Source organism: Erithacus rubecula (assembly GCF_903797595.1).
Source record: "Erithacus rubecula genome assembly, chromosome: 1".
NCBI classification, from domain to species: Eukaryota; Metazoa; Chordata; class Aves; order Passeriformes; family Muscicapidae; genus Erithacus; species Erithacus rubecula.
In genome coordinates this window covers 38,805,999-38,946,595 of record NC_136658.1, presented here as the reverse complement: position 1 = coordinate 38,946,595, position 140,597 = coordinate 38,805,999, and the positions used below count along the sequence as shown (strand labels likewise).

The following is a 140,597-nucleotide window of genomic DNA, read 5'->3' as shown; positions in this document are numbered from 1 at the left end:
GGAGGCGGCCCCGCCGCCAGCGGGAAGCTTGGGTACTTTCCTCTTCCTCGGGTGGGGGAAACCCGAGTGCGTTTCCCGGGCGGGGATTTCCAGCCCGCCGTCGGCCGGGAAGGGGAGCGGCCGGCGGGCGGCGGCCCGGGGCTGTGGGCCCCGCTGTGCCTGTGCCGGGCCCGGCGGTGCCGGCACTGGGCTCCGCACTGCACACTCCGCCCTGGCTGCCCGCAAACCCGCACTGTCACCCTGGCTCCCCGTGAACCCGCACTGTCACCCTGGCTCCCCGTGAACCCGCACTGTCACCCTGGCTGCCCGCGAACCCGCACTGTCACCCTGGCTGCCCGCGAACCCGCACTGTCACCCTGGCTGCCCGCGAACCCGCAGTGTCACCCTCTTTGCCTGGCACCAGCGCCATACACGGCTCCTCGGCCGCGTTTCCTAATATAGGCCGCTCTGCTGCCTGCAAGAGGGGGAACAGCGTGACCCGTGAAAGATTTTGGTCTCTTGAAAGCACCGAGGAAGAACAAGAGACCATAAATTTCCGCTGAAGGGGTTTAAGGCGGAATCTCTGCATGTGGAAATCTGAAGAACTTCCGAAGCACCTACCAGAACGCTGACCAAAAGCTCAAAATGTCCCGGCACAGTCATGGTCTGGCATTTCCTATGAGCAAACAGCAGATAAGAGGTTTTAAAAAGCCCCTTTTTGTGACGACAGATTGGTAGTGGGGTGTTTACACAACTGAGAACTGAAGAGTAAAAATTAGGAAGTGTAACAGCATTATGACACTAGAGGGTAATTTTCTGTATCAGAGTTCCAGTAAGATGAGTTTGCAAGAGACTCATTTATACATTTTCTAAAACTCTTTCAAATTTCCTGCCATTATGTGACATTTATCATATATAACAATACTGTCAAATTTGAACTGCTGCAGCAACATCTAGTACAGCACGGCTTCTACTGTAACACTACTTAACATCGTATAATGATAGAGAAGCATTTCTTTGCAGCAGTTGAAAAAAAAAAAAAAAAAAAAAAAAAAAAAAAAAAAAAAAAGGTAAGAACTTCCTTTTAAAGTTTAAAATGGTTGTCTGATGCCTGATACATTGTTTTAAGGAAGCTGCTGACACGTGGAAGAGAAGGTTCAAAAATAGAGCCAGCTCTTCAAATACCTTGTATGAGGAGTGCTGAGGTGTGGCTTTGACATAGGGAACTGTTCAGTGTCACACAAGGGACTGAGCTCTATATTTATGTGTTTCTTTAATTGCTTAAAGATTTACTTTGTCTGGTTATTTCCAGTTTGGGAATTTCAAGCAGGACTCCCCAGATGAAGTTATGCTGATCTTTTTCTACAGATAATTGACATTTTACTGTACATTGTCCCAGAACTAGTTAACCCAGCGTTCCTCCTTAACTCTCCTCCCTCCCTCCCTTGTTCCACTCCACACCCAGCCGCTATCTGCCCTTGCCCCTCTGTACCCTTGGCCTCCTGCTAATCTGGCAAGAGAAGCTGCTATTTCCTCCCCTCCCAGGCCTCTAGGCGGGCAGTTTCAGGTTCTCCCTTTGTACTTGGCAGACTCACGTCGCAATGGAGGAAGGGAGGGGGAGAAAATAAAAAGGCTAAAATGCTTGTGATAGGAGAAAAAGAGGTGTAGCTGCCCTGAGCTGTCAGGCACTTTCTGCTTTGCCTCATTCACCTCCCCATCCCCGGTAATTTCTTGGCTTTTGAGAGAAAGAGGTGAGAGGGAACTTTCCCCACTTAGCTGCAGTGATGGATTTTCCTTTGCTCAAAGGACATGAAGTAAGAATGTAACTGAAGGGTTCTTCTTAGGGCTGAAATTCCTGAGGAGCAGTGCATTATCATTAGTGTTCTGTGTCTGGCTTCAGCCTGGGGCCAGGGTAACTCTCCAGAGGCAGACTAAGAGGACAGCAGTGGTGCTTAAACCCTACCCAAACTAAAAGCGTGCTTTTGCTTTGGTTCTCAGGCTGTGGATTATCACTAGGACTGTTCCTTATTCCTGCCCTTTCACCCACTTCAGCAGCCTTCCAAGATCACAGTCTTGGCCTGAAAAACAGTGGGTGGGTGAAACAAGACCCTCTGCTTTGCAGACTCTTAGCTCTGGAGACGGGGGAGAAGACAGTGTTCTGATAAAGCTGACCTCAACCAAAGGAAACCACAGAGGTCAAAGTGCTAATAAAAGTGCTGCTGCCACATTACCAGAGTTTTTGAAAATAAACGTCATGGTAGTGTTGGCTGAAATAGCAAAGGTGAGAGCATATTTCTGGAGGTGGAAGGCGGTGACCCAGCAGCATGAGTGTATTATCACACCAAGTCAGTGTGTTATCACACTTCAAACCAACCCTTGAAGTACCTGGTGCAACTGCCAGTCAGAAGTCTTCTCTCAAAGTCCTGCTGAATGTCAGTCTCCCCATGCTGTCATCCTTCTCTGATGTGTTCTCCAGTTTACCATCTTCCACAACATTAAAGTATCTGGCTTTAATGGTATATGGCTTCTGTAGCACACCTCTAAACATTTATGAAGACGAAAGATGGAGAAAAACACACGTTGTTATTTGCCTTTCCACTGCTACTGACTCCTGTATCCACTCTCTCACAAATTTAAACCCCCTTGTAAAACCTGTATTAAAAAATAAAACCAGTTATCACTGGGTAGTGCCAACATTTTTCAGCTTTCTAAAGATATCAAATCCCTTCATGGAACATGACCTGCTTATTCTGAGCTCCTCCCTAGTGTTGGTTTCACTGAAAGCATCAACCCCCATTCCAGCAGTAAGGAGTAGGTTTTGTCTTATAAACTGACCTAACATGATTAGGGTTCCACAAAAAACTTCAGGAGTTCCTCAGCTCCTTCGGGACACAAGGGGAAGATAATAATGAGAGAAATAAGAAAAAAAAAAATGAAGGAAAACTTTGGAAAAGCCAATTTGAGGCAAAAAATACCATCTGTAGATAAAGTTGCATTATCTATTCAATTTACAGATGAAGTTAATCTCAAGAGCAGAGTAGTTCTGGCATCCTGTAAACATGAGATCAGATAAACTATGTTATGATAATCTGTGTGGGTGCAACTGCCCACTTCGTTTTGACTAAACACAGCAACTTTTAATTTAATTTTTTTTTTCTTAACTTTAGTCAGGGGTTTGTTTGTCTTTACCCAAGGGGAGGGGAATTAAAGTTTCTTTTCAAAACCTCTCTTCACCAGGAGAAGCCTGATGAGTTTAACATCCATAGATTGGGAGTAGCCAGAAGATGCACAGGAGATAAGAGAATATAAAGGAATGGTGTATCCAGAGATACCTGGTCTGGGAACAGATCAAAAAGAGAACCAAAGAATGAGGACCAGATTAGCATCAAAGGCAAAGGGAATCAATAACCAGTAGGACATCAAATACTAAGAGCTGTGTAATTTAAGACCAATGAACGTGATTTTCTTTGGGGTTTTTATATGTAAATATGTGAAAAGTGTGGTAAAGGACCATGTGAATGATTTTCACTGCACAACCTGGGCACATGTTGATGAAATAATTTCTGTTGCACATCCTGGCCAGAATAAAGTAATGCCTTGATTCTCTAGCACTGAAAATATGTTGTTGTAGAGTTTCTGTTTTTCCTATAGTTTCTGTGACAAGGGCACCTACATCTACACCAGCAGTAGTGATTACATTTTCTCCTTTTTAAATTGAAACGTTTTAAATTGCATTTGGGCGTATAGAAAACAAAATTAAAATGTCACAAGGGACAAATATAATATCTGGATATTAAGGCCATCCATGACTCATTGTGATAACCCTGATGTTCAAGGAAAAAAAGTCTTCCTCCTCCCTTTCTGAAGGTCAGTATATTCACAGTCTGAAAAGTTTCCATTCCCTTTGCACACCGACAAGAAATTTCTTTTTCATATCCTCCTACACAAAGGATCACGAGTACAAAAGTTTAGGTTTACCTAAATCAGTTTTGGGCTTTCTCACTTCTCCCATAAGCCATAAGTAGTCTCAAGAACATATCAAAGCCACACTGAATAATTTGAGGCTTTTAAGTCTGTCAGAAGCTCTTATTAATATTTACTTGGAAGATAAAAAATAATCTGAATGAGCTGCAAGAAGATCTTGGTAAATGTTGAGTTCAATTCCCTTTTTAGATTGGAGAATCTGCTCACTCTTCTTAAGTTCTGTTGTCTGCTTCTAGGAAGACCATTTTGTTCTCCTGGTGGTATAACAAACATACATTCAGCAGGAGAGAGGAACATGAAGAATGCCAAAGCAGAGATGACTTGACTAAAATAAACCACTATCTGGTGGAAAGAGGACCACTAATATATCAGAAAAATAAAAAGACTTCTATTCAACTGTTTAAATTGTGTCAATTCAGAGCCCCACATTCCTGGTTTTTTCCAAAGGAGTTGCCTTTCTAAACAGCAGTTTGTCTGCTTTGACTCCAAGTTACTTCCTGCTGTCAGAGTAAAAAATTTTCTCTAGATCTGAATTCCCTCATTTATTCCCAGTTATCTCTCTGCAGATTTTAAAACCTTCCCAAGGTGTTTAATTTGCTTTGGTTGGACCAAAGCTGTTGCTTTTCATGTTCTTGGGGCATTTTTTAATGTCAATACTCCTTCAACTGGAAGAGAATCAAATGTGGCACTGTTTCATTTCCTGAGGATTATACTGGTGGTTTTCTACCACGACTGCTGCTAGGTTCAGGAAGATACAAGTGATTTGTAAATCATGCTAAATGTGATTCCATCACACTTTAGCTAGAAAATGGGTGATTGCCTTGCTCTGTTCAAAAGGCCAGATACCTCAGAATTTAAATAATCCATTCAGAGGCTACAGGTACAAGATGAAGTTTCCCCAAAGTATCTACATCACAGATTCAAATGGCACATAAGCACATGGGAGCGCACTAACTTCCACAAGCCCACATACAAACAGGGGCTTAAGCCTTTTGTTGCAACATGCAAAGTAAGGCCCTAATTCCGTTTGCAAAACCAGAAATCTGATCTCTGTGTCTGCCTGAGTTTCCAATGCAGCTCATGGGGAACTGATTTGTGATTTACAGCAAAGCCAAAAAAACCCAAGCCCCTGTGTGCAAACTGAACAAGCCATAAATCAGCTCTCCGTGAACAACAGTGACACAAGCAGTTGTAGCAGACACAGGGTTAAGTGACAGGAGTGGGAGCTGCTTGAGTTAATCCTGGTGCCAAATGGTACTAAAACTCCAGATTGAGAGAAGTTGAGCTTTCCATTTTGGTAGTCTGCTGCACAGTACTAAGAACAGAAAAGAAATAAGAGGAATCATAGTCATACTGAAAATGCTTTCACTTTCACTTCTTAGGACTTACAGGAATAAATAAATTAAAAGTAATGTAGCATGCAACTACTGGAAAAAGAGTTTATTTTAGACATTAAATTGTAATATTTTTATGAGAATATATTAGAGGAAAAACATAGTGAAAGAAGAAAAAGAGTGATGCATCTTTGATAAGGGGTTAAGTTAGTATTTTTTTGGCTAGTAGCTACAAGTTGATTATTAAGTTACATACCAGTACCCACTAGATACATGTAACAAGGAGGGGATTGGGTGAGGAACAAGTGCCAATTGAGTGAATATAATTGGCTATTTATGACAAGGTTAGAGGACTGGGTTTCTGGAAGCTGGAATGTGCTGTCAGATTTTTTTACAGATTTGCTGTTAAATTGTTCAAAGAATATAAAAGTTATTGGGGTGGAGTGGACAGACAGATACATTCTTATACAGAAAAAATAATTGCATTAATGAAATGCCAAAATCAGGCTAAAAAGACACAAGATGCCATGCTGAATACTCACTTGGTTTTCTTCAGTGGATTGGCTAAAAAAATTGCTCTGTTCCTAGTGTACTTATTCAGAAGGACCACCTCAGATTCAGAAAACAAAGAATATACTGACAGGGCTTAATTTAGCATCAACCAGTGGCTGACCTAAAATCCATCTATCCCAGTACCAGCCAGTATCAGACATCCCTGGTATCAGCTAATCTCTTTATGTAATGAAAACCATCTCAGCCTCTAGTACAATAATCTGGGCCTATTATCTGAAGTTCAATGCTACTAATTGTGATAATCCAAAAGGTCACTCTAGTCCTTATGGACAAAGATTTTTGGGGGAGAAAGAAGTTTGCGTGCAAATAGAAACATTCTTGGGTCAGGAATTCAGAGGGGCAGTGAGCAGAGCTGGCTTGGGGAGCAGGAGTTAGATGCTGTGTTCATTATCCCACAGTGTGCTGAAACAGAGGGTACAGGAGCTTTGGAGAAGCAAAGGGTGCTTTGTTTCTCTGCTGAGTTGTTTCAGCTGAAAGATCACTGAGATCAAAGAATCTGAAAAGGGCTGAGGTGAGATTCTCCCATCCCTCCATTGTGCAAGATTCAAGAGACAAAGCACCCCATTCCTAACACACAAACCAATAAGGACATGTTTGCAACAAAAAAGAAAAACTTGATAAAATGTGCTTGTACAGCATGTGAAAAATTAAGCCTCAGCATCTGAGGTTTTAAGTCTCTACTTAAAAAACATTAATGTCATAAATTGACATGAGATGGATTTTATCCTGCTCTGAGAATGAAGTACATATTTTATACAGAGTAGACCACCAGTTCTGAGACACAAGGTGCTGTGCTCTCTTCAGAGTCTGGAATAGTGGAGATTAAATTACTATGTAAGGGCTGGCACAGAAGAAATCTCAATAATGAATCTCAATAATGAATGTGTTGAAGCCTTAGGCACACAGCAGGATTTCTTGCAGCACCTGTACATTGAGAAGTACAAGTGCAAGGATCTGAATAAAGTACCAGTGTCTTGAGGCTTGATACTGGCCTCCTGCCACTTCCCTGTGACTTCCTTAGTTTGATTTTAAAGAAAACTACCTTTTATCCTGTCTCAAAGTTTGGCATTGGCCCAGGACTGTAGGAGTTTCTGGTTTTTGTGGTTCCATTTTTTTTGCTTGGAAACAATAGTGGTATTCATGCCTGGGCAGTTCATGGGGTTGCACCTTCTGAGCTGCATTTCTCAGCATGCAGCAATCTCTGTAAAAGATGCAGCATGATTCAGTGCTACCACAGTGATTTCCCTTCTGCTGGCTCCTGCAGAGCCATTAAAAACGTGTGTGTGTTAAAGTGAAACATTGCTTGTACACACGAAGCAACTCAATCCTGCATCCAAACATGTAGACTTGTGTGCCAAGACTTAGTACACTGGAATACATGTACTTTGTGACTGTGAGCATTATTCTTTTGTTTCTGTCCTTTCAAATCTCTTTCCCCACCCCAGTCAACTCCTGTCTACCCAGTGCTAATCTCCTGCACTCAGAAAATGAGTGCATTTATACAATATCCTGTTTGTCAAACGTTGTTTTGTCCCCTTAGTTATTACACACAAGTACTCTTCTGCTGACAAGTTGTCAGCTGCATTGTTTGCAGCTTGTCAGGCCTCCCACATTACAGTGTATTTGCCCAGCCCCAGAGACAAAGACCATGGCTTTTTCATAGACAAAAATAAGTAAAAAAAAAAATCATTGTAAACCAATTTCTTCTGTTCAACAAATAGCTGAACAAAAGAAAAGTCTCTGCAAAGCGATGTGTGTTTGTCTTCTGTAACATAATACTGTGGCAGGCACTGCAGTGAGCTAGAGAAGACAGGCATGTCTGAAAACAAAAAGAGCTGCTGACCAACAAAACTCTCAGGAAACGCCAAAAAAGGGTGCAAAATCTGAGTGTCAGGAAAGAGAGGGACAAAAGTTACAATGATGCAATTCCCAAGAGAGAATCATCTAGTAAAATGTGTAAGGGCAATAGAATAGGTATTTATATCTGAATTTTATAGTCAAATGAAAAGAAGAACGTGCCTTTAGGATGTGTTTTTGTATTAAATGCTGAAATAGACATTTTAAATGGCTTACATGCATCACCACAAAGTGTGTTTTTCTTTCTGTTGATTACTAAGGAGGTGAGAGTATTAAGGCACCAGGGGGGTTGTTCCAAGGTCTTGCATTTTTGTAACATCATTAGGAGGCAAATATAACTAAAATCAGAGAACAAGGGAAAATAATAAATGAGTCAATGGTTGTTCCAGATATACATATTTTCTAGTGCATGTAGCAAAGGAAGGAACCCAATAGTTGTTCTCATAAACCAGACCTGTGGTCTGCTGTGATTTCTAGGAACCACAGAAAATACAAGAAATCCTATGGCAGGAAATCATGAATAAACACAGCAGCACTTCGGATACTTTTTTCTTTTCATTTCTGTCCATTTTTCACTTTTGTTTCATCAGGGACAGAATTTAATTAAAAACTGCAGAAAAACAAAACTAAAATTCTTCCTTTTGGGGCAGGAGATCAGAATAAGAGTTAGTTTTTTTGGTTTCTTTCTTAAAGCAGTGTTTTGGAGTGGGTTTTTTAGAAGCTAATCAGGAAAAGGTCATTGTTTTACTGGTGCAATTAGATATGATGAGCTATGGCAATAACATATTCCTAGGAGGACACTATCTGTAGGTGTCCTTTGGCAGGCCTCAGCTCATAAAACACCAGCCCAAGAGGCCTAGGCTGGGTAGCCACATGCACTGGTCCCAAAAAGCCTTTTCTTTTCTAGGCAACTTCTCTTGGGTTTGGTTAATCCTCCCTGCAGTAAGGACACTGTCCCCACTGTCACATCTGAGCATGAAAATCCTGGTACTCACCAGCCATGGCACCTGCATTTCACATTAGCAGCAGTTTGGCCATCTCATCCTCATGCTGTGTGTCCAGCAGGTAAAATCAGATGCAGGAGGTGCCTGCTGTTGGGGAAGGCACAGGGATGAACAGCTCATCAGGAGGGTGGTCCTGCAGAAGAGTGCAGCAATGCATTTCACACATCAGAATTTTGGAAAGCTGAGCAGTCCACAGGCAGGTTCAGGAAACCTAGAAATTTTGACATACTTACAAAGTGTGGCACGGGGCCAAATTTCATAAACAAGTAGTCAAGATAATCAAAATTATCTGTCTGCTCCCACCAAGGGCTGTGTTTTCCAGAGTATGATCTATCATGCAGCATCACGCTGGTATTTTATTGCCAAAGGGGCTTCAGTGGAATCCTCAGTGAGGTTTCAGATTGGTTTCTGGGAAATGAACTTTCCAGAGAGCAGGATATATGACAGCATTACCCTCAAAATTTATGGGAATTGTCTGAGTCTGAACAGGTGTGAGAGTTCATAGATTGCATATGGATCTCTCCAGCCCATGGAGCCCAGGACTCAGAGGAGAGATGCACATCACTGCTACAGAGCTGGAGTGTTTCTATGGTGAGCATCTGCTCTTCCAAGGGAAGTGTATTCAGCAGGCAAAGTCCATCCCTGATGTTCCTTGGGGTAGCTACAGCCATCCTGAGTGCTGCAGACCACACACCCCTGTGGAAGGCTGTTGTGAGGAGAGGGGAGCCCCACAGCCAATCTCACCTCCCCTTGACATTGCCCATCACCTCCTGCTCCCAGCCACTGCAGAGCCATGATTCCCCCATCTGTACCCCAGAAAGGAGCTGCAAACAGCTACAAACAGCTACAAACAGCTGTCTCTATCCCTGAAAGAGCACTTACAGGACAGGGTTGACTTACAGCACAGGAGAAGCCAGGATTCAGGTCAATCTGTGTTTCCTGGGCAGCCTGTGAACTGGAAGAGATCCAGCCTGGGCAGAGCACAGACACTGCCTGACTCAGCATCACCCACATGCATCAGTGTGGTATCCAGTCCAAAGGACAGCCAGAGCAGGTCATGTCCCTGCCACGTGGCCATTTCTGGAGCAACAGATGGTTCCTGGGCTCTTTGCACAAAATTTGATTTAAACATCTGTGCAAACCAGCAGGTCATGGGCTGTGACTCAGCCAATGAAACTCCAAGGCTGCTTCTGGTCACAGGAAGTTAATGAGGTAAAAATTCATATAAAGAGGAAGAACAAAGAACAGCATTGTCTGAAAGGCTTTAATCATCCATGTGCCAAGTGCTGAGGATGCCTTGAATTTTTTCATCATACCAGAGTTTGGAAGTATTATTGCACTTTTCCATACAGAATTCTATGACAATAAGTCATAGAATTATAGAAAGGCTTAGGCTGGAAAGCATCTTAAAGATTATTTCATTTCAGCCCTGCTGCCATAGAGAGGGGACACCTACTAGACCAGGCTGCTCAAACCACCACTAACCACCTTCGAACACTTCCAGGGATGGGTCATCCACAACTTTTCTGGGCAACCTGTGCCAGTGTCTCACCACACTCAGGAAAGAATTTCTTCCTAATATCCAATTTAAGCCCATCTTCTATAGTCACATCACATTCTGTAAAAGTTTTTCCTCAATGGCTTTTGCTTCAGAGACTCTTCCCCTTCAGTCGTACTCAGCCACTTGCCATTTTTTGAGTGTTGACTCTGAAAATAGGGCTAGGAAACATTCTTGGCAGTTCAAATGCCAATCCTCCTCATAGTGTGCCGCTCTACAGAGTGGGCTCTCTGCTGGATGCTGAGATTCAGCTCAACTACACATTAGTTTAAAAGAAATTGAACCTGAAGAGAACTGGGTATCACAGACTAAACTTTGGGGGTTTTCACCTTTTTTGTTTTTTGTATCAGTTGGTTAATAGAAAAGAAAAAATTCTCCCTCTCAATTTTGCCTAGCAGAGTAAATTCTTATCTGTCAACTCTTTGAAAACAAAAGCAGTGACCACGCTTCATTCACTTTTTCTCTAAAATTAACATAGAATCCCTAATTAATTAAGTTATTATCAACATTAGAGAAAAAGATCATGGATTAGCTAATCTCATCCTGTGTAATCAGACATGACAAGTCTTATCTCTATTCCACTGGAACCGTAGCAGCAGGGGACTAAGCAGAGATCCAGGGAGCTAATTTGGTTTCCTGGCCCTGGGATTTGCAGAGGTAGTTTTTTAAGTGGTGACTTGAACATCGCACAGAGCACACTCTGCCTGACAGGCCGGTGAGGAAACGCCAAAAAGGGGCTGGTGGCGTTTTAGCACCACCGGGTGGACAAGTAAGGGAAAAAAAGTTCATTTTTGAGGCTCTGTGCACGGATGTCCCGGCAGGATTGTCCCACCTCGAAGCAGGAGCCCTGAGCAGCGTCCCAGCCTCACCCCTGCTGCTCTTGTTATTGACCAGTGTCCCAGGAAGTTCTCACACATCTCTTCACCAAATTAGGCATTTCTGTTACACTGCATGTGATCCCAGAGTCTGGAAATCTTCCCAGAAAACATTAGATTTGCAAATACAAACGTAATACCTGTAATAAATGTGACCACAACAGAAAACAAACACGATTTATAATTTTTAATTCAGAATTTCGGTTTCCTCAGAAATAGCTCAGATATTGCTCAGACACTCCTTAGTGTTTCCTGCCAGTTTTGTTTCTCCCTTGAAATCATCACCCTGGCAGGTAAATGAGTGGGTTCCTTAAATCACAGGCTAAAAGCCCTGCTTAATGTACTGTTTCAAAGTGTTTCTTATACCTTGACTGCTCTGCGGGCTTTTGGTCAGTAATTGTTGTGGGTGGCTGGTCTTGGACAGCTTTTAATGCTGGTCACAGAAAATATATGAAGACATGTAGCAGCTGTAGCTATGCAAGAACTGCTTTCCCCTGGCACCAGATGAGATGGTTTGTTGAAATAAGTAAAAGTGCTCTCACCCTCCCACCTATATTCTATGTGCTTTACTGGCACACTTCTGCCTAAAGCTTTGGCCAGCGCTGTGCCCTGTGACTAATCTGCTATGGATCTGCTCTTTGGATTACACTACAGCCCTGAGGGCCCTTTGTGCTACTCCACAAAGGCACATGCTGTCTCTTTGTGGGCACTTACCTGGAGCTGACACAGGCCAGGGAGAAAGGGAAAGCCCAGGGCACTCTGCAGATGGCCTCACCTCCCCAAGCTGGTGGAAAGCAGGCAGAGATGGCTCCTTTCCAAGAGGGAATCTTCACATTATGTGGGAGACAAGGAGTGGCAAAGCTCCCAAAATATATCCTATAAAAGGGTAACACTTGGGTGGCTGGTGAGTGTCCTTTGGGATACCTGACTCTGCAGTAGCCAAGAGATGTCTGCTGGCAGCAGCTCCAGGGCATACTACACACACCCTTTCTGCAAATTCCACATTTAACAGCACGTTTGCTGCTTATCACACACAGTCTGCTTAAAATAGAAGCATTTAAGCTGACGCCTCAGGTCCTCTCAGCTTTGAATGAAGGAGGAAAAAAAATCCCCTTCAGAGATTCAAAGTGTACAAATTGTAGTTCTGGCTAATCTGTATCATGTACTTTGCCTTTGTCCTGCTCACACAGCTCTGAGGGTCAAGTGAACTGCTCAGTCAGGTCTGACAGTAGATTTCCCAGCTCCTTATAAGACGTCAGAATACTTGAACCCAGAATAATGCAGCCAAAGACTGTTAGTCATGTGCCTAAAGGAAACGAGGACTCTGACTAGTATTTTGGCAGCAGAAAAGCCATCTACCTACCTGCCACTGTACCATACCAGATATGGCATTTATGTCTACAGCCTCAGCACTCTATAATCCTTGGCTGCTGGATAGTCGAAGCATTTGTAGGATGATTGGTAAATCGTGGCATTATTACAAGTTATTCATAACCCAGACTATGTTGGTTGTACTCATTTAAGTACATTTTACTTCAGAGTAAGGAGGGAGTTCCCAACAGGTCCTCTGTATGCCGGGTACAGGAGCTGTGCAGGGCTCAGTGGGGTGACCCAGGTGCCGGGGCTGGATCACCCTCAGCTGATGGCACACAAGTGCAGCCACAAGAGCACAACCCCTCACTTGCTCCTGGGCACTGCACAAGTCACAGAGCTGGAGACCTGAGCACACGGGGACCCAGAAATGACTCAAAATCAGCAGGGACAGGCAATCAGTGTGTTAGCTCCTGTGCAATATCCCCTATCACAGCAACCGCAAACACTTTCTGTCTTCTAAAACAAATAATAACAGGCAAAGACAGCTGGGCTGAATGGAAGCCTCTGAGCTATGGACTTAAAGGGCAATAAAATCCCTGAAAGGCAGTATTTTAACAAATGTGTGTCCCTAGAACTTCTTGCTGGTTCATTCCAAGAAGCCTCCCAAGTTTCGTTTTACCTGTTGGCATTTTGGATGATTTGAGCCCTCCTAAATGTTGCATACAGGGAAGGTGGGTGCCTAACACAGGGTCTAACCTCCATTTGGAATAAGGAAGATCCTCAAACATCTGGCTCTCCACATTTGGGAGACCTATTATAGAGCTTGTTTGAAAGCACACTTGATCTTGGTTCTGGCTGGAGCAGGGGCCTGCATTTTGTCTCTCCTCACTGTGCACTGCCCAGCTGTTTGTGTACCAGCTTTCTGTGGAAACAGAGCTGCTGCTGCCAGGTTCATTCAGCAGTTTCACAAGACAGCATCTGTGACCTTGCAGTTCCCAGGCCTCCCTTGGAATAAGCTGATTAAAGGAGAGATTGTGCTATCTCACAGCTGTCCTGGTACCTCCCAGAAATAGGAAAAGATACAAATGGACCACAAATGCATTTGAATACAATGAAGTTATTGTTCCAGCTCACTCAGCTGTGGCAATGACTTTAGGAAAGCAAAGAGTTTGTGCCTAGATTTTCATACTAGGAGTACAAGGGCATTAAAAAGCACAGAGTATATGACTCTGGTCTCTCTTACCCCTCTTGCCACGTGGCTGGCTCACACCCTCAGGCTCTCTCACCTACTGCAGTTCTGCTCAGAGCTGTAGCAATGTGTTTTATTTCCCAACTGAACTTCCACGGAAATGCAGCCTAGAGACCTGAACCTGTCTGACTTAACAGCACTCACCATTTCCCTGCCTCTTCCCTGCCTGGGACCAACCAGCTTCTCACCCTGTCCCCCACCCCGACCATCTGATCCGCCCCAGGAGGCACCAGTAAGCAATTAACTTTCTCATTCTGAGCTTGTTTCTCACAAACACCATTGCCTAATTGGGTAACAGAAAACAAACACGGCAAGGAAACAGGACAAGACCCAGCTAGCAGGTCCCACACCCCACATCCATCACACCATGACATGCCATGCTGTGCCACATCCTTCTAATCCAGGGTGCCACCTACCAAACCATCCGACAACATGCACCTTCTCCAGAGGACAGTGAAGGAAGAAACCAGGAAGGTAAAGCATGCAAATAGAGGTTAAAGTCATAGAACCCATAAATGAAGAAAACTCTGGATTCCCTGAAGTTCTGATTTTCTCTCTTGGTTTCCTTTCTGACAACATCTGCAAACATTTTCAGTGCAGGATTCAGCAGCTGTGCAAAGGCAGTCACCCCCTCAATGCAAAAGAGGTCTGCACTCGCAGAAAACCCAGGTACTTGCACTGATTACTGTAGACTAGTTTAACAGCAAATAATGTAAAGTAACGTGCTATTGAAATACAATAGGCTATTTTTGAAACAAACCTTGCTCCACAATTGCAGCTGGTGGAACAGTTCCCATCCCAGAGGAGATCTCCATTTGGATTTACCCAGCAGCTGGGAAACTCCACATCACAGGGATTCATCACCATTAAGCAGGCGCCAATGGTTTAGGTAACTCTCTAGTTACACCCACAGTTAACCTGAGAGCATTGCAGATGAAAAACCTGGGGGCTCATATCTGGGGGCTCAGTGTGAGAAGTACCCAGAGCCACCATAAAATAGTGCCTGGGTATTGCCTTTTCATGAATATTATGGTCTGATTGAATAAACATCAATCCAGGGAAGCCCCACGGCCTGTGTTGTGCTAGATATCAGATTAGATAACAACGAACCTGTCTCCTGGATTTACAGCTGTGAAATGGCTGAATCCTTTCTGCAACTCACTTTTAACCCTCTGTGAATCCAAAGTAGAGTTGGCTAACCAAGGTGTCCTGTAGATAGTTTATCTCATGTCATTGGTGAGAAACAAATCTCCTAAATATGCCACTTGTATCTACTATCTTATTATTAAGCTTGTGTCTGAAGGTGATATAAAGGGGATTCAAACAGTGTCTGTAGATGGGTGTTACAGACTGCCAAGTTTTTTAGTTGCCTTTATCTGAAGCTCATTCATGTGCAAAATTGCAAGTTAATATTTCTTCCTTGCTTCTCATATGCAGATTTTTCTCAGCATCAGGAGTTTAAAAAATCATTACGAAATAGACAGGGAGTGAAATGAAACATCTAATTATATTTCTGATTTTGGGAAGAAAATAGATTTTACTACAAGTGCCTCCTTAAAATAGAGCTACTCCAATCTAAGATGTCCATGGCTTCCTCACTGATTTTTTGCCTTCCTCTTTTAAATAATAGGTCATGATCTGGAAACAGCTTTACATAAATTGTCCAATGAAACTCAGTATCATAAATGTTAATGTAGTCAGGATCACATGAATTTGTAGATCTGCCTCCTTTTCACAACCCTTTTAAAAAATGAACCTCAAATATTCTCAGCTGAATTGAGCAAACCTTTCCATCTTTTCAGAGATGAATGTGAGCAGAATGAGGAGAAAAGAGCAAAAGACAAGAGATCTCAGGTACAAATGTCACCCAAAGCTGATGTTAGAGAGCTGATAGGAGAATACAAGAGCACTGCTCCAGATGGCAGGAGCAGCAAAGGAGGAAGAGCACAGCTGTGGGAAGCAGTGAAGGGAAGCTAACCATACATGAAGGGGGATGAGAAACAGACACTCCAAGGCATGCATCCAATTCTTCAGGTTATGTAAAATGATTTTTACCATTTATGCACTTCCCCCCTTTTCTGGGTGATGCACATTGCAGATAGAGCTGGTAGCAGTGCCTGCAATTGCCCCCGCCTGACAGCTCTTGTTACAAGCTCCTGCTTTCAATTGCTGCTAAGTTTGTTAGATGTTACTCATCCAGGCTGAAATGTTTTCTGCCAAGGTTTGGCCTCGGGCTGATTCTTTCCCCTTCCATTTTCTTTTCGGAGGAGGAAAGGGGAAAGCAGTTTCAGTAAAAATGGTTCTGTGGTTTCCAGGGCAAGATTAGGCAACTGTTTATTTGAGCAAGAACTTGAAATTTGGCAAAACAGGGGGTGTAGGTGACCCTGATGCCAGAAGATGTAGCCAAGTTATAAATGTTTTTTTTTAAAGTCTCAGCTCATGTAGTTTAGCAGAGACTTGTCAGCTTGGCAGACGAATTTTCAGAGGGTTGTGTCAGCACAGGGTGCAGAGTGTGCCCTGACAGTTTCCAGGCACTCACAGGACTGTCCCCAGCAGAGCTGGATGATGCCTCTGGGTGCCCAGGCTGCCCTGCCTTGGGGGTCTCGGCTGGAGGTGGGTGTGAGCAGGGAAGTGGGGCTGGGGTACCAAGGGAAAAAGGAACTTGGATAACAAACCATGGAGAATCAGACTGTGATGACACGAGGAACTGGAAAGATGACTACTGATGACCCAGCCTAGCAGAGAGGCCAGGACCTGAAGCAGGGTGGCTGGTGGTGCAGGGTGGTCAGGAGGATGAGGAAGGAAGGAAAGACATCTTGGTGATAGCTACCCTGTCCTTTCCAGAGCCCAGAGCAGAGCTGAGATCACCTCCAACAGAAATCTGGAAGTCACCTGGCATGTGTGATTTTTCCTGCTTGCAGGGTCTTCTGCACTGGCTGAAAACCTGTAACTACTTTTTAAGTCTAGAGCTTCAATTCTCCAGCAGAGAGATGGATTAGCACTTCTCCTCACTGGAGCACCTCAGTTTGGGATCAGGACAAAAATCTCTGCCGTCTGTCATCCATGCTCTCCCCAAAAGCTGCAGGGGAGATGAGGAGTGAGAGGTGGTGCAGAGCCAGACCAGCTGTCTGTGCTCCCTTCTTTGCTGCTTGGTGGGGAAAGAAGAGCAGCTGTCCCTAGGCTGGGCTGCACAGAGGTGACAAAAGGCCCTAATGCCAGGCCAGGCATTGCTTCCAGCCCTGAAGCACAGCACAGAGCAGTTATGGAGGAAGAACTGAAGAAAGGCCAGAAGCAATGGCCATTAACCATTTCCTTACTCCTGGGTCCTAATGATCTCTTGCTTCCTCAGCCAAGTCAACAGTCAGTGTTCCCTCACATCTGAATATCCCAACACCTTCCTGATAACTCAAATCCGGTGCCAGCCCTCTGGAGCCCTTCTGGCTCGTGCATTAAGCCCTGTTACTCACACTCATACTCCAGTCACATCCACCCCACCACTGCCCCTCTCCAACACCCCCCTCATCCCTGGTGCTGCCCAAGGCTCCAAGGTCTAGTTCCCAGTGTCACCCTGAACACCTTCTCCAGCCACTTTCCCCTTCATGCAGGAGGAGGTGAATGCAGAGATCTCACCAGGAGCAGCACAACACTTGTCTGACTTTTCTAGACACAGCCCACTGTCCCCAGGGTTGAGGCTCCTGCCAGCTGACCTTGCACATCTGGATTCCATCCAGTGGGTATCTGTTTCCTTCACAGTGAGGAATGGAGACAGCTAGACACTTTTAGGGTACCACTGACCTACTTCACCTTAGATATTTACTTGGACTGCCCCAAAAGAAACATTACCTCTCTAATCACTCTCAGAGAAGATTTCTCTCAGTTTACATGTTCCTTTGCTCACAACACAGTCAGGCACAGAAATGTCAGGGTGGTAAGAGTTATTGAAAAGCAGAAATAAGGGAAAGAAAGTTCCAGGAATCATTTCTTTATCAGTTCCACCCTTGTTTCTAGAACACACCATTCTCAGCAGGGTGTTTTTTAGAACACATTTAAGTGTTATTTTTTGTTAAGGTCAGTATGTTCCAGTTTGATCAGCTTGTCCAGAATAGTTAGTTGAAAGTTATAGAGATTAGAGAATGGAGGAGACAACATTATGCACTGGAAAACTCCAGATTGGGGTCATGTCTGTAATTCTTCGGGCAGTTTTCCCTGTTGAAAAGGATAGTGTAGGAATGGAAAGGCTCCAAGAAGGGATGCAAGGACTTGGATGCTTGGAAACAATTTCACACAAGGAGTACTTGAATGAGTTATTCTGCTCAAGAATAGCAAGAATTAAGGAGAAAAAGATGAAATATAAATAGTAGTAAAGTGAACAGGAAATCACTCCTCATCCTTTCTTGTGTTACAAAAAAAAAAAAAATCAGACAGTATTAAATTAAGTTTGTAGAGAACAAGTTCAAGACAAGTAAGATGCCGTGGCTATTTTCACACAAGTTAATCAGGTGTGTGATCCTTGCCACATGATGTGGTGGGTATGAAATGCTCACACGTGTCAGGAGACATTCAGGGCTCACAGTGTGCAGTGTGTCAGTGCTCCTGTGCTCTGCCCTTCAATGTGTGTGCATGTGTGTGTCCCAGTGTTCCAGCCTCCCTGCTCTTGGCCACAGCTGCCAAGGGGTGCCTGCCTCTGCTGAGCTTTGCCCTGGGTGTTTCTAGGAGAAACAGATAGAATCTAAACATGGAAATTCAGAAATGAAAACAGTGCACAAATATGTACATAAGTTTTTTTCAGTTGATCTTAAACAGTTGTTTTCAGTGTTTTACAATGGAAAAACTGATTTTGTGTGTGTGTGTGTATTGAAACAAGAAAATCTGAAGTAACATTGTCTTTCAAAAATTAGTCTCAGCTCCAAGCACTGGTTGCTCATTCACTGAATATTTTCATTATGTGCTTCTGTAGGGAAGTTAATTTGTAGCCATATTTACTTGAAGACTGTATTACAATGAATAAGGATAAATAATGTATGTGAGAAGGCAAGATAGAATTGCCTGACACTCTTCAATCTGTCATTCCTTTGACTGCTAACTTGGCAATTTGTGTGGGACAAGCTACAAACCAAATAATCCTGAGGTAAGGCTTTCATTGCCTACACAGTGCTGAATGTATTTATTTTTTAATTCCATTCAGGTCCCAAGTGCTGTCAGAATGCCAGAGTTTCAATGTGATTTTTCATACTGCAAAATCTTCTTTGTTTAGTTTAAAATGGAACTGTCAAATCTCCAATGTTATTTTATAAAGATATTAAAAAAACTATTGAAACTTTTCAAAGTCTCCTGAAAGTTTCTGCACCAGATAAGGTTGTTGAGGTGCACTGAGTCACAGCATCTCTGGAGGCTGGGAGAGAACTTTAAAACCTCTTGAGGTTTTTCTTCTTTATTTACTGCTGCAAAGCAGAATACAATTGCCAAGGATTTAGTTAATCTATCATTAAAAATCAATTGACTTAGAAAAAGCTTAGAAAAGCTGACGATTTTCCTCATATCACTACAAATGACACATCCTTTTGCTGTTCCAACATTGGTGGCATGAAAGCTTTAACAATTAACAAAAAAAAAAGCTAAAGTAACCACATTAAATTTGTGAGTATGCACTGTGAACAACATAAAAATAGCTTTGGGTGCTAGAATCGTTCCAAACCAAACACAACCTAAAAATAATGAAGTTAAATTTAACAGAAATCAAATATATTTAAGATCCAGGAAATGTTAAGCTAAAATAACCCGACTTTGCTCTGACTCTAAAAAGTTATTTCAGGACCATAAACACTATTCAGATTTATACCAAGCAAAGATTTTTTTGAGGTTTCATCTATATATTTTCTTCTGAGATTCTGACCTTTACAAATGTTTGGCATCAGGCATTCAAGAAGCAATTTAGCATTTAGAAATGGACATTCCCAATTAACTATTATATCTAGAGCATTTTTCAGGAGGCCAAGGGTTGAGGACAAAGAAATTCTTTGGTTTAAGACATAACCATTTCAGAAGTTAAGCACTGCTCTGCATAAGAGAATTTTGGTTGAATAATGACATTTCTAAAGAAAACCAAGAGACAGGTACTGCCATTTACTTCACACTTGGTAAAAACATAATTCAGTCACATAACTAATGGAATCCATGATAAGAATCTCTTCTGATTTTTAAAACATCAGCAAGCTGATATTCAGGTTGTATATTTGGGGTCCATGCTTATATATTAACTGTTTAAAATGACTGTGGTTCCTACCAACACTTTTCCATAAAGCCTCAAAGCTTCTGAATTAGGTAACACTATGTGGGATACATTTCCTTTCTCTTTTTCTTTTTTTTAATGTAAGCAGCTGGTGCAAACTCCATCTCTTTAAAAATTAGTTGTCAAGCATTTTCTTCTTTCCTGGATATAGTTTTTATTTATCTCAATTTTTCATAAAGCTGAGTTGAGGTTGCCATTCTGTTTGGGAGGAGGGCAAAGTCTACTGCTGCAGATAGGATTGGCTGTATCAGTTTCAAATTCCTTGGGTTGGAAAAAGTAGCAGAATTAGATCAGAAGAAAAACTGGGAAGGACCAAAACCCAAATATTAAAAAATCAGTTATAATTTGAAGACTACTCATTTATTATGAAGCAGAAGATGAGATGAAGTCCTAGCTTTTTGTGTCTGTCAGTGAAAAACTGAGATTGTCCCAGCTGGTAACACACCAAAATTCACCCCCAAGTTTGATGTATATGAGCTCTCTCCCCCAGACAACTAATCACATAAATGCCACAAAATATAGAAAGTCAGCTTCAGCTGGAGAGCAACAGCCCTCAGGCAGTTTCAACAGCATGAGTGTCACAGGGACCATCTCACCCACTGGAGTTACCTGGTGGCTACTCCAAGCCACTTTAGCCAAATCTCTGAGCACACACTTCCTGAAGCTGTATGGATAGCTTAAAAAATTCCCTTGCTCGGATATAGCACTGCCACAGAATCCCAGCTTTTGTTTGTGAATTTAATGGGTTAATCTCATCATCACAGGATGTTTTGTGGATGTGTGGAGTTCAGAGGACTCGTTCAGGCAAAGATGCTGGTGCCTGAGTCACCAAATCACTGGAGATCCCAGTCTTTTATGCATAGCTCCCTGTGGTTTGGGGTATCTGTGCTGAGAGGAGCACGGTGCACAGAAAGAGCTGTTGGAGTATCTGACACCCTGGCAGGAACACAGATGGTTCAAACCAGATTGGCCATTGTAGCATTTGGATCACTTTTCAATTCCTCCCATGTATTTAAAACAAAGGTGGAATTCACCTTGTAAAGGGAAGGTTAAAATCATGCAAGTATTCATCAAGGAAAACTGGATTCAGTTGTTGCTGAAGGTCTTGCACACAGATCTGTGATTTACTGTGGATTTGAAGCAACGTTTAGAGTTCCCTGTCACAGCTCCTAATTATGTTGTGCAGAGCTCCAAGCTTATTTAAAGCAGACAAGTATGATTTGTATGTTTAGGATCAAGGTGATTCACTCAGACACATGAAAACCCGTGGCCTGTACTGGCAGGGGGACAGCCCAAGGACAGCTCAAGGTCTGCTGAGAGTGGGCTCTGCTTATTCCCTTACTTTATTCTTATTCCCTTACTTTATTTAATGCCAAAAAGAAGGAGCAATTTGAAGGAAGTAGATTTTAAAGCATTACTATTATAAATCAGGGGAAAAAAATCCATCTAAATGGAGAAATCTCTTTTGGGGGCTGTGTCTCCTACTGCCCTGTAAGCTGTATTTAAATTTTTTTTTCCTCTGATGGAAAAATAAAATAGGACCTAAACAAACAATCCCATTAGTAACTTTTAATTTATGGCATAGCACAGCTATCCAAAAGGATGCTGGATTACTGGATCTGTTTGCTTTTATCTGTCCACATTCTGGAGTGATGCACTTAATTCAGTGTTTCTTAAGTTTTAACTGTGGTCATGCTTTGGTAATTGAACTACACCCTGGGAATAGGATTCATTTCTGACACCTGGCTATCACACCCTCCACTAAAAAAAACACAGCAAAGGTGACATCATGATTTTTTTTGGTAAATGATGTAGAGACTCCACATACCTACTGAATGGATGAATCAAGCAATTCACCTTTCATCAAGAACAATTTAAGATGGCTTTAGAGGATTAGTAAACTTCATGGGAAATAACAGATGAATGGCAAATGTGCTCTCATTTGAGTCAATTGCACTGGCTATGACTGCATCATTACTTCACCTTTGCAACCACTTTTGTCAGTCCTGAAACTGACTACAAGTTCCTGTTCCCCTCTCCTTCCCAGACAGAATGGCATTAACAGGTTTGTACCAAACATGAATGCAGTTGAAGAACATCCCAGGGAGAATTTTCCAGGGTCTGTACTACCTGTGGTAACTCATTTCCACACCTGTGATTTGACTTGCCAGCATTTAGATCTTGCTTTTCACAGAAAAATCTATTCAGCTGGTAAAAAATCACATAATTCATGAACCCTCTGGTACAAATGAGGGATACTGTGTTGGCCAGAGCAGTTTTCCAGCATCCCAGAGTTTCATGGCAGGTATAAGCGTTGCCAAGTCCAACAAGGTGACACTGTTGATGAGCCAGGCTCCCAGAGAAGGCACTTTCATATTCAGAAAATATCTGGGTAGTTCTTAACCCTGTATATTTTTTGTAGGTGCCTTTCAAGAATGACTTGTTAGCTTGTAATATGAAAGAAGCCTTGAAATGTCTTGATAAAGGAAGTTACTTTTACAGTGGTAAATTAAATATACCCATTTCACCCTTTAACACTGACATATGAGGGGAGGAGGTTTGCTAGAAGTCTGTGCTCTATTACAGTTCAGGGTTTGGTTTGTGAGCCTGTGTAATACCCCTGCCCATCCCCTCACAGTCACTACTTCACTAGTCACAAGTACCAAATGACTGGAGCAAACTAGAAGAACTTGCTTGTATAAAATGGCTATATTATTCATATCTTATTTTCCATATCAGGGAATCAAGAGAATTACTGCATTTTGCAGATCAGGCATGCTGATTGCTGGCATCAGCTGCAGTTAATAACCTCAGAAAGATGGTGTGTTGTCTTTTGTGCAAGATGGACGTGTACGGTGCTGAGGAGGTCTCTGCCAAGTGGACTCAAACACTACTTAAAGAGAACAAAGTGTTCCCAACCTTCTTTCCAAAAATAGAAAAGTGAGAGACAATACTCCTTAAGACATTTGCCAAAATGATAAGGGAGATGAACAAAAACCACTCCCAGCAATGCTTTAAGCTCACCAGAACGTTGCTTTATCTATTCCAGTGCTGACACTGCTGATCCTGAACTCTCGGAAGTCCCATCCCACCTGTGTGGGACAGCAAGAAACAGCAACATTATCTTGAATGCATTTTGAAATAAAATCATTTGAGGTGTGGGGGGGAAATATAAGTGAACTTCTGAAGGAAGTGACAGACTCTTTGATGGTATCACCTAAGTCGGCATGCCTGGGCCTGAAACCCCACCTCTCACGTGTTGCTGGCTGAACATTTAGGTCACTGAGGTACATCTCCAGGGAGGGGCTGTCTCCTGAAAGCTTCAAGATACATTGCTTCCTGTCTCCCTAATCAGCTGTGCAACAGGGTAAATTTAGAAACAAAGGGCAGTGCAGCAGTGCTGGCAAATGGGTTTAGTGCACATTAAAACCTGTTCTGGAGAAGTCAGAACAGGTTGTGCATGTCTTCAACTCAGGCTCTGAGCAAAATAATAAATGGCTTGCATACACTGAGCACCTTTCATCCTGAGAGAGCCTGCAGTATTTTACATAATAGGAGTTATCACCTACCCACCCATGAGCAGGCACCTGTGGAAGGCAGGGCAGGCTGCACGGGCCAGATGGGGCTCAAGAGTGGTAAAGAGGCAAGTGAAGATGATCATCTCTATTCAAACACACAGGAGGAATTTAGGTGGGCACATGAAATAGCCAGGCTGGAATTTAGCCAGCAAAACAGCGTATGAAACAGTCCTTCCTTGGCAATAACTACAGTGAATTATTTAATGACCCTGAGCCAAACACAGTGCATTTCATCTTAACTTACTGAAATTGCTCCCAAACATGTTTATATTCCACAAAATTCTCTTTCAAGTCTTCTGAAGCTTATTTATTCAAGGGCAGGAGTATGAACAGCAGAAAGTCAGCTACAAGGAAGACCTTTCTCAGTAGGGAGAAAAAGAAAAAAAATGTTGTAGAGAGAAAGTTTTGAGGTGAAGGGGGTGGGAAATATGCCACTCCCTTAAGGGAAATACATACCAGTAAATAAATGATGTGTAAGTCTGCAGGCCATCATTTTTACCACACTGCTCTACACCAGAGAACATGCAAAAAAGACTGTTCCATTAGAAAAGACCACACACTTCTTTGGCTGGATTTTTTCCCCTCTTACCCAGTTTGATGCTTTTGTTTTTGCCAAGACTGGTATCTGGGCTTAGCTTCAAGCTCATCAGTACTTCTCCCCTAGAGTTTCAGCCAAAAATACATCTTTTCCACAAAGGCTGGATGATTTTCAGGATGATTTTACTTCTCTGCAGGAGGTTTTTCTCCTGCTAAGTGGGAGCTGTGCTCAATCTATTGTATCTTGGCCACACTCGAACTCGACTTGCTGGGTTAATTCACAGACAAATTGCACACATGCAGTACATTTAGTTAGATAGCAATAAAGCACCCCTTACTGCATTGGAAATATTTTGTCCAGTCTATTAAAGCAGTTGGCCTTATTTAAAGCATGCAAATATTTTCAGTGGAATAAATGACATCTTAAGCAGAGAAATAATCAAAGCTGGACAAATGGAACTAGCAATTAAGTTTCTTTGGATTTAATTTTGCAATTTTAGGCCATCAGTATGACTGTCCATTGTAAGGAATTACCAGACAAATTGGCAAGGTCAGAACTGCACCTTTCTGAGGTGTTTTCCTTAGCTAACAACAAATTGCAGGAACGAAAGGGGTTTCTAGCTAATGTAAGGAAGGGGTCCAGTGACAATGATAACAGATTCATAGTAGCACTTGCCTTTTCCTTGAAGTTCATCTTTTCCCATTTAGTCATCTTTTCTGTAGATAAACACACAGTTACTTTAATCTTCCTCTCTCATATTTTCCTCAACATCACTGCTTGCCTCTGGACCATGTTCAGTGCCTGTCTTTCATCAAATGCTGTACCCAAAAAATCTGACCAGCACTCCAGCTGCTCACTGAAACAAACCAGCAGGGGATTCCCTTATGCCTGTTCTATTTGCATTTGTGCATCCCATGAGAGCATGTACACTTATTTGCCAGTTAAATAACAGTTTTGTGTTGATCTCCTGAGCCACAAAAGCAATTTTATCTACTGTGCTAGTAGGTCCCAATTTATGATTCCTGTAGCTGACTACTTGGTACATACGTGTGTATCTGTCTCAATTGGTTTGTCTCCATTTTTACTACAAACACTTCATTGCCTGATCTCATCTTATGGCACACTCGAAGCCTCTCTGAATTTTGTGTATTTCCAAATACAGCTCACAAATATGTGCAAAGTATTAGTTCACATAAATGCACGCAATGTAAACATCTCATCTGAGATCTGAATATTTGGATAACATAGAAAGTATATAATCCAATTTTACAGATGACACAACAAGGAAGAAAAAAAGAAAAGAGAAAAGCCTAAGATAGTAGCCACTGGAGTCAGTTCTAGAAGCAGTCAGAGTACTGTTTGACTATTATGGGATATAAAAATCTCCTGTTTGTTTCAGTAGCAAGCACAGCATGGAGTCCAAAGGGCTGATTCAAGATCTAAGGTCACATAACCATAGAATCATTACAGCTGGAAAATACCTCCAAGATCCCCAAGTCCAACCTTTGACCGAGCATCCCCTTGTCAACACTGAGTGCCATGTCCAATCGTTTCTGGAACACCTCCATGGACAATGCCTCCACCACTTCCCTGGGGTGCTGAGGGGCACTCCATCCCCTCATCCAGATCATTGATAAAGGCATGAGTCTGGGGGAATCCCACTTGTGACTGGCCCCCAGCTGGATGTGACTCCATCCCCAGCCCTCTCTGGGCCTGGCCATCCTGTCAGCTCTTCAGCACCCAGAGGCAGTGCACCTGTCCAAGCTGAGAGCAGCCAGCTTCCCCAGGAGAGTGCTGTGGGAGATGGTTCAAAGGCTTTACACAACATCCACAGCCTTTCCCTCATCCACAGGCAGGTCACTTATTATAAAAGGAGATCAGGTTGATCAAGCATGACCTGCCTTACCTAACCCCATGCTTCTCAGACTTCTGGTTTCAAAAGCATCCTGAGTCTACTTCAAATGCCTGGACATCTACTTGGCATCTTGTATTCCAGTGCTGCTGCTCTAACAAAGACATAGCTAGCAACAAAGTCAGAGCACAGAAGTAGTTACACTTAAGTGCAGAGTAAATCCATGTTAATACATTTTAAAACAGTCTAGGCCCACCCATGGAGGCATCTTAAATCTTTAAACCAAAAGAAACTTCAGCAACTGCCATGGGATCTTGGGGATAGGGAAATAATAAAAAAAAAACATCTTAATCTTTATTTAAAGATAATAGCTCAAGCAAGTAGCACAGTATGTGCTGTGTACCAGTGGAACATGGCACTCCATTGCATTAGGCACATTTTAGGGGTTAATCCTTGCTATGAGTAAGCTCTTTGCTCTATAATGAACTGTCATTTCTCTTTGTGACTGTGCAGTGACAGAATGCACACACACCAAGGTGCAAAGCACGGATTATGCATTAAACATGGAGGTGAACGTCAGTGTAGACAAATCTGACCTGCAGCCAACTTAATTTGGTCCCAGTTTAAAAGGAAAACATGCTCTCTCACAGGGGCAGAGACTACTGTAGGGCAGTAATAGGGCAACCCTAGTTCTCTTACCCAGCTCTTTGGTTTTGGGTTTTTTGTGTGCAAGGTGCCTTTAAGTCCCCGAAAGCTGACTACTTAAGACCAGTATCTTGAAAAGCAGCACAATGGAATAACATTTGTGTTTTTATTCTCTCATTATTCATTCTGGTTTTCTGACTGAAATGATTCTCTATGTCACACCTAAAACCCTAAATATTTAAAAAATAAACAACAACCATGCAGACTTTCTAACTGGGATGACATTTTTACTGCTTTTTTTTTTTTTTTTTCCTTGTGAAGCCTTGTGAAGAACAAATATAATGCTCATGAGAAACTGAGTTGTCCTTAGGCAGGAAATCAGTGTTTATATATAGAGTGTCTATATATAGACACATACACAAATGCATGCAATAATCCTCTATGCCTGTATATATGTATAATGATTCAAGATTTCTTCCCCCTCACATTCAGGATCATTCCATGTACTTCTACACCTAATGGGTCAGTCTGGCTTCCCAGAAGCAGCTCAACAAGGAAGCTCAAGCTAAAAAACAACTAAAAGCTTAAGGAGTTAGGCACAAAAGTTTTCAGGGAAGGAAGAACTGGTGCATGTTAATCTGCCAGTGATAACTCTGAACGCTTTCTACCAAATAGAAGGGAATTGAAGCTAACAGGTGAGCAGCACAGGAGGGTTAACTTGAGTCAGTTCACCCATCCTGCTGGGTGTTCACATGCCAGTGAAAACCATAATTTGGTATGCACCAATGTATTACCTTCCTATAATGCATTTGTGAGTTTAAACTTGTAGAATCAGATGCATACATTATACTACATTGCAAAGATTATATTCATATGTGGTGATGTCACTGAGTAGGAGCCCCAGAATAGCACAGCTTGAGAAGGAATTAATAGGGAAGCACTTAATGCTTAAAGCATTTCACAAACATTAACATTTCAGTGCTCCCAGGACACAAGTAAAACCATGCACACAGTTTTCCTGGGAAATGGTAAAATGACTCACTCAAAGGCTCAGCAGGAAGTCAGATGTGCCATTACAAGGTGGGAACTGTCCTCATCCAGGGCAACATATACCCAAGTAGATTGTACCTGAGTACATTTTAAAAAACATCTTTATCCTGTTTCAGATGTCACCAGTGCAATCACTTCAATAATGTCATCTGTTAGATGTTAGTAACATTCAAAATAAAATGCAAGTGAATGTGAAATGCCAAGACCACCACGTCTTCTAAGTGAGACATTTCCAAGGGGAGCTAAGAAACATGGTTCTCATGCTGCAGCAGTGCACATCTGCTTCCTTCCTATTTTCATGAACCTCACAGGCTCCATTACTTTCTTTTCAAGGTGATGATAAAGCAAAATCCACATATTGCAATAGCAAAACTTCACCAGCAGAGATGACAGTTGTGAAGAACCTGAACCTTACTGCAGTCATGGATTTTCATGTAAAATCAGCTTGTTTTCCAAACCATGCCTAGTATATGGATGAGAGGAACTTGGATGCTGATACTACTGTTTGGGTGACAGATTTTCTTGCATTTTTGCCACTAAGCTGCAAAGAAAAAATTCTGTTTCTCAGTCATCTATTGGTGCTTATCACATGCATATATTAGAAAAATCTGTATCTACAGAAAGATTACCAGGTCCTGAAAGGCTGTTCACAGGAACCAAAAGCTTTAAAAGGAGAGTCATGTTTGAAGTGAAAAAAAAAAAAAAAAATTGAAAAATAAAGGAAGCCAGAGTTTTACATGCTGGCAAATTTACAAATCTAAACGCCAGGGCTTTAGAGCAGTTGCTTGAATCACCTGCAGGCAAGAATGAAGGGGGTGGCAGGTAGAGGCTGCATTGATAGGGGGACTTTAATCAGCCCAGTTGTCTCCTTCTGTACCACTGACACTTTCCTCAAATGCAGCCTGAATCTCTCCTGTACAGCAGGAGTCAGGCTGCCCCACAAGCTTTGCTTTTGCCAGCAACTTCTTGGACTACACAACCACTGATGACCACTTTCAGGCTGAACCCCACTGGCCTAACCAGAAGGTATCTCACTGCCATTTGCTGTGAGGTATCACCACCTAAGTAACACCATTTCTTAGCACTGTGGGTCTGGGATTTTGTCATACACAAATGTAACCAGTTACCTTGTTTCGACTGTAGACTTTGATAACCCAGGATTGCAGCTGAACATCTCAGAGGCCTCTGGGTCACACTTCAGCAGCAGATGATGGGTATGAAAGGATTACATTGCTTGGAAGGTCTGAAAAGGGCCCCATGCCAATTAACAGAGCTGAGACAATTGTATTTGCATGCCTAACAATGAAACTATGAGAGAAAGACTGAACTACTTCATCAGCTTAGAATACCCCATCATGGCAAACATCAGGTTAAGTGCTGGGCAGGAATCCTGCAACAGGCACTATGGCACTCCCTGCTCCTGCTAGGACAGCTGGCTGCAGAAATCAAAGCAATGACACAGCCAAACTTTTCCAGTCTCAAACAAGAACATGAATCCACCATAGTTCAAAAAAAATCACATTTGCCCAGAACCATCCTGTACCAGAAGCTGGGCAGCAGCACATTTGGAGTCAGACTGTAATTCTGTGTTATATTACAGACTTCAAACATGATGGCACAGCTGGATTTCAGAATGGAGGAAAACTGCTCTCCTCTGGAGACAAACAGCACCTAGTACTGAAGTCCAGTTTTTAGGTGTTAGGAAAGCAAAACTCACAGATCATAAATACAATAAATAATTTAAAACACACCAGAGCAGCTCAGAATTGACATATATGGGAGAAGGAAAAAGAGCATTTCAGGTGAGAGTGAATGTACCATTTTTACAGAGCTTTAGTTTGTTGTTGCAGGATATTGGAAAAAAAGCCTCTTGGGTGGCTCCTGACCCCTTCCCTTAAAAAAAACTAAACAAGATCCCCTCTCCCCAGTGACACTTGCTAATAGACAGGAAAATCCCATAAAACTACTTTGCCTCTCATGTTCTAAACCAAGCCAATTTAATATAGAATATTCTATCATCAGAGTGACCAACTGCATTTCACATAGAGAAAATAAAACCAGCCTGTGACAGCTCAGATCTGTAGCATTCACTGTTACAACCTCTGTATTAAAGACATAGGAGTATGGAAAAGTAAAAACCATGAGTTTTCCACAAAATCCATTAGGCAGCTTTGTCAGATCTGTCAGTATCTATACATTTCTCACTCAGCATGCTCCCTCAGTGCCTAGAGAAAAACACATTGGCTGGTTTAAGAGGCATTCTGGACATGGTAGTATGGGTAGTATGGATAGTATGGATATGGTAGTTGGTACAAAGCTCTACCCTCATTCTAAAGACAATTTGATTCTTCATTTAAGAGTTGGATTTACCATTTCATGTCAACCAAGATTTCTCATCCTGTAAAGGTATCTTCCTATTTTGATGACACCTAGAGGGTGCAGATAATCCGTTAGCAATAAGAAGTAGTGACAACAAAGGTCAAGAAGCACACCTTTACTCTTCAGGAGGAACATATAAACTCTGGATGCTGATACTGTAAATAGTATCAGTGGTATATCTCTGAATGAGCCTCAAAACAAGAGGTGCTATATGGATCATAACTTGATCTCAAATAATTATTCTGTTGATGATCCAAGATGAAAAATGCTTTTTTTGGCTGATAACTTGTACTTGCTTCCTTGGAAGCATATTATTTCTGGCTTACTGAAACAAATTCTTTTTATTTTTAACTAAATGTTGAAACTGTGTCAAAAAGAATTGCCAAGTGAGCCTTTAATACCTGGACCAAATACCCTGTTTGTAGTAATACACTCTATTTAGGGCTGCCTCAGAAGGTCACTCATACTTCAACTACTGCGATATGTCACCACCTTATAAATGAGAGTGATATCAGCAAACAAAATTGGTGCCTTATCATTCCCTGGCACTAGCTGCCTACTCCCAGGTGGAAGGTGTGATGTTACATTTAAATGTAAAGGATCTGGGTGACTAAAACTGGCTATCAGAAGTACAAGACAAACTGATAAATCCATCAAGGGCTGTACCCCTAATTAAGAAAACACAAATGTGCTGAATTCCACAAGGTTAGGGCATTTGATACTGAATAGTAACAACTTTGGAACTGCTAAAAAGCAAACAGTGTCTGACTTTGGCCTTTCCAAATTGCACTACATTTAAAAAACCCCCATCTTTCAGACTGTTATACAGAAGGTCAAAATTAATGAAATCTGTCAAGACATTTCTAACTAAAATCTTCAGGCACTTTCAAGGTATGTCATTACATATTTCACAATTCATAAGTCAAAACTTGGAAATGAAAATAGTGTGTCTTTATTGATAGTCTGCCACAAATTAATGCATAAACTTAAGAGTTAGCCAAAAATGTATCTGCCATCCGAACATGGCAAGCATTATCTGCAAAAAGTGGATTCTTTCTTCTAGTAGATACCCAGATGTTGTGTTACCAGGTCTCACTATAGTGCCATTTGCAGTTTAAGTACTGTTTTGCACAAGCTGCAGGACGCTCACCAGAGTCACTGTCACTTCATTACTGCAAGCACACAGATGCACACTTTAGTGCTAAGCCTTTACTGAAGCCAGTGGAACTCGTTTGTCTCTCAGGTGAGCTTGCACACCGTATTTGCAGAACTGGAGTTTATGACTACAAAAGCAATGACAAGGGGGACCAGAACAGACGCACTACAATAGGCATTCCAACAATTCAATGCATCTATCTTACTGAAGGAAATCGCATCTTTACATACTACTGAATGTTAAAAATGAACAAAGATGTTTAAGCACAAAGTATATATTTATACCAAATAAAACAACTGAAAAAGTATTACATAAAGAAAAATAATGTAACAGAATGTACTTAAGTACCTAGCTTACAGTCATGCTCATATCTAAAAATAACATTGTTAAGTAATATATATAATTTTGGACATAATTCTCTAACATACAACATGATTCTGTGATTCTAAATGTGGAGAGTACTTTTTCCATGATACAGAACACAAATTATTTTATACAGGCACACCTGCTAATTTGTATAAAAAACATGCTTGTAAGTGAAAAGGTCACTGTAGTACTAATTTACCATGTAGTGTTAATCATGTTGAACTTGTCTCTTCTCCTTTTGCATTGGTGAGCGCCAACACTGAATGGTACAATATTTGATCCATACGGTTCACTGACACTGCAACCTGCTCCCAAGCAGAAGCCCTGCCTGGGTGTTAACAGTACAGTTCTGTACAGCCCCATCTGTCTGCATATAGTGTATTTAAAACTAACAGCTATTACAATTATTACAATGATTTCTGTTTCAATATATACATCAGTATAAAATACTACCCAAAACACTTTTGCATTTCAAACAATTTTAACCACTTCATCAAACAATGCATTTGCAGAATTAAAAAAAAATCCAAATTAATATTGATTGCCAACAGTACAGCATCTCTATGGTATGTTTCCTAGTAAGTGAGAGAACGGAAATGTTTTAATTAAAGTAAGTATCACAAAACATAATTAATGTTAGAGCAGTTCAAGGATTCCCAGTTTGTCAGTATCTATCCTAAGCAGTGCTACCCAAATACAGTATAAGCCATTTAGTGTTTCTACAATGAGAATAAAACATTCAAATATTAAAGCTGTGACAAACACACAAAAGCAAGGAAAGGTAATTTGTTCTGTACTCATTCCTGTTGTAGCAAGGTACAGCGTATCAGGAGCTTGCACTCAGTGCATCATATCTGGTTGTGTGTCTAGACTGGGGAATGAGATGCTGGAGAGCAGAGCCATGGAAAGGGACCTGGGGTTCCTGGTCAGTGGCAAGTTGGGCATGAGGCAGCAGTGCCCTGGCAGCCAGGAGAGCCAGCCCTGTCCTGGGGGCATCAGGCACAGCATGGCCAGCTGGGCAAGGGAGGGGATTGTCCTGCTCTGCTCTGAGCTGGGGCAGCCTCACCCCCAGTGCTGGGGGCAGTTCTGGGTGCCACAGTATGAGAGGGATATTAAGCTACTGGAGAGTGTCCAAAGGAAGGACATAAAGGTGGTGAAGAGCCTTGAGGGGAAGCCACTCCTCACAGCTGAGGTCACTCTGTCTGCTCAGCCTGGAGGAGATTGAGGGGAGACCTCATTGCTGTCTACAGCTTCCTTCTGAAAGGAAGAGGAGGCACAGGTAAGATCTCTTCACTCTCAAGACCAGTGACAGGACCTGAGGAAATGGCCTGAAACTGTGTCAGGAGAGGTTTAGGTTGGTATCAGGAAAAGGTTCTTCACCCAGAGGGTGTTTGGGCACTGGAACAGCTCCCCAGGGCAGTAGTCACAGCACCAGCCTGGCAGAGTTCAAGGAGCATTTAAACAACACTCTCTGGCACATGGTGAGACTCATGGGGCATCCTGTGCAGAGCCAGGAGTTGGACTCGATGATCCTGATGGGTCCCTTCCAACTCAGCTTATTCTGTGATTCCCTATGTGCTATGATACCTGGATACAACTGTGGAAGACATCTGAAATAGTATCAACTCTGAATTTCCTTGCTGTTGTGGTTTTATATCAGATCATTCAAGTCAGGAAAACTTAGTGTCTTTTTCTTTTCTTGAACGGAAGGAGAGAGAGGAATTCATAATCAAATTGCAAAAATGCTACTAAAATCCCTATCCTGAACACAATACACTGCTTTAGGAGCTACTGTGTCATTGCACAATATAAGTGGCCTATTAATCACTGAATTACTGGTGTAGCAGAATATACATAATTGTGAATGTGCTTTAAAAATTGGTATTTTAAAACTTGCCTGTATTCTATAACAAGCCACAAAATGTTGTATTTTTCAAACACTAATATGTTTATGTAAAGTTGTAAATATATGTCTATAATGGCAAATTTCAGATCTCTGCCTCTGCTGCTTCAGTTTTTAAAATGGGATTTAGTTAAGAGTTTTCATTTTTTACATAATCCTAAATCAGAATTATTTCTGAAGCATAAAAGAAATCCAAACGGTGATAGTAATATCATGGGGGTTTTTAATTTGTTTTGCTGTTTTGCTCCTAGCTTAAAAAATAATCAGTGTCATTTAAAAAAAATGCAAAACAGTAAAACCTAAAAAAATCTCTCCTCAGGAGAATTCCCTGCTGAGAGTTTTTTCCAAGACTAAGTTTCATGCTTACAGTATTTTTATAGTCATGTTACACACCCTTGAAAATAAAGGGTCCGTATTGAGAATGGTGACAGGCCCTTAATTATAGAGGTGTTAACTGGTGACACTATATTTCATCAGAAAAAAACTCAAAAGCCCCACAAAAATTCATAGCTTATATTGAAAGTTTGATTCATGCTCGTTTTGTTCATTTAAAAATACTCTTTGGAAACTTGTGTCAACTCCTGCAGACAACTTAGTGATACATCTTTTCCTGTTAAAATAAAAATTATTCATATTCACCTCTACCCCATGCTAAGCTCTACTACTAATATACACTTCATTACCTGCTCATGTCACCATCTAACACATATCTTTACATTCTCCTACATATAGTGTCCAGGGCTTATTTTTCACCAAACAGAACTTGATAACTATTACACTTAGAAGTTTTTATTGAGAAGTTTTTTGGTGTTCTAGCCTTTTCATTGCAATGCACAGTGATATTAATAGTTCAGAATTTTTGTTTGTGTTAAGAAAAACTTTTTATAATTTTTTTCCCATTAAGGACTTTAAAATCTGAACTCACTTAGAGACCAAAACTGAAAACCAGAAGAGAGATTGGATGTAATTTTAAAATGGTTCTGCTACTTTAAAATGCATTTAAAATTTGTACACATGACAAAGGACTCTAATTTTTACATTGTTGTAATCAGATTCTAATTCAAAGTCTTGTAAATGCACATGAAAAATAAGCCACTGGTCATGAAATCTAATGGTTACATTCAAAGCTAGCCTTTAAAAAAAATAAAAAAGTTACAGGCAAAACATACTGGTTTATGTACTCACTAGCTTATCAGGCTACAATAGGCATGGTTTAGGTATAAAAAAAAGCAGACAATTCAGATTTAAATAAGACTGTGTGAAATCAGAAAAAAACCCTTAGATTTCACTATTAAAAAAAAACCCCAAAACACCTATCATTACTTCCCATCCTACAGCTACAGTTAAACCAACTAACAAAAATAATCAAAGTATTTCTGACAAATGGAAGTTAGGCTAGATTATGTGGCAACAATCAAGATTCATATATGTTTCTATGTAAAATGACTCATGATTTACTATAACATAAAATACAAACAAGAGCACTTTGTGGCTAATGCAAGAGCTACTAGTAGGAACACTTAATGCCATACAGTCTTCAGCCCTCCTTTACGTCGTATCTCCAAATCAGTATTGACTTCTTTTGACCAGATACATCATTTTTGGCTTGTCACCCCAGTATGTCATATTTTACCACTTGCCACAGGCAGTAGGAGACAATTAGCTGAGCAAACTACAAGCAGTGACATGCAGAAATTAACGCTCAAATCTGAGTACTTAGATAAAATGATATGCAAGCGCACACTAGGACAAAAGGAATGGCATTCGTCATCCAAAATAGGCTCATCATCCCTCCCCACCCCCCCAAACAGTAGTTGCAACAGCAATAGAAAAAGATCAAGAAGATGTCTGTTCTTCAGAGTCAACTGTGGAAAAAAGTCAGCAATATATAACAGCAGCGATGGACAAGGAAGAGCAAACCCAAAGAATCTTGTTGAGTATTTGTTCATTTACTTTTCTGAACACAAGCCAAAGTGCATCACACTGGCTTGTTCTGGACTTCAGATACAGATGTCCTAATCTCCTTAGATCCTTCACAGATTTAGAATTCAGTCTCCCTGAGGCCCCTATAACCAAGTAAGAAAACTCTCTTTATCTAGCTTGGTGGCTGCCAAGACAGATTCCATGTCATTAAGGATGTCAGAGCTCAAAGCTTCTTGCAGACTTGGCATCAGTTCTTCTCCTTCTATATTCATTCCATCTCCTTCCAGTGTCCCAAGGTCCACATTTGTCCCTGGAATGGCTTCAAGGTAGTCTGGGAAACGGTTCTGATGGGATGGTATGTTACTTTGGCCGATACTGTCACCTAGTTACAACACAAAGATGGATATTAAGTATATTGGAAGTATCAAATCTACAATTTATTAGGACAACTGGTTAATCATGTACCTCTTGCATCATACAAGCAGTGTGACTCATAGAAATCCATCACAAACCCCAGAGATAACTTGACTGCATGCAGATGTACAAAGAACATGCCTTTGTTTCCAGCTTTCACCTACTGACCCAAATCTTACAGATCTTTGATGCCAATTAGCAGAATTTTATTTTTACACTTGAAGGAAAAAGACAATACTGAGCCAAATATAGTTTTGGAGCAGAATCAACAACACTGTATGACATACTATTCCTAGCTCTGAACAACATTACTTCAAAAAGCAAACACACTCAAATTCCTTATTAAAACAGTAGTGATACTACTTAGGAGCAATTTCCCCATCATCCCAACACAGTTGATAACAAATATTTTTTTTCACAAATCTAACCATAATGTTTCTATCAGAGAAAAAAGGAAAATAGAAAAAGGTAGACAAACAATGCAAAAAGTAACACAGCTCTTCAGAGTTGCTAGTTTTCATTGCAAATGGATACAACTGTATTTGGAAACCAGGCATTAAAAATGTACACAAAACCTGACCTGTATCCATCTCATCAACACTGTTCAGGAAGTCATCTGGGGTTCTGGGTACACTGTAACTGCTCATGCTAAGTCCACTATCTGTGCTTTCATCTCTGGAGTGATATGTTCCACTGTAACAGAGAAAAGGAGGAAAAAAATGAGGGTAGAGTACCAAAGAAAATAAAATAGATGCCTGTTTTTAACTAATTTATGGGCTTTGAAAACATTGCTACCATGAGAAATCCTCTATTCTAATAAAAAACTGAAACATTTGTTTGCATCAGACACCTGGGTTTTATTTTATTGCAGACCTTTTCCAATTAAAATCATTATAATTCATATTCAATTTAACTTCATGAGAACACACCTAAGGAGCTTTAAGAAACTGCCTACTTGTGCTGTGCATAATTTTAATCTTTTCAAACCCACCCACCCACAGCTGAAATCTTTCAGAGCATATCAGATAATCCATAATGATCATAAAAATAATAATAATTATGGTGCACCCTTTTATGCTTCCATAAGGATAAAAAAATTACTTCTAACTAATGTTCCCATGTTTAATCAACCACTGAAGTGTATTTTTAGGTCACTGCTGCTATAAATAGTTGGAACTCCTTTAGCAATTCTTCAATTGCTTCCCACTGCTGCATTACTACTTGTTCAGTCACACATGTCAAGGCAAGAGAGCACCCAAATATAAATCAAATACTGGTACAGAAGCCATCCTATAAACAAACCCTGCTAAGAATGATCTTGCTGACAGAACAGTTAACCAAACTGATGGCATGGGGCCTTACATGCCTTAACTTTCTTACTGCCATCTCCTGCCAGCACAGCAAGCGAGACCGAGAGAGCCACAGTGGAAAATGTGGGATGGGGAGGGGAAGTAGGCCAGTATGTTGACTTTCTATAGCATGCCTTTGGCAGCAGGGTCTGCAGGAATCACTGTGTGACACAGCAGGAAGAGATGATCCCATGTCAGCCAGCTGCTTCCAGCTGTCTCCAAAGTGGTCTAGCTGCCCAAAGCTGAGACTATCAGTGACAATGGTGGTACCTTTGTCATAACATATTTAAGAAGAGGGGAAAAATGCTGAACAGCAGATGGGAGAGAGGAGTGAGAATGTGAGAGAAACAGGCCTGCAGAACCCAAGGTCAGTGCCAGAGGAGGGGCAGTAGGTGCTCCAGGCACCAGAGCAGAGATTCCCCAGCAGCCCATGGAGGATCCATGCCAGAGCAGGGAGATGCCTGAAGGAGGCTGTGACCCATGGGAAGCCTGTGCTGGAGCAGGCTGACAGGACCTGCTGCCCCACGGAGAGAGGAGCCCATGCTGGAGCAGCTTTGCTGGCAGGAGCTGTGGCCTGCACAAGCAGCTGTTGAAGGCCACCATTACCTCCCTCCCCTCTGCATCTCCTAATATTCAGTCATCACAAAATATTTTCAATATCTGTCTTTCTTCAGGTTATAGTAGCATTCACTGAGAATCCTTACTGATTTTCCACCTGGCACCCTAAATGAACATCAACCTGATTTATTGTTCAAATTACCATTTGAAGACCTACTGATCCTCCTTATGATGTACTTGTGAAGTATATAGTATATGCCTTTTTGTCAAGTATGAAAAACCAAAAAATTATGAAGAGCTATAGAACAAAAAAAAAATTATAAACAGCTATTGAACATCGGATGCCAGCAGAATGCCTTCAGCCATGCATATAAATATATATATTAAATATATATAAATATATATATATTTGATTTCGTGAGGACATCTTTGCCATACAAGAAAGGAACCAAGCATTTCTTTATAGATAAATCATAAATATTCCTCTTTTTTTAGTCTGATTTAAAAATGGAATCACTACACATTCAATAAAATCCTAGTAATTAAATGATTTAGAACTCTGTGTACAAAAATGCTGGTTTACTTTATGGGACAAAATACTAAAAACAGAACTGAGACTATGCTGAACTAAATCACTCCAGTGGAGAAGGTTTTTTGGCTGTTGCTCTCCTTCTTGGAATGTCCATCACTTCTCTTCAAATCACTCCTTAATATACATTTCCTCTTTCTTCAACAAGGATTTGTTCATTTAGAAGGCACACCACCCAAAATTACCACACACAACTAAACAGCATTACCCAAAATAGAGTGGATTCTTCTTCAACTAATCATTGTTAAAATATGTGTATACAAAAGAAGAAACACCAATTTAGGAGTTAAACAGAGAATTACCATCACTACCAATATAAATCTAACCGACAAAAATATATAAACAAGTGTGGTAAATCAAAAGGTGAAACAAAATGAAGTCTGCATGATAAATATCCCATTAAAAAATAAATCAAATATACCTTAATGACAGTCAGTACTAAAGATAGCAGACAGATTTGATTATGTATTTTCAACCACCATTGAGAATTATCTCAAATTGCTCCAATGTAGTGATTTTCTGAGATTTTTTTTTTTATGCTTCTATTATATAGACAGCAGAAAATATTAAACAACCCAAACTCTGAATATATAACTTTGGGGCCCTAAATTTAGTACTGTCTCACTTCATATACACCCTATAAAGATAGAAAGGAGCATTTCTCTGAGTCTGAATGTTAACATAAAGAGCATCAACAAGATCTTTAGGTCAAAACTATTGGACTGCTTTCTGAGACAGCAATGCATATTCATGAGTGCCCTTTCTTAAAAACCCCTTTCCCACATCCATATGACAGAATTAAGTGTGGAGCCACCAACCTAGAAGGAGACAAAGGTTCAGACCAAAATGCAAATTAAGATAATCTGAACTCAAGCCAAATACAGGTTTGCAATATTTTGCATGGGGTAAGGGCTACATTAAAAAAAGAAACCAAAAAAACAGTTAAACATATATGCAACTAGGCAAGCAGTATCGTTTTGCACTTTGCAGTAAATATCAACCTGCTGTAAAATTACAAAGTGTAAATTTGCCCTTTCTAGTTTTTTCCCTGTTCCTAGTAATGGCAAAGATCCATCACTTTATATTTTATGTGTGTAGACTCACAACCGATAAACTGCATCAGTCCACTGCCATGGCCATTTGAAACCTAAAGATGCATTTTCTTCAGGTCAGAAAACATATTTTGAAGATGTATGACGTATGATTGCAACAGTCTTCCAGAAGTTCAAGCTAGAATGATACTAAACCATATCAATACCATCATCTGGGTACAGAGGCTTCCCATTGGAGAGCAAGTCAGGTTCAAATTGTTTGTCTTATTTCTTAGGACAGAGTCAGCACAGCTGAGGCTCATGCAGCAATACCCTACAAGATGAATTCCTGTAGGATAATTCCTCCAAAAAACATCAGATTTTCTAATCATAACTGTCTGTGTAGGACATAAATCTTCCCAAATGGGTTACCCAAAATACAGATTATCACTTATCTCAAGCTGCAGCAATTCTCTGAAGTTGTAATGTTTGGTATGAATCTGAAATTTCAACAGTAATTATAACAAAATAAGCACTTCAAGTCAGAGGGATTTAGGAAAAAGTTTTATGAAAGACTAGTCTGTACTGTAAGATTCTAAATCTTGAATGAAAATATCCACTTCAAAATAATATAGCATTTAAAATGAAACATGCCACTATTTGCAGACCTAACATTAGCAGAGTAAAAATACTGCTAAATACCTGAAGTGGAGGGGAGGGGTGAATGGAGAAACCTTAAAATGAACCTCAAGCTGTAATCCTAAATGTGCCTCACAGTTCATTTGATCTCACAGGGAGCTATTCACAAATTCTTTGAGTTAGTAATTTGAAATGACTGTTAGTCAACAGATTATGCAGAGGCAAACATGTTATGACTTTGAATAAAAACCTTCCTGCAAGTCTGAACAGACTACTTCCTCCCACAGGAGACAGCTTTTAATCTTCACTTTTACTAGACTTGCCATTTAAGGAAAGATTCATTTACAGCTGTGGCTCTTGGCACAGACAGATGTTCAAAATAAACTATTACATGTACCAAACAGAATTTTAAATCAAATTTCTTTCCTCTAGTAGCTACTTCTACAAACCTGTTAAGAAAGGGATCAGAACTATTTGTAGTCATTGTTCTCAGTTCCTGAGACATTCCAGGAGATGACACAGGGTTTTGAGATCCACCGTCTTGTTCCATTGTTGGAAGCTGGCTACGGAGAGCCAATTCCTAGAACAGCAGGAGAGGGAGAAAGAGAGATCAGGCCAGGCATTTGAACACACTTTTTGGATACATAAACACATGACATTATAGATAATTGATGCTTTTACTGCTTCCAAGAGTTAAATGAAATTAACTAAAGTTTCTGAGGACAAACCAAGAATCTGTACTGGTTTCAATGACAATGCAAGTTCCAGCAGCCATGCCCAACATTACAGATACTGCACTGTAAATGTATTTATGGATATAAATATCTGTATGCTTAGACAAATATTTTCTAGTTCACTTCAGTATCTATCTGCTAAGTCTATATTTAAACCAAACCAAGAATTGTTAATACTGTCTGAGCCCTAATAAAATCTGTTTAGCTCTGCTAAACAGCATTTTATTTTATCCCCATTTCTTTTAAATTCTGATTTAGTTCCTGGCTTCCTTTGTACCTTTCTTGTTTTCAGTCAGCAAACTTTCAAGCCCTTCCCTAAAAGTTTCCATTCCTCCTGTCTGAGGCATGCATTGAAATTTCTGACTGATCAAATCAGTGATTTGGTCCCTAAGTAAACTTCAAAGCTCATCAAATTCTGAGTAATTTCTTAGTAAGACCAAGACACTGCACTTCTGAAGTTACAAACCTAAATTGCATACAATTTTTTACACATCTGAATGTTCACCAGTTTGAAACAAACCATCCATTAAGCTTGTAATTATTAATTAATGAAAGTAAATGTTAATATAAAAAGCATTATATCAAAGGTAGATGGAAATAAGCAATATTTTATGTAATTTCCAATGACCCCTCTCCCCTTCAAATAAGTAATTTTATAAATATTTTAAACAAGTAATGCAGGAGTTACATATGTGAAAACACAGTAATTTTCTTCAAGCAACTCTATTCAAACATCATCAATGTCTATAATTTGTCTATCATTGACTATCTTGTGACCATTACTGATGGTATGTGACTTCCAGGCTGTGCCTAGGAAGATAATCTCAGGCAAAACCAATCCTGTCAATCCTTGATAATACTCAGTATTTCTCAGTTGTAAAATGAGAGGTCTTCATCCATTTTCAATGATAACCTTAAGGACTACTATACTGTAGTCTTCTAGTATGTAAAACTAACTTTTCCCCATTTATTCTTCAAAGTAATTTCTTTTTAAGAAATCCTAAGGTTATTTTATTTTATTTCCAGCAGACCACGTACTGAAGCTTCCCTACTGCCTGGTTTTATTTCCTTTTCTAATCTGCATATGCTTCACTCCCCTTCCTGTGAATTACTATTCTACATATTCATGTAAGCTTTATGTCTTGCACTAGAAAATTTTCTCACTACAATTTATCAGATCTATGCAAAAAGTGTGTAAGTATACCATTGGTTTTTGTGTTCATCACACCCAATTACTACATCAAGCAAACCCAGCCCTTTGCTCATCACCACTTATTTGGCCTCCGTTCTAACAAACAGTAATAATACTCCATATCCCCATTTTCAGATCACAGGATGTTAAACATCTTTTAATAATTTCTAAAGGCTTATCCATATGATTTTCATTTGCTTATGTAATAAAAGCAAGTGTAAAGCCTATATAATGACATCTTACTTAAAAAAATAAGTTTGCAACTTTGCATCAGTCACAAGTTACCTGATACATAAGTAGTTTCATCCATTTGAAAATAAGAAAGAAAAAACCATTACTTCCTGGAATGCTTCCCAAACAGTGATCTGAAGAAGGCAGAAGGTCCTAGAGCAGCTATCCCAGAGATGGCTCAAGAACTGTTCACCCACATGATCTGTCCTTTTTCCCTTCCCTCTTGGTTTGATTTGTACATTACATCTTTATTTCTTTGGGCTGCAGTTCCTGATTTGGATGAAGAGGAGGAGCCAAAAGTTCCAGGAGACTGCAGAAGCAGCTTAATCACACACCAGTACTACAAATAGTGGTATCAAAGCAAAACCTACATGGAGTAATTTCTGTATATGAACTGAAGTGACATTTTATCTCTTCTATGTGGCCTTTCCAATTAGAACTTCCTCCTGATTCAATAGTTGTGAGGAAGATAAGAAATCCATACACGTCTCTTTTTCAAGAGCTACTGACACCAGAAAAAAAAAAACAACCAAAAAACCAATTTTTCCTCTATTATCTTGAAAAAAAAGTCAGTACAAAGAACAAGAAATTTGGAAAAACAGGGAAGTTACCTTTGTATTTTTCTAAATCCTCAGTGTAGGAGAGGTTGAAGTTTCAGCAATACATGAACTTAAATAGTATGGTAAAAATAAATGTAGCTCAAGATGCTAGCCAGCTAAAACAAAAAACATCTCATTTCTCTAAAGGCCCACTAAAGAGATGTATTAAACCAGTAGAGAGAATTGTATTTTGCCTATTCTTTGGCATGCAGTACATAGTGAAACAAGTATTTTAAAATTAGAACTACTTTTATCTTTGTTTCAACAACATTGCTAAAAAATGCAAAACAGCAACTATTTTAAACTATTTTTAAGTAGCAATACTGCTACTTTTTCAGGAGTTAGAAGTACTTTCCCCTCAAAAGAATGTTATTACTCATCTAAGTAATAAATTTATGTCATTCTGGGAGTCTGAAAGAGAAAGGAATTACCAAAAAAGACAAGCTATTGAGAAACAAATACAGGGCAATTTTTAATCATTCTGCAGGATAAGCAAAGTTTCCTAAAAGCCTAAAGAGTATGTTAAGATTATTTTTTTCTAAAAGGTGTGTAAAGTGGAAGCTGAAGTTGTGTTGCTTAAAAAACAGTCTTTTCATTTCTACTTCCTTATAAACCTGTTTTGCAATAAAAAAATCAGTTGTATGTTTTCTATACTTAAAAAATGTATGGGAGTGTCCAAGCCTCTCCCAGCTCCAAACACAGCAATGTGAACTCTAGGCTTTTAGTTCATGCTTTAAAATATATGCTTTATTAGAAGTATTAGAAGTCTGGAGACAAAAATAAAACTATGACAAAATCCTGGCTTAGATTTCTATGAATTGATCTCATCCTATTTTTTAAGTATGCCAAACTGGTTTTAAGCACCTCTGGGAAAAGAAAAGCTTAGTATTCCTATTGTTAGCACTAAAGCAGAATTTTAGTTATTACACAGAGACCAAAATGATCTGTCATCTCCTCTAAATAATTTTAAAAATAAGGTCAGTACTGTGTAATTTATCTGGCTGACCTCACCCACATTTTTTTTCATAATTCCATACAGATTAAGTTTTACATGAAGTCACAAGTCATTTACACGATATCCAAATTAACTTCATTAAAGTACCCTTTTCAGTGCATTTTTATCTTCACTAGCTTTTGAGGAAAGACAGATGACTTGTGCAACTCACTTATATTCTTATTGTATTAAACCTATGACATGCTACTCAATTACACTTGAAAAATCCTGATAATTGGTTTTGCAAATTTACTTAGAAAGTGCCAATTATTCTGCCCCTAACTATGACTCAACTTTTAAATGATCCACAGGCTTTCCTGGGATGGGAGAGAAGTTTCAGGGGAAAGAGAAGACCATAACACTTATGGGCAGACTTACAGCACCAGTCTCTTCTTCAGATTAAGTGTTTGCATTCTTGTGAGGGCGATAAAAATTACAGCACACACACAAAAGAAACAGGGAAGACACGTGGGCAGATGGAAGACAAATGAACTCAGCAATGAGGAGTTGGGCAATTTGTAAGGACTAAGCTGGAAACAGACCATCCACTGCTTCAATCACAACTAGCACAGCCAGTGAATGCAGTTCTGATTTACCAGACAGACTTTTAAACAAGGTATTTATCCATGAAAATCTACCAACATGAGTAAGCAATTATACAATTATTTTGTTGATCTGTAAAACTTAGAAACAAGCAGCAGATACAGATTGAGCAAGCATATACAGAGGAAGTTGGGTAGTATGCTGATCTTACTAGCAAATATTCTAATATTAGCAGCAGATAAATATAAATAAGAAATCTTCCATTCTCAGCACAAGAAAATAGTCTGCACAACATCCAAGAATAATGCCATCAGTACCTCGACATTATTTGCCTGTATTTCTTTCCACAGCACACTGTAAGGGAAGAAATCTGTTACTTAACATCTGTTCCATTTTGTGACATTTACAAAACTTGATTGGCATCTGCTCTACATTAGAAATTGTTGACAACCAGATGCTAACTGCATGAAAATGGAAAGAGAGTTGGAAACAGAGGAAAAGAGTGGGGATGGAGTGAAAGGCATCATTCAATCTCTTGACTAAGACAGATGGGCATCTTGAAGGTTTCACAAATAACTGATGATGATGGGCACAAGTAACCGAACAAATGCTTGGTGTTTTTAAATTTCCTGAATGTATCAACAGTTCTTGCTTATACACAGTTAATCTGAATGTTATAATTTTTGCCCCAGGTACCTTTGACATTTTTAGAATTTCAGTAAAATACATCCTCATTCAAACAAGAAGATTTTCCTACAGTGCTTGCTATGAAAAATGAAGCTGAGCAGTTATTTGCTCTTTTCAGAAGCTGCTAAGGCTTCCACACATAACACTTGGAGTGTTAGTGTCACCACAGGAAACTACAGTATCATGGAGAGAGACAAAAGCCTGGCAGGGACACTATAGTTACCCAGTACCAACAAAACCTGACTGTAGACATCAATACAACCATGGTACTGCATCCAGGCTACATGGGAAAAAAAAGTCAAGAGGGATGAGGATGTTGGGCTAGATGACCTCCACCAGTCCCTTCTAACACAGTGTTTGTGACATGAAAAGCTCAGAGATCCAGTTAAAAGTTAAGGAACATTTCTCAGATGCTTTTAATTGATCTGAACAAGAGATTTCATTAGAGGTAATCTTCAAGAATGTTGGTGTTACATAATTTCTTTACAAACGAAAGACCTTGGCAATCCTTTTGTAACAGCCTTCCCAGAATGAAGAACACTGAACATACCAAGATTTAATTTTTAGTATTCATGAAAAGAACATCTAAAGTTTAGCAAGAGAAGCAATTACTCTGCCACCAAGCACAGCTTTATCATCGGGAAAGCAGATAATTCCTCCAAACTTCATTAATCTTGTTCAAAAAGGAAGAAAGACCTGTTGGAAAGAAAAAGTTGAACAAAGAAATTCTTATTCTTTCCACATATTTTCCAGATTCTTTAAGTCAGCTGTGATCTGATCAGATGTACAAATTGAGACTTCAATAGCAGCATCATCAGAGAAGACAGACTACATTTGCCTGTACAGTATAAGGCCTCAAGAAGCATTTAGAGAGCCAGAACCCAGAAGCAGTTCCCTAAGCACTTTCTTCCACCTGTGGCTGCCCATTACATTGCTGAGGAGACATGGAAACACAAGAAATACATTTAGATGGTGCAACACAAATAGTCTAGTATTATAGAACTTTAAAGGTGACATGATTGCCCATTCTTCTACCCAAGAGATCACTCACACACACCTTGACTCATCAGCAAGTGCAGACTAAAAACTGATGCCAGGCAGGAGGTATGGTAGGAAGTAAGCTTAAATATAAATGGAATTCTGGTTTTTGTATATATTCTTTCATCAGTTCCCACTCCAAATAAAGCAGACTGATCACTACATATACATTAAATGAATTATCAGTATAGTCCCTTTGAGTCATTGCAGTTTTTTAGGATTTAAAGCCGTAATATCAAGAAGTTCCAAAAAACCCATCTTACAGACTTAAGTAGGAAACTGAAAACAAACTTCTCCATTTCCTTTATTTTTTTGAGTTGGCAACAGGATGAAATCAGTGGAAGAGTGAAAAATGGTATGACAGGGCTTCAGGTATAGAAGAAAACATAGAATACACTTTTGGCATACTGTAAGAAAAACATCCTCTATGAATGACCCAATTATGCCAGAAGATAAGGTGTTTTCAGCTGGTGTGGAGGAGTACTCCTTTATTTATTCCCTTCTATACCCACAACTCTTGAGGACTTTTTTTTCTCCTCCAGAATAGGATCTAATATTGATTTATAAGGTCATTATGCAGCTAATGCCTTGTAAATGAATCAAATTGCTACATCTTGATTAAAATGCTTCTGTTAAAGAGCAGCTCTGGTATTACAAAAAAAAAATATTTTTTCTAGGGCATCAGCTCTAAGGTCAGAAGTTCCTTTTTTCTCAGTACTAGTAACACACAAATTTTGTGGTACTCTTCAGAATGTAACAGTACACCAGTACTCATGGCTTTCAAGGAGAGGATTTCTTTTCTTGTTTTTACTGCCTAGTGCATACAGAGGTTTATCTTAAAAAAAAAAAGTGCATTATAAGCCAATATAAATATTGCACTAAGAACCAATAGATTAAAACACTGCTAGCAATAGTAAATATGAAGTTCTCTGAATATATCCATAAATCTACCCTTCCAGTGATTTACTCTATATTCAACTTCTTTAGAGACTAAAAGAAGACCATATTAAACTGTTTATTATGCTTCACATTTTGAACAATTTTATTTTGGTCTGAGCTTGAGAGGCTTTTCATAACTGTTGTTTCCTACACAAAAAATCCGTGAAAGAGCCAGTTAAACGTCAAAATGGAAAAATTGTATCTGCATAGCAATTATTTTGTTAGTCTAATCCATTAAGTAATTCTGTTACACTATGCATGCTTAAAAATCATAACTATTTCAAGTGACTTTTCATTACCTGATAACAGATATCCTTCTCTAAGATCATACCTGCTAAAACAAACTGATAAGAACATTCATACGAACAGTACTTTAAAGTCACCAACTACTACCTTAGATAGTTTGCTTTAAATAAATATCTTGATGACATCATGACTGGAACAGCAGTATCCTCAAGAATGCTAAACAAGAAGGTTGTTTTCAATGTAAAAAAATGTGCAATGAATGTTCCTCATTTGCTCTTAAATACTGATATAGAGTTGTGGTATTGCAGCACTCCTAAAAACAGTGTTAGGGCTGTGACCAGAAAAGTGATTCAAAAATGTGCATGACAGAGCTTGGCTTTTTGGTTTTTTATTTTTTTTTTTCTTTCTTTTTTAGAGTTTTCATGTAGCAAAAAGTTCCCTGCTAGCCTAATTTAATGCTTTAATTTTTCTAATTATGCTGAAACATCAGTTAAGAGCCTACCTGATGTTTTGGAGAATTTGCTGTGCTGGGATTGATATTCCGCAATGCCTAAGAGTAAAAATAAGATGGATAAAAATTACTTTAGCTGCATGGTTGACCTATGCAGGCTGTCTTATAAACACCATCTTGTAGTATCAAGTCCCCAAGACAGGCCAGATGAGACAGGATAAGGGAGTTAAGAAACTGTGAAAATTATGACACAGTGAAACAAAACTCACAGATTTACCAAGGATGCGTATTTGACAGATAAGCTTAACAACTAAGGAGAACAACATGAAGAGGACTGGTTGTCACCTGCTCCAAAGTTAGTCAGGTTCTCAATGACAACTGAGGCAAGAAGACAATTAGAAGGCCTACCTAGAAGCATGCTAGCACAGGGTAAAATGTCTGTTTGTGGATTAATTGCAAAGCAGGAACAGCAGAAGCCCAGGTGCTTAAGCAGAGAGAAAGTCCTGATGCCACCTTTGCAATGTGTTCTTACCTAGAGTACTATAAAAAGTAATGGCTGTAAAGATGACCCATCTTACACCAAGAGATGCTGAAGATTCCTACAAAACAGTCCTTGACTACAAAGGGGATAACGGGAGTCAGATTCCAGGACAGAATACTGCAGGTGATGAAGAAAGAGAAAAGCTGTCTTTGAGGACATTAAGGTATTATCCTCCTCTGATACAAGGCCCATCACCCAAAGTGAAAAGGGAAAGATTCTAGAAGATTTTCCTCAAAGAAAAGATTAGTACTTTTTCTGGCAGTGTCAAAAACCCAAAGAAATATCCTAAGTATCTAGCACAGATGGTAGTAACTCTTAAAACACTCAGATTGAACAATCAAAGCAGAAGGCTTAGAGTCAAAAGGAGATCAAGCCCGAATTCCAATCCAGAGATTGCAAAGTCCAGCCCTACATTGTAACATTTGCTACAGCCATATCCATACAGTAGAAAATACTGAAAAGGCATAGCTTGCAGCCTTATTATGAAGTTTGAAATTCTTCAGCAGAAGAAAACCACAGGTACAAAATGCAGCACAAGTTATACAGTTGTTCCATGCTCATTCCACCATTGAATAGGTAAGATTTTGGCAACAAGGCATCTCCTCAATGTACCTTATATAAAAGATTAAAAATGCTTCAAAATCCTATGGACTGAAACAGGTTCTAAAACTGAAGATTTTCCTCCACTTAAAAGGGAGAGCTAAAGTAGCTGTGGGAAATAACTTTTAGCATGACTTGGAACTCAATGAATATGAAATATATTCTCAGGAGGAATATCCAATCATAACAGTCCATGTTGTCATTCTTACAGTTTGTGAAGTCTTTCTTTAAAGAGTTTTGGTAGAGGGAGGAAAGCAAAATCCTTCAGTCTAAAAAATCAGATACTTTCACCAAGTTGATGTCAGTAAGAGAATGAATTCAGACGTTTTTAGATCTCAAAGCTTTTTCTACAGTCACCAGTCTTTAAGACTCACTGAAACAACAACTTTGAAAAATCAAAACGTAACATACAAAAGAAATAGTGGAAGTAGGTTTCTAACCTGTGGCCTCACCTGCCGAAGCAGTTCTTGATGCTTCAGTCTCAGCCTTTCTTTCTCCATCTGTAGCTGCTGAAGTCTCATCTGTTGCTGCTGATTGGAGCTACTCCCTCCCATCACACCACCCTGGGGACTCTGAGGAGCCAGAGGAGGTGGCTGTTTGACTGGAGCACTTTGGCTGATTCGCTGATTCATGGCTAAGGAACCAAAACAATAAACATTTAAAAAATAAATTCAAACAAATGCATGCAAGGGAAGTATTATCCATGAAAGGTATACATTAAAAAATCTACAAAATTACAAGGCATGGCAATACAAAACATGCAGTTACCCTGGTGTTCAGAGTGTGAAATTATGCTCCTGTGTGTGCAATTGATGTGTGTAAAATTAATGCAACAGTCTCATGCTTAAGACTACATTGTTCTAAAAGCTTCTGAAAACAGTTTAATATGCTAACTGGTGAAAAATTCAAAAGTGGTAGTAAAATATTTCAAGTTGAATTAGAAAAATTTCTGTTCTTCTTAATAAGCTATTCTCACTGCAGACATAAGTAATTTTATTCATGTGAAATCTTAGGATCATTTAATTTGAGGATGACAAAATGGATCATTTCACTTTTATCAAAAACAATTTAAAACTACATACTGTGGTGCAAAGTCATGCAACCAGCATTCACATCCTTGCCACATCATGATTTTAGTGTTAGAGACTTCATTTAGAGCTTCTTGATAAGCAAAATTAGAGTTGGTACAGAAATGGCAGATAAATTATACAGCCATAAATACGGACATCAGCATAGGAGAAACATTTTGCTAGTCCTTAGTTTTCTTTTACCCCTCAAAGCGAAGCATTGCATTTTTCCTGGGGAGTGGAGAAAAAATGTAACCTTTAAAGCATAATGCACAGTGAGAACACGTGTTCCCTTCCCCTATAAAAGCAAGGCCTAAGACAATTTTATTTTATAAAATAATACATGACTGGGATGCATCTATTTGACAAGCCTGATTTCTCCCTCACATGACACCAATATGGTTAAAGTCAACAGAGGCACTAGAATTCCCAGAGTGAAAGAGAAGGTGGGAAAGGCTGACTGTATTGCAAGGGCACTATTTTCAGGGGCTTTCAGTTTGGAATTAGCTCTCCATCATGTTTTCTGTAACAGACTGAATCTGTTAACACTCACAGTATTCTGCAGAAGGCATTTGCTGAAGTAGTGATGGAAGAAGGGCAGGATTTTTTTTTTTTTTTCTGGGAATGAGGATTATGGTTTACAGAAACCAAGAAAAAAAAAGAGCTTCTTTTAGGATGACAGGGTGAAGTGGGGCAAAAAAAAAATAAAAATCTGTAGAATTAGTTTGAAGTAATGTTTTCATCATATAGAGGATTCATGGAATATTAACATTTCTAACTACCATAAGAAAGGCGAATTCTCTCAAAAAAATCTGCATCGTTTTTTCACTGAAAAGCCCTTCAGACTCCACCGTCTTTTGAAAGTTCAATTTAAGGTAGTCCAGTTTTTCTGTTCCAAAAAAGCAAGTATGTATTTTTCACATACTACTAAATTAGTTAGAGAACTAACCCTGCAGTCTAGCCCTTCAACTAATCCACTGGTCCAGCACAGTCAAATGGGCAGAAGGGTTATATTTTCATTAGTCCAGTCAACATAAAATGCTGTCAAATAGCTTAAAGTGATTTGAAACAGTATTTCATTATGAATCTTTTTAAAGAGCTTAATACATATGATTGCTGATATAATAAAACTTTCTCTAAGGTAGTGAACCTGTGAAGTAGGAATAGAAACTGGATCCCAGTACCAAGGAAAAACAACTAGGGCTGCAGTTCAGCTGCAACCTGTAAGTCTCATCCTGACCCAATGAAAAAAGTTAGTGGGAAAAGGACATTGCTGTGGATGAAAGCCTAAAACTGAGCAGTTGATGTTACGAGATATCCATCAGCACTGAACTTCAGGACAAAAGGTGACCAGAGTGAGCCAATTGACCAGCTTTGCCATGCAAGCTATGGTCTCTGGGCCAGTGACAGGAAGATTGGCCCTGAGACACTAGAAACTGTTAAGGAAAAGTTCTAACAGCAGTCCTGTAAGGATGTCAGCAGTGAACATTCAACTACAAACACCAGGAGTTCCACTGGGCAGTATCTGCTGGAAGCTTGACAGCATTAGACAACCTTTGTTTATCAAAGCTGAAGCAAAGTTGAAGCTAGAGAAAGCAATGCAAAAAGCAAGGCAGCCCATCTAGCAGCTTCAGACAAGCTAGACACGACACTGCTGGAGTAATAGATCTCCTCCTTTCTCTCTCTTCCAATCTGGAACCAGGACCATGCCTTTTGCTCTACCTTACTCTCTTTCACCTTATAAACAGAACTGAAGGGGTTAGTATGGGACAACAGAAAACAGCCTTCTCCTGCTAGTTAATTCTGTTACTCTATCCAAAGGCTGTGCTGCCCCTCAGAAGTTCCAGGATCCAAACCTTGCTATTAAACAAGATAGAAAGTCAATTATAGTGTGAAGTCAAGAGGGAGAAAAATTAGAAAATTAAAATCACCTGAAATGAGCATATCTAAGTTAAAAACAAACTAGTTTGTAAGATTTAAGTGCCCAAAGGTAAAAAACTGACATTTTTCTTCTGGTTAAAAATGCTCCCTTTGTAGTCTAGTCCCCAGTTATATAATCATGGTTTCAGAGTCCTACCTCAATACAGTTCACAGCCAAGTCATGTTACAGATAACCTCATAAAAATTTAACAGTGTCTAACCTTAGTTAAACACTTCAGTGCACTATCACTAACATTCCTTCAACATTTTATGAATTTGTTTTTCCTGCATGCACCATACAAGCATCTCTTTTCCAGAAACAGACAGCTTTGTATTTCCTGCTCATGCTACTTTCTGCTCTTTTTATTTTATATATGTCTTTCTGACAGCTGCTTGTATTATTTCTGACCACTGTTTGCTCCACTCTGCTCATGTACTGACTTTGCAATTTTAACTTTAAGAAGGAAATTATGTTTCTCTGATACTTTTCATTTTATTCTCTCATCCTAGATTCCCAAAATGTCTTCTAATGTTCCTTTTGAAAGCAATATCTAAAGCAGAAACACAGTAAGATCTTGAGACTTTGGTGTATACTTAAAACTCATCAATAAATATTAGGGGATAACTTAATGATATCATTTGGTAATGAGTTGAAAACTGAATCTAAAATTATAGTTTTTAAATTATTACTGCTATTATTCACACATCCACTGAAAGGATGTTTGTGAACTTTTTATTATTTCAAGAATGGAAGTGCAAAAGACTTCAAATTGATAAGATTTTAAACTGTCCTCAGAACAGGTCATGAAGATGTTTTTATGCAAATGAATTCTTTTTAACCATGAAATTAAACTAAGATATTTAGAAGAAGATGCTGTTAACTGAATTTTACTGACTTAACATATCCAAATGAAGAACCACTGCAAAAAACACAACCATATGATGTTCTATAATTATCTATAATTTCCAACAGAGTATTTAGTGAAAAAGGGGGAGGGTGGGGAACAAGGGGGAAGACATCTTGTTTCAAGTGACAGGAAGAACAGAGGGTTTTAAAGATTTTTGTTGTTGCTTTGGGGATGAAGTTTTCCTGCTTGCTTGTTTAGTGGGTGAGTTTTTTATTTTTGCATTCCTATTCCCCATTACTTACCAGGACATAACTGCAGAAATCTACACTCTACAGAATATGCTTATTAATGTGATCTCAGACAGCAGATTTTATTTTTTTCTACACCTCATGCATTTATAATGATCCTGACATGCACAACTCTTTTCAAATACTTTGAATTCAAAGGTGAAGAGCTTCATTTTATCTGTTAGATAGGACTTACCAGTTTCTAATGCATCCTATTTCTTACCTTCCATGGCTATGGAAAGCATTTAAATAAGGGGCTCTGCACCCACACAGCAGAGGCTGCAAAGACCTCACAGGCAAAGCAGGAACAAACATGTCTTTGTTTCTAGAAGAGGGGGATTTGAGGGAGGAGGAGGGGCAGACAAGTTAAAAACCATGGGCAACTTAAGACAATAAAAAAGATCTTGTCCTAAAATATGGCTTCACAGTCTCTAGAATACAGCCAATTGCAATTGCTGCAAAACATTTTTGAGAAAATTACTGATCTTCAAATGTAACACATTAAGTGTTCTACCCACAACGACAGAAATGCCTCTACTGTTCTGTACCAGACAATGCCTGACAATTCCTGAAAAAAGTTTAGACTGCTGTCTACATACATGAAAAATACTAAACAACCAAAATCCAAAGACAAAACCAAGAGAGAGAAACAATTACCAAGCATTGGTGCTAGAGAGAAAAGGCCGACAAATTTTTAACAACTCAAACATAAAAGGCTAATTTCTCTGCCAAGATCAGTTGAAAATCCCAAGTCCCAGCCAGTGACAATTTGCATTAACACAGCACCTCTCCCCAGTGCAGAATTACATGAAGGGATTGCACCCTTAATTATTAGTAGACACAGCTGAATGTTTGATGTTGTCTCTTTCCAATTTATAATCCCACCCTTCAAAGCTAAACCTAGTTTTAATCTGCAAATTCAAAGACATTATTTAGTTGAACAAACAACAACAAAGAAGTTCAGGATGCCAGCTTACTATAGCTGACTGTCCTTACTAATAAGAATCAATGTTTTCATTGGGGAACTTAAAAAAAAAAAAAAAAAAAAGGACCTTGTCTACTTCAGTTTCATTTTGGCTACAGTTAGGTTTCTACCTGGTGCTAGTTTGCAACACATCAACAAAGGCAAAAATCCTCTTTGATTGCACTTAAAAGAGCTGTGAAGAAAAAAAAACCCTACCAGCAGGATTTGAAAGAGTCTCAGAAGTAATAAAAACATATTCCAAGGGGCTTTTTAAAAAAGGTTTGGTGGAACAAGGCTTGTTGTTTAATCAGGATGTAAGTCATGTTTCTGGATTGTATTCTTTATAATATATTGCTACGTTACTCTAAGGAAATTTCAGTCAGTTTCATAATGCTGCTGTAATAAAACAACCTAAAAATTAGCAGAATAAAATATTCCATTGCTTTCAGTCTCTGATTAATCCTGACAAATAGACTTTTCTCTGGGCTCTCTTGCTGCTTTAAGTGTACAAACAAATCTTAGTGTCTTAGGCAAACAGAAATATTCACAGACTCCTGAGTTGAACTTTTGGTTAAAGCAAAATATATCCAATGAAAATACTATCACAGAATCATGTCCAGACTACAGATTGGGTACTCTGCATATATCAACTAGCTTCACTCAAATTAAATTAGTATTTTTTTTTTGTTTGTTTGTTTTACTACTAATATCACAACTGCTGGTTAAACAATATAAATTAAGCTCCTTCTTTTTCCTTTTGATAGATATGCCATTGTTTTTGAAGTCTTTCTATATTGTCAAATGTAGATGTGCAACAGCCATGCTGACTAAGTACCATTAAGACTCTGCAGCGTGTACAGACTCTTGAATCAGTGGTAACTAAACTGGAGAAAATGCTGCATCAGTTCTTTTCCCCTCATAGCAGTAAACAGTAGTATTTATAAAGCACTTTCATTCAATGTATGCCAGTTTCAGAAGAACTGAAATATTCTGTCCAGCCAGAAAAGCAAATATAAATGATATTCAGCAGTAAAGTTGAGTAAGTAGTTTTTCGGAACTTCTGCTCAATGTACACATAAAAACCAAAACTCTTTAAATAATGGGCTCTTACTAAAACTCTTTGCATAACTACTTTTCACTTTTTAAAAAGAAATAAATTTTAATTTTGGAAGGCTAATCAAGTTTTAAATTACTTGACTTACAGAATGCAACTGACACCATAAGTATTAGTACTACAGAACTATGTAAGACACACTGCATTGGACAGATTATGAGAAGAAATCTGAACTAATGGTATTTAAATTTAAATTCTATGTATGAAACACTGGAGACTACAGCAAGTACAGGTATCTGAGGTCACCAAGGCCCCATATGTCTGTCCACTGACTCTCTGGCAAAAGACACCAAAGTTTAATCAGCAAAGAGTCTACATAAGGCTATTATCTGTGAACAGTTTCACTGTTTAATCACCACAGAATTCTTCCTGGGTTAACTAACAAAAAGACTTGTTTATAATTTCTTATAACAAAATGTGTTAACTTTTTAAATACAGGGTTCCTTTAACTTATTTGAGTGGAGCAAACCCTGTATATATGCATCTGCATATCTTCATCGTTTTTTAAAAGAATTCCTATCATAAGCCCACTAGAAATGATTAAACAGAAATTACAAAATCCAGAAAAACTACCGTAAAAAACCCAACAGTATATTGTCAAGAAACACTTCTATATATAAGAAACTACCATCATGTTTCAACACAATTGAACTCAAAGACAAAAAACCTGATGTGTCTTTGAATTTGAGGTCATATATGATAAGATACAGACAATACAATTACTGTGTGTATGTATATCTAGATTACAGATTGTATTCAGAACGATCCACCTTCAACTTTTAACACCGTATGCTCATTAACAGAGAAGTGCAAACTTCTGTATTAGAAGTATATGGTGGCAAAAGTGTCCTTGTTAAGATTGCAGTTTCCTTTCACTATCACAGCTGCTTAGCACAACACTGCAAGCATGCATTTTTATTGGCACCCAGACATCATTAGCAATAAATCTCCTTTCTCAAACAGGATTAAATTACTCTGAAAACAAAACAAACCCCAAAACAGGTATAAACTTACATAAAACTACTGTCCTGATAAATTCTTACAAAAAGTGTGGGTTTCTCTCTTATAGTTTAGAAACATTCTACCTAAAGTAGGTAACTGCATCCTGACAATACTTGTGGACAGATTTAGCAATTTCTTCAGTGAACTGAAAAAGTAACAGGTAAGAGGTATAATTACAGCCTGCCTTCAAACAAATCAAGATTTCTCTTTCTGATATAATCGTACACAAAAAATAATTATTTATCATCATTACTATATCATTACCTGCCTTTTACAAAGGGATGCTTACCAGTGAAATTTCATCTGCCTCTGCAGATTTGCAGCAGGCTTTGACAGAAGTCACTGGCTCACTGAAAACTGATGCTGCTTCATCTGTACATATCTCTGACACACATACCATAATACAGAAGTCTTTACCCCATCCTAAGTGATCTCTTGAAACTGTTCTTCTGGAAAAACAGAGACAGGGAAGTGAAAAATCTAATACGACTAGACCTTTTTAGATGAATCAAATCCTCTTTTGTTTCAGAGAGTACATAAAGAGGATATGCCACTGCATTTGCAGATCAAAACCACTTGTGGCTCACGTTCTGCTTTTTGCATAAAAAACTGAAGGCAGATCTGGAACTTAAGAAGTCTAAAATGCTACTACAATCACACACAAGATCTGGGCTTTTATTTTTAATTGATTAGACAAAGGCCAACCCCCAGTTTTCCAATCTAGAGTTCCAATTCTATCTTGTCCAAAAATATATATCTTGAAAGGCTCCTACAAACTAATTTGAAGGACTATACATTAAACAAAGGGGTAGACAGGTAAGGAATAAGAAAGCAACAGTATGGAATACCTCCTTTTAATTTCTGGTATTTAAAAATTAGCAGATACTCTGAAGCTTAAGCTTTTAATTGTATTTCAAGCTTGTCGTGTGTTTGCTTGCTTTTTCTTTAAAGAGAAATGATAAATATATGTTTTGATGAAATGTACATTTTACTACAGTGTTTCTGAGTACGCTCTTTTTACTTTTACAAAGGTGCAGTCTTTTTACACTACAAAAAAAAAAAAAAAAGAAGCAGAAAAACCTGGTCTGCAATCTCTATACTCATACTGTCATCATCAGTTTTACTTCATTTTCTAATTATGTAGTCAAGCAGCTACCATACACAGTGCCCCTATGGCACTTTCCATAATAGTATTAAACACTGTCTTGCCTTACCTTTCCCCCTCATCCAAAATTCATGCAGAACTTCAAAGAACATTATCTCTAAGTGGGAGTGATAAAGTTGTGGCAGTGATTTCAACCTGAGGTCACATATTTTGCTACATACTCCATATTAATGCAGTTCCAAGAATTGAAGGACCAGAAGGAAAGAGACTGGGAGTGTGCAACACTGGTATGACCACTGGTTACAAGCCTTTAAAACCCAAGTTTAGAATAAAATAACAAGGAAGCTGAAACAATATCTTGTTTTACTCCAATCCCTACAGACACTTGTCTGACTAGTCTACTGGAGTAGTAAGGTCTCCACACCAAACTTAAGCAGAGAGATAGAAATCAACTGCCAGTTCCCAGTATTTTCCCACTCCAACTCATCTTTAAATTTAACATATTAAGCAACCTCAAAGGGCAAATTATTTAAGGTTGCATTTCAAAACCAAGTCCTATCATTGGCAAACTTGAGTAAGAGTTAAAATCCCTTTAATGGTTTTTGATACAAAACCCAATTTTTGGAAACAGCAAAAAAACCTGAACATTTTAAACCTCAACTAATTCTAGAAAATTTGATTTTATAGGAAAAGCAGCTGTTGTTCTACTGAACAGCAGCTGAGTTCACCCAACTCCAGCCACTCTGAATGCATAGCTGACCTGCTTCCTATCCAATGTTCTTTGAATATCAAGAAAATGCACTAGTTATCTGAAAGGCTTAAAAATTCAGTAGCATCTATGAAGAATGACCAAGGAATAATAGCAGAAAAGACAAAATGGTCCAAAAGGCAACTTCAACCCGACAGCCCAATTCCCTCAAGGCAAAAAACCCTCTACTAAATAAAAAAACCCAAGGCAAATTGAAGCATCTTACTATGAGGCCTGCAAGGGCACTGAGAAGGTAGGACAGCATGTTTTTACCAGATGCTCCACTAGACAGGAATCCTGCTGACACAGGCCTAAGGATCAATCCCCTCCCATCCCCACTCCTTTGATCCCATGTCATTTTTTATGACTGCCTCTGCTTGGTATAAGAAGACCCTCCTTCTGTAGATCTTTCTGATACCAAATTTTGTGAATTGCCCAAACACAAAACTGTTTAAAAGTTGTATTTGTAGAGCGGGAGGATAAAAGTCTGAGCCACAGGACTCACTGACACTTAAGTGGTGCAGCTGAAGACCTCAAACCCATTTCAAAGATGTTAGACTCGAATCTTAAAACTAAGTTATCTTCAACTTGGAGCACTCAAGTTTTAGACCCAGCCTACCCCACAGCTATTCTCACAGAGGCTCTTTTCTGATGCATAATTTCTAAAAGCCTGCTCCAAGAAAGAATACATACTAATTTCATTCTTTTAGTTTCTGTTTAAAAGCATGAATGCTATACCAAAATGTCCTATATACCAAGTAAGTCCACCTAAAATAATTTTTCCAATCGATTCTCCTTCCCCTCTCTCTTTTCTAGCCACAATAATGGAAAATTCCAAGAACTATTTAAAAAAGAGCTGTATCCACACCTACTAGAGAAAATAAAGATGAATGCAAAGCTTCCATCTGATGGGGATCATACAGAGACTTAAAGGCTGTCTCCCTGGAAGCTGGGAATTCAGAAGCAATAAGGGCAAAGACTCTTCATACCTTCTGCTTCTGAATACTGGAACAGAGGAGTATGTTTGCACATACCATTCAAGAGCTTTGTTTTTCTTCAATGGTTCTTAAGATTGGTGAATGTGGCAGAGAGAGAAATTAATTCCTCCTTCATTTTCAATCACCATTAGCATCACTGTAATAACCAAAAGCTTCAACCAGACAAAGATGAATTCATCCTGCTTCTGGAAGTATTAAAAGTCAAAAATATTGAAAACCAAGCCCTTATATTAAAGTACAAAGACAGAAAAGGGTATGGTCATCCTCTGGGGTAAAATACCAGCAGAAGTTACAACCTATATTAAGCACAGAAAAGTAAACTTCTGAGTCATTCACATGCTATTTAGGGTCACAGCACATATTTGTCGAGGATCTCCACATGGTCAATAAATGCAAGGCTCAGTAATTTAACTCTGTCAAACAGATTTTTTTCTTTTTCTTGAATGGAGTGACTTAAGGAGGTTGCAAGTAAAGCAACAAGAATAGAATTTTGCATTTTCTTGGCTCAAATGATAAAAACATAAACCACAATACAATGTGCACAACTTAGGTTTTCAAGGAAAACTTCAAGCTCAACAGCAGCTAGCAGCTTGTCTCTATTTGCCGTCACTCTAGATCAGAAGAGCCCACATGCTTTTTTTTCCTTTCCTGCCCCTTTCAGTTACACTTGAGTTCTTTGACTGAAAAGGTCTGGAACAGATTAAAAGTCCAACCACAAAATAAAGAGCCTTGGCATGTACTCAAGCCTGTCTGGGATACACATACACAGTGGGCCCAAAAAGGGAAGCTATGCAGTAAGAAACCCTTAATCAGTCTTTTGGACATTTCTAACTTCTTTCAGTTTAACTGCACAGCCTTAACATTTGATGGAGTTTCAGTATACACAAGACAAGCAGCTTTTGACCTTGCAGTTGGACCACTCTATTTACAGGAATACAAAATAGTTGTGAAAAGCAAGATTCATCTCACCCACAACCCCTGTCCATTAAGGCATTTTCCACAGCCCTTTTTAATTCCAGTCCATCTTTGGAAACTATAAAGTAATGCATGCAAAGAAAAACAGATACCCTGCCAGATTACCTGAGTAAATATAATTGTAAAAGGCAACACTGATTTTTAAAATTACTGCTTCCTTTTCAGCCTTATTCACATACTAAGTAATTGTGAAGTTGCAAATTACCCACACACTCTTCTTGCAACATGCAAACAGGTCTGTAGCTCTGGCTGGTGTTAAAGCCAGCATGGACATTTGCCAAAGCTGACACCCCACCTTTGGGCTCAAGTTGCATAGTGGTTCAACCTGTCTACAAACTGGTGAGCAGTTTATAAACAAAGTGTGACAATCTGGTGTTCTCCACAAGAGTAAATGGATGTTGTAAGCAAGCACTCAAACCTACAGACCAAAAATGAAGAATTTTGAACAGATATTTCAGGAAAAAAAAAAAACCAGAACAGTGACTGTTGAGTTTTGTAGCTCTGTATTTATATGGCATTCATGGAGTTAATGCCTCTCCCAAAAGGGGCCCACAGTTGTTGTTAGGTCAACCCCTGTAAAGCTTCAAAGGTTTTGCATCCCCTCAGCCTGACCTACTCAGTGATCTGCACACTGTTTTCATTTAGCTGCATTGAGTCCAAAAGTAAAGCCTGAAAACCACAATGATCTTTTTTTTTTTTTCTCCTACTGTTTTTCCATGGCTCTGGAAAAATAACTAAAATCCAAAGGAGTTGAAAATAGTAAGTTTTTGGGAAAACAAATCAAGGACAAGCTAATAAGGCTGACACACATAGGTCACAGATTTACAAAAAACCAGAAATTGTAATGCCATACTAAATACCTCACTTGGACAATCTAAGAAAGTAGTTTAGAGTCTTTACATTATATGTGATTTCTATTCATAGTCATCAGTGCCAATATTTTATTGAAAAGTTTGCAGTTCTGCTCTTCATGCAGATCAAAAACATTACTGAAAAAATTACATAAAAGTTCTGTTTTGTTGAATTTCTCCAACTAGACTTTAGACTTCTTCTCCATCTTATCATTAAGTGATCTATTAAGCGATCACTAAGTGATCATCAAGTTACTATTTCTATTTCCAATATTACGTAGTTTTTACCCCACAGAAAGGTTATTAAAGTAGGAGCAATAAAACTAATAATTCCTTATCACATTGTTTAAAACAGAAAGTTTTGTCATGATAATCACTGTGACAAGCTGGAATTATAAGCTGGTATATGTCTCAAGTGTATTTAAATAGCATGAACTATTATTTGACAATGCCCTCTTAAGATAGCACAAAGGAAAGTAAATATTTGTTTAGGAATTAAAAGATTCTTCTGTGGTGAAGTGTTGCTAATTTAAAGGGATGAGTGAGTTTGACTGAAACTGTCTCAATAAATAATTTCTGAATGTCACCACTTTGGGGAACTGTGTATCATATGGCATAGTATCAACCCATAGCTGTAGAAACTTGGGTAACATACAGTCCTAAAGAATATAAGTTAGTAGTTTTTATCTTTAAAAAAAATCTTTAAATAAGGCTTCTATAAATCAAAATATGTTTTAATCGTACTATAAAAAGTTTTCAAAATATGCCTGGAAAATTAAAGCTGAGTGAACTGAAGCAAATCAAGAATTCTGAATTGAGATGAACTTTTACCAAAGCGTGGGTCAAGCCTTGGGTCTAGCCAAGATGTGGTCTTGTTCTTATGGTTTATGTAGTAAATTTCTCCATCCTGGGTCATAGCTTGTTCCCATCCATCGGGGAGTGGGCCTGCAATATAGAAGGAAGGAGTTGATGGCGGGCTCTTGTTTGCTCCAGCTGAAATTGATCTAAAAAAAATTTTAACATTTTACATAAATAACAGTAAATGAAACAGAAGAGTTTCAAGCTCATTTCTGGGATTAAGTGCAAAGAAGTGCTGGGTGGGAAACCAAGGAACAGGAAACACTTCTATATTTTTATTTAGGATTTGGACTTTAATTTTGAACTTGTTTGTATCCTTTCATACGCTTTTGACACATCATTTTGCTATATCATTCTAATAAAAAACCAGCAATAAGTCTAGCCTGCCAGAATGAAACCAGCATGAACACCAGGATAAAGAAGCATAGAATAACTCTACCTCTCACAGGTAGAATTAGGTTCATCTAGTGATTAAGACATGGCAGCAGTAACAAGCTAACACTGAGGAGATCCTGAAATTTTCCTGTCTTTCACAATTAGAAAAAGAAGTAACAAAACTAATTTCCCCTTCACCACATACTCTAACTTTCGGTTAAGCATTCAAGGCTTAAGCAGACAAAAATGCAAACCTGAAGAACAAGGCAGGCAAGCAAGCAATGGCAAAGCAAAGGCAAGAAAATACCACGAGCAGCCACAAAGACACAGTGCTATGAACAGCAGTGCAACGCCTCTACAAGCAGAAAGCACACACAGGAAAAACTACTTCTTGAAAATGGTCAAAGGGAGGTACATAATGATGCTGTGGAGTCCACAGCTGATGTCTGAACACGGAGTCTTAGGAGTGATTCCCATACATTCCCATCAGCAGCTTTCAAGAAACTACCTTTCATTCCTATACAGTTCTTAAATGCCTCATCCCCATCCTATATGAACACGTACATTCACCCATACTTTGATTAGATTGAAAACTAGTTTAAAAAATTATACTTATCTTATCTGGCAGGTGCTTTACAAATACATGGTTTTGAATTTTTATATTCACACTGACACAGACTTTTAAAAATATCTAAATTAGATACAGGAAGATCCTCCCTGTATTTTAGATTTAAGTACAATCCTCACATTATACAACAAAAGATTCACTACATGTTAAGAATGTAAAAGAAATGAGAACAAAATCTGCTGTAGCAGCAAGCCATTGTATTTCAAGTCCTTTTACTCTTCCTCAGTGTAATACAGCAATACAACAGCAGAAGCCATCTGGTGTTAGACTTGGACTAACATATTATTCTGTATAATGTAAGATACACTAAGCATACACAGACATCATTATTTCACACATGAGATCCAGATATACTCAAAAATACATGTCTATCTGATAAATGTCTACTATATCCATCTTCAAACTACATTAGCTCTTGACTATAACTTTGTCCTGAAGTCATGCTCCTGCTGAAGAATTCAGTCTAAAGCTGGGAGGAGAGGTGGGGAGGATAGATTTGTTTGCTTAATCTTGAAAGATGTTCTTGGAGAAATGTCAAAAAGAGTAAAAAAATAATTCAATTGCATTCCAGTAATATCCCAAGGCATAACCAGGACAAGAATTTCTTACTGTGGTCTTTGAAGATCCCTTGCAAATTACATTTCTAATTTAAACTTTCATTTTGGCTCGGAAAACAAAGCCCTTCTCTAACAACTTCACTACTCCACCATTAGAGCTACGGATTTTCAAGTGAGGAAAAACAGTGAACACTAGACATTTTCTTCCCACTTCTAATGCTCACAAGCTTTAAATGTTGCCTACAAGTAATGAGTACCTCAGCTTTAATCAGAAGTTAGTGAACAGGCAAGGAAGTGACAATACTGCAAATAATTCTTAAACCCTAACATATTCACTTTACAAAAGGACTTTGATGGAGAAATGAAAGCTTCAGTGCAAAGAATGCTGTAATTTGTTACCATACCCAAAGACCAGCCAGCTGATCAGTGAGATGCTTTTTTATAAAACTGGGGCACAGGAACACAGAGACCCACACCCCATCGTCCAAGCATAGAAGTCAATGGAGAACCAAACCCACTCCTTTACTGCTGGGCCAACACACTAGCCATGTGGGCAGACCTTCTCACCACCATTCTCCTCAGAGTCCTGCTAAGCCACACATTCCTTGGATATACTCAGCAAGAAATTATTTGTGAATTGCAAAGCCAGAAAAACCCTCTTTGGGACTTCAGAAAAAACAAAACCAGCCTTGGGGTGTCAGTCCTGCTGAACACTGAAAACTGTACTGGTCCAGCACGTTCCTTTGTAGCAAGTAAGAACAAAATGCCTTTGAAGAAGGCTGCCAGGAGCTGATCAGTCCATCCAGCTGGTGGAATAATGCCACTTACAAGATTCAGTGATCTGATGAGTATTAGCTTACTACTAGAGACAAATGTGGCAAGGTTCTCCTCCTAAATAAAATGTACATCTGTGGAACAGAAAGGTCCATCTGCTCACCTGGTTGTCACAGCAGCTAGACTTCCTTGCTAAGTGCCATAAGTGTCTGCAGAAGCAGAGCTTTTCTCTCTAGAAACTTCTGGCATCAATAACTTTCTTCATCAGTAGCTTTCTTCCTTGTACAACAAACTGCTCTCATGTTTCTGCTATCATCCTTACATATTAAAAAGGCAGTTCAAAAACTGAAATTATTGCCTTCTGTAATTCTTGTTTGGTTTTGTAAGTAATTGTGAAACTAGAAGACAGGTCTGATTTTCTAAATGGTCACTTGACAAACTCTGTATTAGAGACAAGTACCAGAGGAAAGAATTAAACCCACACTGTGGAATAGGAGACACATTCACCCAGAGCATATAGGAAAATTCTTTTACAATTACATGCCCATTTTGCCCCAAAAGGCTCAAAAGAAACAGAATTTTCAGCATTAGATAACCTAAGTCAGAAAAGCTAAGTCCTATATTGCTGCTATTCAAATCTTCTCACTGAAGTTTCCAGAATCACCCTAGCTCATGTTGTATAGAAACAGTAACACTGAGTCTAACCAAACGTCCATCTAATCCAGTCATCTAGCCTAGGGTGATGGACAGATCTTGTCAGTCGCTGAAAGTAGCTCATTTAGTGACTACCACACTCTATAAACTTTTAAATAAAAGACCAAATACATATGGAGATCTAAAAGGTATAGAGGCTATGAACAGTCACTTGGCTTCCAACTATGCTGGGCACTGGAACAGCTCCCTAGGGACATGGCCATAGCCCCAATGCTGAGAGAGCTCAAGAAGCATTTGGACAATGCTCTCAATGGTGTGACTCTTGGGGATGTCCTGCACGGGGCCAGGAGTTGGACTCGATGATCCTTGTGCGTCCCTTCCAAATCAGGATATCCTGTGATTCTATCACAAGTTATTCCTTGGGCCAGTTTCTGTCTGCTTACTAAGTGCCAAAATATCTCTCTTTCAAGTACTTCTCCAGTCTCCCCCCCTAACTTTTTTAAATATTTAGCACAAACAATATCCTTGCAACATGGTCCCCTTCTAGCTCTGTTTGTTACCTCCTTCGACAATCAAACACTATCACAACTGTAAGTTTGGAAATCTATTAAACAATTTGCACAGGGTGACACAACCCTTCTAGATAGGGAACTCAGCCTGCACTGTGGTACTTTCAAGGACAAAGTTATCAAAAAATTAAATTCTAATTTCCAAATGTAAGCCATCTTTACAGAAGTACTGATAAGACATACGTCTGTAACTAAATATTTACATAATGGTGTAACTTCATATAAATAACATGTAATTTTAAAAGCCTGTGTGTATGTCTCTTTGGTGCATGTCTCCACTTTTTATGAGCTTTTTTTTTTTTTTTTTTTTAAACATTCTCATATGCCATGGAATCTGGAATGCAAAGCAGAGCTTGCTGCTGGCAGACAGAAAGCAACTGGAAGAGTAATGATCAAAAATGTAGTAGAGATTCAGCCTATGCTGAGATAAGAAGTGAATCTTGCAAGACTATAGTTCCTAACACTTAATTTTAAAACAAAGATATACAAAGCCATATTATATCAATAGGTCAATACATGTAAGAGGGTATCTGCATCTATCTACCAACTAAATATGCATGGACAACCTAGGAACTAGAATACATACGTTCAACAATAGGAATCACCTTCACCTAATACAAACACTGATCTCCAAGACCTTTCCTAATCTTTCTCTGTGAAAGCTGAACTTTACCACTTCAGTCACTGTGGTTCTAAACTTCCAAAAATTACATCAAAGTCTGCAAAATTTACTTAAAGTACACCTTTATCCTGTCAAATTAGTATAAAAAGACACTATTTGAAAAGGGGCAGGTTATGCAGATGAAGAACTAATTGAACATTACGGCCATGCAGATACTTAAAAACTCGAGTTTCACAACTGATTGTAGTATTGACTGTATACAAAACAGAATTTTGTAGTATGACTGGCTACATAGGAACGAACAATCTGCAACTGAAGTGAGCAAGGATCTAAGAGAAGAGCTAGAACTTGTTTTAGTAATTGGCATATTCCTTCCTACCTTCCTGTCCCCTGAGAGTTGCAAATTCAAGTGTTCATTTTCTTACCAACATTTAACAAGGCACTACAACCTTTATTTAAGAGACAATGGAATTACACTAGGTCTACAAACTTCCACTGGAAAACTCAGTTTAAAACTGCCACATAAGAATGAAGACAAAAGAGGGAAAAGATGTAATCTCCTCCAAAACAAATTATCTAAGATCTATCTATAAGAGGCTAAAGTATGTAGTGCTGTTATGCATGATTCAAGCATGATTCAGGAAGTAAAAGTATCTGAAGAACAGGAATATATAAAGGCAATTATCCCATCTCTGTTGTATCAACTGTAATTGTATATGCAACAGCCATTGTTTATATTCAAATGTATAAATTTACATCAGTAGGAAATGTATAGGAGATGTTCCTAAGAAGAACAATGTATCTTTATTACTACCTTTTTGTTTGCTGGTTTTATATCAACACAGAAGAAACTATGTTCTTTTTTTCCTGTTCTTTCTGTTTTCCTTTAGGGAAAAAATGGTTGGAAACATAGCACAAAAAAATCAGAACAGTCACAATGAATTTTTATATATATGTGGCATATTTACAAATAACAGTCTTATTTCCTTTCCACTACTAAAGATGCAATCCTCTTTCACAGATTAACCAACAAATGCCATTCTAAAGAGCACTGTGCTCCTTCTCTGCATACATATGGCCCAAACTATTTTAATTGATTACATGCAGTAAACCAAGTTAAGAAAGACTGAGAGAAAACCCCCCTTACTTTTCACATACTGATGACTTCCTATAAAGGATGTAGCTAACTAACACTCATAGAATAACTCATTCACAAAAATCATGCCTGGAAAACAGGTTCAGATGTCCATTAACTTTCTTGAAGAAATGTAATTTGCAGCAAGATACCTGGTTCTCATCCAGTCTTCAATGCCTCAAGAGATGGAATTTTTTGAGGCAGATAACCTAAAGGTTTCAATCTCATGCTAAACTACATCTTTCCCATTTTTATATTTTAGCAAACTTTTTACTTGCCCTCATCACATCTTTCCTGAGTTCTTCTTCCCCTATTTATGCAAAAAGACAACAGGTTTATCTCCAATACGCACACATAAGCCTTCAGAGTTCTCATCTCTCTGCATGTTCAGTTTGTTTGTCTATTCTTAATTCTAGCTAATGCCAAGAACTCTAATTTAAAAGTTCTAAAGGCTCTCAAGAAAGCTTCCAGAAATCTCTCTTATGTTTCAGCACAGTAACTTGACTTACAGGCTCCTGTGGCAGAACACTAGAACTTGGACAGTAACTTTCAGGGCTAACGAGCACCATACAAGATCTATACAGAAAGGAAAATATTCTCCTTTGGGGCATTTCAGACACTTTTTTGCAAGTCAGTGATCTCCAGCTGACACAACACTTACACTCGCTTTTTCCCAATATCTTTCATGAAAGGCTCTCAGCCACTAGGGTATGTGTCACTGCCAGCAATATTTCATAACAGGAAACTTCTGTCTTAGAGGTCTCAACTTGATTTCCCAGTTCTTGAGGATGAATACTCAAATTAGAACATTAAGTAGTCTTAAATCTGAGTGCCAACATCATGACTGTAAGTTCCACTGTGCTGAAGCGATACATAGTTACTCCACTTTTCCATTTCTCTCAAAGATTATTCAAGAGGCTACCAAGGAAGCATAAACTACCATGAACTCAGTTATAAAAAGTAACAAAACTAGGTATAAGAGACTTTAGTAAAAACATAAACAAAACCAAATTTAAATTACCATCATAATTTAGAATGAGTACATAAACATTTGCCAGATCAAGTATCAGAAACAGAATCACATCCAATAAATGCAGTTCAGTATTATTTAATTCAAAGCAGACTTTTGTTAATAGCAAATAGGAGTAAGCAAGTCCATCCAAAGAGCCAGTTCCAAATCCTACTATCTAAATGACTTAAGTTTAAAAAAACCTAACATCACATAACATGCGGTGCAATTCAGTAAACACGAGAGTTCTGACTCCTTCATGCACTTTATCAGATTCAGAGCACTGTGAAAAAAAAAAAACTTCCCAGATTTTTCAGTTGATATTCAACACAGTATCATCTATGCAATTAAAAATAAATGTTCAATGAACTTGTATCCAAGCAAGTGCTTTCTCAAATCACAAGACAACCCACTTGCACATTTCAACTGCTCTTCATTGTATGAACAACAATATCTATGCAGCATCACTCTCTCACACACATCAGGTAATTACATGTGAATTCTTCATGTTGTTTTAAAAATAATCCTTGTGTTCAGACTGCTACCTTCTTTTCTAGTTTATCACCCTATTACAATTTAACAGTACATTTTTTTGCTAAGGACTCTTCATTTCTTTCTGAGCACACAAAGTGATTTCTACTTTATTATCAATATTTTTTCCTGTCAATTCTTGGTACAACAGAAGGTTTGAGGAGCTACCTTAAAATACAGAATTTATGTCAATATTGAAACAGCAAGCCTCTAGTTTTAGTACAAATAAGTGAAAAGGCAGGACAGATCAAGGGAATTGTTTCCTTTCTCCTATTGTCCCTCCTTAAGAAGTGTCCCTGCAAAAACATACCACCTCTATTGCTGCAGGTTTCCTGGGATAAATTTACAGGAAAAATAATCACATTGTTTTATTTTCACATCAGAGCTTGAGACCTTAATTGTTGTGAATCACGACTTCCTGAACTTGAACAGGACTCATTTGTTTCACGATAATCCAGCCTCCTGGCCTAGCCAGCAAAAAAGTTTGATTAACTTCCCCTCTAATACTCAGTCATGAACAGCACAGTTTGGTCACGCCTGTTAATCTTTTGGTATTGTCTGCAGCACATGAATTGCAGCATGAAACAAAGCTGTCTAAACAGACCACAAAAAGCAGCACCAGAGAATAACCCTTGGCAAGTACAGGAACAGCAGACACACACAAAATACAGTCAGACTGTGAGAAAATAAATGTAACATGAACCTCAGGACAGACAGGAGGTGACAAAGCAAGACAAAGACCAAGCACTCAAACTAGCATGGCACTAAACCTGTCTGCTTGCTTTCTGCATAATCAGATGAGAGAGCTCTGAAAAAATACAGTAGCTTCTATAGCAAGAACAAGAACATTTTACTGCTGTCTAGTGACAGCCCCCCACTAGGCCAGCTGAAAAACAATTCTGTAGTCCAGGAAAAGACATCCCCAGCTAGAGCAATAATGACCATGATACTGGATTTTGGAAATAACAGAAACACAAGAGGGAAACCAAACACATCTGCTTCTAAACAAGGTTTTCAAGGTATTTGCTTAATCCATTTAGGGAGGACAGGAAAAATTATATGTTCACATTAAATGTAGAAAATGTAAATAAATGGCAGTATACCATGTCTAGTCAGTGAGCAAATGGAGGCAGAACACTGTGAAGCACAAAAGCTTTCATGTAAATAGATATTAATTTAATGGAAATTCATAAATTTAACAGAACTCTTTAGTCAGAAGAAAATAGACAAATAATTCTCCTTCCTTAAAAGTTTGAAACATTCATTCGAAAAAATAAAAACACGTACACAAATTCTCTTACTTCAACTATCAGCCTCTTGCTTGATATAGCAGACATTAACAAATTTCGAGTTTCAAACCAGGGTAACTAGAAGAAACTTATCAAACTTGACTCCTTCCCCCTGATTATAACAGCTTGTGGTCTACTTGTATGATCTTTTTCATAAATATAAATTTTGTTTACCTGATGCCGAGTTCATGATGTTCTGCTGCACAGAAGGACTGGTGGGAGCTGTAATATTCATCTGGGAGAGCATGGCCTTCCTAGGATCTTGCCATGTTGTTGTTTGATCAATGTGACTAAGACAAAACAAAGAAAGAGTTAGGACAGTCATGCATTCACAACAACGACCTGCTAGTACAGAAAGTTTAACAACAAAAGGTTCAGCCTGCCAAAAACAGCCACATACAAAACCAAACAAGAATTGTTTGGATTCTCTCCAAGCATCACTGTATGTCAGATTCTCAACAAGGTACACATTGCATCTTTGGTTGTGTAGGTTTTTAAATATTCAGCTTCACTGAGAAACATGCCACATACAGCAATACTCCTTTATCTCTTTTTAAACCCTCTTTATTTACAATACATGGTGCAACATAGTAAAGACTGCCCTAAATATACTGGACTATACATAAACCCCTCATACTGGAGAACAATTTTTCATTTTTCTGCTGGTGGGTTTTGCAAAGCAACGAAAACAGGGAAAGATAATACAGATGTAAAAACAGTGAACTGTAATGCTTCACAGATCATGTGTTTAAATTACTGTGCCAGCATGTGCTACTCCTCCCCTGCATTTCTGATTTGTTATATTTGCTCAGCCCAGTTCTGGCAATAGTGGAAACTGGAAAAACATCACTGTACCCATAATAACACATTCATCTATTTCCATTTAACTCTTATAAAAATCCATGTAACACTGTGAACCAATAAAATGTAAGGCACATAATTCAGAACCTTTATTTTTATATACTTTTGTATATTTTATATACTTTATATACTTTTATACTTTTTTTGCAGTATAAGAGTGCAGAGTAAGAAATAGAAGGAAAAACATTTTCTCCCCACATTACAGAACCATTTTGACAGTTAACTGTAGGAACATACTCGAACAACATTCATCAAATTTTCAAAACATATCTGAACACGGGACAGGTGAATGGAGTACAGAAGAAGCAGCTTTAGATGTACCTCCAATTTTCAGCACAAGGACAGCATTACTGATTCCTCAAGACAGCTTAAGTATACCATGTGAAGTACAGTTAAGGTCCATATGGAGCTGTTAACAAGGATAGCCATTTTAGGCAGCAGCAGCTTCCAGCTTTTCCCTAGCTCAGTATCACTTCAGAAAAGTCAGCATGTTCCTTACATGACCAACTGGACTACAATCAGCAGTCTTAGAGCCAAGAGCCATGCAGGAAAACCCTCAAAGTAAGCAAGTTGATGACATTAATATCATACTGATCATATAACTTAGTTCAATAAGGCAAACTTTTTTTTCTCTCCCACTCAGCTCAGTGCTTCATCATCTACATATCCATTTCCTCTACACCCTCCCTCAAAGCCTTTCTGTTCAACCTCCATCAAATCAGAGTCCTCATATGTATCTTACCTGTTCCATATCCTGAGCGTTTGAATGCTATATACTAAGAAGCCACCCAAAACACATCACAACAGATCAGTGCCTTCCTACAAATTCCAAATAATGCTCAGCAACTGATGGAACACAAAGCAGGCAAGCCCCCCACTTACAGTTTAAATACTTGTTTAAATAAATCCTAGTAATACATGGAGGAATACAGGACTTAATTTTGTTCGTATCTGCAGCATGTGGACCAGGGTAACTTAAAATACTGTATTTTTAATTATCAAGTTAAGTATTGAAACAGGATATTCTCCACAGGTAAAGATCTTTCCCTCTATTTTGAACAGCAGCACATAAAAGGTCTCAGTGGACGTAACAAGAACTGACATCAACACTACATTATCCTTCCCTAAATTAAACAGTTTTTTTTTCTCACTGTAGCTGAATTATATGACAATTGCCCCAATCTGTACATTCAAGATCTTCTACTTTACAAGAGCTTCACCATATCTCAATAAGAAACTAACGTCAACACAAAAGATTAAAAAACATTAGCGAATTATATGAAATCAATGTAACCTTCAATCAGCCACTGTATGCAGTATGTATTATCAAATTAAAACTTAAAATTCTACCTACTCAGGAACAAGAAACATACCTCTGTACTGTGTGAACAGAACAAAGTGAGTAAATATTCCTGGAAGTAAATCAAAATCTCTAGGATAATCAAGCAATGTAAGACATTTTATTTCACAGAATAAATTCTCAAATCTAACATCTATCTATCTGGCACCATTAATTATTGTTCATTTATGTCGCAGAGAAGCAAAAATTTGTTAAACTGGACGAACATAGTACAAACTAAGGAAATCAATTCAGATTGTACCATAAATGTAGGACTGTGGTAAAAGACCTTAGAAAAACAAAGCTGAAACACCCACCACATGCTAAGCATTTGTTAGTAAAATTATGTCAATTCTAGAATTAAGAAGAGTGTCTGTTCCAAGACACATCACCCACCATCCTCCACCAAAAAGGACTTTCAAAGTGCTGTGCATTACGAAGAGCACAAGGTGCATTTCCTCACCCATCCACAAGTTCTACAAATACAAATTATTCACATTTTGACAAGAACAACTTCAAAGAAAAGAAAAAGGTTCTCATTTTATGCATATAAAGAGCATTTCTGCAGTTACTAAGAATCAGAATTTCCAATTGAAAGAAATCTTTACTGGCATTAAATACTATCACATGCCTGAAGATTGGCAGATTCAAATTCTAACCTAATTTTAGAGTTTAAGGTTTGAGTTTGCTGTGGTGGTGGTTTGTTTTGTGATTTATCTTTTTTATTTTTTTTTTTTGAGGGAGAAAGGTGTTAAATATTTTGATTTGAGTTTTTGTTTGTGTAGGTTTTTTTTTTTTTAAAGTACATTGGAAAAAACAAGCAGGAGATCTAGAAACCAAAACAAGAAAATAAAACCAACTTTTTATTTTAAGAACCCTTTGGGTTTATTAGTAGACTAATAAATTAACACCATTTTAAAAACAAAGAACTCATTTGCCCTTGTACGAAGTATAATATACCTTCCCATGGATTCTTCAGTTGCTGCACTAAAAAGACGGGTACTGTTTTGTTAAAAGCCATGTCAGAAACAAACTAACACATAAAAGCATACTAAAAGAATTACTTACATGCTTCAAGAAAGTCTTATCTCAGAGGCCTTCAAAATTGATACTCTGTAGTTTGTGTTGCAACTACAGTGTCCCCATTGGCGGGTATTCCAGGGTATGCTGAGAACTTCATTTGTGTAACAGGATTCCCAGTCATTATAAAATCATGTCTTTCTTGCCCTTTTTGCTTTTATTAGCATAGAGTCACCTATATATGCTACATCATTTGCAATTAGAACTTCCCTTGCATAAAACCAGATATTCTTAGGATGTCCATTATTAACATAAGCAGGTCAGAACCACAAGACTGTTTTACTGAAGTGTGCAATAGAAATGTAATGTTAGGAAGAAAAGCAAAGGAGAATGAACAGGTATTTTAATCCTCAGTACCAGATGAAAATACTATATGAAATTTCTGCAACAGCAAAAAACCATAAGAAGTCTGATCTACATATAAAAGAATATATAAGAATAAGTAATTAATTGCTTCTCAGTATATTTGGACATGACTCTTCATGAAAGGACGTTTCAAAAATTTAGTCTCAAACACAAAGAAAGACAAGCTGTTCCTAAGTATAAAAGCATCACTGTAAAATCTATGCAAGCATCTCTCCATAATGCAATGCTTGTGTTTTAACAATCTAGACAAGATGAGTATTTTATGTCTGTGAGAAAATTATTTTCAGTCTCTAGTGAACTTGAAATGAATAACTTTGGATTTTGGTTTTCAAATTTTTGGTACTGTTAAGAATTCACTGGAAATCACATTTTATGAAAAGCAAAACACGAACACATACCACTGACCACATCATGACAGACCTCCCAATGCTGTTGACGTGGCATTGAGTACTTTTTGTTCTGGGGATAGCTAGGGAAGTCTTTGTGTAACATAAGCAAGTGAACAAATGAAATTAAACCTAATTATGTTCTATTTTTGGTGTGAAATTTAAACTTTTCATTAGATCCCAAATGTCAGCTGCTCCACTGACAAGTATGTCACCTATGATTCTGTTTTATGTTGCATGAATGAGATGCAGATTCTATTCTTTCATTTTTGTCTTCCTAACCAGCTAGTTTCTTTAATCCACATAATACATTACTTTCTGGAAGGTTTTCTCTTTTTGTTTAAATTTTTCTATTAACTTTAATGACTACTAAAGAGAAAGTGTCTCCTCATAAATGCCAGAATTATTTTAGAGCTCTCACCAGTATATTTCAGCACATCAGGTCTTGATGTATATAACGAAAGTTAGCTCTCCTGGTAATGCCAGGAGAAACTGTGTATTTCTGCTCTTGAAGCCACCATAAATTGTCAAAAAAAAAAAAAAAAATCAACTAATCTCTTTACCAAATCTTATACAAACTTGCCCTGTGCACAGGCAGTGTAGGGTATACGAAGATATCCACATAGCTATCCTTTTAGCAGGCAGAGAAGAAATCAGAATTATCTACCTCTGCATAGGCCTGAGCTCTACAGCAGAATACCAGTGTGGTGGTCTGACCACATGGTAGCTGTTAAAGTAGCAGCATCCACTAATTCAAGAATAGATGCATATTCCTAAGAAAGTGGCAATAGCTAGAAGGCCAAGATCAGTTTGGCAGGGCTGATGAGCTAGGGGGATTCCCACAGGTAAATTTTCCATAGCTGCATTTAGAAATGGGATGAAAAAGAGGGTTTAGAGTATATGGAGCCTCAACATGAACTGGTCTAATTACCACTCTCAAAAACTGGAGTGTAGCATGCAGAGAATTCTGGGTTATGGCTGCTGATGATCTTAGGATATTTACACACAATGGAGTGGATTCAGCTTTGCCTGAGGATAGAAGGCGTGACATTCTTTGTGCATGCTCTCTTTTCCTATCCTATTCAGGGGGTTTTGAGAAGTGGAAAGGATTAAAACATGAATCTAAGTCTTCAGATATATGGGACATTTTTAATTAGCGTAGCTGACTTTGTAGGTGCTGCAACAAAATTACATATTTATACCTTAAATACATTACTTGAGATTATTTCAATTCCAAGCAGCAACAGTACAGAGAAAAGCCTGAAGGGAAGATGAGACAGCTCAGTTAGCAATTACATCTACCCTCACAGTCCTCCATAAACATTCCCCTGAATTTGTACCATTCTTAAACAAGGAGACACACTTAAAGTGGTCCTAAACACTTTAAGGACTTTCCAAATGGCTTTGTAAAGAAAAAAATTCAACAAAATCCAGGAAAGGCTGATTACAGAGCAATGAAAATCTCATCTGCAGAGAGATTATATTCTACCCATTGTTGGGAAAGCATTGTTTCTCCACTTGTGTTGTCCATTTACTTGCAGTATTTCCTTAGGTTTCAGGACTATTACTATCTAATTTATATAAAACCACATGGCAGTAAAATTCAGAACTTCCTAATCGCACTGCTTCCCAAAATCAGAAAAAACCCCTAACATTTGTAACAGTTTATCTTGTAGGTAAAGGATGGTAATGTCTCCAGGCATGGTCTAATTGCCTGAAAGAAACAGAAACATTGATACAATTTTCTGAATATTCCTGCAATACATAAAATAGCTATATTTTTGAGTTTTCCTTATTCTTCCCCCTGCTTGGCATTAACTAAGTGCATTAACTAAACAAAGCTTGTGTTGGGCTACTCCATCTACACCACTGATCATGCTCTCACCAAACTGCACCACAATGCCAGAGAGCACACCGGTGAAATGACAATAGACAGTTCTAACCTTCCTTCAGATTGCAAAAGCATACCTTAAAATTAACATACAAGTGTTCAGAGTGAAATCCTGTGGTGCCACAGCTGTGATTTCCTTAACTTTGAAATAAAAGCAAAAAGTAAGAGAATGGTGGGCACAAGCTCCCTGTTGATCAGGTGTGAAGAGAGCCCATCAGAGCCCAAGTTCCTTAACCTAAGTATGAAATAAAACCACATATGCTATCCTATGAAATTACAGTTCTAGGCAGCAGAAATTATTCCAGCAAATTAATAGTTTGAATCTGGACTAGAACAATGCAGTAAGGAAAACTTAAATGCATCTGACAAAAGTCTAATTTGTCAAGAAACAGATTTTGCACACAGTCATTACTAGTCAGACAAGTTCTTCTACAAATCCCTCTGGAATTTATTCCTAAGGTTGTTGAATATTGCAAGACACTAACAGGTACCAGAAATTCCAGAAAGCATGGCCCATGAGGCTGTGGACACTGACAAAGAAATAAAAAGCTTTTACAAATACACAAAACACAGTATTTAGTATTAAGGTATTCAAAGGCAGCCCCCATTAGCACTGGCCTACCTGCAGACAGTGCACAATACATACACCACGGACTTAAAAACTAAGCTTCCCATTCTGAGTATAAACACCTCTCAGTTTTGAAGCTGCAAAACAGCACTGCACTTCTTAGGAAAGCACTCATAGAAAGGTCCTCACTTCAGAGTGTGTAATGCTAAAATGGATGTGTGGGCAGTAGGCAGTCTGACCACACATGGATGATTAACAGAAAGAGATGAACACACGATATGATGTTCAAAGGTTGGCCAAGATAGAACCACTTTCATTATAATGTGCTCTTGAAACAACTATCTTTTGACAAAGCAAAAATGGAAGCAATAACATGCTAATTTTTGCATTTAGTATTCTTTTTCCTCCTGCTCCTTTCCCTGCCCTGCAGTTAAGGACCTCATATAGAAAAAGCAGGGGTGGTATCACAATGCTTACTTCCCAAAAGTATTATTGTTGGATTCTTCCGTCGATTTCCCAAATAAAATAATTTTCTGAGCTTCAGGAACAAATAAGGAGTATGAGGACATTTTCATTTCCAGAGCTTTTCCCATTACTTTGAAAACTATAAGACACAACAGTATTATAGAGACCAGAAAAGAAAAATTCTTGTTTTATAGTCTTTTTACTAGTTCAATTATTTTCCAAAGTCTATAAAGGACTAAATACTGTGATCACATTCTGTATCACTGGATTTATTTAAACTTCCCCTCCCAGTTCCCCAACAGAAAAAAGGGCTCTTTTTTAAAAAAAACAACCCCTCCCTTTCTTTCTACACTACCCCCAAAGTTAAGAAGTCTGATTCCTATGGCTAAGTCATTCAGCATGTGCAAAATTCATCTTTTTTTCTCTCCTTAATTTTCAATGGAAGAGATAAAAATGTATCACCAAGGAGGGCAAATCTAAAGGAAGAACTGTCTCTGATACTATTTCAGATGAAATTACTATATTTGTTTGACTTTACAGATACTCGCCTACACTCCTGCTTAGCAAATGCAGAAGACCTCCTCAAGATGCCTTCTGTAACACTGAGAACCATTTTGCCTTCTGTAACACTAAAGATTACACAAACACTAGCTTTTGTATTTATTAAGGGAAGGCAGATAATTTTCAGAAATGATGGGCTGTGGAGTACTTTATCACTGTAGTGTCCTTTTATCTCATCTCATTTCTCTCTCTTAAAAGGAAAGAAAGCAAGAGGGAAATCAAGTGCTTCTTTGCATGAAGAGAAGCCAGGCAATTTTATGCCTCTCTCAAAACACCCTACTTTTGTTGCCTGAAGGTTTTCAAGTCAGAGAGGCTTGCCTAAGCATGCTGCAATAAAAGCTGCTATAGCCAGCTGTCTTAGTGTCTAAAGGGGGTTGTTCCTAGCAATCCTGTCAATTAACCCTGAGGCTAACCAACACTAAGGAAAACAAAATATTAAGATAAAAAGATTCTTTAGGTTGTTTCCTTATTGCTCTAAGTAGGAAGTCTCAGAGGGCAGTTCAAACTGCTTGCTTGAGTGTTCAGACAATGATCACTCCCAGATGGCCTTGACAGGATGAGCTGACTTAGGGAACCATTAGGTAAGACCTACTGGAAATGAAGGAACAGCTTTCTGCTACAAAGTGAACCTGTTTTACTTATCATTACAATCACTAATATTGACATCTCTTTTTAAGTTCACACTTCATACTTAAAAGTTGATCATCTGTTCAGATGTTCTCAGTTTTAGTCACACAAATAGTCCTATGGACTATCTTTTCCCTCATTTGAGGGCTGCACTTTATTTCATAAAAAAGCCCAAGTCATGTTTCCTTCTTATGACTCTGGGGAGAGCTTTTTATTTTTACAATTCAGACAACTACCAAGTGCTGCTGAGGTAGGAGGCAATTATTCCTGTCCCTAAAGACTGCAGAATGCTAAGTAAAACAGAAGATAATCTTCCAAAAGCAAGTTGCTGCCTGAGTCAGTACTTGTAAGATATCTGCTCAGTCAACCCAAGGCAATCTTGTATACTGTTCTCCGCCAGCAGATTATTCTTTTTCCTCCCCCACCCTTCAACCCCCTGAAGACAGATTTCACAAGCTGCAATCCACCAGAGGCAACAGATTTCTTGACCCCACATACAACACATTGTCTGAAGGCTATGCTTCGAAAAGTTATTTTTATTTACCCATTTAACTTAGAGTAGTAAAGAAAATACAGAGCAAAAGCCTGAGAAGAAACCAAACCCCTTAGTGGATAACTTTAATTATTATAGCTATCATTTAAATGTACAGTACACTTAAATATAATAGCTATATTTATCTTTAAAAGTGACCTTAAAATATTTTTGACCTGAGAATTTCAAAGTTTCAGGTTCTACATTTCTCTTCACCATTCCCAAAGAGTTTAAGGAGAATCTGTTTAAACAGTATTCAAAGGCTCATTGTAAAATAAGCAAAGGAAACTATAACTAATTTTGAACTCCAATTTCACTGCATGTTTCAGAAGTTATCAACTGGAAATAATTATTTTCTTTTTTGGTTTATTATTAAGAATTTGGGGATTCTCAGAAACTGAAAGGCTGAAGGGATTACTGGAAGTCATTGAGTCCAACCTCCCTGCTCAAGTAAATAACAGAGTAATAGTGAAATCCAGGACCGAATAGAAACTAAAACTTTGACTGTAAAATCATAATCAGAAAAACAAACCCTAGCTTTCTAGAAACAATTAAAGTTTTCATTTATTTCATTAAATCATCATAATAAATGCCAATACTTCAGCATTTATGTATCTGATTTGCAGTAATATTATTTGCTTTCTGAGTATCTTTTGGTACAGTGGGAATTACAAATAAGGATGACCAAATATGCCAAGCACCTGATTTTATTTAAAAGCATATCACTTAAATTACCAACAACTCTTGAAGTACTAACAGTTTAGTCTTTGCCAAAATTTGCAACTACCATGCTTTATCAATAAATATAGTGAAGTACTTGTTTAGAAATTATTCAACCCTATCCTTAGATGCAAAACAGATCACAAAGCAAAAATCACAGTTCTCCTAATTTCACTAAATTTAAGGAGACTGGTAAGCACTGAAGTTCCAAAAAATCCTAAATAACTTAAAGTTATCACCTTAACTTAGTATAAACTAACCACAAATTTATAATCAATGCAGTCTTCATCTACTAGTTATGAAAATCAGCATTTGTCATTTGGTGAGGGGAATGGTGAAGGGACTGTGCTGCTGCCATGAGAGAAGGGGAAAACCATTGTATTTACATTTTAAAAAAACATGTACTCATCTAATATATGTCTAGCATTTAAAATCATGCTTAGTAACACTAAGATACTAAGCCTCTCTAAAGATGTGAATACACCCTATCCACACAAGAGATCAGACTACAGGTCACACACTGCTGGTTACTACTAACTTCTGTCTCAGAAGAGAATTGTGTGGGTTTTTTAATGGCTAACATCATTATAATCAAGCTTTCCTTTTAGCATAGCCCTCCCCCCTTTCTAACAGTTCAGTTTAGAGACTTCCCCAGCCCAAATTTTATACTTGGATAATACAGTACTTGTTTTCCTTTAGGAAGTGAGATCAGCTCTTAATAAAAGAACTCCCTCACAGTGTTTGCACACCATTAGTCAGCACTTCCCTGTAACCCATCCCTTTTCTCCACTCCCTTTCAGTTCCAAAAGCTGCCATTATCAGCTTCCAGCTTTTTAGGATTTTTGCCTGCAAATTCATAAAGTATTTTAGAAATCCCCTGGAGGGTGAAGCAGCTTTTTTCCATGTGTATTGTCACTTTGAACTCTTGGACAAACTGAGTTCCTTTAATCTCTTCTGTAAGACAGACTTCCTATAGCCAGAAGTTTTTTCACCATCCTACAGGACCACATTTGCCCATCAACTAGACAGCCAAAATTGTTTTGAAACTTTCAATTCAAAACAAATTCTAAGTGCAAGCTCTGGAGGTTGTCTAGATTTTGTCTGTTTGCTTGGGTGTAGCTCCTTCAGTAGTTAGCATATAAAATTTCAAAGACAAAACATATTTGTTTCATAACCCATGTTTGGAAAATATAATGCTCCTGATGTCAGAAGAGCCAACGTGCACTATCACATATCAGTAATTTCAACAGCTGTGCAATAAGATGCAGCTTTTCTGAAATTTAAGCAGTAGATTAGAGAACACACTTAATGGAACCATATTGATCCCAGTTCTATGCCAAGCTCTCAGGAAGCAAGGCTGTATAAAGGTTACCTGATACACACCCGCTGGGGCAAGGCGCCTAAACTGCACATGAGCAATTACAACACTCAGTGACTCACTGTCACTGCAAGCTTCAGAATATATCCACTCTTGCCCTTTAAACTCAGTACTCTAAATTGTAATCTTCAGATCTGGGGATGCAAACCATACCTGAAGGCAAAGGATGAATGACGTATCGTGGAGACTGAAACTCCCAATATATTTTTTAATTCATAATGCTTCATAGTCATCCACACTTAGTTTGCTAAAACTGAACACCGAGCTAATGTAAACCTTTTGGTCTGCCCCATTCCAGTAATCTTGGATATTGCCATAAAATGTCTGAACTGTATTTATCAATGTAAATTGATTCCTTCTAGTCACCACGTAAAGAAAGCTTATTGTAACAGTGTCTTTTTTTCCACGTGATTTTTATATTCAGAATTATGGAAGAAGGAAACAAACTACTCTGCTCTTAATTTCCAAGTTTCTTACTTTTGAACTAAAATGTTTGAATAAACCAAAAAGTAAACATTTACTTGGCTAATGTTTTCTAAGCTGTGGTTTAACACTTTATAGTTCCAGGTACTTACACAACTTCCTTCCAGAATTTATCACTCAAAGCTCAGTAGAAACATTCACTGTTTAGTGTTATCTTCAAATTTATTTTGCAATCACTTCATTATCACTACACAGGTCACAATTTTTAACTTTATCTCAAAACCTTTTAAAAGTAAACTGTACATTAAAAAGAAATAAATATATTCCTAGATATGGTGATTGTAGCTGTATAAACTGGAACATTAAACATTTTGGTTACTCTTCTCTGGCAGCTTGTTATCCTTTAAACACATTGTAAGAAATCTATTCCTTAAGAAAATTGTTACAAAAAGGACTGTTACATGTCTGACAATATGACATGCTTCTTTACAGCAAATCTACTTACATTTTCAAATATATCAAGAACAACAAAATTTAAGAGTACACCAAGAGCAAAGAATATATTGGAGAAGACATATGAAAGAAAGTCAATCAGACCCTGAAGTACTTCGGAGTCCCATTTCTTTGTGCTACATTTCTTCTCACCCCTGACTTGACTACTCATATATGCTGAGCTTGTCAGGATTGCAACCTTATTAAGCAACCTGCAGTAGTCCTGTAATCTTGCAGCCTATCTGGTAACTCTCCCACTCTTCTACAGGGAGCAGCTGCTTGGACAGCAAGCATCACCCAAGCAGCCAAATACCCCCTTCTGTGCTAGAGCATGTACTGAGCTGGCTGGAAGCTGGTGCTGCCAATTCTGCTCCCACATGTGGGAGGAAGAGGGCCTGGGGCACCCTCATCCTGCTCACAGAGCAGCCAAACTGCTCTATGCTGATTCTGTCAATGCAGTCACTGAGAGATTTGTCCCTTAAATACAGTAACTGTAGTGAGACCACATCAGTGTCAGTACACACACAACAAATCCACTGATAGACTCATGCTGCTACAATATACTTAGAAAATCTAAGTATAAATCTAAGTTCTGTGATGAGGGATTTCAAACAAAACAATTTCCTGAGTATCTTCATCAGATGCTAAGTTATCTAGCACCTTATCTGAAAATCACTGTATATGTTAGAATAAAAATGTCCTGCAGGTGAAAGCTGCTGAAGAGCAGTTTGCACTGAATTAAAAATTAATTTGCATCCTATCCAGAACCGTGCAAGGATGTAATAAACTGTTTAATTACGGAACACCTGTAGCTATTTTGTGAGATACTCAAGTAATTTCTGCACTTTGATAAAATTGAAGGGGACTACACTTCAAAATGGCAGATGCTAAAACATGGTTTACCTGACTCTGTAACTGCTATTTATTTATTTATTTACAGTTATGTAAAGGAAGAGTTTTACTGTGAACCACTTCAGCACAGTACTAGGGAGTGGCAGAGGAAAGGGTGAAGCATCAAAAGAAAGTGAATACTGTAAGCATAAAAGAAGAAATGTCTTGCAGAGAGATCTGGCAATCTTGTAATACCAACTTCTCCCAAGGAGCCAAGCTGCATGAAGAGATGCTATAGTAGCCAAGGAAGGAGGTCAAAATCTGCAAATTTACAAACCACAGGAAGAATTGTTGCTGAGAATGAATGAACTGTTGGATCCACTGGACAGAAATATACTGGTCTGAGAGATTAAACTGGGATGCAGATTCTCACCAGAGTAGAATGAAGTACTGAATAAAAACATTAATGAACTCTCTCCTACTCTCAGGCAGAAGAAGAACACAGAGCATTTCAGCTCAGGTGGGAGAATGAACCCAATTTGCTGAGCAGAAAACTATCACAGATAAGCAACACAACAGAATACCAACAGTAACAGAAGGACACAGGCATTTGTGTATCAGTGGCAGAAGAACAGTGAAAGAACATAATGGAGAAGAGAAGCTAAAAGCTGATATAAAATTTTCCCAGTGTTAAGAACAAGTTTGACTTTCAATGTGTACAAGCCAAAACAAAACTTTACATAATTGCAAAGTAAAACTACAGTTCTTTCTCTAAACACACATTTGAAATTCACTGTAAGCATCAATTGAGAAAAGGAAAAAAAAAAAAATCATCAAAAGCTGCAAAGTAGTAAGTTTTACAGTAAAAAATATATGCCAGCTGCATACAAGAAATGATCACTTCCCAATGCTAGAATTATTTTTTTAGCATTGTGCAATCCTCTTTTGAAAGTCCTGACCTCCGAGAAAAGTTTCTTCACTCTCCCAATGCAAATTATTAGATAAAATGCTTTTACTTCACCATAAGTGGTAACAACCAAGATTTTCCCTTAATTTTGAACTGAAGGGTTTTCTAAATAAGCAACAAATATCCCAGTACCCTACAGAAATGTGCACACACTTTATGTAAGGTGGTAATACTGTTCTCAGCACAGAGAATGCCAGTACTGACTTAGCAGTTTTGCACAAAGCTGCCCATTTGCTCCTTGCTCTCCTTGTTTTTGCTTTGCTGATCAAAGGAGTTGTCAAGTTTTTTCTTCACCATTACAAGGCAGGAAAAATGGCTCTCCTCAGAGAGGCCCCCTGTGAAGGTCAAAAAGGTTAGCTCCACAAGCCCTGGAGTCTGCTCTGATGCTGAAGTGATTGGCTGGCTTCCCTGCAGTTACCCTGCATTTCCCCTCCTTCACAATAGTGCACTGGTTATGGAAACTAAATATGAAAGAACTTGGTGGGGGAGGAAACAATTTCTATGGTGACACATTCTAAAACACTCAGAAGTTCTACTTGTTTGAGCAGCATGGAAACCTAGCATTCTAAAACATTTGATTTCTTTCTGGAAAACTCAAAAATTTCAGCCTGCAAGTCAGCCTCTCTATTTTGAAAGGAAAACCCACAAAGTTTGCTTGTTTTTGGCATCCAAATGTATAGATACTAGTCTGCCTCTGTCTGGAAAAAGCTTATGTTTACTTGCCCCGTCTCTGGACTTGAACAAGTGGAACCCACATGTCCCACCATCTTAATGAAGACTAAAATGAAACCAACTAATCAGGATCCAGACTTGTAGCACTTTCCAGCTCCAGAGCAGTATCACACCAAAGACACTTTTTTACTTTTAGGTCCTAAAATTAAGTAATGAAGACATCATGAGATATCCAGCAAAACAATCAGTAGGTACACATAAGGAAAAGTAGTATAAATTGTTGTATACTGAAGAATAAACCTTCTGAAGCTTCATATACTTGGGACACAATTTCATACCACTTTACAAACAAAATTTGATTCTCGGCATTACTCAAAAACCTTTCTTACCACCCTCAAAGTCAAGCCAGGTTCTTTCCTCTCTATGTAACTGTAGGTGTCAAGTTCTGTCTCCAGTGCCATCACCCATATGTTTGGACAGATGAAGCCAATTAAAATTCAGCCAGTGTGTTTGATGCTGAACCTACCTCTGCAGCTGTTCTGAGTTCATTACGTTACCAAGAGTCAAAAGTACTTCCAGAATAGTCAAGAAGTGCAGCCCCACTACCTAGGTATTTCAAGCTGTTAAGTACTCTCAAGACTTAACAATACCTAGTAAGAGAGAGGATCATACTACAGCTTTATCTTCCTAGGTGGAATCAACAGGCTTCCTCTACTTAACCAATTGCCTCTGTCCACAAAACATTAAGGAAAACAAACCCTCTCTATTGGGACACAGCAACAAAACACTGAGAATCCTAAGCTGAAAACAATAAAATACCTAATTAAAGAAAGAATATTATAGATCATACAAAAGCACAGAAGTGTAAGTGGGATTTTGACCCAGTTACTTGGATTTGTTCACCAGTAAAAAGACATAATAAAAGTAGAGATGCCCCATGGGGTCTCCAGAACTACTCCAACAAGTTCAGATGTAAATGCAAGGAGGAATCCATACAATAGCCATATTGTAATAAAAAGCAAAAAGTATATGTAGGAAAGAGCTGCATCTGATCATCACTAATATTTACTGGATAAACTTTTAAAGAGGTACAAAAACACAATACCAAATTCCTTTTTCCTCTCTTGCAGGAGAGCTTTTATCATCAACACTTGCCATTTTTTTGGGTTAGCTGCTGTAATAAGGCCTAGCACTTCTGAAAAAAAGCTTTATCAAACTACTCAAGCCTCTTTAGGGGTGGACCACAAAGGTCAGCACACCTAACACCTACCAAATCCAAGCTTTCCTCCACTCTCATACAAATGCTGGGTACACAATGTGCTGGCCAGAAGGAAACACAGACACCAGATCACCTGAGACATTTGCAACACCCACATATCACTTAACTTTCAAACTTGCCATGCAAAGAAAAGCCCAGAGGAGAAAGAGCTGGGTCAAGAGTCAATAACAGGTGCCATTTTGCTACCTGGTGCATCTTTGACCTCCCTGCAGTACAGACAATAATACTCCCATGGTATATGTTGTGATAACATTAAGGCATTTCACCTGCCTTTGTTACTCAGGCAATACAAGCAAAAAAAATGTTTCTTATGCCACCACCTACCCAAACCACACTAGGGAGCTGTGCTAATGTCACTGCATTTTCTGACAAGTATTTATTTCATTATTATATTAACCCATTTCTATCAACAGAATTAAATTTATTATCTGAAAAATGTGGAGCAACATCAGCTTACTGCAGCTCCCATGTTCTTACAGTCCTCACAGCTAAGAGAAAAGAAAAAGCTTTCACCCAAAATACCTAAAACATCCAAAAGTAAAAAAAAAAAAAAAAAAAAAAATCAACTGTAAACACTAATAAATGAACAAAAAGCCTTCTCCATAAGCAGCAGTAAGACCAAGATACTACTCAAATCTGTAACATAGGAAAAGACTAAAGTTTAGGACAATTGTTTTGTAAGTTTTTATGTTAAAGGTTGAGATTGCTGCAATGCTTTAATAATGACACAACTGGGCTAAGGAAAAGATGCACTGTAACCAGCCTCTTTCTGCTGTATGTAATACAGGAAGGATGTCCAAGACTGTTCTGGAAAGCAACCCCTTCCAAAAACATACTTACAAAAATGCTGAGTAGTTCCCTCATACAAGAGTCAAGCAACACAAGAATCTTTGGAGTGGTTGTAGAACCAAGTGTCCTACTGAACAGAAGAAATATGTTCAGATCTATTGCCCTTTTTTGAGCAAGTTACAGAAAAATTACTAAAACCAGCCTTAATGCCTATCTTTCTTAAAATTTGAATGGAAAAGAGCTTCATGTAGGGCAAAAAGCTTAAATGTTTCATTTGCACCTCCATTTCATTTCATGACTTACATGTAACCAAGAGGTCAATAAACTAATAATTTCCAAATTAACAAAAAAAAATACATAAAACATAAAAGAAAAAGAATATAGACAAAAATGAGGATGAAGATCAAAATAATTCAGTTTTATGTTTTTTTACTTGAGTAATATGAATGTCTCAGCTCTTTAACATGACCTTCAAAGTTAGTTTTTAGCTTAAACTGTGACAGGCCTTATTTTTTTATTTAGCCTATAAACACCAGTAAACCCAACACTATGTTGTTAAAAGTGCAGAGCATTTCTTGGAAATGTAAATCATGCTCATAAACATAGAAGTGCAACTTCCAAGATTTTTATACCAGAGCAATTGAACCAAAGCAATCTTTACTACAATTTAATTTTTTACACCAGACAACCTCATATATACCCACAGAGGTAAACCTAATCTACTAAGAAGTGAAAATCCCTTTGTTCCTGATATTTTAAATACAAAGTTATAAGAGAATGCAGAGGCTTTCCAATAGGAAAGGGAAGCAAGACAAAGAACACAACAAAACTACACATGCCAAAATGTTTGCTATGAGGTCTCTTACACCAGTGATCTCCAAACTTCTTTACTACAAACTTTATCAATAAAACAATTTTGAGTATGCGCCCAAAGTATATATAATATAATATAATAATATAAATAACATAATACAATATTATAATATAAATAATATGAATAATATAATATAAATAATGTAATATAATATAAATAATAGAATATAAATGCATGCAATACATTATGTACATTAAAAATCATAAGTAAATACAGGACAAAGAAAATGATGTGCTAAAGATTAACTAAGCACTATTTTGCTTCATAATTTTTATTAATTAATGGTCCAACACACACTTTCCTCACCCCACTGGACTGTCTTTCACAGTACTTGGGTTATATAGAGCCCATGCTGGAGACCACCAGCTTCATCTGAAAGATGAATCTTATTCTTCTGAAATGCACTCAATTTCAGAACTTGGTCTTTTAAATGTAAATTGAACAACTATTGGAAAGGCTGTTGAGACCTATTCTTCAAATCAAGGCTAAACTCACACATGTTTTGATCGTAACATACTTTTATTTTTAACAGGGATCATATTTGCTACATTCTACCACAAGTTTTTGAGACTTCCAGAAGCATAGGGAGGAGACAAGACAAAGCTGGCAGCATTTAACAGTGCAAAATACTATTTCATAGGCAGTTGCATAGCTTCACCTTTCCAACTGGGGTATCCATTTAGGCACATTACAAATATTACCTGAAATTAGAAGTCTACACTGAAAGCTACTGGAATTTCTGTTGCCCGTTTCCATAAATGCAAAGAGAAATCTGATCTGAGGTTCGTGCTGGAGGAGATTCAGTCTGAATTAATTCTCCACCAAATACAACAGGACTGGGAGAAGGGGTAAAAGAAGAAAAAAAAGATTGTTCTCATACAAAGCTGAATCCAAATCCAGAAGACAAAACAAAATCATACAGCAGTGAAACCAGGACTGAGATAAAAGGCACCATGCACTACAAAGACAAGGTTCTTCCGTTTGCTGCTTGCTGCAGACAAGAAATCTTTTAGTTTGCAATGATTTTAACATCAATTCACATCTAGAAGGTGACCAGATAGTGACTGACCACCTCCTGAAAACTATTACCTCAGAGGGTGCTGACTTTAGCCTGAAGGATGATGCTCTATTAAGAAAACAGCTATGATAATTTACAGGAATACTTATTTCTTCTAAATGCTATTACTTTTTGCTAGATCAAACAATTAGGTGGTGTATTCAAGCTATTGAGAAGAGGAACAGGTACAGCAATACTCTTAGTGATTTCTGAGCCACTGGACCACAAGTATATATACAGATAAACAGAAAAAACAAATAAAAGTCATGTACCCAGCAAAGTCAGGAAGACATGCAACACTTTGAAAAAAATCAGCCTTACAAATGATCTAACACTCCCTAGGTAAATAGTATTAGTACCCCAAGACAGTCATCAGAAAGACTGAAATTCTTTGTGAGTACAGTTGCCTAAAACCCTGGTAAAGTGGCTGGGGAAATTATGGCCTACTTACTAAGCTTAAATTTGTTATGAGAGAGTGCTATTTATAATGTCACATGCTGGAACTTGTTCCCAAGCTAGCTAAACCTACATGCTTAATTGACTCAATAGACAATGCTGCATTGTTAAGACTAATCTCTTCCTACAGGCTACAGTTTCCAAATCATGAAAGCTTTTATACATTTTAATTTTTTCAGCAGTTCTGAAATCAGAAAACTTCAAATACACAAGCACATACAGACACACACAGTGTGATATTGACTGCCACTAAAACTCATATATCCATATGCAAACTGAGTCATCAGAAAGTCCAAGTATTTTAAAGAAAATAGGAGCAAGCAGGTTCATAAAGTTGCTATTTCAGACATCCAAGATGGAAGGACTAAGGAAGAAAAAGCCTGGAAGAATGTTCATGTCAGCATGGAACAGCAGCTCTCATGTCACACTATATTTTGACTAAGCCACCTTATAAAGGTATTTGTTTCAAGTTACTTCCCAAGAGTAAGGTTTTAGGAAATTCTAATTAGCTTAAAGTCTGACAAGTTCATAATTAAAAACCAATTTAAACCAAAATTACCCTGAATGCTGCAGACAGACTGGATTGCAGACTACCTTACTTTTGCACAGTAAAAGAGTTTCATGAAATAATTCAGCCATGAAAAGGAACTCAAATTTTTAAATATTTGCATACCAACTATCAAAATAATTGCTCAATTTTAGCAGTTGAAGTGATTAAATTACTATTTATTTGAAACAGCAAATTGCTTCAATCACTTTTATAACTATCTTCAGAAAGCTGAGTTTTGATATCTTAGGATCCATCAAGCTGTTTTGATTTTAAAATATTCCTTCTGACTCCACCCCAGCCTGAAATTGATGAAAAGAAACAACTTTGAGAACATTACTAAATCTCAAAATTTCTAGAGTAGCTTTAGGAAAAAATAACAAAGACAAAAAATAATTAAACTGTGCCTTCTCAAACTACTGCCAGATGTAAGCGATTAGCAGAATTGAAGTCTTCATAACATTGCCAAGCAACTCTGACAAGAACACTTCAGTGCTTTAAGTCAATCATGATCAGCTGCTCTAAATGTCTATAAACCACAATACACACACCTAACAATTATCAAAATACAGAGACTGAAAGTCAAGATAAACATTAAAAAGCATCAGTGTACAGATGTACTTCTATTTTTCTTACAGACGTGCTGTTTAATGAGTTTACCTTTGAAATTTTTATGGTTAATATAATGAAGATTTTTATTTGAACTCCCTCTTTTTGTTGCTAGTATCTCAACAGGATAGCACTCAGCAACCAAAACAATCATCCTCTTTAAACAACAATGCTTCACTGTAAAGACAGCCTCCAAAAGGATATATTTACATACATGCAATGTTTCTTGAATAACATGACAGCAGGAATGACATGCCGAGCACTGCTGATAAAATCTGTTTTAGATAGTCTCCCATATCTCATGTTTCATTGACTCAAGCTGAAAACAGCCTTCTAAAACACTGGAGGGTTAAATTAACAACCATCACAGCTTTCCTCTATAATGCATGTCCTAATTTTCCCATATTGAGAAGCCATCAGGTTTATACTGTAGGAGAATAAAACAGCTCTGCAAAAACAATGTATGATTCCCTTTAATCTGAAGGGGGTTTTTAGGCTGAAGGGCATCTGGTCCCACTTGTTTGACTTTTTTCTCATCTTCACAGAAACACCATTTTATTCAACCTGACTGTAAAAAATAAAAGAAAAATATGTAGACAGAAAACTACTAAATTACTTAAAGTATAAGAAATGGACTCCAAAAAGCCAAACCACATTGGAAAGACACTCTTTCAATTGCCACAGGGTCTAATGATATTTTGACAAGAGTGCAATTATGCTTCTGTTATAAGAACAGATCTTGTTCTCCACGTCTTGCCAGGATAGTACTGCTTTTAATTAATGCTTTTGTTGTGAAGTGTTCCCTCAGGCAGTAATAACTTTTATAATAATTTCAGCATGTAGCATGTATTTCCCCACACCATTTACTCAAAATTTCTCATCATTTGGCCTCATGGATAATGCCCAGACCCTTGCTTCCCAGAAGGCTTCAAAACATGGCTAACCACTGCCATGCTGAGCAAGATACTGTTAAAACATGTCTTTGTACAATTGTTTTCCTCTGCTTCCCTCAGGAAGAAAGAAACATTACATACCTATCAGACTGGCATAACCACAAGAGAACCAAATTTCCTTATAAACATCAGTCCCAGTTTCACTTTCAGGAAGCAGAACACACACCTTTCTCCCTTTCAAGTAGCTGATAAGCACTTTTAGTGTACATTTTAAAAAGACTTGCAACCATTGTCAAAGTGTCATAAGATGCTGATCTTCAATTCCATTTACTGATCACTAAACCTGGGTAAAACAATACAAGTTCTTACAATCCACTGTATAACCCACCTCTTGAATTTGTAAAGTTATGCTAAAGGAAGTTCCAAACCAGAGTTTCAGCAAACAGGCCACTACTGAAGCCATGGAACTACAGGCACACATTAATCTGAAGCTCAAGATAAGTACAGCAATGGGTGGGAAATACTATGAAATCCCTCTCAAGAAAAATAGGCCTCAGATTTATTCCACTCACTGCGTCTTTCTACCAGAAACAGCTGTGAAGTAACTTGTTTTTGATTTAAATGTTACTAATTAATAAAACATGACTGTCTAACCCCACAAGAAGGTGGGCAGTTTCAAACTAATTCCAATTAAAATTGGCTTTACAAGGTGTTTTGATAGATTATTGACTTGCAAAATCAATAAACATACTGCAGGGACTCATTTTTATCTGTCACATGTTCTCTGACCATTTTCAAGAAAAGAAATTTAAATATTAAATCTCACTTCCACTGAAATATTTGTGCCTTTTCTTTCCTTAATTAAAGTGGTCTCTGTATTTCATCAGGTTCAGTTCTCCAAAGTTTGAGCACTAAAAGCAATAGTATGTTTATATCTTCAGCGGAGGGAAGATAAATGTTACAATTACAAAGAGAATTACAAACATTATTTCCAATTATTTTCCATTACATCTTCATTTCTCTAATAAAATGAATCCAATTACTCTGTCTGATCTCTCAAAATCTAAAGTTCTTTCGGAATCCTGTCCCCATTTCAGGCACAAACAGTTTCTCCTGCATGGTCTTTACATGACTTCACTGGAAGTCAACATTTAAACAGACCACTAATTGTTAAGAATAAATGTACATATTGTCAACAGGAAAACTGATGGATTACTTCATATGGCCTTTATCAAGAAGGTCAAAGTAGGTGACAGATGTCTCTAGTGTTTCCAAATTCCCTGGCCATAGCTGGAAAGTGCATCTACCTAGAAGGGCATCACTTGAATTTTTTAGCCAGGTTGGATATGTGTGTTTAATCTAAAATTTGATTAACAAGTACAAACAACAAGTTTTGTGACTGATTTGCAAAAGCAACCAGTAAAAGTTTCAAGGCTCTCAGTGTAACAAAAACTGAAGTTATTTAGTATGAACTCTAACAGATACAAAACAACTCACACACAGAAACAAAAAATGGAATTGTGATTATGTAACTATTTTTAGACTGAAACCTACCACAACGTTGAGCTTTTGCAACCTTAGCTGCCAATTTCTTTTACACTGCTAACATATTTGCCCAGAAAATAACTATTGATGGACTTAATCAGAAGTCAAATCCAAACCAATAATAAACACAGGCTTTCTTTATACATGGCTGAATTGCCCCAATCAATAGAGATCCACTGATTGCCTGTGAACAGCAGGCTATAAGCATCAATTTAAGAAATTATCCTTTTGACCCTTCCCCTTTTCTTTCAAAGGAAGCCTTATTGCATTACTCCATTCACAACGTTTCTCATATTAAAGCAAAACATAATCTTGGAATTAAAATGGACTCACCAAACAGAAGCAGATTGAATAGAGTTGAAATACTAGACTTCTGCTAATCAATCTTAATACTATTAATACCAAATTGTTCACTAAAGAAGGCAGTATCCAACCTCTAGAAACCTGCAGATTGGCTTCAATTAACCCCACAATCAAAAAGCTTGTATTATGAAACAAAAATATTTTAAAAGGAAATCAAAGTAATTAATTTTTACTGTCTCTCTCCTGTAGTTACTGGGAGACATTACCATCAGTGGCATATCTAGTGCTACTAGAAACAAAAAATAGCTTGCAACCAAAGTGTAAAAAAGTGCATAACCCAGAACTGAGATTTCCTTCTTTCTGATTTTGTCACACTGGCTAAGCTGCATAGTTACTGTATAAAGAGTATTAAAAACCACATGAAATGACTTCAAATACAAAAATTTCCAGAATCAAAACTACCACCTTTTGATCTCAGGCACACCTGATAATTTCTATTTTCAGAGAAATGTCATGCTATTCAAAGTACTTGACTGAATTTACACAAAATATTTACAGGGGCTGTGCTTTTTTGTTCCAAGGATGTGTCAGCCATTGATGTTCTGTATTGAGCACTGAGAATTTTAACAGCACTTACGTCTCAAAAGATGCTTTTGTGTTACAAGTCTGACTTCTGCTTAAAATCAAATTGTATGTATTTTGATCTATGTATCTGATTATATACATACAGGAGAGTAAAAGGTTCACAGATGACTTGAATACATCTTTCCATAATGAAACATACACTGAAACTATTTGCTCTATCCTCATATAGTAAGACAGTTAATTAAAGCATTCAAAGTTTACTTTAGTTTTACACAGCACAGCAGTTAAACCAAGCTGGTCAACTGGAATAACAAGTTATAAATCAAAAAGAAGGCATGTGTAGCAAGGAGCAAGGTCATTTTTTATTCTGATGTTTGAGATGAACTGCAACTGCGGTAACTATTTACATAAGGAACAAGAGATTTTAGAAAAGGATTGAACCTAAGAAAATTTATAAAATACTACTGTTTACTCAGGCTTTCAAATGTTTAGTAGAATATCTGAAGACAATGGTACATGCTAGAACTCTTTGTTAGTATCAGTTCTTCCAAGAATAAACCATGACAAATTCCTTTAGTAGCAGACCTGTACCTACATGTTTCTTGTTTTCTTGTTTCCCTACATCAATTCCTGTTGGTCTGACACTCAGTATTCTTCATCACCCTTTTAGCCTACGGCAAACAAAACAGCCACGTGCATTTTCTGAGAAAAAAAAACCACAGCAAAATCCCAAGCCCATCCTTACTCTTAGGCTTCTGTATCAAGCTTAACTTTACTACAGGATATGAAGCAGTAGCATGCTAATTTTGTCATTAAAAAGCATAACAAATTCTACTATATAAGCATGCATTGCAATTTCAAACTGTCCTTACTACTTACAAGTGAGCTAAATCATAAATCTTTTATTGCTTCTGTTGAACATCTTTTCTTTAACACAAGAAAGAAATTAAGAAATGCCAATACTGCATTACTTTTCAGTTCCTTTCTATTTCAGTCTCCCTCTAAACCCTCCCTCACATTACCTGCGGTATGAATTTGAACCTTGCTCATCATTTCAATTTTACTGGTAAGTGTGCTTCAAGAACTTGCAACATGTTCAGCAACAAAAAATCCAATCAAGAAACAGGAGTGTGGTGTGGATACACTTATGAACAAACGTATGCATTTACCATTCTTAATAAAGCCCACATTCTGTGATTTATTCTACTGACATAGACCTTCAGACCATCTGAGACTTTTGTTTGCACTGGTGTACTTAAATAAAAAGTTTTTGAGAACAGAAAATAGTTGTTCTGATTGTACCTGGACCAGGAACAGTTAGAGTTGCAACAGACCTACTACTTAAAAGATGTGTGGCTAAGTACAGTAATTACAGTGTTAAATATCCCACTTAGATTTAGTACAACTCATAGTATTTATCAATACCTCACTTTAGATTTAAACCACTTGGCTTTTGCCAAAGGCTTGGTTTTTTTACTCCCTTCATTTTATTCTTAGCATGCTTTGATCAAATTTTTACTGAGTGTAGCTTTGTGCCAATAAGGCAGATATTCTGGTGGGAGTCTATTATAGACCACCCAACCAGGATAAAGAGGCAGATGAAATATTCATCTAAGCAGCTGGGAGAAGTCTCACCATCCCTGGCCCTTATTCTTATGGGGAACTTCAACTTACCAGACGTCTGCTGTAAGTACAACATAGCAGAGAGGAAACAGTCCAGGATGTTCCTGGAGTCTGCAAAAGAGACTTCTCTTCCAGAGCTGGTGATGGAACCAGTCAGATTCATCTGCCCCTGGACCAGCTATTTGTGAGCACAGAAGGACTGGCAGGTGGTCAGAGGCTGTCTTGGTCACAGCACTCACAAAATGACAGTTTTCAATTCTCAAAATAACAAGAAGCATCACCAGAACTGCCACCATGGACTTACACAAGGTACATTTTGGCCCATTCAAGAGCCTAACTGAGAAAGACTTGAGAGGCTGGGTCAGCAGTGGTGTGGCAGCAGGAGCAGGGCAGTGACCGTCCCCCTGCCCTGGGCACTGCTGAGGCCACAGCTCCAATGCTGTGCTCAGCTCTGGGCCCCTCACTGCCAGAAAGACACTGAGGGGCTGGAGCGTGTCCAGAGAAGGGACACGGAGCTGGGGAAGGGTCTGGAGCACAAGCGCTGTGAGGAGCAGCTGAGGGAGCTGGGGGTGTTCAGCCTGGAGAAAAGGAGGCTCAGGGGGGACTTTACTGCTCTCTACAACTGCCTGAAACGAGGGTGCAGCCAGGTGGGGTCAGTCTCTTCTCCCAGGTAACAAGTGAGAGAACAAGATGAAATAGCCTCAAGTTGTGCAGAGGAGATTTATGTGTGCTATCAGGAAAAAATTGCTCACCAAAGCATTGTCAAGAATTGGAACAGGCTGTCCAGGGAAGTGGTGGAGTCACCATCCCTGGAGATATTTAAAAGACATGTATGTACATGTGGCACTTTGGGATGGTGAACACAGTGGTGTCTGGTTAGCAGTTGGGTTCCATGACCTTAGAGATCCTTTCCAACTTAAATGATTCCAGGATTAAAAGTCACTTGTTGATAAATCATTAATTTAGCTCAATACATTTCTTTTTCCAGTAACTTTCTAATACCAGGTGCACAAAGTTTACTGCTAAAAAACTAAAAATTAATATTCTGTTTCCTCAATGAAAGTTAATTACAGTAACATCATTCATTTTGTGCAGATTTTAGATCCTGTTAATGGCTTGAACAGGCTGAAACTTGTTTGAGCACTTGTAGGCTCAAAAACCAACACTTATATGCAGTGATAAAAATCCAAGTTGTCTTTCTCCCAGCACTCTGCCAAAAACCCACACAATTTCAGATCTTCCAGTTAGGCTAGAAGTTTTGGACTCTGATAAATTACAAGCAAATAAAAAAGGCAATACAATTTTATTTCAGCTTTATTAGTACATCATCTTTGATAGCACACATCATGTGAGCTAACAGCTCAGTTCAATGTTCAAGTTTTTTAACTAAAGGAAAAAAAAAACCCACTAAAAACCTCAAAACCACAAAAAAAAAAAATCCAACCACAAAACCACCACACACTCCTTGCTGATTTCAGCTGAATTTAGCTCACATATCAAATCTGTAACTGCAGCAAAGATGAGTTTATCCATATTGTTAGAACAAAATCAAGCTCAGACCTCAATGAATTAGCTACAGAACACATACTGGATCACAGCAAAGTATACTTAACAAGCATTCAAGTATGCCTTTTTTTCTGGATTGTCCTTTTATTTTTAGTTGCCAGTTCTAAGTAACTAAGACATATATTGATGAGATTGGAAGAACCACTGTATCACCCTAGTCCAATTTCTATGAAGAAGAAAGGTGGTAACTCTACACAGATGGCTGTAATGAAACTTGAAGAAGTTTACAAGCCAGACAAACATGCTTTTAATGTTTTTTCTCCATATGGCTCACTAAAAACTCCTTTTCCCCACTACTTTTCTGCTGTTTGTGAAGTTCATATTAACCTCCATTTTAATGCATGGGTTTATTTACTAAAAAGAAGTCATAAACACCAAGAATGACCCCTCCAAAACCCCCATCTAAACCAAAGAATTATACATCTTCTGTCCCCCACTGATGCACCATATTTGGACCAGAAGACTGACATTTTCAGTTAGATACCATAGCAGACCATCTTATACCATATTTCAGGCTACTCCATTCAGTGAGACCTGTGCTTCTACAAACAGCACAAAAATGCAATTTCCACAAACAAGATGATGATCACAGACCTACAGGAACCTACACAAGGGGGATTGGGTTTTTTTTGTGTTTTTTGAACAACATATCTCCAAATACAATTTAAAAAGTGAAATTTTGTACACTTTTAAAACTCACTTCTTGAGGACTGCAGTCAATCAGCTCTCTGAATTTCAGATTAAGGATTGTTTTATCTGTTGAGCATCACCATAGCTGATATGATGCAAGATTAACAGAAAAACCTAAAGGGTCCCTTCTCTGGAGGTTCTTACTAGAATCTGGATTCAAGACAGACAAGAATAAACATTATGCCTTATTACTCAATTACTCTTGCAGTGACTGTGTTTAATTTCCACAGTGAACTTATTAGCAAGAAGAGTATAAAAAGAACAGTACTTGAAGCTTTAGTCAAGAACTTAGAAGTAACATTTCAATAAAGCCTTAACAAAATGTATGTTGTTTATCCTGTACATGTAAGTTTATGTTCAGTCACTATGAAGTTCATTAAAACATTGTTTGATTGCATCACAGGGTAAGAGAGTAAAAACAGCATCAGATTAACCTAAAATATATTTATTGCAGACAAAACAAATGGATCAAATACCCACTAAAACTGCTCAGAAGAAGACAATATAGAATTCACTAATTTGTCCACAGGAAAAGGTAAACATGTATTTTTGAATTGCAGAGAATAGTACTGACAGTAAATGTAAAAAATAAACAAACTATACAACAAAATCTATCACTCTTCCCAAAAAATCCCAAAACAAAATCCATAATCATCCATAACCCACACAACCAACAAGCTCCTCCTCTAAACCCCCAATCCCATTCAGTGCATCCCAAGTGTAAATGAAATACTTTATGGAATAGAGGCTTGTTTTGACAAAAAAGTAAAACTAGATTCTGATGTCATACGGAATGATTCCACATGCCATAACAGATGTGCCATAACAGATTTGAGGCTACAGTAACTCTCAGGAAGTATCTCCCTGACTTCCTCCTCTGAGCAGTCATACCATAACCTGGATCAGAGAACAAGTTTAGTTGAAAAAATATAATCACAACAAAAGCTGATACATGGTTTATAACATAACTACACAATATTTATGCAGAGCTTCAGCTGCAAAACCCAGACAGGGTGCCTCAAACAAAATCTATAAACAAAGCTTGTTTTCACTCTTCAAGCTCAACCTCTTCTAACATTTTTAACCTCATTAAGCTCTGCTGTCTTCTCATGGCTTTACTTATTCACATCCCATCTGCCATGACAAGTTCAACAACTAAAAGAGAAAAATTAAGACTGACTGTAGCAACAAGAATTGGGGAGTATCACTGCTGACAAAAGACCCTCCCCACGTACCAGTGCGATGAACTCACATCACAGGCACACTCTGGAAATCAGATGAGAAATCAGTGCTGTAAGACTTCTTTCCAAAATCAAACTACATTATAAGACACACTTTCCCAATGGAAAGAGGCTTCTCTCTGTTCTATTAGTTTCCTCTTCTCAGTTCTAGCTTGTTCAGAAACCTGTAATTACAGTACACTGAGTGTACACTAAGAGTACAAATATAGAGGATGATTTCATAGACAAGAAGTAATTTCTTCTATTTTGAATAGGATTCCCTGCTATTATGACTTAGCACTCACCATATACATTTAAGAAACCATGTCACATGCAGACTGAAATGCAATTACTGTATTACACATCCAGTAACCTGTCAGCTTCATGAAATTTAAAAGAAATTGCATAAATATGACTAAGCAACAACCAAGAAAACCGATTATGTTAATCAGGTACTCCAGTAAGGCAGATCCCTGGATGAATTACTGAATACATACTACACTGTAGAGTACAGCATAGTCATTTGGAGAACTTACTCAATGTAAGATGGTCATGGATATCACAACACAAGACTAACTTAAGCATAAGAAACAGACTGCGAAAATGTAGTAGGCTAACCCCCTGGTGGGCCATCAAGTGCCCACCAAACTGTGCCATCTCTGCTCTCCTCAGCTGGAGAGAAAATATAATAAAAGGCTCACAGGTTGAGGAAAGGACAGAGAGAGATCACTCACCAGTTCAGTTACTGTCACAGGCAAAACACGTGATGCAGGGAAACAAGTTTAATTTACTGCCAGTCAAATTAGAGTGTGATAATGAGAAATAAAAACAAAATCTAAAAAAATGCCTTTACCTCACACTTCCTTCTCCCTGGGCTCAACTTCACTTCTGATTTCTCTCCTTTCTCCCTGATAGCAATGCAGGGGGACAGGGAACAGGGGCTGCTGTCAGTTCATCACATGCTGTCTACTCAGGGCCCCTGCTCCAGTGTGGGGTCCCTCCCATGGAATGCAGTCCTTCACTAACAGCTCCAACATGAGATCTCCCCATAGGCTGCAGCCTGCTCCTGTGTGGGTCCTCCCCACAGCAAGGGGTTCCCTTCAGGAACAGGCTGCTCCAGTGTGGATGCCTCATGGGCTCACAGGTCCTGCCAGCAAACCTGTTCCAATGTGGGTTTCTCTCTCCATGGAGCCACAGGTCCTGCCAGAAGCTTTGTGACAGTGTGGGCTTGCCATGGGATAACATCCTCCTTCAGGCATCCACCTGGTCTGGCATGAGGTCCTGCAGGGGCTGGATAACTAATGGTTCTAGGCTGGATACTAGGCTGGATAGATAATACTCTAATGACACTAATGGCTATGGCTGTGAACTTCATGGGAAAAACAGAGAAAAAAACCCCCAAACCATGTCTAGATCACTTGTTGATTCATGGTTCTTTGTGCTTCCAGTCAACTTAAGACCTGAACTGTCCATGCAGAATCAACCAACCTTCACTGGTGTGAGAAGAAAGCTTCCACTGAGCTAATTCCTCAGGTGTTTTTTTCAGGCTCAGACAACTGTCCCTTATTATCTATTTACTAATTGCTACATTTGAAGCAACATATTCAATATCACAAAATCAGTTACAGATGGTTGACAATCTTTAAAAAAATCACAACTCTAGAGAGACAAATACTTCTCTTTTGATTACTGAACTCATGTGCTAATAGACATATTGCATGACACAGAAAAATATGGTGTAAGCATCTGGTATTCAGATACTAGGAAGTAAAGCATGGTACAGGCAGAAGTGGTTTTGTAGCAAAATTTAGTAGAATATCAAATGGCAGTTCCAAGCATGGTTGAGACTGACATTGTTTCAGCATCACTAAAACCGAGTACATGAAGAAACATAAGCCATCTTCCAAATATACTGCCACTGCTCACTTCTTTAATCACATTCCATTCAAGAACTACATACACAGGTTCAGTACATCTAGTAGATCATTTAGTACATGTGTACTGTTATCCACAAAACATTTTGTTCCAGAAATGCATCTTGCTTGGGTATTTTAAAGCACATACCCCTCATTTTATCACACCAGCATACTTCCACTTGGTTGAAACAGCTCCCAAATATAAGCCAGACAGAAGTGGATATGACCTTTCTCTTTCAAGGTGAATGCACCAACAGAAGTATTTGCATCCCAACATTTATGCAGAAGGCTCCCCTTCTGCAGACACAGCAACCACAGTAGGCATTAAGCTTCAGAAACCAGGAACAGTTACCAATAAGAAATTATAAAGCAAGCACACAGCACTAGGAAGGAGGAATCTGCAGCTTTTGCACCAGAGGTGGGACACTCATATACTTCCACAGGGGCTTATACACTGGAATCTATCCAAGAGATAAACAAGATAAGAGATAAACACAGCAGCACCACAGTTTCCCAATGATACAAATTTACTCTGGTCAACTGCTAACTGCAAAGAACTGGAGAGAAAAAACAGTTATATAGAGAAAAAAGGCAAGTGGCAGTAAGAATAAATTGAGTACTTTTTAGATGGAAGGTTCAGAATGCTGAATGCTGCAAAACATTCCTAACCATTCACTTGAAAAATAAAAAAAATTGTAAAACACATGAATTAAGGATATGAAAAAGTTGGGTTGCAGGATTAACTGAAAAACCTTCTATTCCAGGAAGATTTGGCAGGTTAGGACTCTACAAATTTCAAAAGTAGTTTCCAGAGAAAAAGACAGCAATCTTGAATAGAACAAATATGTAATAGCTGTTCATTGTAACATTTAAAGTAAGAACTGGGCACTAGTGAATGCAGCTGATGGGAGCCAAGCTCAGTAGAGATGGAAGGTGATTCTTCATATAGTGGACAGACAACCAGTGAGACAGACTCCTTGCCAAAGCATGCAGCCAGTGCTAAAAGGGGCCTCAGGCAGAGAAAACACAAGTCTTGGAGGGCAGTTGGAAGCCAGCTGAGTTCTCAAAGAGTATTTTCTTGAAGACTATATGCTTGCCCTGCTTAGTCTTTCCAAGAAATTTGCCCATGACCACTGCTAGCAACAAGACAGTTACCTGGACAGGCACCTGGACTCAGTTTGTATAAATGGGGGCAGTTTCAAATGATGATATTAACAAGCTCTCCTACAGAAGCAATGCTGGCAGGGCCCAGCAGTTGCTAGGTTTTAAATCACCTCAAAAACAGCAAGAGGGTACTTAGAGAGAACAGCACAGCTACTTCTACTGCATCCCTACTGCCAATACTGCTGGTTTTTATCTCCACTTCTATCACATACCATCTTCTGACTCTTTTCCTTCACCCAGTAACTTTAAGTGTACTTTAGATATATTAGTCATAAAGATACCTCTATGATAAGACCACACTATCATCTGATTCTGTAGTTCAGCCTTGCTGTAGGATCCACAAGAACTCATCTAAAATGCTGGGTATCAAAATGAGCTAAACAGCCTAACAGCTCTTACACAATAGACAAATAAACGTTTTTTTCATTAGCAGAAATATTGCCTCAAATGGTATGCAAGATTTACACTAACCTAATGAAAACCTACTAATCCTAATGAAGTGCAAATGAAAGGACTGTGGTAAAAGGCACAGTGTGCCAGCACCAATTGTTACTGCACTACAGTAATTTAATATCACTTTTTGGAGTTTGCTTACAAGAATTTACATCTTCTTTAGTCTTCTGCAGAACAGACAACAGACAAGATTTTTAGCTGGAATTCAATTCAATTCAATTCAAGAATTGAACTGCATCCTATAGAATCGAAGAACAGCTTTTATCTAAAATGTATTTCACAGTTTAACTAGATGAAGAGATGCAGTATGCACATAAATAGCTGCATAAGGTAGGTGAGGGTGGAAAATTTTAATCAACAGTGGATGCATAACTGAATTGCTACATTCAGTTTTTATATACTTCAGTAATGTATTCTAAGATGTTGTAAGTTCATGTCCCAGCTGCAGGGAAGGGCAATACTGATCTATTATACTTATCAGGAGAAATCAGAAAGAAGTCATATAAAACAGGTAAGAAGTTAAAGCACCACACATTAGCAAATTGTAGGTTTGCTTATACCTTTCACATAAAGATTTTGCAGAGTTATAGGCAACTTATACAAAGATCCTGGCAAAGTAAAAAGCATCAACACAGAATCTCCTGTATTTCAAATTAATTCCATACAAACATGCATGCACAAAACAAGAGTTCAACTGTTTCTTGCAAATATAAAAGACTTCTTCCCATAAACTGACTTACATAAACTTTATCCATGGCAAAAGTCAGCAATTTTCATTTTACTGCCACTCTCTCAACTATTTGGTAAGTTAGTTGTTACCTTAGCTTGGAAACCAATTAAAATCATCCTTCTTAGGTTTCATTTGAGGCCATTTAAAAAACGTAAAGTTTGGCACAGACAGGAGCCTACACTTCTACTCCAAGGTGCAAAGCAAAAGAATCAGTTAAAGTTCATCCACAATCTCCAAGCTGCTCACCATCACAGCACAAACAGGATTCAAACTGCAGCTGTCAGCAAAAGCTACACAGATACTTGCACCAGAAGAAACCAAAAGCATCCTCCTTCTGCTTCTCTGCTCCAATGCAACACTGAAACTGAAAGTTGGAAAATGGGTACTACAATGATGAAGCTGACTGATTGATTCTTTTTTCCTGGATACATTACCACATAAAATTGAAATTTAATTCATTAAGAAAACATTAACTGTCCAAGTTTCTCAACAAATTTGCATAACATAAAGCTGATCATGTCAGGACCTGACTAACAGCATAATAAAAAATGGGGACAATTTTGAATTGCAGGCAATTTTTAAAAGCATGTAATTAAGACTTCCTTTGACCTTGTTAACATGGATGCTAAAATGTTAATTCTTAACTAACTGTTCATGCTAAGGTCTGTTTCACATTTACTCTTCCTTATGCCTAATCAATGTCTAAATTACCAGGATATTGTTAAATATCCAATAGATCTTTTTCCTGTTACTAGTCATAACAGGATAAATAAAAAGACAAAGCCAAACCCTCACAATCATAAAGATTAACTGTTCTAACACTACAAATCTGAAAGTTCCTGCCCTCTGTTACTTAGTAATTATTTGGTCCCAAAATCTAAGGTCTGCTTAGTTTTAGAATTAAAATCTCAAAGTGAAAACCTGAAATACCAGTTATGAAAAAGAATGCTTGTTTTAGTTCAAATGTTATACTCACTGGCCAGAAGTGATATACACAGACAGAAATTAAGTGGGCATATATTTCAGGGCTGAAGGTATAAAGATGAAACACAGGTCCACACTGATGATAACATAATTCTGTCAACAGCAGAATAACAAAAAGCTCTCAAAAATCTATCCATACATGATCTAGAACACATGCAATTTTAGCTTAGCCAGGCTCTTTTGTACAAAACCTTGTAACCACAGAATGCGTTATTAAGTATTTAAAATATTTCACACTTAAATGAGTATAATTCATCATGACCCAAAGACCATCACTGAAGTCAATGGACATGTAAACTCCAGTTACAGTATACAGTATTACTTTTTTCTGCAAACATGTTTTTCTTATATATACAAAAATAGCCTCTAAAGATGGCATATAACATGCTTCAAAGCAACTTTGTCACAGCCTTTTATATATCAGATTACACCTCTTCAAGAATATATATTTCACATCCTTAATTCATGCAAAGCTGGTTGCTCTGAGAGTGACAAAAGTTTTGTAAATAAAAATCACTGCTGAATTGTGTGTTCATTGGACATAGAGGTCTATTAACCATATGAACGACACCAACAGCATAGTCAGCAAACACAGGAAGAAATTTCTTTTACTCTATTTTTCTCCATTCTAAAGAGACTATGCGAAATGTTGCAAACAATGTGCCAACTGAGCTTTACAAGTAAGTACAAATTAGAAAAAATAACTGAAAAGTGAGATCCAGTAAGAAAATATACCTGTGAGCTGCATTTATTTCCTTTACTCAAAGAATTCTATTTTGTCTATAACCTATGCTTCTTTGTTTTCAGATGCTTTATTCAGCCATAGATGTCTAACTTGATAACATATCCAGTAAAGGCAAAAAGTTTACTTGCAACTGGGGAATCAGAAAGAGAAAGGCATCCTTGAAGTTGTAATACTGTTTAAACAAATCTGTGTAATGCAGACATACTTCCAACAAAGCTCTCAATAAATCAGAACTTGCTGGAGATAAACTAGCAATAGTAAATGACCTTTACTTGACTTTCCTATAAAACAATTCAGCAGAAAAAAACTGGCTTCACAACCTCAGTGCAATAATCAGTAACTACACTGAACCCCTAACATGGGTCTAAGTTACCAAACAGCATGTCAGAAACTCAACAAAAGAGATCTGGTCTGTCACTGCGACGCAGCAAAGCCTCACCAGCAAAATTAAAGCAAAGTCCAAGACTGTTTTCAAGACAGCTTTGTCTCCTTAGTAACTGACATGACTGACAGGCAGTATACTGGTAAAAGTCTTACTTTACAAGGCAGCTTTGTATTATTTCTCTGACTTAACCAGCAATTTAGAATACTTGCCTGAAACACAGCCTGAAGTAACTTAGTTAAAAGCCAAATAAAACAGCAACATAGTGAATCCCAGAAAACAGACTCCAAGAAGCACTTCAGGAGGCCATGAAACAGCAACACAGCTTAGTCACGCCTTACAAAAACTTTAGTTCTCCAAATAAAATTGCAGTTTTATTTAGCAAAAAGCAGCAATGAGGTACAGTTTTCATATTAAAAACAAATTTCCCCCATGCTGTAGATTCCTATTCGAATGCCTAACAAAAAAATACAGCTCATCTGGTAAATTTCCCAATTGAGCCTGACATCAAAATCAGGCTTTAGCAAATTGCTTGGGGGACAGTGTCCAGGAGTACACAGCATCCATCTGTTAACATTCCAATACAACGTTCCCCCAAGAAAGTTTCTCATCCTGATAACTCCCACGCTGTTAGATCTCCCCTAGACAAAATTCTATCATTCTCTTGGGCCAACTACATGCTACCCTGCCTGTATCTTAGGGGCACCTATCAGAGGACTGCTACTCACAGAAACCTCCTGTAAATTTCCTGCATTCAAGCAAGTGAAATTTTCTTTAGAATTTACTTGAGAAAGGGAGTCAGGTAAATATCAGCATTTACATAATCACCCACAGCTTGTTGCCAGGGGGAGAGATAAAAAAAGAAATGAAAAAAACCACACCTTAAAAAAAGGAACAGTTACTCAAATAGCAAAAATCAGCAAGTTCCACCCACCATTACTGAGTTTGACAGCAGACGTATATGAGAATTCTACAAACAATAAATGCAAGTATGTTGGAATTTATAAAAAACACACAGACTAATATGAGAACTGAGTGGCTATCAGTTTTAAAAGGTTAAACTAAATCTAATTACATCATCTGAATTTGTTCCCAGCTCTGAAGATAAACACATGCAGTGCTCTGGCCACATATAAAAAGAAGACAAATATCCCTAGTTTTGGATGACAATTCTCTGTTGCTGTTTACCTCATTTTGGGTATTTTTTCCTCTTTGGTTGGTTGCAGAGGAGAGACGTCTAGTCTTAATCAAGACTGCTTGTAATTCAGACTAGTTAATCTTGTACCTCAGCTCTGAGCAACATCTCTTGCACTCCTGGGTATCAGTTCCTAAGTGCTTACGTCCAGTGCTTACATCCAATATGGGGAAAATGTGTCTTTGAGAGCAACAGGAACTCTGCTTTAATTTTACATGTGACTTAATTTAGATCCTGATGCTAAATACTGCAGCACTCCCAGTGCTAATAAGTTACTTTCTCTGAGGGTTTAGTCAAAACCAGACAGAGGAAAAATTCCAATTTGCAGCTGTTGTGCCACAACTGCAGAGGGAAATCGAGCAAAGTATAAATGATGGCTTTACATTTTGAATTTTAAAGCTACTGTTATTTTTTCATTTCCAGGAGGAGAAAGATAAGAGAGTAAGAGATGAATCTTGTAAAAGTTGGTATGATTTTACCCAAACATGCCACTGCAACAGCATTCACCCATTAGAAGCTTCTTGCAAAAATATGACGTAGTAGTGCTCAGTCTCATGTTCATGGGAATTTTCAAATTAACATTCTTTTATTATTTTACTGCTTTCTATCAGGCAGCAATTTCCATCCTGTGACTGAGGGGTTAAGACTACCCTATGCTACAAGCAAGATGACTACTAAAAACCCCACTACTGTAATTCTTTACTATCTTCCATGTACAGAAAAAAAAGCAAAAGGATAAAAATCCAGAAGAGGCTCATCTTGATTTATATCAAATTCTTGTTTGTCTTTAAAAGTCAAGACCTTAGAAGACAGAAGTAGTTCCATAGCAGTGTAACTACACTCAGAGTTTAATGCCACAGCTCTCAAATATAACCAGATTAAATATTTAATAAATAGAATTGAAGCAACATCTTTTTTTAAAATAAGAAATTGTGATTCAACTTGTATTCATATACTCTTCTTATTACTAATCAGAGATATTTTAGTATTTTTAATTATAAAAGACCTAATAAATGACTCAGGTTTAGACTCGGTCACAATTGCAGCTTTCCACATAATAAAAAGTTTTCAGATCACCAGTAAGATAAAACTGATCTCAAATTTGATTCAGGAGATAGGAAAACAGTACCACAAAGCAGTATGAGATACCTAAAGCATATAAACCCAAAATCAAACACTCTAAAGCACAAAGACTATTTTTATGAGAGATATGTAAAAGACAAAACCTGTGGGAAGAAGAAAGATTCTGATCAACAACTAATTTTTAAAAAATCCTCAGAGAGAATTTAATTATTAACTTACAACTGGGTGCCATGGATGCTGTATTTTCCCCAGTTCTATTTTCTTCTGAAGATAATAAATGTCAATATGCTTATAAAAAAAAAAAAAAAATAGTGAAAACCATAAGATATGTTTTTGGTTTACCTGAAATTACATCTAAACTGCCTTTTGGAATAGTCTTATAAAATCACCTTGTACAGCAGGGTACTGAATGCATGGATATTGTTATTTTACCCAGCACAAGAAAATGTTTGCCACTGCTTTCACTGATGCTCAGTCTCAGTGCTAACACAAATGAGGCATGTTTGTCCTTATTCTTCCTCGGCCCTTTCAAAGATATTGAAATCTTCAGCGGAATTGTGAATTCGAAATAACTTGTGTTATTGTTTTTTCACAGGGCTCTTCAAAGCAAGAGGCACAAGGAAAAATATAAACTTAAACTGTCTTCCCTTAAATTTTCAAAAACATACTACAGCAAGTTTTCCTTTGAAAGTGCTTTAACTAATGTTTTTCCTTCAGCTGTGTGCTGAGTGTTCACAGTGCCATTTTTTCATTACTTTTTCTGGGAGTTCTTTGGTATTTTGAGTATCTTCTTAAACAGTCAAATCATCAATATAAAAATGCAACTAACTTGACATATTACAAATAGAATTTAGCAATCAAAGATCTTTAAAAGTGGAGAAGCCCATCAAAAGCAGTGGCTACAGTTTTGGCTTCCAACAATATTGCTATTTTACTGATCAGCTTGCCTGAATTATAGAATTACAAACACAAGAAGTCATATTGATAACTCTGAATATGCACCTCCATACTAAATTAAGGTATTGAGCAAAATATGCAGCTGTGGCTGCAGTTTTTCCAATGAACATCATTTGTCCTTGAAAACTAGCATTACTTTGTTGGGGTGGAGAGACCAAGGGGAACAGAGGATACTGGTGTAGTGGATAGTACCAGTCAGGGGTAAAAAACAGGATGCAAGAGCATCACTGAATATTTTTCATGTGTGACATGAGGAAATTTAAAAAAAAAAAAAAAAAAAAAAGTATAGCAACAAACTTCCCTGTTGTCTTAAAACTAGCTGGTTTCATAACATCCAAAGCCATAGCTCTGTATGGAGCATATGAGAAATGTGTAACAGCAATCATTTTTTCTTACAGATGGACAAACACCTCAAACACACCCACAAATACTAATGAAAACCACCTTGGCCTCCTTCAGGAAGTCATTCAACACTTCACAGAAAAAATAGGAAGTTGTTGATAAACTGCTTGCAAGAACTACTTCCTGTAGGAAAAATAATTACAAGACTTGTTTGCTGGACAAGCAGTTAACTTTTCCTCAAACTACAACAAAAGAAGGGGTATTACACAGGCTCTGTAAGAATTAAAAGCATAACTCTAATTTGAGATGAGCCAAGAGTACTTTCAAAACGGAGCAAAATTTGTTTAGTCTTTCTGCAAACTGTTGTGTGCTACTCCCACTGCACATTATCTTTTGCCTCGAGAGCGATCCCCTATCTTTCTGCACAGTTCACTGAAATGTCAAGCAGCAGCTGGCTAACAGGAAGCGGTTAAAAAGCAATGCAATTGACATCACCACACAAACCCAGCTCGGCCTCCTTACCGTGTGTTTAAGAATGGGCTAAAGCTACCGCACACCAGAGAGAGATGACTCAGATGTGGCCACTTACTAACCAGGCAAGTCTTAGCTTATGAGCTCCACTGAAGGAGCAGTACCAATAAAAAATAGTTTTACCAGCTGTACAGTAAGCAGGCCTTAACCCACTGCTCAAAATCATCACTAAGGGAAAATTAAACTCAGCAGTAGTACTCGTAACAGTGAGATGAATGCTAATGAGTGGAATTCTGGCAAATCATATGTTGGGCATTCATACATAAGGGGTCTGTTTGTCCAGATGACAGAGTAATTTACAAGAGTAACTCTGTCTCAAACCCTATAGTACTGCTCTCACCTTCTTTTAATATGTATGGATACATGGGGTGTGTATATAAAATATCTGGCCAAGTAACTCTGTGCATCTATCTCTATACATACACACACACAGAGATGATTAAGTATTTTCTCTCCCATATATATTATTTTAGTTTCTTTGCACAAATCACTATGTTTGCAGTGCTTGATCCACTGATTAGTGGAAGTGACTGTAATTCCAGAGTGTATTAAGTATGGTACTCAATTTTGTATTATTCCCTTTGCACTGTAGTATATTATGATAACTATAACCATAAGGCTTACTGACATCTGGAAAAAATCTTATATTGTTACCTATTCTGTAAAGATCCTTCTAGAGCCTGATTACCAGATTGTTCAGAGTAGCTACAGAACAGATCAAGTGGAAACAAAGAGCAATGCAGCCAATAAAAAAAAAAGCTGGATATTTGGAGGAGACACTAAAAATCTGCATATGGTAGAAGGAACCACATTAAAGGTTTTTAGAATCAGAAATCTTAGTACTCACACTTCAAGCAAATGTTTAAGTTAAAACTAGGCAAGATGTGAGGGGGCTTGTAGGTGTCAGAACTTACCACTCATCACTCAAAAAAAATCTTTAGTATACAAACTTGTTTCTCAAAACTAGTCTTAAATTTCTTTGAGTTTCCTACACATATAGAGCAAACATTGTGCTAGTACTCTAAATGACTTTTACAAATCTTAAACTCCAATTAAGTTGGTGGATCTCACATGTAGATAGACTTAAGCAACCTTTTATGATCAAATGTTCTTCAAGTGTGAACAGAGCTGTTCTCATTAGACTCTCCCATACCACTGCATCACCCAAGGAAAGCCAAAAGGAAACAGCCCATTACACTGTTTAAAGTCTCTGAAGGTCAGCATGTGACCCAGCAGGGAGAGGTTCAAAAAGTACAGCCTTTATTTTTTTTCCTAACAACCTGGTTTGTTTCCACTCCTTTCCCCTTCAAGACACATCCTTCACAGCTAGCAGCTCTTTCAATCATTTACTTTGGATGTCTGCTTGAGAACAAACGATCTTGCTCATGCAGATGAGTTTGCCAGACTTGTGTGTACTTTCCAGTCTCAGGCTCTTTATTGTTCTTGCTGAAACCTGACCCTTTGAAATGGATACCAGGACACTAAGAAAGGACAAAAAAACTTGCAGAAGAAGAAGGAAAGATTTTTATGGCAATAATCAAACAGCAGAAAAAGCTTTCCAAGAATAAATCTTTCACTCTGATTTCACCTGAATGAGCATAATTTAAAAAATTCATTAGGAGCAGGAAGAAATTTTTCATCTCTTAAACTGTTTCATCTTCTGTCAAATTGACAGGGCTATCAAGAACAAACACTTGTGGCAGTAAAACTTCAAAATCAAATATCTATTTTTCATGCTTCATAAGCTGCTCTTTAAGAGCTCTCACTAACAACAGTCAAAACAAAAGTTTGCTTTTCATTTCTAAACTCATTCTGTTCTTTCCTCAAGGTTCAATGAGTTACAGTTCTCAAACAGCAGAAACTTACACAGCTCAAAAAAACCTTCTACTTGTGCCTGCTGAAGAGCTTATATTCTAGAACACACTGATCTGTTAAACTTCACCAAAGAAAATATCACATCTTCAAGATCTATAGCTAGTGCTTATTTTCACATTTCTAATAGAGAATGATTGGTCTCAAAAGGGAACCTTCAGGCTCAAATAATTTCAGGCAACCACTGCAACCTCTTTTTAGTTGAAAAAAACTAATTTCTCTGTATGGAAATACCACAGCTAAAGGAACAAGAAACATTTTTCAGAAGTTCTGCAAGTTCAATTTTCATTGCAGACAATGTAAATTTGTTTTTGAGGCTACCAGCTCAAATACTCCATTCAGATGCATGCATTAATCACAATGTTTGAGAGAGAAAGGTAGGGATAAATATGTTTTTCTTGGCTGAAACAAGTTTTGCATAAGTAATGCAGTGTTACCTCTTCCCACCCTGCAAATAACATAGAATGGGTTATTTAGAGACTTGCTGTTAAATAAAAAGTTCAAATTGTAATCAAAATATTTGAGGGCAAGTTATGGTCTTGGTGGGCACACTTTCGGAAAGGACAAGTCTCTGTTGTTTTAGAAAACTTCACAGAACAAAAGAAAACGCTTCCTGATGGATTGGGTGTCAAATGGATGGCATGTGTAACTCTTCTTCAGTTGCAGAGAAGTGATACTAATTTCACCCTTCGGAAATGTTACAACTCTACGAAAATGAAACAATGTTAGAAATTCTGAAATTTCCTTTTCATTGTCAGGGATGTAGATAAGTTACACAAATACTGCAATCAAACACACATACGTTAATTACCCCAGAAGAGAGAGTAGTGAAAAAACATTTTGACAGCATATTGAAATGACTGTTCTTAAACCAAATGTAAGAAGTCCTGACATACTGTCTCTATAACAGTCTCTTAAGTTAACTGTGTATTTTTACATGTGCATTATTAAAACGAGGTAAAATGTATCTTGACCTGCATGAAAACTCTGACAATACTCAGCAAGTCCAAATGTCTCACTGTTAAAGAATGACTACATTCATTTCACTGATTTTTATAGTACACATTATAATGGATAACATTCTTTAGCTAAGATTAAGATAGGACAAATATTCACAGAGTACCATACAGTTTTCAGAAACAGTAGAATTGATACTGAAGTGGTAGGGTCCCCTACTTAAAATCAGGCACATGTTTTTAAAAATACATATTTTAAATAAAATTAAATTTACTGAAATTCTAAGACTGTAAAACAAAATACATATCCTCCCTCTCCCCCCCAAAAAAAAACCCCACACCAAAACAAAGAAAAAAAGCCAGAGATACAGCTAATTGAAAATAAATGTTACTTACTTAAGAAAGTATCTCTGTCCAGATGGTGTCTTAGCCATCTCCCAGCCTGGTGGCAAAGGTACATCATCAGGGATCTCAAAAGAAGACTGGCGGAGGTGTTGAGAAGATGGAGCTCCAGGTCCAGTCACTACTCCAGAGGGTGTAAGTGTCCCTGGAGAAACAGCTCCCAGCTGCAGTGATGCTGGAGAGGAATGAGCTCGGACATGCTGTGGGGTCAGGGCTCCTGCTGTCCCGGCATCAGTGCTGGCCTGCCAGGAGTGAAAGAAATTTTTATTAAGATTCCTACATTTCAGTAGAAATGCAGCTATCAGAAGACATTCACTTTAAATGAACATTTCAGGAGAAATTCATAACTCAGTTGTTCTTAAGTCCTGCTTATTTTCCAGTTTTTACTGTTCAAGCAAGCCTCCAAGTAGTTTGGTTAATTAGTGTCACAGAAGTGCTTATGCAAGTGAAGAAATATTAACTGTCCTTAGTTTTATTATGAAAACTAAAGTTCTTACTCCTCAACACAGGGTTAAGAACAAACCTGCCTGCAGTCAGCAGATCTCTTCCAGCACATTGAGTGGTGTGTTACTGGACTGCACCCACTCACTACCATCACTCCCACTTTCTGCTTGAGGAGTTAATTTCCCACTCTCCTTTTCAGCTGGGGGTGTGGGGATTCAAGTACACACACACACCACACACCACCCCTGTAGAGGTTTAAAAGATCACAAAGAGAAAAGCAATAGTGATATGCCAACTGGCAGCAGTGAGTTCCAATGGAGGAAGACTCACTCATTCAACCATAAAAAACCCTATACAAGAGGACTGAACATTTCCTAATAACTCAAACTTTTAAGGGTATAAAGAGTCTGTTCATGCTTTATCCAACGCAAAGCTTCAGCAAACGGTTGAACGAGTCAGTCAAAATGACTCAGAAACGCATTCACTGGAGTCACCATTCAGAAATACACAGAAAGTCCTTGCCAGTAGTCAATACTGGTCCAACAGAAAAGGGAACAGAAAAGGCAGCTCTGAAAACTTGATTAAAGTAAAAATGGCTTTAAAAAATATATTTAGCAATTAGGTGGTTTTATACACAGACAAGAACAACACTGACACCTATAATGAGATGCATGTATCAGTCCTTGTCACACCTCTCTACACAAGGTGATTGCACCATTTGAGGCCCCACTTACACACACTTACAGTCCTGCTTCACTCCATCTGTATGCAAGCACACATGAAATCCCATGTGTTCAACTGGAAACAAATTCGTTTGCACTTACATTCAGACAAAATAAGCAAGTAGCAAATCAAGTGGATTTGCAATATTTTAATTCCTAAGAATCACAGAATTGCAGAAAATAGAGACCTTTTCTTTAAGCAGAATGTTTATGTGGCACAACTAAACAAAAGGCAAAATGAAAACAAAAGCAAACTATTCTCTCTTGCTTTAACTGGATTTTAAGTTCATATTTTAGGAGCCACTGAATGGTACAAGGAACAGTGATTCAACTAAATATGCTTTACAGATGAAGATTAACACAGACAAGGAATATAAGGCTAAGCCTAAAAGTACAAACGAAAATTGTATTACCATCGCACACCTTAGGTGCATTTCAAATACTATAGCTATTTAACTGCAGTCACTGTATTTAACAAGACAGCACCAAGTGTTAGACAAATGTCTACCCATTCAGATTTGTACACAACAGAACTGTGTTGAGATTTGCACAAGTTGGGAAAACAATATATAAACCCCTTATTCCTCACTGTTTTTCAGTATGTTATTAAAGGTCTGCAACTCAGAAGCTAGCAAAACTACAGAAGCAGATCTGCTCCACCCCTTCCAATTTTCTTTTCAGTCTTCCTATATAAAGGCCAGACTGCTTTTTTGAGTACTTGGAAAATGAATTAGCTCCTAGGCTTGGAGAGTACGTGCCAAGGTTCAGCCTGGAACGAACTTCTGAAGTCAAGTTACAAATCGTTCAAAACAGAAGTTTAATAATGGAAATGCTGACAGACCCTTAACAACACGGGAACCAGGCACCAGTAGACAGCGAGTCTCACTCTTTACTGGCTACAGATAAAGTGACAATAGACAATAATAAAACTTATCTTATAGCTTAGCAACAAAGTTCATTACTTAATAACACGCGACTAGATAGGCACAACCGCCTTCCAGAAAGTTGGTAACAGCATTAGCTGTCGTTCCACACCAGCACTTGGGTCTTGGTACCAACGTCCCGCTGCTTAAGCGCCAAACGCTGCCGGCGGCCGAGCGCCGACCCTGCCCCGCATCCCCCACGCCGCTCCTCCCGGCCCTGCCCCCGCATCGCCCCTTCCCCCGGGCCGCCCCGCCCCTTCCCGGCCCTGCCCCGCATCCCTCCCCCGCTCCCTTCCCGGCCCTGCCCCGCATCCCTGCCCCGCTCCCCGGGCCGCCTCGGCCGAGGCCCCACGGCTCCGAGCCGCGGCCCCAGGCTGCCGCCGCCGCCGCTGCCCGGCGGACCCTGGACGCCGTCAGACCTGGCGGCTGCCTCGGGAATTAACTTCGGAAGTGCGTGCGTGTCTATGTGGGGGGTTAATCCTACTCAACCCAGCGCCGTGCTGAAATGGTGGAAAAGTCACATCCATATTTACTGTCTGACGGGGCGAGCGAGGGGGTGTAGGTTTGGCACCACTTCATCGCCCCCTTCCACGGAGGGCAGGGAACTGGACCGCAAAGCGAAATTCCAAGCGAAACGTTTTCACCCAAGTTTTAGGGGCTCGGCCCCACTGTCGCCCTCCCGGTGAGGCCAAGCTAGCCAAGGAGCGGATGTGGAGTTCGAGGCCCCGCTGGAGACCGGGACGGGGCAGCGCTCGCTCGCCCGCCCTCCCGCCGCGGCCCCGGCCCGTCGGCGTCCCGGGACGCGGGGGGCGGCCCGGCCGCAGGGGAGGAACAAATGAAGGGGTGTGGGGGCGGCAGAGAGCGCCCCGCCAGCCCCGGCCGGGCGCCCCCCGCCCCGCTCGGCCCCGCGCATTCCCGCCCCGGCCCCCTCCCCCACGCGCCTCCCCCGGGAGGAGCCGGGCGGCGGGAGGGGGAGCAGGGCCCGGCCGGGCCGCCCCCCGCCCGCCCGCCCGCGGCGCGGGCCCCTTCCTGCCCTCCCCCTCACCTGGCGGGAGTGGGCCTTGGGCTCGGGCGGCTTGAAGAAGGAGTCGGGCAGTTTCCGCAGTCGCATGGGCAGCGTGTGTGGCACGTTGGCGCCCTTGGGGTTCATCACGGCGTTGAACAGCGCCTCCAAGTCGGTCTCCGAGTCGCCCCGCACATGGACGATCTGGTGCCCCGCCGGAGGGGGCCCCGCGCCCGGGGGCTGCGCCGCGCCGGCCGGAGCGCCCGACACCGCGCCCGGGGGCTGCGGCGGCGGCTGCTGCTGCTGCGAGGCCGGGGGCTGCGCCGCCTGCGGCGGCTGCTGCGTTTGAGGCTGCCCAGGATCCATGGCTCCGTCGGGACCCCCCGGCGCTTCCCTGGCGGGGCTCGGCGGCTCAGAACCCGGATTCCCAGTCCCGCATGCCCCGCTCTCCGGGCCGCGGGCTCGTCCTGCTGTCGCCGGTGCTTCTCACCCCTCGGTCGGGAAGCCGGCCCGGCCGCGGCAACTGGCAAAACAACTCTGGCCGTGCGGCGCTTCCCCGAGCCCGGCCCAGCCCGGCCGGCGCCTCTGTCCCGGCGGCGGAAACTAACTCACACAACACACCAAACAAAAGTTCGCAGTTACGCCCGCCCGAATCACTCTCCGCCGCCGGCTCCGCCCCTCCTGAGCCCGCCCGCACCGTATCCGACCGAGGGAACCCGTGCCCGCAGCGCTCCTGCGCGCGCCCGCCCGCACCGCCTCCCGCCCGGGGCGCTGGGGGCGCTGCGCGGACCCCCGGATCCCTCTGGGTTCCCCTCGGATCCCCCCAGATTCCCCGGCCCCCGCTCCGCCCGTGCCCCGGCCCGGCCGGCACCGCACCGGCCCTCGCTGCGCGCCCGCCCGCGCCTCTCCTGCCCGCTGCCCGCCCGCCCGCCGCCGCCACGGAGCGCTGCCGCCAACCAGAACTTTTTTTTTCTCCCTAACTTTTATCCCAACTTCCAGGAGGCCGCTCCGCGAGGGGGTGGGGACGGGCGGCCGCGCTTGCCTCCCCCCGGCCCGGAGGGGGCATCGGCCCCGGACCCCTCCCGCGCTTTCTCCCGGTTCCGCAGAGCTTTTCCCGGCTGCGGAGCCTTCCTTGCAACTGCGCGTCGCGCGTCTGTAAAGTGGCTCATAAAAACGACGAGACCTCTAGAGAAGTACTTTTTATTAGATAAAACGGGTGAGAGAAGGGGGAAAACGGCCAAGAAAACAGCTTCAAGAACTATAAATACCGGAAAACTTTTGTCACTAACCACATAGTAACATCTGAGCGAACGGAAGCACTTCCGAGCGTGTCATTAAAGAGTTGAGCTTTCCTCGTCAGAAAACTGTGCAATGTCTACCTGAACCCAACATACAGAAAGCAACCTCACTATAAAACTGGAGACCAGCCAGCTTTATAACTAATTTGTAAATAGGCTTCCACCGAAACAGTGATACAGAATATTCACGTGTCGCTTGCAGGGATCCACAATCAAGTAGGCAAAAGTCTGTAGGTGGCTTTTGCTTGAAGGGTAGCACAGGCCATTAGCATCCTGACAGGGAGAAAAAAAACAAAACCAAAACAGTATTAGGGACAATGGGGATATCTGTAAGAGAATTAATAAAATCTGAAGTTAATAATTTTGTTCCAATTGTAACTGTTCCTTGCACAGCAAAATAGAACAAAAACACACCACAGTTTATTTAAATAGTATTATGTCCCCAAGAGGATCTCAACACTACAAAATGCACATTAATTCTCGCTGGATGTATTAAATAACCTTGAGGTAAATGGAATATTGACATAAAATGTAAAATTAAACATGCAAGCATGTGTTTACACAATTAGAGCCTAAAATACAAATTATTAAATATAAAACAGCCCATCATGTTTCCTTTGAAAGAGAAAAAAAAATAATGTATTCTATATTAATACATAAAGCTGTTCCATCTGTAATTTTTTTCACTTAACATTTGCTAATGCATCTGTTCGGGTTCCAGTATTTGCATTTAAGTGAAATGCTCATTACAGATCACAGTAACAACTTTAGACTATTATTGAAAACATTCTGTGTGCCATTCCTCAGGAAAGGTTTGAAGGGATTCTAGACACCTAGATGTAAAATCCTGGTTCTGAAAAAAGAACATCCAGCTGACAATCAGCATGGCAACTGGACTCTTCACATTAACATCCTACGTCTGCACGTGTCAATAAAAGCTTCAGTGCTGACAGAGCAGCACAGCTGGACACACTTCAAATCCAGTAGAGATGCAGAAACTAAATGGGGGGATTTTTAAAGGGTTGAGTTTTTTTATTTAGTCAGTGTAGGAATTGAACATGTGAAAGATCAATGAATATGTAACTGACACCTCCTTTCTTTTAAAACATACAAGTTTCCTCCTGCTCCCCAACACCTTTGTACAACAGTTGAAGAGATGTAAGTTCTGTTACACTTTTCTTTCTTAAGGGAAATTGCTATATTGCATATATTGTTCATTTTCTCCAGGAAAATTTTAAACTCAAAGACTACAGACTGTTCTGGATTCCACATCTCTTGCATTCTTTGGTTGAAGCTGTCTTCCTTTGCATAAAATAATCTGTCTTTTCTTGCACCAAGGAAATATGAAAACTGTAACCTCTCTCAGTGACTAAGTCACTCAGTTGAGAAGGAAAAGAGCTGGGTCTTCATTTCTGCACCAAGGACCATTTGTGAATTTTATCCTTTAACTGTTACTGGTACCCCACTTTCTCCTGCTATTCCAAGGAGAATTAATCCATTATTATATGTTCTGGTGTCTTTCTTTGGGAGATTATTCATGTGTAACAAACACTGGATTCTCAACTGCAGTAAGGAAAGCAAATTTTAAGATTTTATAGTGCTCAGCATCAAAAGGCCTCTGGAATTTGATCCAAAAATAACCTAAGCTTAGGCATGTAACTGAAGAAAAAAAAGCAGGACAAGATCAACATCAAGATGTAATTTCTAGTTAAACTTTTTCCCATTGTACCAAGGATCCACTCCTGCAGTGGAATTGATGGATGGCAGGTGATGTTTCGAATTTGTTCAACAACTCAAGAACAAAAACAATGTAAGTTCTGGCAACGAGGCATTTCAAGCAATATACCAAATTTGATATCAGGAAAAGAATCAATATAACCTAATTAAATAAAAAATATCACCTAATTAAATTAATTCAAATTAGCAAAAGAGGTCTAAAACCCCTAAAATGCTTGAGCATAAAGGCTCTGATATTTCCAAGCATGCAAGTACAAAGTTAAAAATCATACCATTCCATCTGCAATCACTGCAGTCCCATCTGCAGTGTGGACTTTGGTTCACACATGCAGGGGGTGTAATGATTGATTTACTGATGTTAGAGTAGGATAATTTTATTTTTCCTTTATACCAACAGAGCTGATGATTTAAGAATACATATGCATAGCATAAAACAGAAATAAAAATACTGCTGAACATTCTCAAAACTGCATAATGTAATTGACAATTTTTAAAAATACTTCTTGAATAAACTTTGCATTATTCTGATTTCCAACACTGACACAGTTTGGGTACAGGTAAATAAAGTTCCAAAATATCAGTGAGAATTCCACTACTTCAGCTGTGAAAGTGTTTCATTATATGAAATACTCCAAAGCTCTCAAGGGTACTTGGAGTTCAACAGAGTATTTTGTCAAAAGATCTAAAATGATTTCTCTTGTCATGTCCAGGTCTATCAGGTTTTGATGCTAAAGAGTTCTACAGACATTTTTAAGAAAGACCTCAACAAATCAACAATCACCAACCATATGGAGTTCAACAAGACAAAGTGCTGGATTCTGCACCTGGGATGGAGCAGCCCTGGATGTAAAGACCGACTGGGGAATGAGATGCTGGAAGCCAGTGCCACAGAAATGGACCTGAGGTCCTGGTCAATGGCAAGTTGGGCATGAGGCAGCAGAGCCCTGGCAGCCAGGAGAGCCAGCCCTGTCCTGGGGGCATCAGGCACAGCATGGCCAGCTGGGCAAGGGAGGGGATTGTCCTGCTCTGCTCTGAGCTGGGGCAGCCTCATCTCCAGTGCTGGGGGCAGTTCTGGGTGCCACAATAAAAAAAAAAGACATTAAACTATTGCAATGTCCAAAGGAGGGCAATGAAGATGGTGAAAGGCCTTGAGGGGAAATTGTATGAGGAGTGGCTGAGGTCACTTGGTGTGTTCAGCCTGGAGGAGACTGAGGACAGACCCCACTGCAGTCTGCAGCTTCCTTGTGAGGGGAAGAGGAGGGGCAGGCACTGATCTCTTCTCTGTGGTGACAGTGACAGGACCTGAGGCAGCAGCATGAAGCTGTGTCAGGGGAGGTTTAGGTTAGATGGTAGGAAAAGGTTCTTCACCCAGAGAGTGTCTGGGCAGTGGAACAGGCTCCCCAGGGCAGTGGCCACAGCAACAGCCTGACAGAGTTGAATTGCTTGGACAACACTGTCTGGCAGATGGTGTGACTCTTGAGGATGGTGCTGTGCAGGACAAGGAGTTGGACTTGAGCATCCTTGTGGGTCCCTTCTAACTTGGCATATTCCCTGATTCTGTGAACTATGAATTAAAACCTTGAGACATTTACATCTCTAATAGTGTGCTTTTTTAGATACCATTTTTAAATTGTGCTCAGCTGAAAAAGTCACTTTTATGAAATCAGCTTTTAAAATTTTATTTATTTTAAAAATTATTTATCTATTTACATCAGGCTAGGAGGGTATATAATTTTCTTCCAGATACAAACCTGGAAAACGTGACTTAAAAACTGTCAGCTCAACGTAAGGATTATAATAACACTCCACAGTTATTTACCAAATGAACTCAGAAACTAAATCCACTGCAGAAATGTAGTTACCTCCTTGAGAGAAACTCTTCATCACAAACACAAGACATTTGTGCTCCAGTAAGTGTCCTTCCTGTAAGAGCTAGTAGAGTAGTTTTGATCCACAAAACAATCAAACAGTCTAGACACATTGTTTAAGCCTTTCTGTTTTCTGAGAGAAAATTCTTCGGGATGTTCTTTAAAAGAACTGTAATTTCAGAATTCTCCTTCATCCCTCAAATTTTCAGAATGTGCTGTAATGTCCAATTTTCATCCAAGGCTACAAGGAGGATAATCTGCTCTGCATTAACCCTGAATCTTTTGTACATCTATTTTCTTTAGAAAAAATTGCTATAATTTGTCTGGGGCTTTGTTTGTTTGCTGTTTTGTTTTTTTTTCTCTGTAGTACTGATGATTTTTCATGTATGGCCAACACAGTTAGGGGAGTTCTTAAATGTCCATCTTCCTAAACAAAGAAATCTGCAAAGTTCACATCAATGCATTTGATTCAGAGATGGGAAAGGAACAGTAATTACAGAAGAACATCCAGTTACCAGGGTTTTGCTTTTTTGTTTATATTACAACCCACAACCTAGCAGAAAGACAAATTTTGATACACCCAAAAAGTGTTTATTTTCAAAAGCCTTTTATGAATCACACATAGTACTTAAAAGATGATGACCAACAGATGAACAACTGGGCTATTGGCAACTTACAGGGAAGTTTGTGCAGTCTGAAATGACATCAGCTACTCCTGTTGAAAGTCGGTACATTACCTGACATTTAATTATCACATATTCTGGTTACTCAAGAAGAATTTGGAGTAGTTCATCCTACTGTAACAACTTAAATGACAGATATGCTGAATCTAGTAAACATGCAGCCAGTTCTCAAACTTATCTTGATGGCAAATGTATGATTTTGCAAGGGAAACAGATAGGAATGAGACTTGACAAGGGAGGGGAAAAGAGGTTAGCAGTCATCTCACCACCCCAGCCTTTTTGCATACTAAACTTCCTTGCAGTCTTTACAGAAACAGATGCAATACAAGCTACTCACAAAGCTCCAACAACATTTCAAAAAACACAACTATAAGAACTCAAGAGTGAATCCTTGATCCTTACTGTTAACTCAAGTTTTATTACTATCTAAACCTAGAATTACTCAGACTTTTTTCTTTTTTTTTCATTAACTAGTTTCAGAATGACTATTAAGGCTTCCACTGTAATCCATTAAACCTATTTTTAGTGAACTACCAAATAAAACTTTAGCTGGTGGTTACTAATGAAGAGTTAGTAAAGAGGATGAGAAACAGGATGAGATCAGAGAAAGAGTTAATGACTAAAAAGGTAACAACTATGGGAAAATAACCCATTACAATGGAATATTACTTTTTCTTTGTCAATTCATTATTTTCCTGTTACGTATATTACTACCAGTAAAATCCCATATAAAAATTATTAATACTTACATATGCAGACACTCTGAAGACCGTAGAAATAATATGTATATCTTTTGTTTCAGGGTTCTTTTGAACACTGAAATACAGGGGTATAACACATACTTAATATATATCATAAGTGCTGATAATTAGACTTTAATTTATTAATTACATTTTAAACATATGAACTGTGTCCTTGCTCAAATTTTATGAAGATCAAATTTATAGCTGAAATTCAACTTGTATCATATTAAACATGAAAAGCTATGTGGCCATTGTTAGTAACATGGTTATTATGACATTTTAGTGAAAAATATTAATATATCTAGTCATCTGACTTGGCTTCACTGTTCTCAGCTACTAAATCACAGCAATATTATCCTAAATTATTCCAAATATAGAGTTTTCATTTTGATAGATATGAAAAATTATGCAGCTAAACATGTAATAAAAATCTTTTCACGTATTCTTTGAGAAAGAAACCTGCAAAGTGAAATGCATCGTAATACAGACTACAAGAAGTAGTGGCAGTACTGGTGAAGAAATACATTCTTTAACTCATTTTTAATTAGTATATAATTATAGTTTAGGTTTATTTTTTCTCCTTTGTGATTTTGTATATATAGTCAGCAATGCAACTTGGGATGGAATTAGTTCTGAGCTTTTATATTTCTAGACTGTTGTCAAGATTGCCATTTATTTAATCACATTTACTAGTAACACTGAATATTATTGCAAAGAACCTAGGCATCTCAACCTGTTTATTTTAATATATCATTTTTCCTCATGTCTGCTTTAAGTGATGCTGACGTTTCTTCAGAAATTAGATCATGCAACTGCTATTCATTTATCTAATTTTGTAGATTCCCATTTACATTAACTCACTGTGGAACAGCTGAGGCTTAAAACTTCCATACTTACACACTTCCAAGAATGCATAGCTCAAAACCTGCCTTGTCACACAAAGAAAGGTCTCAGTATAGACAAGTTACAAGAGGATGTGTGAAACACAGTTCAGTTGAACACCACACCAGGTCCAAGCTATGACAGCTGATACCAGTGCTTTGGCAAAGCTTCTTTTTATAAGAACAAAGGAAACCCAAATCAACCAACAGCACCTTTGTTGATTCAATCTCTGCAGCCAATAAAAGAGATTGACTCTCCAATTAACTGATTTCATCTGCAGAATAAGGACACAGTCCCGTTTCAACCTATGGTGTGAAGCTGATCTTCCCTGTGGTCAGTCAGTAATGAGGCTTTCTCAGAACTTTTTGTTGCATCTGACATGTTGATATACTCAACAGTGGATAAAGACAGCATTGCTGAAACTGGTAGTGACCCCAGTTGTCTGCTTACCCACCCCTCCAGAGATGATTGCCCTCCCAGCAGGACAGCTCAGCTACTCATGACTCAGCTTATGAACCTCTGCAGTGTATGGACCAGCACATTAAGCCAAACTAACACAGATGTCACTTTATGCTGACACATCAGGCTGCAACTGCAGCAGTTCAGAAACTCTTCATCTCTGTGGAAGGAGTGACAACTTTCAGAACAAGGCATAGAGGATTAGTGGCACTATTGCCTTCTACCATGTATCACCACCCCCAAAAATCAAGTTTTATTTAAGTTACTCTGGCTTCATATTCTTCTGTCAGAAAGCTATGCTATCAATTTGTGGTTCCTTAATTTTTGTGTTTTATATATATATCTAGGACACCAATGTAAGAGTTGACAAAGAGTAAGTCTTCCTATTCATTCTATGACCTTGAGAAATTTTTCCCTTGTGGTTAGCTTCCTGTAAGTAATTTTTCAGAATGTTTATTTTGAGTACTTTGGTTATTTTTTAAAGCAAAAATTGTATCTGTTAAAATCAGATGAGATTCTTCCTTTGCTGACTTGAAAGAAAACAAGAGGCTGCCTTTGACAAGCTCATTTGCTCTGTTTCTTTTTTTCCCCTATAAGGTTTTAGACAAAAACTATCTTGTCCTTTTGAAGAGGATAGTATTTCCTTAAAAATAACGTTCATAGCCCCCTGTTCTTCCAAACTGTTAACTTTTAAACTATTAATTTTAATGTGCATCTATTTGCTCTTTTTATGAAGAGCAAACATCATCATGGTCTTTCTATTCACTTTGTGCTTTACTTATATCTTAACCTTACTGGCAATATTTTAATAGGCTTTCCAAACAATAAAAGAACAACTTAAAGCTTTCACATACATTCATTCATTATGGGGGAAAGGGCATGGAGATTAAGAAAGGAGAATAAAACAATCACTACAAGACACTACAGCAGCTATCACCATGGAGAGACACTGTCAGAAAAATCAGGGGTTAAGTACAGAGGACAAGATTTATCAACAGAGATTCATAGATTCTATTATAATTAACAAGTTTCTGTCATGCAAATATATTATTTAAATCAAAGTATTACAACAAGGGATTTGAAATTGTTTAGGTTATACAGGATACAACACTAAACACTAGAATTTTGGATGGATTCAGCTGATCACAGGCTAATTACTGATGGGTTAGTAACAGACGAAAGTTGTGCATTAATTTTTTTAGTAAGAATATATCACTTTTTTTGCAAAGAAAAAATGTCTGCCTTTTATTAGCTGTATTTGGAAGCCCCTAGCTTGTCAAGTATCTAGAGCTGTTAATTTCAAAAATATTATTGCATTCTCTCCTAATAAAACAATGTATATAGAAATGCTTTAGTAAAATGAAACCTCAAAACTTTCAACACTATTTTGAATGCTAGTGCCTTGGAGTTAGAACTCAGGTATGGCCAGAAAAAAACCTTGTAATAAAGACAACTAGGGAAAAGCTCATGAACAGGTCTGCTTCTCCCAGCAGCAAAGGCACTTCTGTAGAACTCTGCATACCAAGGCTCTTGTCCATGAGGAATATTGTAACAGGACTAAACAGTGGTAGTTTATACATCCATAAGCTTACTGTTATTAGACTGAATTCATCTTTGGCAACTAAATTTTCAATGCACACCACCAGCAGCTAATAATTACTGAAGTATCCATTTGTTTTTTACCAAGCCTTCTGATCCTCAAACATAAAAATTAAACCTTAAGGACAGTAACAGTTTACAGAATTTTTAATACCATGGAGAAGCTTTTAATATCACTTTACAAAGAGTAGAAAGTGTCCAATGCAACTATAATCCAAGTTACAACGAAACCAGACAAAGGATAGCAGTCTTGAAAAGAATTTTAACAAAACTTGGCATTCAATAGGAATTTGAGGGTGAATGTTTTGGTAAACAGAATTTAAGAGATTACTACTATCATTAGCAATCTTTTGTTGAAAATAAGAGGCTAGAAGAAAGAAATTTTAATTGCTTTATTTTCTGGTGCAATTTGGGCAAGAATGAAGTAACACAAGGCAGAGCATGGACCAGAAATTAGAAATTAAGTCAAGACTGTCATTAGTGTCCCTATTCAGAGTCTGTCACCATCTTTTTTCTCTTAACACAGTGGAAATAAAACAGAAGCATCATTTTGGATAAACTGGGAGCAGGGGAAAATGTGACCAAGAAAAAGACAACCATGATTCTGAAGGGGGAGGAAAGGTCTGAAATGTCAAGATCAAAAGCTTTTCTCATGGGACTGACAAAGAACTCAATACCAAAGGAGAAAGATAAAAGATTCAGTGAAATGGTAAGTTTTGTTTTCAGCTGGTAACCAATACTAACACTAGCTCCTCTGGCAGTGAAAAACTAGCAGATATTTACAAGCACAGAAACAGAGAGACACATGGTACACAAATACTGAAGATCAGTTACGTCACTTCAAAACTTGGGAGGAGAGAAAGCAATCAACCAACTAGCAAAAAAACAAAACAAAACAAAACAAAAACCCAAACAGCAAAGCAATAGATTTTGAAATATTTTCTCCTAAATATTTTATAAAGGACAGAAGCAGCATACAAGAGAAAAATACAAAGTGTTAATAGGAACAGGTTGAGAATACAGAAAAAGTAAACTTTGAAAGCAGGATGAAATTGTGGGAGGTTCTTGTCAGGGATATCCTTATCAAATTTTAGAGCATGAAATGGAAAAAGAATGGAAAGAGGTTTAAGGTGATAGGGAGGTAAAGAAAATGAGTGGCTCAGAACAGAACTTGAACATGTTTAGAATAAAACAACTCAACAGCAAAGGGGAGCAGTAAAGTGAAGGAACTGACTGGATTTGCACTTTGTCCTAGATTAATTCAACAACAGAAGAGCAGAAACAGCTGCAGTCAATGCAGAGTCACCTATGGCCCAGGACTGAAAGAACAAGCAGCTTGATTCAAGTGAAGGGTGAACAATATAAAAAAAAGGGAGGGTAGAGCTAAATATTGATGGATCCTTTACTCAGATGCTGTATTTCTGAAGAACCCACTTGATTCTCGTCTATGTATGAGATGAAAATAACAAAACTAATCATACTAACAAAAATTTTAGTAATATATTTTTCAATCTTAGCTTAGCTAAGAATGAGTCTGTATACTCAATAACTACATTTCATTTCCCAGCACTCAGAATATAAGAAGTTTAGTCAGTCAGAGAAGTCAGCATATGGATGCATCAAAGCAGGGCAAAAATTGTGTTTTTAGTCTGATCAATTACCTCTAATCTCAATGGGATAAAAACACCCTCACATAATGTTCCAAACAATTCCTTACAGTAAACCTGGTAAAAAATGTGTGTTAGTTCACCATGTCATACTAATAGCAAGATTCTATTACCCTTGGCTGTACACTGTGAGAAGTGTATTGGAAGAACTAGGAAGATCAGAATTCAGCTGTATTAAAAAAAAAAAAACAACAAAAACAACAGGGATAAAAAAATATATGGAATTGAAAGTTTCAACAAATTATTTAAATTTTTAATTAATTAATTAATTAAAAGCAATCCAATTGAAAGTAGCCCAAGATAATACAGGCAAGACTTAATTGTCGATATTCTATCAATTATAGTGGGAACACAGTCTGTTGCCATATTTTCAGCAGATGATTACAGAAAAAAGTATTTTAAAATTTGAAATTAATTATAAACCATCAATGTCCATAAATGTAATATAAAAAATGTTCTTATGTAAGACTGATGCTACTAAAATTGCATCTATTTTGCCACTGAACTACTACCATTCTTCCATGGTATTTTGAGAGTTGGACACATATAAGCTTGCAGGTGGATTAAATAACAGCCCTATTTTTGAAGCAGTAATGTACAATGAACTTACACAAATCGACACAAAGTATCTATGGACAGTACATGTACACAGCTGTACAAAAAGTGAGTAACACTTACCTCACCAAGTCTTTATAAAAAGCTTTTGTAGTTTCTAAATATGGGTCAATTACATCTTCAAACTGGCAAAAAGTTCCTCCAATGCAAAAATGCTTAAAAAGGCAGAACAGAAATTCCTCACGATCCAATTGAGTGAATATATCATAGTGGTCAGAATCCTCCAGAAGCAAGACCTCGTGAAACAAGGAAAAAACAAAGAAAGTCAAATTGATAAAAATTTATTTAAGATTCATTTTATAAATAATGCAACTAGTATGCTGTATGGTAAACACAAATTACATCCATATAAAATATGGATGAGGGACAGAAATACATGTTTCTAAATCCCTCTTCCAGTGATGCAATTAGGTTCAAAATTCTTACAAATAATATAAATTTGTGCCCAAAAGACATAAAGGAATATTTTTTCAAGTCTTGTTATTTCACTGGTTAATTATCTGTCATGCTAATGAAACCATCAATCTGAAAATAATCTACCTATATTTGATATGTCAAGTGTTGTTAATCAAATTGGTAATTGTTTTTGGTAACACTTGCTTTTTCACTTTTAAATTGACACAGTTATTTCACATTTGTAAAAGAATCCTGAGGATCTCCCAGAGGAGATCACTGAAACTCCCAACATTCTTTATTGTAGATTCCAGTGAGCCCTGATCTGTAGCCTGGATTAGCCAGACATGCATCCAGCTGCCTTCATGCATCTCACCTGCCTTTTGCTGAGGTATTATGTGACCACAGAGGACTTGCTAGATTAGTGTCAATACTGGTTCATGTAAATGTGGACAGGAATTGTAACTCACAATGGCCACAAGATATTTGGGTCATGCCAGCCAAACTGCAGATGCAGTCTAGGCAAACTTAAGACATGAGCTCACTGCTCTCTGGCCCTCTTCATAACAAAACTACACAACCCAAGTAAAAAGGGGCCAGGACAGCAACTGTTCTGGATGGTCACCTCATATATATCCCAGCCTCCTTGGCTGAAACAAGAGAAGATAGGAAAGAAACATGGAGTCTTGCAGCCAAGGGCCACCCTTTGACACCAGGAGACAATTTGGTGCCCCCTACAGTCTTCTGTCCTAGAGCCCTGACTAATTAATTTAAAGTTTTGATGTCATCCCTGCATTTTGACTTAATCTTTCTGCTGTCTTAGGAGTAGGAATCACCTTTGTTTCAAACCAGTGTTAAACCTCAACTTGCAAATGCTGACACACACATCACTTCCATGGGAAGCAAACTGGGAAGACACTGAAACCCCAGTAATTTCTAATTTTAAATGTTGTCTCTAACCTTCCTACACACAATATATTTAATTTCCAGAAAACATTTCATATGCACCCAACTTATAAATAAATACATAGTATTTTGAACAGCTAGGCTACAAACTACATCTGAGATTCAAACATGAGCTTGAGTTCTCACCTTTTCCCATAACTTTACAAGACAGACCAGTATTTCAGGCCACATCCTGTAACCAGTGTCACTGGTTCAAATACATTGCCTTCAAAGGATTTGCCAAGTGCAAATGAGTGCAACTCTATAATTATTTAGTACTTATGTTGATTATATATACAAGGAAGAGCAAAATCCAGTTCTCCCACACTAGGCTTTGCTAATGCTACACAAACATAAGTTTAAAAAATGGTTTTAGCTTATGAAGTCGAAAGAAATACAGTAAAGACATGCATTGATTAAAAGAGTGCCACTCTTAGAGATTCTTTTTCAGATAATCTGCTGACACTTCCACTAGAGTATAACAAAGTTTTACATTTTAGGCCTGTTCAGGAGATGTATTTAGTAATTTTCCAGTATTGTACTAAAAAATAATTTCCTCTTTCATAGTTACTCTTGCTTCAGAGAAAATGTATTAAGAAGGTTTTCTTTAAATGTCTTCACATATGATATGATCAGCATTTCTGTCCAGGAATGCTTCAGGATGTAGCTATGGAATACATTCAATTTCATCCACTACAGCTCTGAGTATCACAGCACCTTCTCTTTGGCACCCTTTCTTCCCCCTCCTAAGCAAATGAGCAGCTGCATTTCCCCACATATCCCCCAGCAGTGACTGCCTGAGACAAAGGTGAGTAGAAGAAGCCTTTACCTTTTTCTCCCATCTAAAAATGAAAGAGGACTCACCTGGAAAACAAGTAATTGCTTTCACATATTTATGCAGTGCCTCAGTGGTTTTTAAACCATAGCTATTGTTATCTGCTTTTACCACTTTTAGAAAAAAAAAAAAAAAAACCAAAAAATGTGTCCTTATAGTACCTAATAGAGTAGGAAAAGTGATAATAAATTATTTATTACTATACTGACCTTCCTTAATTCATCAGCAATAAGAATATCATCATAATAGTCATCATAACATTTCACAATAGTTCCAGTTTCTCTAACAATTCCTTCAGAGTACAGTCGATCAAAAAATGACATGGAAATCTGTGTGCAGGGTACCACTGTGGCTTCAATTTTTGTCACTTTAGAACCTGGAAGATGTAGAAAGCTGGTTGCATATTTCATGTTTTTAAAAAGACCACAGATCATATAAGTATGAATCAATCACAGAGTCCCTCAAAGAAAAGAAAAAATAGCCAAAGAAAGAAGGAAAAAGTGTAAAGCAAACATTAAATTCATCTGAGTACTACTTTCCATTAAGGCTCATGTGTCTGCTCCCCCTGTCGGTAATACCATCAACCGAAACCAGGGATAGATGGAACACCGTGTGAACCCAGCATCCCATTAGATCACACCCTTAGAAAATCATCCTCCACAGCTTAAGCCTCAAAGCATCTGAGGACATATGCCAAATTTGGCATGAAGGACGGAAGTCAGTAGATGCTAAAACACCAAAATGAACACAGCCTCAAAGAATTTTTGATTTCTTAAGCATTATATTGAACTTCTCTTGTACACACTGTAAGCTTTATTAGCCAGCTATTTCAGAACATGAGAAAGAGACTGTCAGCACTTCCTGTCTGAATCTGGAGTATTATCTCTGTAATTATTAAATGCAGAATATATTTTTCTTTGTTTCCCCCCCCCCCCCTTCTGCTTGCAAATCATCCAAGGTTGGATCCTGTTGCTCACAGACATCTAGTGCCATTTGAGATGCACTACAGGATTTTCCTTAAAGAGGTATCAGTCCATAAGGACACATATCTTCTCTCTATATACAGTGTTACATCTACAAATCTGTCTGCATGGTGTTGGATAGCATGGCATCTCAAATAGCATTAGGCCCCATGTTTAAGAAGCTTTGGACTCAGCCCAGTTGTGTCTGTTCTCCACAGTCCAAGTGTTCAGCCCAAATGTTAGAACATGTTCTCTGCCCATTTCCAGGTCTGCCTGAACACCCTTCAAAGTGCTTCTGAACAGGAGAGGGGAGGAGAGCACAAGGGCAATGTGTCCCAGCAGAGAGAATATTCACAACATTCCAGCTGTCCATGAGTTTATTCTTATCTCTTCTCCTCTGTAGGTTCCCTTGATGGGAGACTGGCCAGCAACATCACAGTATCTAAAGGCTTTTTACCATACAATTAAAAATAAAATTCAGTGCTGTCCTGACAAACTGACCTAAGGGATCACTAAGCATTACTATTTAGGAAATGTCCATATTTTCCTCTATATGACAGTATTTCAGGAGCAGAAGCATCCCAAAAATGGATGCATGAAAAATGGTGCTTCCAAGACCACCTACCATTTCACTCAAATCCTAATCTTCAAAAGCACAGCATAACCTAAATTTTCTCTTGCCCCCACACCTGCAGAAAGCCTTGGGATTTCTGCCACATGCTATTATATAGAGACTATTTATTCACAGGTTAAGTAGGGCTGGCATTTTAATACCTGAACCTGGGTAAACTGTATCACCCAATCAATCAATACCAGGAAAAAAAAAATAAAGAGAACTTATAAGTTGATAGCTTGAAAATATGGCTACTTAAGCTAAAATACTGACAGGAAATTTTTGAATTATTTTATTGGACCATTGTGATGTCAAGAAAATCTATTAAAGATAAAAGCACAGCATTTAATTGCTTGGCTTCCTGTCTACAGACCATGGTTATGAAAAAAGGGTACCTTATATTAAAGAACAAAAGGTTTAGTACCTTCTCCTACACCTGTACACTCATTGACTATAAAAAAATAATCATATTACATAACCAAAAAAAGTCAGAAAAATCATGAACTACAGTCTTACAACCTATGAAAAAACTTCAAATTGATTTATACATTTTATTTGTACTCCCTCCCACCCTCTCACTTCCAATTTCCTCTAATTTCTGATTCTACATCTCCCTTTCACTGGGATCAAATTTTTATTTTGTAAGGGATTTAGTATGAGCCAAATCAGCTTTTATCACATAAATTATTTTGAAATTAACATCAAAACCTGACTTACAAACATCAGATTAGTCAATGAACAAACATCAGATGCTAAATGACTCGAGAAAAATTAAAGATCCAGTTACTGAGCTCAAAGTATAGGAAATTGAACTATTTATAGGCCTTAAAGTGTAAGGATTTTATTGGTGGAAGGGAAAGAGACTTCTACTCTGAAAAAAGGTTTTATGAAAACTTTAATAATGAAAAAAGAAAAAAAAATCAAGAGCTTTAATCTATTCAGTAGTTCAGAAAACCAAACTACACATGGAAAAGTTTAAATACACTTGAAGGTCCTACTCTCTATTTGAGAGGTGAGATTTGAAATTCAGAATTTCCTGGACAAGAGTGATAGGTTTTAATAACATTATAAAATAAAGCAGTAAAAGAGGAAGAAGAAACGCCTTGACAACTCTACAAGTGGAAAACAAAGAGCTGAGAAATCCTGAAATAGTTTAGGCTTATTATAACAGCCAACTCTGGAATATCTATAAAGTGCTGCCAGTATACTTTTAAATTAACACATTGCATATCTAGTATGGGACAGATAAACCCTGGATTCAGTATATTTAGAATTCCTCCAAAATCTAAGGAAGTTTTTTATGTCAGAAAAATATCTTGTAACTTACTATTTACAAAACAGGCTATATATAATGCAAGTTCAGTGCTCAGTATTAAAAAATAGGGTACTTCAAAAGCAAAAGGTGTAGGTTGGTGATTTATGGGTTCATATGACATCTAAAATTCTTCAAAATTATAAGCTATAATAGTAGTTTAAAAATTGCTGATTTAAGATTATCTTCCAGATTTTAAAATCCCATTCTACAGAAACAAATCATTGAAGCTTCAAGCACATATGGAAACTCAAGAATCCTTTTTTAGGCAAATTCTAAGTTTTTATTTACGCAAATAGATGGTAACTTTAGCCCTTTGAAGATAAATTTTCAAGTGTTGAGCTTAAGCAGATACAGTCCTGCCTCCCTAAGACTGCTGACAGGTGCAAGGCCAGCAATGTATCCAGGGAAAAACAACTATTTAGTTCTCTTTGCAGCTATTTAAAAAACACAAGACTCAATACATAAATAGGTATGCATCAAATTTGTTCCTTTTGCTGCTTCTAATTTTGAAATATCAGAGAAACACATGAATAGGTGGCTTAAAGCACATCAGAAATACCAGATACTCTGCCATGCAGTCAGAAGGAGGGGAAAAAAATTCCCCACTGCAACAGGCAAAAAAGTTTGGTACAAGACTAGGTCATTAAGTATCTTCTGATCAGAGGAAGTAGCCTAGAGAATATCCTCGTGTATCATTTATCTAAAATGTTTTATGTCAAGCAATGTTGAAGCTTGAGACCTTGAAACAATTTTTATTTTTATTATTGTGGAATTCTACCAGGACAAAAAACATAGTAAATGTAAAGGTGAGAGAGGACCATAGACTTGAAAAAGAAAAAAAATTATTGTGAAAACAAACACTACTGTAATGTTTTATTAATTTCCTTTAAAATGCTGACACCTTTCTGTGGGTCCAGGAGAAGGGAAGTTTCTATGGATCTATCTAAACCCCACCTATATTACACATTCAAACTATCTCCCCCATAAAGAAAAAACATTATTAAAATTTTTGATTGTAACAGAATGTGGTATTTGACTCAATGCAGACTATGTATTTTCTTCAGATTTTCTAAAAAACAAAATAAGCATGTTTCCAGTATTTTTTTAACAACAGGAATGTTGTTTCAAAGTTACTCCACAGTGATAAGCAAATGGTATATCTGGATTAATGTATCAGCACGCCTGAGGTAGAAAATACTAGAAGATACTTTTTACCTCCTCCCACTCACAGCTAATTCTTACTATATTTTCAAAAATGCACATGAAGACTAAGTATAGAAAAATGTGCCAACATTCCTCACCAAAAATAGGCAAAGAATGGGAAGATGAAATTTTAAGAGCAAACAGGGTATACCAGCTGTTCAGGGTTTAGGAAGAGAAACCTTCCAGTCCTTGGGACAAAATGCTTCACTTCTGTGTGGAAGAAGATTGAGCAGAACCAAGAGTTAAGCTGGGTTACTTGGCAAGAGACCCTTCACTCTTAAGACAAGGTATGTAACCTACTGACCTCTACTGCAGGGACTGTCAAGTTGTAGACTAGACAGATAGTCTAAAAAAATCCTGTCTAAAGGGAGAAAAGCTTTACTATTGGCTTAAAATACATCTATTTTCTTTCTGCTTGCTAGAGAAAGAGGTACCTAATGGGGTACTTGAGATATTTTTTGAATTTTATATGTTTCAATTGTTTTAACAGTTGGGTGAAGTGTTTGGAAAATGGATTTTTGCTAACAAAAAAGTGGCAATGCCTAGTGTCACTGTATATAGTGGGAAAAACCTATGCCAATTCCAGAGAGCTGAAATGGAAAAGTTAGAAAATTCCTAAAGCTCCATTAAATATTTACACACAGTAATATTTGCAGACAAACCAAAAGAAACAAGGACTTCCCACTACCCTCTTTTAAGATATCCCTATTATGGAAAACCACTTTGGCAGTATCATTGATCATACTATGCTTAAAACACTATTACATTATCACATGCAATTGCCATGAATTCTTGTGTGCCTTTTACATAATGAAAAACGCAATTTCAAAGCAGTGCCACAAATTTGCTGTTTGCATTTGGCCTTGCTGCTTTAGTGTCTCATCTGCATCTCCAGACATAATGGAGTGTGTTCAGAAATTTCTGATATGGCAACAAGTTGAAGTGAATCTCATGGTGTGGCTGCAAGTGGAGCAAGCTGTCCCAAGGGGCTCTTCTGTGCCTCCATCACCACAGCTGTACAGAAGCAGATTTACATGAGCTCAGGGTGTGCTCTACCAATCCTCTGCTCTCAGCTTTGATTTACAGCAGAGCAATCTTCTCAGACCTGTCCCAAGTCAGGTCGTTGCATCTACAGAATGCCCTTCTCTAAATGTTATCTGAATAAGGTATTACTACAGTTCCACAAATAAGGCAGTTGTTTATGTCTGGATACATGATCAGGTCAACTGGACATCAAAAGCCATTTATAAACAGCTTCAGGTGCTTGATTTATGGAACAATGCAGGTGTCAAAAGGAAAAAGGGCATAAAAGGTAAGAATTTAGTTATTATGCTCTAGAAGTAGAATTTCTATTACTTAGTAAAAGAAGTAATTCTTTAAGATATGTCATCTAGATGAAAATACACTTATATGAAGTGTCATTATTAGAAAATGGTATTAGAAAATTAGGGCATAATAGTTAAAACACAGAAATTTTATTTAAGATTAGCTTATTCTAAATTTACCCAATGTAGTCCATTGTCCTGAAGCTGACAGCAACTTTAAACTGGAGTTAACACTTTGATCATTAAAAAATGCCTATAATATGCAAATAAGAGAATACAAGTTAATGAAATGAAACAGAAAATCATCAATTATAGTGTCTTAGATACTTTAAATCCAAATTATACAGCTCTAATTAGTTAGTAGATTCCATATGACGTACCAGTTTCTGTACTAAGCATCACACCTCCAAATCCATAGGTTTTAGTAACTCAGTGTAGCCAATGTGTTTTATACATAAAAGATACCTTCAGTTGCATATTTATATTTGTAGAATTAAAGTTTTATAATAAAGCAGTTTTAGTCCCAAGAACACACAAAAATGTATTAAATTCATGGAGGTAGAGAAAATAGAGGAAGAGATGAAGCAGTTCTATCTCTGCATACAATGTTGTTGAAGTTAAAAATGAAATGCCAAGTATGATTTTAAAATTTACTCTTTATAAATAAATTTGAAGCTTGGAGAAGTGTAGACACACAAAAATGATTAAACAGATATAGAGGAGATATGTAAGTTATTAAAGGGATGGAGGATATATTCCACATAAGATTTGAAGAATTCAATCTTACTGATTTATCAATTTAACAAAAAGGAGACATGCATAGTAATGTTGATAGATGGCAAGTTTTCATGATAGATAAGGCAACTAAGAAAACTCACACTTATGCATATGAATACAGAGTGAATAATCACTGAAGAAACTGCTAAGAAAATGAAATGATAGATCTTTCAATTTCTCTATTACAAAATTTCTTTACCACCCCTCTGGGATACAGAGAGATCAGACATTATATGTAATAGTCCTTTTTATCCCAATTACTTCACAGCTCTTCAGATTTCATAACTTCATAGTGATATCTTTACATTTTTACTTCAAAAGAGACAAGCATTGAGATGGTAAATGGGTATTCTGTAAACTTCAATAATTCGACATGTTTATCAGTGGAAGATGAAGTAAATATTGGTGCATTTCTGTATTAATTTCTTTAAGATATAAAGAGGCTGAATTCTTTATGCAGGATAGCAATATAAAGTAGATATGGCAAATAGCAACAGATGTAAAAAACAAACCAGATGTAAAAATCATATTGTTTTTAAAACCACAGGTTTGGGGTTTTTTCTGTCAGATGAAGAGATTTGACTTTGCAGACAACAAATCAGCAAGAGATTTGATTCTCAAAAAGCTGGGAGTCCAAAATTCTAGTAAAAAGCAATGGTATCCAATAAATTTCAAAATTTTTATTTCTAGATACGTAGTGCTCATGCACATCTAACTGCACTATGAATTTACTGTGAGAAATTTACTGATAGCTGTGAGCATGTACACTGTTTGAAGCCTCACACTAGGTTGGACTTCTCAACATGAAGAGCTGAGGCCAAGATCAGCATCTAGTTCAGATTTCCATTCTTGGGAATCCTGAAAGGCTAAATTGTTCCCTCTTAAAGCAGAGTAACATTAGTACAGACTAAAATATTTTTACTGGACAATACAGTTAACCCACAATGACCTGAGCACCACACCTAAAGCACCTCTTTTTAAGGAGACAGTGTGCAGGCCAATAGCATTCAATACTCTACACTGTTTGCTGTTATGCAGTTTTGCAGTAGCTGTAATTTCATGGGGATAATACAAAGGATTTAGAACTACCATAAGAAACTCATCCTTTTGATAGTGCTTAAACGGCTGGTCAAAACTGAACGCTTGTGCTGTGATCCTGCCTTGCATGGACCTGAAATTAAAAAAAAAAGAGATTAAATATTCTGAAGACAAACATACAGCCCTATTCTGACCAATTATACTTTTTTCCCCTCCCCATGCTCAGTTACAAGCGCCTCCAAGCCTTGGTTGCAGGAGCTGGAGCCCCGCTTCGGAGCTGAAATAGATGTGGGCTCACTGTGGGGGGCGAGGACAGACGCCTCACACCTCGGAAGGAGCGCTTTGCCCGCCTGGAAATTATCAAAGCGACTTTAAATTAGTGGTTGAGGGGAATAAATTTATAAATTAAAAAAAAAAAAAAATAAAGAGAGAAAAAAAAAGAGAAAGAGACGCGGACCCGCCGCCACCAGGGCGGGCGCCCTGCTGGCGCAGTAGTGGCTGCAGCCTCAGCACCGCCCGCCTGCTCCCCCGCGCCCTTAGACAGACGCATCCCGCAGCGGGCGTTCCCCGCACCATTTGAGGAGCCGGCCCGCGATGTCCCTGTCCTGCAGGCAGGAGAAGGTTTTCTTCGGCAGGGCTCGGAACACGAGGCGGGCCCCGCCGCGCGGTCCCTCCATCTTGCGGCGGCCGGCGGTTGCCGTGGAGACGCGGCCCGGCCCCGCTGCCGCGCGTTCCGCCGCCCCGGCGCACTCTGCTGTGCCCCTTCTCCCTGTTGTTTGCCTACAAAATCCCTTTATTCGACACCAGCCTTCTCCCCTCTCTTCCTGACTCTGCGCCAGCAAAACTGAGGCTTGCCCAGCAGGCCGAGGCAGGGGCTGCCATTGCTGCCTTTGCCAAGGCCACCCCAGTGTGCCGTGACACCAAAACTAACCAGGAAAAGGTCGAAGTGGTGGATTATGAACTTCTGGAGAATCAGGGCTGCTGCTTGCTTCCCAGGATGCAGAGCCATTTGGGAATAGCAAAACTGTGCTTTCAAACTCTTCCCAGTCGAAATTAAAGGAAAGACCATTGTTACTACAGGAAATTAATTCTTCAAGTCTAGTAAAGCAAGGGACACCTTGCACAGGTTGGCGGATTTCCTGCCCTTTGCAGGGAGAGCAGTGAGAATTGAAGGCTGCTGCACATCTCAGCTATATCCTTCAGCATCCCAACCCCTCCAAAGCCTGTGCTTGCTTAGCCACAAATTTCCAACACTGTAATTTTCTCACTAATCTATTCCTCAGGCTTAGCAGCATTCTCATGTCTAAGAAGTTTGGCAGTGCTTTTGGTGGTTTCTAATTTAAAATTAAAATATTAAGCTGGTCCACATTTTTGATTAGAAGTCAAAACTGCCAGCACACATCACTGGTCTCATAGGCCTCTAACAGGCTCCTAAAGATTTAACCTGTGAAACATTCATCAAAGGGGAATTCAGAAGAAATTGAAATCATAAGCCTGTTAAGAAGCCCTGTGTTAACATAATTTCAGTAGAATTCACTGCTCACTTTGCACTCACTAAATTTTCTAGTAGTGCAGTGGGCTGCAGTTCAGTGGAACAAGTTGCTGTATAGCAGCTATGTATGTGAGATTTAAGGAGCCATTCCCTTATATTTTCTCCATTCTGTTTTCTCTAAGTGTTTTGCAACACACTTCCATTTTTTCCCCCAACGAATTTTGCTCACACCTAAGCAATGAGGGAAAATAAAGCTGCAGTATACTTCAAGATGTTTAAATGGTTAAAGATTTTTAATGGTTGCTCAAGATGGGGTAAAGAAAAGTGTCTTTCTTCTCAGTGTTTAAATACAATGTAAAGTGGTAGCATGTGATACAAATTATTATAACCTTCTTCTCAATAAGTCTCCACCTACTCCAGCACTACCCCATCTGTTAAATTCCTCTTGCCACTAATATTACTAGCCAGTGATTAAATAGCCAAAGTGAAAGAACTGGTTTGGGCAGGGAGTGATGCGTAGCAACTACCAAACATAAATTCTTAATTTCACATTGTGTGAACTCAAATGCAGGATTTGAAAAGCAAACAAACAAAAGACTGAAACTTTAGGTCTTTAGGAAAAACATTCCTACTGACTGTAGTGAGGATTTTATCTGATTAAAGTGTTGAATCAACTAGCATACACTCCAAACCCCACAGAAATCTAGAGTGTTTAAACACTTTGATGAATCAGGAGTAAGGAAATGAGCAAGGACTTCAGGACTGGCCCAGAGGGATCAGGACAGGAAACTCTAAACTATGGAATTAATTTCTTTAATGTTGTGCCATTTACCTATCATAGTTTATGATTCAGTAGTTCCAGTTTAAGCAGTACACAGTAATAAAAGTTAAATTGGGACTTTCAGTTTAAACACTGACCTCAGTATCCTCTGATGTCGTGAACAACAGCCTGAAGAAGAAAGTCAGACACAGTACTCTTTTAAACACACTGAGCTTGGTTTTTTAAAATGTTGAGGATTTTTTCTTGTCCCACAGAAGACATTTGGAGGGTGGGAAATGTGTTTTTCTGCTGTAAAATGAAGTCTGGTAAGGATATACTGTTAAGCAACAATAGTCACTCCCCTTTAAGCAGACAAATTTTCAGTATTGTTTGTTTTTCACTTATTTACTTATGTTTGATTTTGAAGAGTTTTACAGTCCTGAAAAAACTGCAGGCCTTAAGTGCAAAGCAAACAAACCAGCCTTTCCATGGCAAACAAAAATCAAATAACAGAGTACCAACCCTGTTGTACCTCTGTGAAGTGCATCAGTCTTTAAGGCAAAGGTCAGCTGGTGACAGAGGAGCAGCCTGTTCCAGTTGGGGTGGTAGTGGAGAACCTGAATGGCAGCACCTCCCTCCCTCCTGCAGAAGTCTTCAGCATCACTGAGGGATAGTTAAGCCATGTGAATTAGCCAAATGGAGGAGGAAAGGGATAATTAACAGTCTGTAACATCTGTGAAATAAATTAATCTTTCCAGTGGTAAAATAGGATAAGTCTGATGGAGAGTAAGTTAAGGTCCAGATCCTGCATCCAGTCTGTAGTGAGGACCAGAGCCACCCAGCATAGAAGGCACTGTACATTACAGTGAAGTTCAGCTTCTGCAGAAGATTTGTGGGGTATCAATGCCCAATTCTAGACACTTGCATTGATAAAAGATTCCAGGTTCAAGTCTGAGAGACAGAGGCCAAATAGAAGCCAAATAAAAATGTATCTAAATCATCTGTGGTATGTCTGAATTTCCCCCTTTCTCCACCACTACCCCAAGCATTACTCTTCAGTAATTCAAGATTGCAAGGCAAGAGTCATTGTCTGCTCCAGAGTCAGACTCTGGATCATCAGGTGAGGGCAGGAATTAACACCTCTGTTTGCAGGGACCTTTTTTCTTTTAAAAGACAACCAGGTGGAGGCCTCACCCAGGAAGAGGAAGATCAGGATTTTACCATCTTTCAGCCTGAGGAAGTCCAAGCTCAAAGCTTTTACATCTCAAGTGCCTCAACTACTAGGGCTGTTGTCACACCCTGAGTTAACCTGCTGCTGTCCTAGCAAATGTATTTCTGGATCATGTCAGGACCCTACAGAGACTCAGCAGCCACCAGCCAATTTTTCCTAGTGGTAGGGCTATTGCACTCAAGACTAACTCTACTGTGACCTTGGATCAGAGAGCTGGGTGGGACAGAAGTGTAAGGCACCTCAATGGGATCCTAATCCTCTTGGCTTGGGAACTGCATTTCAGCCCCAGTTTTTGCCCCAGTCCTGAGCCTGACCTCAGATTCAACCTGTCTTTGGACTGGTCTGATGATCTGGACTCGTGGTTGAACATGGTCACTGTCACCAGACCTGCTTTGCTGGTTAGAGTGCTATGGGATGGGGCTGTATCAGGGAGGGCACTGCCCTACCAACTTCACTGTCACCCTTGGCTGCCAGCTCAGCTGATTTCACAGAGTAACCCCCTCTTGCAGCTGCCTGACACTCAGTGTGTGGTTAAAAGGTTGCTATGTTTATGGAAGATTTGTCTATATTGTCTGCCTTAGTTTAATCAGCTTCATATATCTGAGTGACTGCTCCATTAATATCCTGTGCTTCCAAAGGGTGCATGGTACATTGCTTTGTACATGCACTACAGCCTATTAGGAGGCTAAATTCAAAAAGTAATATATACATCTAAATTACAGATAATTTACAATTTGCATCTTAAAAAGTATTTAGAAATAAGTCATAAAGAAAATATGTGAGATTTAATACCTACAGTAATAGGCATAATAATAGAAGATAATAATGTGAGTTTAGGTATCAGAGCAACAAGCATTGCAATGTCCAGATTTTCTTTGGTTCTCAAGAAAGAGACATGAGATGCTGGAGATGTTAGAATTAGAGCAGGGCCCAGGAAACTCAGCACAGCATGTGTGAAACTATCCAGGCCTATTCCCCCCACCAAGAGGGAAAGGAACAGGATTCACACACTTAATCTCATCTCTCAGTTACAATTTATATAATCTCCTGAAGATTCTTCCAAGGCTGGTGTCTGAACACTTTTTCTAAATCAGATACAGGCCGCTGCTACTTTTAAAACAAGCAGGAGAAAAAACAAAGGGTTTCTGAGATGCTAATTCTATTTTCAAACAGTATGTGAGTTTATCATACACACAAACAACAACTGAGATGCCAAGTTTCAAATTCACCCTATGCTTTGAGAGTTCATCAGTATACCCCATTTCTTCTAGACCTACAAGCCAAACATATACTTTTGTTTTACTGCACAGTTTACATGCAAAAACTCACAAGGTGTCTGGGTAGCTGTGTTTCAGAAACTGTTTCACTTTGTAGAAAATAGTATTTTACTTTAGTAGTTGGAAAACATAAACATGAATTTGTATCTATAATTTTTTGATTAAGGACTTCATGAAGGAGGGGAGAACTCTGGGGCCTAATTCAGTTCCAAAAGACTCT

The 140,597-nt window shown here is 38.5% G+C and overlaps 2 protein-coding genes across 10 annotated transcripts; both read right to left on the bottom strand.

The window, feature by feature from the left end:
• Positions 1-30,987: 30,987 nt before the first annotated feature.
• On the bottom strand, positions 30,988-115,167 carry YAP1 (Yes1 associated transcriptional regulator). Of its 8 annotated transcripts, none has more exons than XM_079313433.1 (9): positions 114,703-115,167; positions 111,563-111,810; positions 69,836-69,951; positions 61,492-61,605; positions 49,222-49,415; positions 47,692-47,739; positions 40,436-40,566; positions 36,401-36,513; positions 30,988-35,788 (listed from the first exon to the last, which is right to left on the bottom strand). In XM_079313433.1, the coding sequence occupies exons 1-9, from the start codon at positions 115,024-115,026 to the stop codon at positions 35,550-35,552; spliced, it is 1,527 nt and encodes a 508-aa protein (XP_079169559.1). In that variant the 5' UTR covers positions 115,027-115,167; the 3' UTR covers positions 30,988-35,549. The 8 variants fall into 8 exon arrangements, with proteins under 8 accessions (XP_079169559.1, XP_079169560.1, XP_079169561.1 ...); XM_079313434.1 differs by having other exon boundaries at positions 49,234-49,415; XM_079313435.1 differs by lacking the exon at positions 47,692-47,739.
• Positions 115,168-115,846: 679 nt separating this feature from the next.
• Positions 115,847-136,310, bottom strand: CFAP300 (cilia and flagella associated protein 300). 2 transcript variants are annotated; one of them, XM_079313515.1, is made up of 7 exons: positions 136,191-136,310; positions 135,669-135,750; positions 133,983-134,055; positions 128,594-128,760; positions 126,275-126,447; positions 120,996-121,062; positions 115,847-116,231 (listed from the first exon to the last, which is right to left on the bottom strand). In XM_079313515.1, exons 1-7 carry the CDS (start codon positions 136,292-136,294, stop codon positions 116,100-116,102), a joined length of 798 nt encoding a protein of 265 aa, XP_079169641.1. In that variant the 5' UTR covers positions 136,295-136,310; the 3' UTR covers positions 115,847-116,099. The 2 variants fall into 2 exon arrangements, with proteins under 2 accessions (XP_079169641.1, XP_079169642.1); XM_079313516.1 differs by lacking the exon at positions 120,996-121,062.
• Between the last annotated feature and the right edge of the window lie 4,287 nt (positions 136,311-140,597).

Excerpts from the sequence above, each read along its gene's own strand:
- YAP1 (XM_079313433.1), bottom strand. The coding sequence starts at position 115,026 with ATGGATCCTGGGCAGCCTCAAACGCAGCAGCCGCCGCAGGCGGCGCAG. Across the intron at positions 49,416-61,491 it reads AAGGCTTGACCCACGCTTTG|CCATGAATCAGCGAATCAGC; the intron begins GTAAAAGTTCAT and ends TTGGTTCCTTAG. Across the intron at positions 47,740-49,221 it reads TTCGGCAGGTGAGGCCACAG|GCATTGCGGAATATCAATCC; the intron begins GTTAGAAACCTA and ends TTTTACTCTTAG.
- CFAP300 (XM_079313515.1), bottom strand. The coding sequence starts at position 136,294 with ATGGAGGGACCGCGCGGCGGGGCCCGCCTCGTGTTCCGAGCCCTGCCG. Across the intron at positions 135,751-136,190 it reads GCGGGCCGGCTCCTCAAATG|GTCCATGCAAGGCAGGATCA; the intron begins GTGCGGGGAACG and ends TTTTAATTTCAG. Across the intron at positions 134,056-135,668 it reads AAAAGGATGAGTTTCTTATG|GCATTTTTTAATGATCAAAG; the intron begins GTAGTTCTAAAT and ends TGCATATTATAG.